The sequence below is a fragment of the Haliotis rufescens genome, unplaced genomic scaffold (genome assembly GCF_023055435.1).
Source record: "Haliotis rufescens isolate VD_foot unplaced genomic scaffold, xgHalRufe1.0.p SCAF_160, whole genome shotgun sequence".
In the NCBI taxonomy this organism is placed as follows: Eukaryota; Metazoa; Mollusca; class Gastropoda; order Lepetellida; family Haliotidae; genus Haliotis; species Haliotis rufescens.
This window is the reverse complement of record NW_025963847.1, coordinates 85983-230161: the sequence shown is the minus strand read 5'-3', so window position 1 is coordinate 230161 and position 144179 is coordinate 85983. Positions and strand designations below refer to the sequence as shown.

The 144179-nt window shown below is 40.2% G+C and overlaps 5 protein-coding genes across 15 annotated transcripts; all 5 read left to right on the top strand.

Annotated features, from left to right (window-relative positions):
• Window positions 1-30126: 30126 nt before the first annotated feature.
• LOC124127796 lies at window positions 30127-58783 on the top strand. 9 transcript variants are annotated; one of them, XM_048397182.1, is made up of 9 exons: window positions 30127-30224; window positions 34071-34088; window positions 37317-37367; window positions 44992-45410; window positions 45489-45578; window positions 46525-46677; window positions 51708-51743; window positions 51969-53182; window positions 53619-58783. In XM_048397182.1, exons 4-9 carry the CDS (start codon window positions 45026-45028, stop codon window positions 55227-55229), a joined length of 3489 nt encoding a protein of 1162 aa, XP_048253139.1. In that variant the 5' UTR covers window positions 30127-30224; window positions 34071-34088; window positions 37317-37367; window positions 44992-45025; the 3' UTR covers window positions 55230-58783. The 9 variants fall into 9 exon arrangements, with proteins under 9 accessions (XP_048253139.1, XP_046347119.2, XP_046347118.2 ...); XM_048397185.1 differs by lacking the exon at window positions 37317-37367 and having other exon boundaries at window positions 30144-30224; window positions 53619-54059; window positions 54270-58783; XM_048397184.1 differs by lacking the exon at window positions 37317-37367 and having other exon boundaries at window positions 30144-30224; window positions 53619-54059; window positions 54165-58783.
• Window positions 58784-73612: 14829 nt separating this feature from the next.
• On the top strand, window positions 73613-113539 carry LOC124127795. Of its 2 annotated transcripts, XR_007221666.1 has the most exons (4): window positions 73613-73693; window positions 111675-112102; window positions 112205-112294; window positions 113275-113539. XR_007221666.1 is itself a non-coding variant. In XM_048397181.1 (2 exons), exon 2 carries the CDS (start codon window positions 111706-111708, stop codon window positions 112060-112062), a length of 357 nt encoding a protein of 118 aa, XP_048253138.1. In that variant the 5' UTR covers window positions 73613-73693; window positions 111675-111705; the 3' UTR covers window positions 112063-112157. The 2 variants fall into 2 exon arrangements, 1 of the variants encoding a protein (XP_048253138.1); XM_048397181.1 differs by lacking the exons at window positions 112205-112294; window positions 113275-113539 and having other exon boundaries at window positions 111675-112157.
• Window positions 113540-121824: 8285 nt separating this feature from the next.
• On the top strand, window positions 121825-123438 carry LOC125381045. Its single transcript, XM_048397179.1, has 2 exons — window positions 121825-122532; window positions 122891-123438. Exons 1-2 carry the CDS (start codon window positions 121825-121827, stop codon window positions 123431-123433), a joined length of 1251 nt encoding a protein of 416 aa, XP_048253136.1. The 3' UTR covers window positions 123434-123438.
• A 157-nt stretch (window positions 123439-123595) lies between these two features.
• On the top strand, window positions 123596-127199 carry LOC125381046 (ankyrin repeat domain-containing protein 50-like). Its single transcript, XM_048397180.1, has one exon. It carries the CDS (start codon window positions 123614-123616, stop codon window positions 124346-124348), a length of 735 nt encoding a protein of 244 aa, XP_048253137.1. The 5' UTR covers window positions 123596-123613; the 3' UTR covers window positions 124349-127199.
• Window positions 127200-127367: 168 nt separating this feature from the next.
• Window positions 127368-140853, top strand: LOC124143267 (putative ankyrin repeat protein RF_0381). 2 transcript variants are annotated; one of them, XM_048397177.1, is made up of 8 exons: window positions 127368-128582; window positions 130172-130593; window positions 130696-130782; window positions 131711-131863; window positions 136842-136877; window positions 137103-138316; window positions 138742-140071; window positions 140301-140853. In XM_048397177.1, exons 2-8 carry the CDS (start codon window positions 130206-130208, stop codon window positions 140708-140710), a joined length of 3618 nt encoding a protein of 1205 aa, XP_048253134.1. In that variant the 5' UTR covers window positions 127368-128582; window positions 130172-130205; the 3' UTR covers window positions 140711-140853. The 2 variants fall into 2 exon arrangements, with proteins under 2 accessions (XP_048253134.1, XP_048253135.1); XM_048397178.1 differs by lacking the exons at window positions 127368-128582; window positions 130172-130593; window positions 130696-130782; window positions 131711-131863 and adding an exon at window positions 135505-135526.
• The last annotated feature ends 3326 nt before the right edge of the window (window positions 140854-144179 follow it).

Here is a 144179-nt window from a genome sequence, read left to right as displayed (position 1 = left end):
AACCTAAGGTTTCAGTAATCGGCGCTGACCCTGTTATGTGTGATGAACCTACGATTTCTGTGGATTCAGTTAGTGATGAAAGTTCAGACACAGCTCAGGTTTTGGATCAGGACACGGTAAAAAGCATTGATTTATACCCCGCATGTGCTGTTACTAGAGCCATGGCTAGGAATGAAGTTCAGTCAGAGAATGTAGAATTGCCAGTTGAAGTTCAATCAGAGGAAATAGGTCTGCCAGTTAAAGAAGGCCATGTAGATTGTCAGAAACTTTTATGTGTGGATTTGATTATGTAGGAGCTAAGCAAGTTATGGATGGTGAAGAATTTAGAGGTGTATGGTCTAGAGAGGAACTGATACAGAAGCAAAAGGCTGATAGTGAGTAGATAAAGTTTAGGCAAATGGCTTTGTCTGTGAAGGACATAGATAATATACCTGTGGGGAATTACTTGGATTTGGATATTTTGATGAGAAAGTGGAGACCGCCAGACCTTCCTGCAGATGAGTTTTGGCGTGTTCAACATCAAGTTGTAGTACCACAGTGTTATCGTGAGGAAATTCTCAGTCTAGCGCATGATTCACTGTTAGCAGGTCACTTAGGTGTTAAAAAAACTTACCAGAAGTTTTTGAACCATTTCTATTTATCAGGGTTACAAAATGATGCAAGGGAATACTATAGAACTTGTCACACTTGTCAGTTGGTAGGTAAACAATTCATAAGTACCCTTTAACACCCATTCCAGTATTCGAGGAACCATTCAGTAGGGTATTGATCACTCACTCACTCGAAGATATTAAAAAAAATCATCATTTTGAATTAGCCACAGCTTTGCTTTACTCATGACGCTGCCCAGAGTAACGGCGTTACCATTTGGGCCTTTAAAGTTGTCTCTGTCATCGCAAAAGAAAAGGTCTTTGTCAGACTCATATACATCAATGTGTTCTGCATGCGCTGAAAGAAATCCATCTTGTCTGTGAATTCCGATCCAGTTATTGGTGTATGTGATGGGTTGACAGGGAGGCCGGATCTCCAAGGGTCGATGTCTGTGCTGAGGAAACAGAAAGGGATGCCAAGATGGTATGGAATCAGATGCAGTTCCATTCCTCTCATGGTTCCCCCGACCAGCACCAGGTCAAAATGTTGCCTTTTTACGACCAGAAGGAACTCGTCATACTTCATCATTTTGGAATTTATTTCTCGCAGCATGCAGTTCCATATAATAATTTATTACCTGCGCTTCAGATCAGTAAATATTCAAATCTCATTCGCAGCTACCCGGACAGTGTGCAGGGATAAAATGTACATTCTCAGTTACCTGGAGGTTGTGTACAGATGATATTGCATTCTCAGGTCAGTGCCCTGGAGAGATTGTAGAATATGATTGCATTCTCAGTGCCCCGGAGGGTGTGCAGGGGTAAGATTTGCATTTGCAGCTCCCTGGATAGTGTGTAGGGATAAGATTGCATTCTCAGTGCCCCGGAGATTGTGTAGGGATAAGATTGCATTCTCAGTGCCCCGTAGAGTGTGCAGGGGTAAGATTTGCATTTGCAGCTCCCTGGATAGTGTGTAGGGATAAGATTGCATTCTCAGTGCCCCGGAGATTGTGTAGGGATAAGATTGCATTCTCTGTGCCCCGGAGATTGTGTAGGGATAAGATTGCATTCTCAGGGCCCCGAAGATTGTGTAGGGATAAGATTGCATTCTCAGTGCCCTTGAGTGTGTGCAGAGAAAATATTTACATTCTCAGTGCACTGGGGAGTGTGTGGGTATAAGATTTGCATTCTCACCTCCATGGACAGTGTGTGGGGATAATATTTGAATTCTCAGTGCCCTCGCAGGTGTGTAGGGATCAGATTTGCATTCTCACCTCCATGGACAGTGTGTAGGGATCTGTCTATTTTGTGAATATGTTTCTCACTATTCCACCCATAGGACATCAAACAAATAATATAAAATACACTCGCACACGGGTGTGTCAATATTTTGAGAAAGTTCAACTCTTTACAAATGATTGGCACCTCAATCAGAACGAGGTAGCTTTTAAATGCGTAAAAAAGCTTAAACTCAGAGAGGCAAGGTAGACACAATTTTATGGATAAAAACTTCTTTAATACTGTAAAAAGCGACATTTCGGTATAGATCCTTATACCTTGTCAAGCAAAACTGAATGAGGGCATTGTACAGAATATATATAGTCGGTGGAGGATTAAGAGTAACAACAATTGCACGAGTGGGATAACATGAGTAAGTAATGACAACAGAAGGATAATACAGTCACAACATATCGAACAGAAAACACATAGGTGGAAGTCAATGGGACATGAAGCCAATTAAATGGGATAAGTGATTATTGCTTGATGAGTTCATAGTCGGCGGATGGGATGAAATTGTCTTGCTCTCTGTTGATTGATGGCGTGTGGCGGCGAATGTGGACTGCTTCTGTTAGTTTTCTTTTAGTGAAACCATGGAGGTTGTTGGAGAGGATTTGGACGTTGTCCCAGTTGATGTTGTGATTAGGACAGTTGTTGACATGGTCCGAGATGGCTGATTTGCTGTCTGATTTAATGATTGAGGTTTTTGTGCTCTTTAAATCTGGTGTTGATAGGGCGGGACGTTTCACCTACGTAAGTCAAACATTTATGGATCAACGACTGCGAGCACGTCAGCAGCGTGTACTACCACAGAACCTCCGACAGGTGGCACAAGCACTGCAGGCAGAGTGGGTGAACATTCACCAGGCCACAATTCGGGATCTGATTGCTTCCAAGTTTTGGCCTCTGATGGTGGCTTTACAGGAAATTGAGAACAGATGACCTTCACCTTGAAAGTCTACTGTTCCACATGAGCAATATGGCATCTGGGAAAACGCAATAATGTGTGCCAATTTTGAACAATTGAGTACCATCTGTTGATAATTTAAATGATACAATAAGATATTCATCTCAAATGAATTTCACTTTTGCGGTATATTTATTATGTACAATATTGCAACAAAGCTGAACATAGTTTAATATTTAAAACTATATGCATGATTTATAAAGGTTTCCGGGAATAAAAGACCATAAAGATGTGTTTATTCATAAAAATCGCCCCGATTATGTTTCTAGGTTTGTCAGCACCATACCCGTGCTCGTGGGTTTCACCGAAGTGGTAAACGTCTGAGACCTGCATCACTTGGGGCTTTCCTCCCACATTAAGCTGACACGCCGTGATATAACTGTAATACTGTTAAAAGCGGCGTTAAACCCAACTCACTCACTCACTTATTCATAAAAAATATATGTTTTCAAGCAATGAGAGAACTTCACTTCCGAAAGTCTGCGTTGTAGGAATATCCTTTTTAGGCAACCAGGAAGTTCACAATGAACCGGTTGTTAATACTTGACTGTGGAAACAAAGGTTCAAGATTTTGTACCTCGCCTCTGCATATTTTACCAAGGTTGGAAAGATTATGAAATTTGAATTCTCTGATCCTGTTTTAGAGACGTTGTTCCATGGCCCGTATACACAAAATCACACCATGAATCCATGAGTATAATTACGAAGAAGGGTAAAACATATTCACCCTCCCAAAAACACATTACTGTTTATCATTTTCCATAACCATACACACAGTAATAGGCAAACAGTTGATACATTACACTGACGGACAAGAGGAACCAATATTAACGTTCACTTCAGCTAATCTTAGATGTTACTTCTCTGAATTGATGGATAGGCATTAATAAGAAGTTGACGGATGACAAGGTAGACACAATTTTATGGATAACAATTTCTTTAATACCGTAAAAAGCGAGATTCAATTTTGTAAACCAAACCTTTGGGCTCTTGGGGTTTGGTTTTTGCTCAAACAGCTAGCCAATATCGACACCCACTTCACCAACGCCAACTCCCTCAACACCCTGTAAACAGCCAACGGCAGGAACACAACCAAACCCCAAGAGCCCAAAGGTGTGGTTTACAAAATGGACTGCAACTGTGGACAATTTGGGTTTAAATCTGGAGACCCGGAGGGCCATGGCAGGACATGGGTGTTCTGATTCCTGAAAACTCCTGTCTTGCCGTGTGATGTCGTTCGCTGGTTGCATAATGGGAAGGACCTACGACCGAAGAATCTCATTCTTGTAACGTTATGCCGTTAAATTCTCAAGAGCTTGCACCAAGTCTGTTCTACCAGTGTAGGAGATGGCTGCCCACATCAACGCACTACCACCACCGAATCTGTTCACTTCCTGAATCCAATTTACGGTTTATTTATTTATTTTGTATGGATGTCATCACTGTAATGTATTTACGAATTTACTTCTTTGTTTTTTTTCTGAGAGTATAGTAGTGAGAACCCCGGTCTTCGGCGTGACGAGCGAACGCTTTAACCACTGACCCGACCGCCCCGGAAAGTATGGTAAAGAACATATACCAAATACATAGATGATATAATACGCTAGTTGATGTTTTAAAAACAATAAAATGACATCAAGTAAAAAAACAGAATATGGGGTTTACTATTTACAATCGTTTATGGATTCCCACAACTTGTTAAGCCAAACTCCACAAGTAATAAATGCTCGAAGATTATTACCCCGGTAAAATAGACCAGTGTGACTCGCGTTTCATTCTCAAGTTCCTTGGGAGTATATAGTCGAAGCTGTCTGTGAGGTGAGGTTAGGAAGGGTTTAACGTCGCGTCAGAAAGATTATTGCACTTATATAGGTGCGTGCGTGCGTGCGTGCGTGCGTGCGTGCGTGTGTGTGGCTGCTTGTACTAGACCGAACTGATGCCCATTTATAGTGCTAGCCCACTGAGATACCATGCCGCAGTTTAACATGAGTATACTGACTCCGAGCCGACCAGTCCTTGTTTTAGCCCCTTATTGCCGAGCGCCAGACAGGGTAACAACAAGTACTATCTTTTAACGCCTTTTGGTATGACGCGGGCGGACGCTCTACCACTAGACCACAGAGGCGGTCCCTGTCTTTGAGGCGTTTGAAGATTAACAGTCACATTTTCATTTCATATTTCGAATAAACTCACTTACCTAAGGACATACATGTGCTTCAGTGTGGGGCGGAGCCCAAGAATCTCTCAGGAGTCAAGCTGCTGAACACGGCCACCCATCCACCTGCTCTCCGCGACCGACGTGCCCAACTTCACCGGACGTGTGACCTGTGCGTTGTACACGCGTGCCACCAAAGTGATTCCTTGGTAGAAGACGTCATCTTCAGCCTTGAAATGTACAAGTACATCAGGTACAGATTTGAGATGCAGAGCTGAGTTTACTTGCGCCTGTGTGGTGGAATGGCTGTTTCGTGCTTAACTTGTCTGTCAGGAGCGACTGAATATAGTTTCAAATCCCGGATTTGATCCCTCATATTCAAATAGCAAATTATTGTTCTGATCCCTACATGCCACTCACGCACGCACGCACTCACTCACTCACTCACTCACTCACTCACTCACTCACTCAGGACTAAGGAATATTGTACACGGAAATAATGGACGAAGCGCACGTAAAATAAGAAGTAAGTACTAAGAAGAAAGTACTAATCAGTGTTAAATGCAGACACGAATAAGCTGAAACGTTGTCTTTGAATTAATAAAATTCAGCCAAAGAAATTTTAAACAAAACAAAGACATAGCCGATCATGTAAAACAATATTTATTGGCACATGCACCTTACTACAGACACGTGAGCGAGAAAACACAGGCAGCAATTATATTACGATCGCTGTTTATAGGTGCTTTTAACAATATATTAGTTGTTTCACGACCCATCAGCTTAATGTCGAAGGAAATCCTGAGGTGATTAATTTCATAGTCGTTTACTACCACGAAGAAACCAACGAACACGGTTCTGATGCTGACATGAGTTAAAAATACCTACAGTACTGCCATCACTACAGACACATGCGTTATGAATGCATGCACTACTGATATCACAACATTGATATGAGCTATAGATACATGCAGTACTGATCTCACTACAGGTACATGAGCAATACATACATGCAGTACTGATATCACTACAGGCATATGAGCAATACATACATGCAGTACTGATATCACTACAGGTACATGAGTAATACATACATGCAGTACTGATCTCACTACAGGTACATGAGCAATACATACATGCAGTACTGATATCACTACAGGCATATGAGCAATACATACATGCAGTACTGATATCACTACAGGTACATGAGTAATACATACATGCAGTACTGATAACACTACAGGCACATGAGCAATACATGCATGCAGTACTAATATGACTACAGGTACATGAGTAATACATACATGCAGTACTGATATCACTACAGGTACGTGAGTTATATATACATGCAGTACTGATATCACTACAGGCATATGAGCAATACATACATGCAGTACTGATATCACTACAGGTACATGAGTAATACATACATGCAGTACTGATCTCACTACAGGTACATGAGCAATACATACATGCAGTACTGATATCACTACAGGCATATGAGCAATACATACATGCAGTACTGATATCACTACAGGTACATGAGTAATACATACATGCAGTACTGATAACACTACAGGCACATGAGCAATACATGCATGCAGTACTAATATGACTACAGGTACATGAGTAATACATACATGCAGTACTGATATCACTACAGGTACGTGAGTTATATATACATGCAGTACTGATATCACTACAGGTACATGAGTAATATATACATGCACTACTGATATAAATACAGGTACATGAGTAATACATGTATGCAGTACTGATATCACTACAGGGACATGAGCAATACATACATGCAGTATTGATATCACTACATACACATGCGCAATACATACATGCAGTACTGATATCACTACAGGTACATAAGCAATACATGCATGCAGTACTGATATCACTACAGGCATATGAGCAATACACGCATGCAGTACTGATATCACTACAGGCATATGAGCAATACATGCATGCAGTACTGATTTCACTACATACACATGAGCAATACATGCATGCAGTAATGATATCATTACAGGCACACTTACCCACTTATTTTAGTTCGTAATAACCGTAGTTCGTTATAAGCATATATACAGCGCATATACAACAAATGAACCGGACCAAAACTATACAGTTCGGTATATCTTTCAGTTTGTCATAAGCGAGTTCATTATAACTGTAGTTTACTGTACAAGGGAAGATAGATTGACATGGTCAAAACCTATACCCCAGGGAAGTGACTGTTTACATCGATCACTTTTGTGTTTACTGAATACGTGTTTACTGAACACACTTCTGTAGCAGTGTTCAACTGTAGGCCTGTAGCAGTGATAGTCTGTAGGTCTGTAACAGTGATCGTCTGTAGGTCTGTAGCAGTGATAGTCTGTAGGTCTGTAGCAGTGTTCAACTGTAGGTCTGTAGCAGTGTTCAACTGTAGGTCTGTAGCAGTGTTCATCTGAAGGTCTGTAGCAGTGATCATCTGTTGGTCTGTAACAGTGATCGTCTTTAGGTCTGTAACAGTGATCGTCTGTAGGTCTGTAGCAGTGATCATCTGTTGGTCTGTAACAGTGATCGTCTTTAGGTCTGTAACAGTGTTCAACTGTAGGTCTGTAACAGTGATCAACTGTAGGTCTGTAGCAGTGTTCAACTGTAGGTCTGAAGCAGTGTTGATCTGTGGGTCTGTAACAGTGATCGTCTGTAGGTCTGTAACAGTGATCGTCTGTAGGTCTGTAGCAGTGTTCATCTGTAGGTATGTAACAGTGATCGTCTGGAGGTCTGAGGCAGTGTTCAACTGTAGGTCTGAAGCAGTGTTTAACTGTAGGTCTGTAGCAGTGTTCAACTGTAGGTCTGAAGCAGTGTTCAACTGTAGGTCTGAAGCAGTGTTTATCTGTGGGTCTGTAACAGTGATAGTCTGTAGGTCTGAAGCAGTGTTCAACTGTAGGTCTGTAGCAGTGTTCAACTGTAGGTCTGTAGCAGTGTTTATCTGTGGGTCTGTAACAGTGACAGTCTGTAGGTCTGAAGCAGTGTTCAACTGTAGGTCTGAATCAGTGTTCAACTGTAGGTCTGAAGCAGTGTTTATCTGTGGGTCTGTAACAGTGATAGTCTGTAGGTCTGAAGCAGTGTTCAACTGTAGGTCTGTAGCAGTGTTCAACTGTAGGTCTGTAGCAGTGTTCAACTGTAGGTCTGAAGCAGTGTTGATCTGTGGGTCTGTAAGAGTGATCGTCTGTAGGTCTGTAACAGTGATCGTCTGTAGGTCTGTAGCAGTGTTCATCTGTAGGTCTGTAGCAGTGTTCAACTGTAGGTCTGTAGCAGTGTTCAACTGTAGGTCTGTAGCAGTGATCGTCTGTAGGTCTGTAGCAGTGATCAACTGTAGGTCTGTAGCAGTGTTCAACTGTAGGTCTGAAGCAGTGTTCATATGTAGGTCTGTAACAGTGATCGTCTGTAGGTCTGTAATAGTGATCGTCTTTAGGTCTGTAACAGTGATCGTCTGTAGGTCTGTAGCAGTGTTCAACTGTAGGTCTGTAGCAGTGTTCAACTGTAGGTCTGTACCAACAGTTCACTTGACACTGTGAATACGGGTTAGAGCAATCATTGATCCATGTGTCATAGAAACAGTAGAGATAGTTGATGTCTCATTCCTGGAAATCCTGTTATCAATGCAATACTAGAACCCCAGCCTGCCGGAAACAACGATAAGACTTGTCTATGGTGGTTTCCTATGCGTCACGCATGTAGTCCTGGATGTATACATACCAAAGACTCCCGGCTAGTACAGGCCGTTTTGTTTACAATTGGAAAGGACAAATTTAGCAAGATTACGTCAGTGCTACTGATGCAGTGGCTGAAATCACCCGGGAGAGGCAACGTAAAAAAATATGTCATTATGTGAAGCAGTGTCAATTCATCGCTGGTAAGAAGATGAAGAAACAACCAGACATGCTGACACTGACACGCATCAGTACCATGACGTAGCAGGTACATGGATGCTACAATAACAACTCCAAAGTGTGAAATAATCACATCTGAGGGAAGGGATTTTAGGGTTTAATGTTTGCGCCGCTTTGACCGGCATATCAGTTGCATCGCAGCACGAAACTGTAATCCTTCCGGAAAGGGTACCAACTATCGTAGGATTATTGCTGAGAGGCCAAGAAGTATAATAGAGGACATTCTAGGAATCGAATCAACGATCACCGGATCCTTGCATGATTAGGGGATTCAACAATGCACAGCGAGGTTCGACACCATTGACCAGTGGGCTACCTGCACCCACTCACATCTGATATGCGTGAGCATGACACCAATGCATTGGCCAAGTCCATATTCAGTGAGTGAATGTTTGTTTAAAGTCTAAGTCAGAATTGTTCCAGATATTTCATAGCGGCCTGTAAATACTCGAGTCTGGACCAAAGAAATCAGTGGTTGATACGATGAAGTACATTGCTGTCGGTGTGCGATGATCATGAGGCGCAGTTTAAAAATGTCACCGAAATTGACCTCTGATCTAAAGTAGTCTTCAATAAGGATATGTTACAGAGAATCATTTCTATCCAAGTTTGCTGTACGTTTGATGTTGTCTATTAGTACGCTGACGGACACGTGACTGGTACGACCGCCTCCGTGGTCTAGTGGTAGAGCGTCCGCCCGGAGAGCAGAAGGTCCGGGGTTGATCCCCGACCGCGTCATTCCAAAAGACGTTAAAAGATGGTACTTGTTGTTACCCGGTCTGGCGCTCGGCATTAAGGGGCTAAAACAAGGACTGGTCGGCTAGGAGTCACTATACTGTGTCTGAGTGGGGTATTCATATTAAACTGCGGCATGGTGTCTCAGTGAGCTAGCAGCAGTCCGAACTAGCACAAGCAGCCACACACACACGTGCATGAACGTCGCTATATAAGTACAATAATCTTGGACGTGACGTTAAACCCCATTTCACCTCACCTCACCCGTGACTGGTACCTTAGATACCTAGAGTCGTTAGAGCCACGCCACGTCTTCAAATTAGCAATGCTGTCATATGACAATGTAATTGTATAAATTATCAGATTACAATCGTTGGCATTTGAACTGATAACTAAGAGGCCGATTTTCATAATTAATTCACTTTTAGCTATAAACGCGTCGGGATATGGTGATATGTTGATTACAGTGCAAAGATGTAATACCATTACTCAAGTGCCTGTCGAGGTGTGATATAGGTAACGGAATAAGCCAAGTACATCCGAGTTGGCGATCATCAAAGAACTGCTGGAAGACTGACATCGGTCTCACTCGTGGGATACGTTAGTGTTATGGAGACGTCCGCCAAGTTCTTCCTGGTCTAGACACCAATCTCCGTCTGAAAGACGCTGTAATTACAACAACACGTGCCCACCTTGACACAACACAGACGTCCTCAAAGCAGACGTAATCATGAACGATGATGTAGAGAAAGTCCTTCCCCCACCTTCATAGAGACACGGGAGGGACAGAGAAGAAATAGACACAGATTTTACACTTTTCGGCTGCGTTGCTAATTGCGGATGAGCACAAAGATCTGTTATTTTCATATCAAAGGAGATTCTACAGGAGCGTTCTGAATGGAACACTTGCTGCGGTGCTCAGTCTTGTCTACCATGTTCTATTGACCGTGGGGCTTTCAGTTCTCGAAATACGTGACGTCTTTACAAGCTTCCGAGTCATGGTCTTCTTTCGTAATTTTAGCTGTATAATTCTTCAGAGCCTTGAGAGGACAAGAGACGTGCTGTTCTGTCTCTGGGTGTTTTTCTCAATCTTAGGAGAAAAGCCTAGTTATTCATAGAACGTTACCAGACAATCAGAAGTCCAGGCGTATGCTGCTTTGATCAGGAATGCACTATAAAATAAATACCTGAAGATCCTTGGGAATATCTGATCCGTGAGACCATTGGTCTTGTTTTACGAATACATTGAAGGTCGGAGATAATTGAGTACTGTTTTATCAAACATCATTCCTGAGGATATGATTGATTTCTCAAACATGATTTGACAAAGCATAACGTTCCATTTGTGTTCGTTAACCTGTAGTTTGCTTTTATCGCACTTTCCACTATTCGACATTACCTTATATTTATATTTTAACCTGAGACCTCGTTTCTACCATTTGTCATCACCAGACTTGGTCTATCAGCAGCATACTTACACTTGGTCTGTCTGCAGCATACTTACACTTGGTCTGTCAGCAGCCGCGTCATACCAAGACGAGGGCTGGTCGGCTCGGAATCAGTGTGGTAGATAAATATTATTGTATTATAAAGTCATGTACGTATTAGTTTTAAGTCGTATTTTTATACTAACAATTGCTTTAAGAATTGCAGGTATATCATTTCCTATTTCAACACTAAAGAATGTTTTGTTTCTATCAACATGTTTGGTAATTTTGAACAGATTATACTTGTAAGGACACTGAAGGTTTAAGGGCATTAATCTCACTAATGGCAAATCTACCCTAAGTGTAAATAATACTTCAGCCAGGTTTTATTTAATTTCAAAGTATAGAATTTAACTAAAAAACTATCAAATAACTCATCTAATTCATTCAAGTATTGGGGTCACTGGCGACCCAGTCGTCTAAGGCGCCGCAATTCGCTGTGCAGAGTTGCGTTTCTTGGGCACGCCAGAAACCTATGATTGTGGGTTCGAATCCCAGTCCGCCCCAAATATGTTTCTAGGTTTGTCATACCCGTGCTCGTGGGTTTCACCGAAGTGGTAAACGTCTAAGACTTGGATTACTTCGGGCTTTCCCGCCCACATTAAGCTGACACGCCGCGATGTAACTGGAATACTGTTAAAAGCGGCGTGAAACACAACTCACTCACTCACTCACTCATTAAAGTATTTCTCTTTCTCATGTATAAGAGGAAGAATAGTGTATATGTGAAGGCAAGTTTGTTTGTTTTTTAGCCTAAGCTGTTTTGATGTGTTACATTCTCTTGTCATGATGGTAGATATATTTATTTGTAGTTAATTTATGTTGTATCTTATTTACACAGAGTTTAGGTACGCTTGGTAGGTCTGGCTAGGTCTGCACCCTTGTACCATACACCAGGAAGGAAGGATTTTATATTCTAGTATATGTTCATGTGGTACTGGCTATCACATCTATTTCATTTGATATGCGTATTGCCTTAACATGTCTGTAATATATCTATTTGGTTTGTATGTTTGTGATCGCCCCTTGTTAATTGTGTCATATAATCTTTTGTTTGTATTTCATCTAATTTATGGCATGAACAGTTTGGAAGCCTCAAGTATATGACCCTGTATTTACTGAATGATATATTGTTTCAGGGTGTGTTGTTAGACACTTGTTAGACATTCTCACCTCGTAAGCAGTGTCTTGGAACATTGTTCATCTCCATGCACTAATTCGGTCACTGTGTCTGAGTAGGGTATTCATGTTAAACTGCGGCATGGTATTTCAGTGGGATAGCACTATAAATCGGCATTTGTCAGGGCTAGTACAAGCAGCCACACACACACACACACACACACACACACACACACACACATCCTGTATGCAGGATGCTTAGACTTGGTCTGTATGCAGGATGCTTAGACTTTGTCTGTTAGCAGGATGCTTTGACTTGGTCTGTCAGCAGGATGCTCAGACTTGGTCTGTCCGCAGGATGCTTAGACTTGGTCTGTATACAGGATGCTTAGACTTGGTCTGTCAGCAGGATGCTCAGACTTGGTCTGTCAGCAGGATGCTTAGACTTGGTCTGTCAGCAGGATGCTTAGACTTGGTCTGTCAGCAGGGTGCTTAGACTTGGTCTGTATACAGGATGCTTAGACTTGGTCTGTATACAGGATGCTTAGACTTGGTCTGTATACAGGATGCTTAGACTTGGTCTGTCAGCAGGATGCTCAGACTTGGTCTGTCAGCAGGATGCTCAGACTTGGTCTGTCAGCAGGATGCTTAGACTTGGTCTATCAGCAGGATGCTTAGACTTGGTCTGTATGCAGGATGCTTAGACTTGGTCTGTCCGCAGGATGCTTAGACTTGGTTTGTCCGCAGGATGCTCAGACTTGGTCTGTCCGCAGGATGCTTAGACTTGGTCTGTATACAGGATGCTTAGACTTGGTCTGTCAGCAGGATGCTCAGACTTGGTCTGTCCGCAGGATGCTTAGACTTGGTCTGTCAGCAGGATGCTTAGACTTGGTCTGTCAGCAGGGTGCTTAGACTTGGTCTGTATGCAGGATGCTTAGATTTGGTCTGTATGCAGGATGATAAGACTTCGTCTGTGAGCAGGATGCTCAGACTTGGTCTGTCAGCAGGATGCTTAGACTTCGTCTGTATGCAGGATGCTTAGATTTGGTTTGTATGCAGGATGCTTAGACTTGGTCTGTTAGCAGGATGCTTAGACTTGGTCTGTCAGCAGGATGCTTAGACTTGGTCTGTCAGCAGGATGCTTAGACTTGGTCTGTCAGCAGGATGCTTAGACTTGGTCTGTCAGCAGGATGCTTAGACTTGGTCTGTTAGCAGGATCCCTAGACTTGGTCTGTCAGCAGGATCCCTAGACTTGGTCTGTCCGCAGGATGCTTAGACTTGGTCTGTATACGGGATGCTTAGACTTGGTTTGTCAGCAGGATGCTCAGACTTCGTCTGTCAGCAGGATACTCAGACTTGGTCTGTCAGCAGGATGCTAAGACTTGGTCTGTCAGCAGGATGCTTAGACTTGGTCAGTCAGCAGGATGCTCAGACTTGGTCTGTCAGCAGGATGCTTAGACTTGGTCTGTCAGCAGGATGCTTAGACTTGGTCTGTATGCAGGATGCTTAGATTTGGTCTGTATGCAGGATGATTAGACTTCGTCTGTGAGCAGGATGCTCAGACTTGGTCTGTCAGCAGGATGCTTAGACTTCGTCTGTATGCAGGATGCTTAGATTTGGTTTGTATGCAGGATGATTAGACTTCGTCTGTGAGCAGGATGCTTAGACTTGGTCTGTCAGCAGGATGCTTAGACATGGTCAGTCAGCAGGATGCTCAGACTTGGTCTGTCAGCAGGATGCTTAGATTTGGTCTGTATGCAGGATGCTTAGACTTCGTCTGTTAGCAGGATGCTCAGACTTGGTCTGTCCGCAGGATGCTTAGACTTGGTCAGTAAGCAGGATGCTTAGACTTGGTCAGTCCGCAGGATGCTAAGACTTGGTCAGTCCGCAGGGTGCTTTGACTTGGTCTGACAGCAGGATGCTTAGACTACGTTTGTCCGCAGGATGCTTAGACTTGGTCAGTCCGTAGCATAATTAGACTTGTTCTGTCAGCTGCATGCTTAGAATTAATCAGTCAGCATCCTTCCAGGCAAAAATCTTGACAATAACCGCTTTAAAAGGGCCGTTGCTCGCTCACGTATACCTATTTTCAAGTACTAATTGGTCTGTCAACCTCAGCTGTACTAAGGAAGAAAGGACGCAGACAACTGATCAATAGCATGATAAGACAGTCGAAACGATTTAAATGGTAAACGTACATTTAATGAACGGGATGACGCAAGGCGACTAACAGCTTCGCGTCTGATTACAGCGTAGGATACAGTGCATTATCCAGAACCACCTCCCCATGGGACACTGTCTTGTTCAGCCTTCCTTTCATCCTTGCCGTGAAACTCGGCGAAACCGCATTATCAGTGGTTCATATTGGGAAAGGGAGGTCACTCTAATTTCAAACGGGAGCTATCTCCGTTGTTTTCGTATTTGCGAGAAATGGCGTCACCCACGCTGCACGTTGTTGGTCCAGCTATTAAATGCCCAGCTTATCCCTAAGGTAAAACGTAAGGTAATTAAATGTTTGAATGCATTATATATTTATGTTTCCATCAGTACATCTTCTAAGATTGGTTTAGTGGTGATAACCATTTTCCAAAATGTGGGCCCACATTTTTCCCGTCATCTATGGTGATCGAAAAAGTGGGCCCACATTTGTATTTCGCCTAGCTTCGTTAGGTTGTTTCGTTAGTTCTGATAATCAATCCCTAAATGTGGGCAGACGTTCTTCCGTCATATTGATTGCAACAGGAGGGACCACATTTATTAATCGCGAAATTCCACTTAAATATTGATAATCATTTTCTCAAATGTGGGCCCACATTGTTCCCGTCATATATGGTGATCGAAACAAGTGGGCCCACATTTGTATATCGCCTAGTGGGTAGGCGTTCTTCCGTCATAGTGATTTCAAAAGGAGGGACCACATTAAAAAATCGCTAGCTTCATTAGCTTTGCTTACTTATAACAATTTTCTCAAATGTGGGCCCACATTGTTCCCGTCTTATAGTGATCGAAACAGGTGGGCCCACATTTTTAAATCGCTGGGTTTCTTAAGGTTGACGAAGTCATTTAGGCTATCGGGCTCACGTTTGTCATTATGTAACATTTTATATTATTCATATTTTGTAATATTGATGGGAAATATCTTTATAAATCATTTCGTGTGACATTAATTCCATAAAAGGCACAACAGTCTTTGAAGTTTGAATAACTGCGTCAAAGCTGACCACACTAGTTTTACAAAAATAGCTACCAAGCAAGAAACATAAATCTACTTCAAATTAAAATTACAGAGGCAATACCACTCATTCTACATTTTCCAGTATAACACATCAATCTAATAATAAGTATTGGTGGCGATATAAGCCTGAACATATGTCTACACTTGAATTGATCTCGGACATGATACAAGCCTCAGACGTTTCCGAGAACTTGTTCCATAAAAGGAATAACTCATGAATATTAATAAACCAACGACCTAGTTTGGCGATGTTCGTAGAAGTGAGTTCTGCTGTATTGCCATCTTATTTGTACATTTCAATCCAATTATAAGTCATAATACTTATTTTAAATAGACAAATTATGAGTTCGTTATGCGGGTTTGTTTACGTAGTATATATTCTCAACAACAAGTGCGTTTAGTTTCGAATGTGGGCCCACCTCGAACTTTCGATTAGGCAAACGGAGTTAGCTCCCTTCTCGAACCACCGATAATGCGGTTTCGCCTGAAACTCTAAGCCCAGGGTGCCAGGTTCCCCGCGGATCGTAAAGTGTGTGAGGGGAGGGGTTTAGTTTGAGGCTGGTTTATATATATGGTATACCAGTAATACCATCCTAACAACTAACACTGGGAGTAACATGCAACGGTTCGCAGGTCGTACGTGTTTTAGTCTACCAACACAGTGCTGAGAGCCCATGCGTCGTAAGAGAGCCATGGGTATGGATGTCGCTCTTTTAGCAATATTCTGGCAATATCATGACGGATGACAACATACTGGAACCGTTTACAACTCTTTGAAGTATTGAAACATAAGCTTCTATTTTTCACAGGATGAAAGCGCTGTCATGTATGACAAAGACAATATTTTCAATCACATGTCGTATCATTTAGCCTTCAACATATTTGGAGAATCTAGACGAAAGCAAACCCCGCAGATTCCATCCATTGATAGGATGGCATGCTTCAGATTAGGTTAAAGGACCTAGAGATTTCTCACACTTATTGCCTCTCTACTCCAAATCTAATTTGTCCATTTAATCTGTATTGATATTTTAACGCAGTCGATTCGTTTGACAAATTTAGTGCCTCTTTATGGCTATTCCCGTATGCTTCGACCTTAAACTGTGCCGAGTGTCATCGATTCGTGGGTAGAGTGTAATCAAATGGTGCGTTGCTGTCTACGTCATTGAATTATGCATAAACTAAGTTGACAGTTACAAGAAGCCTGGCGCATTTGGACGTCGTTTTGGATGTCGAATAAAACCTTTCAAGACGAATTGTGTTTTTGTTTTTGTCCTCTCTCGGAACAGTTTGCGAGCTTGAGGGTCCGTCCATTCCTATAACCGAGTCATAAAAAAACATTTGGTCGATGCATCGCATGTTAAAGAGATGCTTAGGTGAATCAAACGGAAAGAGATTAGGATTTCTGACCAACTGGAGTTTAGTTAAATATTTTTTCCCGAAAATAGAAAGTAAAATATCTTTTTTGTTAATTATGCCTTTGCCCCTCAGTCAGAGGCTGCATAATCGAGTACATGGGTGAGTGTGGAAGGCGACACGGAGGGCAAAGGAATAGTTTCGAATGATAAAGTCCATGTCTTTAGTGTGACAAGCTGACACCTTTACCACTGGCCTACCTACAACAGTATATGCTGCATAGTGTCGTTGGTTACATACACATATTGATCTGATGCATCGTGTCAAATCGCAGAGCTCTCGTTTATTCACCGTAGCTATATTACTCCAGGCCATAAATGACATTCTCAACACACTTAGATTCAATGAACAATGAATAAAGAAGAGTATATCGACCCAGTGCTTTTCAATTGGAAACGTGATATATGCCATGTGCCATGAATTAAAGCAAAGGTCGGTCTGTATGCATCATGATGATTCTAATTCAAACTTTGTCGGCATTGTCCAAGTGCGAACAAAAACTATCTGTGATCAGCAAAAAATGTTTAAAAATAACACAAGAGGAAATAGGAGAGTGATATCCCGTAGGATTAATGGTTTTTTTAAAGACATTAAGGAAATCGTTAAAAACATTTTCTGGCACTGGTGGGATATAGCTCATGACTGTAAACGTCAAGGAAGTTCTCGTAACAAGTGACCCGGATGGGCCCTGTGAGAGAACTGTGTTCAAAGGATTGTTCACTGTAGAGTCATGCGATGCACATAATATACTCTGCAAAAAAAGAAACGCATAAGTGGTAAAATCGTTAAAAGTAAAATTGGTGACGATTGTGTGCAACGCACAGGTCACACGGATATGAGGGAGTGAGTAAATATGGTTTTACGCCGCTTTTAGCAATATTCCAGCAATATTACCGCGGGGGACACCAGAAATGGGCTTCACACATTGTACCCGTGTGGGGAATCGAACCCGGGTCTTCGGCGTGAAGAGCGAACGCTTTAACCAGTAGGCTACCCGACCGCCCCTCTGGGATTTGAAAGCGTAATCAGTCGGTCCTGACAGACAAGTTAAGCACGAAACAGCCATTCCACCACACAGGTGTCAGTAAACTCTGCTCTGCATCTTAAATCTGCACCTGATGCACTTGTACATTTCAAGAATGGAGATAACGTCTTCTATCCAGGAAGCATTTGGGTGGCACGTGTGTACAACGAACAGGTCACATGTCCGGTGAAGTTAAGCACGTCGGTCGCGGAGAGTCGGTGGATGGGTGGCCGTGTTCGGCAGCTTGACTCAGATTGCAGATTCTGGGGCTTCGGTCCCGCTAATCGGTCCTCAGGCAAGTTTGAAATATGAAATGATAATGTGACTGTTAACCTTCAAACACCTCACATGTAGCTTTGACTGTATACTCCACAGGGAGCTGAGGCTGAAACTCGAGTGCACACTGATACATTGGCCGGGGTAATAATCTTCGAGCGGACATCACTTGTGGAGTTACGCTTTACAATGGGATAAAATCCATAAACGATTGTAAATAGAAAACCCCATAGTCTTGGTTTTATTTGATTATTTCCTTTAAAACATCAAACAGGATTATTATATCAATCTTTGTATATTGCATGTGTTACTTACTATACTCTCCGCAAAAGTTGTCAATTCGTATATACCTGACAGAGTGATGCCGACATCCATACAAAAATTCATATTAAAGATGAATTGTTCATTCTGCATGGACTGGGATTGATTTTTTTGGAAAGAAATAGGTATTGCAGAAATTTAGTGAAAAAATCGCAAAAACATAACCACGTGAGAGCCTGGCGCCGAAACACACAAACACGACATGCACGTGCAACATCAAGTGTTACAAAAACATTGGGTTCTCATTTGCAGGCCATCACAATCTTACAGCCAGTGAACAGCAAAAACATGCCACGACTGACGGAAGCCCAACACAGCAACGCCATTGGCCGACTGCAAACAGGAGAGTCATCCTTAGCTGTAACCAGATTTTTCCACGTAGCACCAAGCACCATTACAAGGCTGTGGAACCGTTATCAGTCACACGGGACAACACGTGACCTTTGCAGATCCGGTCGACCACGTATACCTACTAGAGCACAGGACAGATTCATGTGGCTACTTCCCTTTACGTGAAGGAATCACCACGGCCACCTCACAAACAACGGCAATACCAGGATTCCGAAGGATATCATCCCTGCCTGCAAGAAACCGTTTACGCGCTGAAGGTATTCGCGCTGGACGTCAAGTTCGAGGTGTCATTTTGACAAACCTGCATCGTGGGCTGCGACGTCAATAGTGTTAAGGTCACAGAGTATGGCCACAATTGCGATGAAGACATGTTTGGTTAAGGGACGAGTCACGGTTTTTTTCACCGCCTTGCGGATGGTATACGTCGTGTTTACAGGCGTCGCAGTGAACGTTATGCACGAGACTGCATACAGGAAGTGGACAGATATGGTGGTGGTAGTGTGATGATGTGGGAAGCCATCTCCTTCACTGGTGGAACAGACTTGGTGCAAGCTCTGGGGAATTAAACGAAACAACCTTACACGGATGAGATTCCGTCACATTATGCAACTAGCGAACGCCATTTGACAACAAGACAACGCCCGACATGATACAAGGCTGACAACAGCCTTTTTTCAGGAATCACATCCAGGTGCTGCCATGGCCCTCCAAGTCTCCAGATGTATACCCAATCGAACATTAAGGGCATAGACTGGATCACGACAGCGTCCACGTCAACAACAACCACAGAACCTCCGACAGTGGCGCAAGCACTGCAGGAAGAGCTGGTGAACATTCCCCAGGCCACAATTCGGGATCTAATGGCTTCCATGGGACGACGATGCCAGTCAGTTTTTATACTCTGACTGGCCATACATGATAATGAGTACATATGACCTTCACCTTCACAATCTACAGTACTGTTTAATGCGTGACATGTGGAACCTGGGTCAGTGACAATGATGTGTGCCAATTTTGGACAATCGATTACCATCTGTTGATTATTCATATGATATATAAAATAAACATATAAATTCAGGATTGCGTTTCTTTTATGGCAGAGAGAACTGTGTAATAATGATTGCATTCTGAAACAACGCCAGTGCCCATGTCTGTTAGATCGTCTGAGAGAACTGTAAAGTGTTATGATTGCATTCTGAAACAACGCCAGTGCACATGTCTGTTAGATTGTCTGAGAGAACTGTAAAGTGTTATGATTGCATTCTGAAACAACGCCAGTGCACATGTCTGTTAGATCCTGTGAGAGAACTGTGTAGTAATGACTGCATTCTGAAACAACGCCAGTGCACATGTCTGTTAGATCGTCTGAGAGAACTGTGTAGTAATGATTGCATTCTGAAATACCGCCAGTGCACATGTCTGTTAGATCGTCTGAGAGAACTGTGTAGTAATGATTGCATTCTGAAACAACGCCAGTGCACATGTCTGTTAGATTGTCTGAGAGAACTGTGTAGTAATGATTGCATTCTGAAACAACGCCAGTGCACATGTCTGTTAGATCCTGTGAGAGAACTGTGTAGTAATGATTGCATTCTGAAACAACGCCAGTGCACAAGTCTGTTAGATTGTCTGAGAGAACTGTGTAGTAATGATTGCATTCTGAAACAACGCCAGTGCACATGTCTGTTAGATTGTCTGAGAGAACTGTGTAGTAATGATTGCATTCTGAAACAACGCCAGTGCACATGTCTGTTCGATCCTGTGAGAGAACTGTGTAGTAATGATTGCATTCTGAAACAACGCAAGTGCACATGTCTGTTAGATTGTCTGAGAGAACTGTGTAGTAATGATTGCATTCTGAAACAACGCCAGTGCACATGTCTGTTAGATCCTGTGAGAGAACTGTGTAGTAATGATTGCATTCTGAAACAACGCCAGTGCACATGTCTGTTAGATCCTGTGAGAGAACTGTGTAGTAATGATTGCATTCTGAAACAACGCCAGTGCACATGTCTGTTAGATCGTCTGAGAGAACTGTGTAGTAATGATTGCATTCTGAAACAACGCCAGTGCACAAGTCTGCTAGATCGTCTGAGAGAACTGTGTAGTAATGATTGCATTCTGAAACAACGCCAGTGCACGTGTCTGTTAGATCGTCTGAGAGAACTGTGTAGTAATGATTGCATTCTGAAACAACGCCAGTGCACATGTCTGTTAGATCCTGTGAGAGAACTGTGTAGTAATGATTGCATTCTGAAACAACGCCAGTGCACATGTCTGTTAGATCGTCTGAGAGAACTGTGTAGTAATGATTGCATTCTGAAACAACGCCAGTGCACATGTCTGTTAGATCGTCTGAGAGAACTGTAAAGTGTTATGATTGCATTCTGAAACAACGCCAGTGCACATGTCTGTTAGATCGTCTGAGAGAACTGTGTAGTAATGATTGCATTCTGAAACAACGCCAGTGCACGTGTCTGTTAGATCCTGTGAGAGAACTGTGAAGTAATGATTGCATTCTGAAACAACGCCAGTGCACATGTCTGTTAGATCGTCTGAGAGAACTGTGTAGTAATGATTGCATTCTGAAACAACGCCAGTGCACGTGTCTGTTAGATCGTCTGAGAGAACTGTGAAGTAATGATTGCATTCTGAAACAACGCCAGTGCACAAGTCTGTTAGATCCTGTGAGAGAACTGTGTAGTAATGATTGCATTCTGAAACAAAGCCAGTGCACATGTCTGTTAGATCGTCTGAGAGAACTGTGTATTAATGATTGCATTCTGAAACAACGCCAGTGCACATGTCTGTTAGATCCTGTGAGAGAACTGTGTAGTAATGATTGCATTCTGAAACAAAGCCAGTGCACATGTCTGTTAGATCGTCTGAGAGAACTGTGTATTAATGATTGCATTCTGAAACAACGCCAGTGCACATGTCTGTTAAGCATGGTTTAGCATGCTGCAGGGACCTATCAAAGTCTTTTCTATAAGATATGTATGTACCCTTATATTTCCTTTTATCTACACCAGAAGCTTTTCTCCATGTTTTCTCTGCTTTACTCATCAAGTTCCATTTCTAACTCAGAACAGGCGTCCACCATGAGCGGTTAGATCTGTTGTTCCCTGTTGTTACTCTCATGTAGATGTAGATGTTTAGGTAGTTTCTCATCCATTTCTTTCTCAGACACAGACACTTTTTCATCATACGCTATGTCAATATCACACTACAGCTGCTGGGGCTGTTCCAGTTTTGTTGATGATCTCTTATTATCACTGTCTAGAAAGTTCTCAATTAGTTTTTTGTTCGTATGAAAGACAGTGGTACCCTCGCCTTTGTTTGAAATTACATCACAGGAGTCACACAGAGGTGCGACCCACTTCAGCATTGAGTGATCAATCTTCAACAGTACACTGCCATCTACACGACCTACACAACCTGCACGTTCTAACAGTGTCGTAGGACACACAACGTAAAAATTACTAAAATCACACACACTCTCATAAGGTACAAAACAAAAATTTACCAAAGACATGCCAATATTTGATACATATGTAAAGTCGCCAGGTAAGGAATCACGCCCGTTTAATTTGCACAAATTAGCATCAATTAAAAATTCAATACATCGTTTACCATCGTTAAGTTCTTTCCAGAAGTCTGTCTACCCCTTCAATGAAATCCGATTCATCACCACATCTGCTATTAAAGTCTCCATATATGTAGGCAATGTCTTTATACTCATGGACCTGTGAAAGCAATGTATCAAAAAACAGATCTGAACACACATTTCTGGTGCTATTCTCGGGGTGGGGGGTAGGGGGTGGGGTATGGGGGGTAACACACGCATATATATTTAAAATAAGAACACAATTTGCTATCATGTCTCAGCCATAAAATACCTTCAAAGGAATCTATTACTACGTTAATTTTCAAAAAAATCGCTTTTTATCAGGAACCCGACACCTCGTGGACCGTGTGATGCTCTAACGTGTAGATGTTTCCGATTATGACCGAACCACACACAACCATCAACACTAATCACTTCATTTTTCTTCAAATGAGTCTCGGTTATTGCTAAAATATCACAGTTACTATTGAGCAAACACAGTCTTCGTGGTAAAGCATTTTGTGAATGAATGTCACGTGACCAACCTTTCACGCTCCAGCACCCGCAAAGCACCTATCTGTGACGATGATTGGTCTGTCTATTACTCGCTCTTGCATCATTGGCCCGCCGTCCACTGGATCTGTGTCTTGGCTCCTCCCACTCCGAATCGGTGTCAGTGGCACGTGCAGCAGGACGCTGGTTGTTTCTTTTAGAACGTGATGTCACACTGTTTTCACGCCTGCTCCATGAAGATCTGAAATCACAAATCATCCTCTCGGCGTCTTCGCATACGTTAGCAATAACAGGTTATTGTGATAAAACTCACGTTGACCCAGTATAATCCAATATAAAAGTAGGTTTTCACCAGTGTCAGAGCTCTTTTAAACACGTCTTACCACTTTGACGCACGCGCACAGTGTTTTCTATATTCATTTCCAATATCATCCAATACATAGTGGGTAATGTCAGAATAACACCCTCTTAAAAGATACCTCAAGTCCCCGGGCAAACATCTTATTAATTTTTAAAAAAACACAAGCAATAAATGGGTGTGGGGAAATGTCAAGTATTGAATATTATAGCTAAAAGATACCTCAAGTCCCCGGGCAAACATCTTATTAATTTTTTAAAAAACACAAGCAATAAGTGGGTGTGGGGAAATGTCAAGTATTGAGTATTATAGCTAAAATGGATAGAATTATCATTAAATCGCCTGCACGTTATCAGAAATGAGCGGGCCACTGTAACTTGATAATGCTCTCATATTGGTGGACGACGGGCCATTATCAAGCCCGTTGTTAGGTGACGTCATCTGGTAGAGAAAATGACGTCTCGTATTATAGTGACGTTATCTGGTTTGTGCTATGGCGTTTCCATATTTGTAAAATGTGGTCAGTGACATTCGTGTTGATTGCAGTAAATGTTTCAAAACCGATGTTGTTGTTTCTTTGTATTTGATAACAAATTCCATCCAATTTAGCTATAATAACGGTAATGCTCTTTTTTCAGGGCATTATCATTTACAGAAGACCTCGGTCGGGGGGGGGAGGGAGTATAAGTATATCATGTCATGTCATGTCATGTCATGGTAAAGATTTATAGGTACATATGTATACTATGAATTATAAACTATGTATGTATATATGGGTATATTAAATATAATACTAGACCATATGGCTTGTGTTACAGGGGGACAAAGTTCTAAATAAGATAAGATTAAGAGATAAGTTTCTGCTCTCGTGACCCACTGCGAGAGGAGGCTTCCTGCCCGGGAATACCTCTGCCTTCTGACTTCAAACTACCGAGGCATTTATTTTGTAATCTAGGCACACAGACACACACAACAATCATACGTACATACTTAATATATATATATATATATATATATATATATATATATATATATATATATATATATATATATATATTCTTTATTCCTCCATAGGAGAGTTACAAACATATAAATACAGTATTTACAAGTGTACGAAAACAGGCATTTTTATGTTAAGTCTATCCCTGCTCACATGTCAGAACATATAATGTTTCTTCACAAGGTCTATATATTTCTTCAATTGGAAGAGACCTTTGATTGCAGCTTTTGCAAAGTTCTCTGCCATCTCTGGATTTGCTGGGATCGGGGGCGTACATGCTAGGAGACAGCAAACTAACTCAATTTCCTGCTTGTTATGGAGAGCCACGCTGACTTCCACTGGACAAGTGTCGACTATGCTACACCACAAATTGTCTCTGAGTTGCTCTGTCTGTGGACAAATACACACAACATGAACGAGCAAGTCCTGGTGGGCAAACTTACACATGTCACACACTCCCTGGACTTTCCCAGGTCTCCAGACTGCGCACAAGTGGATCACGAAGGTTGCAGCTTGTTTCAGATCTGGGTTTCTTCTAGCAATTTCCCATGCTTTGTGAGGGGAGATAACCGGATGAATTTGTTTAAAATGCATTAGGTCTGGATCAGAGTTTATGCGTTTTCTCCAGGTTTCAAGATCATTCGCTTTAATGGCATCTTTCACAATTTTCTTCCAGGTATGACAGCTGGGGAATGTACCATGGGTACTAAAGCTGCTCAAGAATTGCTCAAGATTATATTTAGACATAATACGTTTAATGTCAGGAACATAACCCAGGGAAGTGGTAGAGCAATAGTAATTTGAGAGGGAAAGCCTAGTACTGAAAATTCTTCTCGGAAGGAACGTTATTCTACTATTGCATAGGTTCCCTAGAAACAGAAGTTTTCTCTTTCTATAAACTATGTATGTATATATGTATATATGGGTATATTAAATATAATACTAGACCATATGGCTTGTGTTACAGGGGGACAAAGTTCTAAATAAGATAAGATTAAGAGATAAGTTTCTGCTCTCGTGACCCACTGCGAGAGGAGGCTTCCTTCCCGGGAATACCTCTGCCTTCTGACTTCAAACTACCGAGGCATTTATTTTGTAATCTAGGCACACAGACACACACAACAATCATACGTACATACTTAATAGGTAGGAAGCGTGTGTATTGATCTGTTGTCTTAATCACTGACCCATCAAGAGTGTCAGTCAGCACGTATCAGATCTTTATAACCGGTGAGATTGTGATAACTGTTACACCTGAGTTATTTGTCCGAATGGCATGTCTGAAAACAAGGGGTTACACAGTAATTCGGGGTAACGATATTCTGTGCTATAGAATCAAAGTGCCGTTGTGCTACATGTATATATAGTACATATATATTACGAGTATGTGTCATTCCGTAATCAGTACGATGTATAGTATAAGTATATACACTTAAAAGTAGGCACATGTTAACGATAATATTGACAGCAATACATAAACGCAGGTCGGGTTAGTATTATTTAAGTCGCCATTTTTAAAGCAGTTTTTCATTAGATGAACGAAATGATGGTGCGGAAAGAAGATTAGCAATAAACACAATAACCATGATGCAATCGCGTTACTCATTACAATGCACAATTTCTCCAGTGATTGGAAAATAATAACTGTTTGATGTTCGGTCTTGTTATAATAATAAATGAAATGATGCAAATGAACGCATACAGCTTGATCTGCAATATCAGTTTTAATACATTTAACTACACATGAGCATTATAATACATGCATAATATAATGCATTGCACTCAAGTCACCAGTGAAGCATTTGCATGCTGTTTAGAGACATACTTGTGTAAATCCGACTAACTGATCGAGGTTCAACCCATTGTTGTAACAATTCGTTCCGTGGCGACAGCCTAAGCCTGTGCTATACCCCGGGTGTGAGATACCCTGTAACCAGTGCAGCGTATAACTGGGTCACCTACCCGTCGCATGTACTTTACTGCCAAGCTGGAAGGGGGAGTAACTCGTCGTGTCGTACTAAACACGTACATTTATACGCTCAGCGGCAGAACTCATCAGTGACGTGGCGACAGTTGATCTAGTGGTTTTGTTTGTTTGTGGTTTAACACACTCAGCAATATTCCAGTTATATGACAGCGGCGATATGTCAATAATCGAGTCTGAACCAGACAATCCAATGAGTGATGTCATGAGAACAAAAGCATGCTGAAAACATCGTTAAACCCCGCATCGTCATCCACGTTTCAGACACTGCATTAGAGAATCTTCACAGCAAAAATTGATATAGTTAGATGTGTCGGTAAAGAAATAGAAATTCCTCTGGAAATATATACTGATCTTTCGCCCCCACCAAATTTATGACATTTATTATATGTTATGCGTGAAAGGCAGGTTACCGGAAGGCAGGACATGCTTATCCTATTCTCGAACACCTGCTGTCATAACTAATTTTCAGTGATTCATTCATATCATTTTCAACGCTATTTTGCCTTTTGCACTCAATGGAATCCGTTACAGATCGCCGAGACTGGTTGTTCTTTTGTTGACGTTTAATATTTACCCGAAATGAAAATACTAGCTTCTGATTGATTAAGGAACAGACAATTATTTTCCATGCAGCCCGTTCAAAGGTGGGTATACGGATTTTCTGTTGCCAGCTGAGAAACCAATCGTAAAGTCATTTTTCCCTTCATGTTGAGAAATAATCATGCAGATCCAGCCTTTGGTGTTTACATTTCACAACTTCTGAGGGACAATCGAGGATGCTCTTTCTACCACTATTTCACATAGAGTCATGCGACTGTTATTCAGAAGTTGTTTGACCAAGGTTACAACAATCAAGGTCTCAGTAAAGATGGTAGGGTTCTATGGTAGACATGTGGCGGGCATTTTCAATTTTAACACGCCAGTGACAAAAATATATTTATGTCCAATGCAGTTCCTCAATTTGTACAATTGACTTGCCTTTGCTTGAGTTTGGGGTGACTGCCATCGGTGGGGCAGGACACGCTTACCTTTAGCGAACACCTGGTATCATTACTATTTTAGAGTGCTACATATACACATGCTCATGATATAGTCGGATTCGTTAAATCGACTGCTTTTTCGCAGAGATTTCTCAGGAATATGGAAAATGTTTTGTTGCTTTTAATTACACATTAACCAAAACGATAGACGTAGACGATGTGTATCGGTTGTTTTATGAATCAGTCAGAACGCTAGACGTGGATGATGAATATCGGATGTTTTATATACCAATCAGAATAGTAATGGTGGATGATGTGTATCGGAAATGAATCGGATGTGTATCAGTTGAACATCAATCATATAAAAGACGTGGGATGTGTGTATCAGATGTGTCATCCACCAATCAGAATGATAGACATGGAAGGATGTGTATCGGATATTAAACGTCCATCTGAAGGATTTGTGTATACAATGGTTAATGAATCAATCAGAACGATAGACGTTAAGGGTGGCTGTAGGCTGTTTTATACACCTGTCACAACGATACATGTTGAGGGTGTGTATCGGATGTTTTATGCATCAACCAGAACGATAGACGGGAAAGGGTGTGTATCGGATATGTTATACGTCAATCTGAAGGATAGACTTCGAGGATGTGTATTGCATGTGTATCGGTTGAACATCAATCAGAACGATAGATGCGGAAGATGTGTAACGGTTGAACATCAATCAGAACAATAGATTGGGAGGATGTGTATCGGATGTTTTATACACCAATCAGAGCGATAAACCTGAAAGATGTGTATCGGTTGAACATCAATCAGATTGAAAGACGTCGAGGAAGTGTACTGGATGTTTTATACAACAATCCGAACGATAGACGGGAAAGGATGTGTATCGGATATTTTATACGTCAATCTGAAGGATAGACTTGGTGGTTGGGTGTCGGATGTGTATCGGTCAAACATCAGTCTACACATCACTACACTACTGCAACACATCAGAATGACACAGTTGCAGGATAATCAACGCAAAGAAGCATGCAAAGACGTAATTATATCCAAACAGGATGTTGGCGGTTTTGCAGCGTAGCAATCAACCTTTATATACAAAATACTAAGAACCCCTAACACATGTATCTGCTTGACAGCTAAAAAGCCCTATCATATATACAATATGCAGGAAATGCCAGATCAGAAGTTACGTGTGCAAATGTGAAATATTTACCCTGCTCACAGCGAAACAGGGATCAGGCTGGTCATGCTCCGTCGATTGTGTGTCACGTACCACTAATGTAGATACATGTAATCGAAACCACTCAGACAAATGAATGGTGTATGGCAAAAACAGATTGACCACAATTGCATGACAAATATACCATTAGGGCCTACTACGGACTTGATTCAATATCAACGTAATAATGTACAGATAAACTAGGCTAAAAAATGGTGACTCGGAAAAATGACATTTGACGACAACTATTTCTGTAGTACAGGTGAATACAAATTAAGAGGCTGGGGGTTCGTATCCCGTCGAGTTTTAAATGTGCAGCTTTTCTATCATGGAAACGGAAGCTGACAATGTTGGATAGAGCCTTTACTATTTTACGTTACCCCCAACCCTTATGTCTTTAGGTTCTACTACACCAAATCAGAACTAGTTGGGACAGTGCGGTTTTCGTAGTCTTCAGTGCAGATCGAGAGATAACTGCAGGCTGTGATTGGAGGATATTCTGTAAGATTTTTCTGTTTTTTAAAAGTACATCCATCCAGTTATTAAAACTGACCATGTTTGTATATATTTAGTACTGTCTTTTTCAACATGATGACTTATGCTGAATGTGACATTTGGTGCGAAAGGGATGGGGGGTGGGGGTAGGGATGGTGGGGGTGGGGGGGGGGGGGTGGGGTGGGGGGGTGGGGGGGGTGCTCGGCTTCCTGTACTCGGAAAAGGAGTTGGCTAAGCTTGTCATTTCTTATGTTTTCATAGCTGCTCGAAGGCGAAACTCCGCACTCACGTACAGGTAATAGCTGTTGAATGCTTAGGTATTTGTAAAACAATATAGCGTTACTATAGAAGTCTAAACATTAGGTTGTGTGTAACCTGTAACGCCATATGTAATACAAAAGTAAAACATCTCTTAAAATTAGCAGCACTAGCTCACACATTTGAATTGTGGTTTACGATAATAGCCAAAAGGAAATCTTAAGGTTATCAATTAATTTTAGATTTTAAAGGCGTTATCCCACTTTTGCTCAAGGGGATATGGGTAATTATATAGTAAACACTCTCTTAGAATTAGCATTATTGACCCTTTGCATTCGCATTCTGCTCACAAGTTTGAAACGTGATTTACTATCATCAGCCAAAACGAAATATTGAGATTCCATTCACTGTAGATTTTAAAGGCGTTAAACCACTTCTGGTTTTACATATATTATAAAAAAAGTGTTCTGCTACTTTTGGACAGGGTAATGCGTATCATAATATGGTGAATATTCACTTAGAAATACCAAACAAAGTTTATCATTGTTGATAATTAAAATAATACTATCTCTATTATAATGTCAGATTCGGTGATCACAAAATAAAATCTTTAGATTTTTAACAGAAATCCTCCTTACTGTCAACTATTAATCTGCATACAGTATTCAGGAAGTTGTTATCCATAAATTGTGTCTACTTTGTCCTCCGCCAACTTCTAAATAATGCCTATCAAACAATTAATCCATAACCAGTTGAGACACTAATACTATGTCCTCCTAGGCGACACCTGTAAGCTAAGCTGATGTAACTTCCTGGTGTTGGCGGACATGTTGAGCTTTGTCGGAGACCTATTCAGACCTAGAAGCCAAATAGGGCTATAACAAGGTGAGTTTCAAGAACTATTTTCCGACTGTTCACTTAAGTGAGCAATAAGCCGACTATTCCACATCTGGACAGTGGACAAATCATGTTCTCTCTTTATAAAATGCACTGTTGTGTCTGAAATAGAAAACAACCTATTGTTACCAGCAACGCGGGACAGTATTTACTTGGGTTTATCATAGTGTTTAAAACATCCGAGGCAGGCTGATGAGCAATATTTATTGTCAAAATATAGAAAACGAAATGTCGTCCTTATTCGAATGCAGAATTAACTAGGTCACATACACCTTGCATGTACTTTGTTATGCAGGAGGTTGATGTAACTCGAGCTGGACTAAACGCTAGGCGGTGGGATGTCTCGTGGTTTTGCGATTATTGATGGGAGGTGGTAGCTGCATGTTTGAAAATACTTATAAAGTCCCAGCTAACACATAACATTTTCAAAACATTTTAAAAAGGTTTTATTGAAGATTTTTAAAAACATTTTTGAAATGTTTTACAACTATTTAAAATGTTATTGAAATGTTTTCAAAATGTTATTTAAGAGCATCATACCATAACATAGGCGAAACTATTTCATAACATGTAAAACCAGCCGGATCAGGTGTAAATGTTTTTATAATTATTCAAATGTTTTTAAAACACTGCAAACACGGAAACGACGAAAAATTCATTAAAATTGATTAATTGGTGAGCGTCTAGAAAGTGTCCGGAAAAGGGTCGAGTTTTTCAAGCGTAAAAAGATGCTTTTTGCTCCGCCTTGTTCAACTGTTAACGGCCAATCGGATGGCGCTGGTCACCCGACGCACGTGATGGCTAAGGCTTCCTTTCGGGAGCATTAGGTTTCGTATTTCTGGCATGCCTTGCTCTATAGCTAGTATCTGTCCCGCGCATTTACTCTCTGTGTACAGCTCCTGTTTCTGTTGTACGCTGATGACATAGTTCTATTTGGTACCGTAACCGATCCTGGATCTCTATAAACTTCTTAAAACTCACTCTTATTATACTGTCGAAAATGAGAAACTAACGGTTAACATATCATAAGTTGTCGTTTTTGGCAGTGGTATTACAAAGAGAAAACTCGCCCCCTTCATTTTCGACAATAAAGAATTAGAAACGGTAGACTTCCATGATTATTTAGGCATAAAATTCAATATAAATAGGAACTTGCCGCCAAAGCTTTAATCGAGAATGCCACAAAATGTATGTACTGTCTCCTGAAGTAATCCCGAAATATCAATCTCCCACTCGAATGTATTATTAAAGCATTTGATGTTATGGTGTTACCAATCTTACTGTGCGGCACCGAAGTGTGGGGATTTGAATGTTTGAATATGGTTGAAAAAGTTTATTTAAAATTCCTTAAATTAGCGGCTGGTTTAAAATTATCAACTCCTTCTTTTATAGACATATTATACGATCCCAACAAAATAAGTTTTCGACTCTAATATATCAATTCATTAATATGGATGCCAACGTAAACTCCAATATTCGCCCTTGGTTATATAATTTAGAATGTTTATTAAGCTCCTGTGGCCTGACCCAAGTATATGATATGTCATGTAATTTCAAAACCAAGGGACTTGTCTCGTCTGTGGAAAGAATATTGACCGATCATTTTCTACAGTCCTGGAGAAGTTCAATATTGTTCAAAAGGTTTCTATAATAAACATCTTAGGAAATGCCATTATTTGAAAACTATCTCCATCTACCTAAATCTGTTTATTACGCGCTCTTACAATTTCGCACTAATAACCACAGTTTCCCTTTCGAGATTGGCCGCTGCAATAATGTACCCAGAGAACAGCGTCTATGTTCACTCTAACGTCTATGTTCACTCTGTAACTCCCCAGCAATAGCAGATGAATTCCATTATGTATTTCGATGTCAAGCTTTTGATAACAAAAGAATTTCACTTTTTCCTAGAAGATATTTAACTTGGTCAAATGTGTTTTCATTAAAAAGCCTATTTTCAACAACCAACTAAACGAGCTGAAACGTCTATCAAAATATGTATTGTTTGTATTTACAACTTTGAATGCTAAATCTAAATGCACACAGCCTTCTTGATATACATATTATATTTATCTCTGTACTTTATGTATGCTCTTGTACCACCGTGGGTGGTCTATGGAGAAATAAAGAATCTGGATTCTGAATCTGAAATACTTTCCGATCGACTGTAGCGTATTAATTTAAATTACTGTAGGTTAATAAACCCGTTTTTTTTAAGAAATGAGAGACACATTCTTGTGAATTGGCATTCAAGTTAACTTTCACAAGGAAGGGGGGTCGGCGGGGGGCCGCTACGGCACTTGTTGTTTTTATTTTGTTTTATTTATGCATTCGAGTGTGAGCCGCGTTAACGGTATAGCAATACAGCGCGGTAATTTAGCTATTGGTAGCGGGCGAAGCTGCACTTAGTAAACTGCATTGTTGCCGTTACATTGAAGCAAGGTGCTTACACTGTGCATTCATAATATTCTCCCAAAATAATCAAATTTATCATTTTCGGATAGATGTAACTTGCGCGCTATAACGGGGTGTTGCGAGAGTTAGTCCTCAGCGACTACGTTCTGGACGTTCGCTTGTCAGAATTCAAAATGAATCACAGCACATGTTCCAGTGAGTTAGTTATCATTTGGGGACTAGTGCACATTACCATATCCAATTGGCGCTGTGGGTGCTTGAACGCGCTTCGCCGGCTCGGGTAATTAATGTGTCGACGCTCTACCACTGGATCACGAGCGCTATCACATAACATGAGTGCTCGTTTAAAGGGTCATTAGCACTCCATTAACACGCATACGCAATTAAGTAAACAATGTCTTGCGCATGCCTGTGACGTCACAGTCCGCCCTCGCATTCATCTTTTCTTGAAACCACAACCGCCATTGTTTATGTCAACATGACCGACCAATCGGATTAACCAAATTAACGCTTGAAAAGGTAGGAATTTATGGCTGGCAAAAATGCAGTTTAACGGGCGCAGCCCTACCTCTACCATCCGCTCAAGTACCGCGCTGTAGCGCGACCGCTGTCTCGCTATACCGTTACCGTGTGTGTTGGATCGTAAAGACGTGTAAGTTTCCCGAAGAGGTCTTGAAGCGAGAGTCACTGGAGCGTGAGCCACGGTAACAGTATAGCGAGACAGTGTTCACGCATGCAATAGCGCGGTAATTGGGCGGATGGTAGAGCTCGGGCTGCGCCCGTCAAACTGCATTGTGACACCAATGATTCATTAACATTGCGACAGTATTCGTTCGGTTTTCGATCAACATGTTTTGTCACGAAACAAAAAAACACATCCCATTTTAATTCTGGAAACCCATTTGTCCAGAAACTCCACATGTTGTGGCCGGTCTCGGTCAAAGGTATTTTTAATGGGTACATACTGAGGAAGAGAAAAATTAAAAAAATGTTTCGAAATCTCAAAATTTAAACTTTGTCGCCCATGGGCCTGCACATGGGCGAGACTATTTTCATTTGCTCAAAACTCATGTTTGTTTGTGTTTAAAATATATAAAGGTTTTTATAAGTATCATGACATATAATTCAACTCATTTAAACTAAATCCAACTAATTTGTCTCGTTATTAAATATTTCGCACATGGGCGAAAAAGTGTGGCCCATGGACGAGAATATTAGCCTTTGCTTAAAACTCATATTCTTTGTTTTGCAAATGCATTAAGACGTTTCAACAAGTATCATGACACATAATTCAACTCATTGTAAACTTAATTCAACAAATTGAAAGCCTTATTAAAATATTTCGCCGATGGGCGAACACGGTTGGTCCATGGGCGAGCAAAGTTTCATTTGACCAAAACTCATATCTTTTACTTGCAGATACATAAAGGTTTGACAGTAAGTATCATGACACTAATTCATTTGCTCAAAATTCATGTAATCGTCACTATTTGACAGTGAGTCATGAACACATGTTAATGGTAAAGTCGGAATCGTACAATCTGCTCTGCTTTATGAATATGGAAATATGTTTTCGCGGTAGTATTGCAAATACATAAGTTTGTGTCCACAAGTATCCTGAGTCATTATTCAACTTATTTCGTGAACTAATTTCAGCTAAATTAATGTTAAGACTTATTCAAATACTTGACTCAAGAAAGAAAATATTTGGTGCATGGACCAGCAAATATATTCCTTTGCTCAAAATTAAACTTCTTTCCTGCTTATGCAAAAACACAGATGTGAAACTAAATGTATCATGACACATATTTCAAATAATTTTGACATTGTTCAACTATTTATGTTGATAGCTTTATAAAAACATTGGCAAAACATTTCAAATCAACTCTATGCATAATAAGGCATCTTGCAAACGGTTTTGTCAAGATTAACTGTATGCATATGTTAGTAAAAAAAGGTTTTCAATGAAACACGTACATACATATCAATGTATTTACACAATAATTTTAGCAATTTACTATGGGGGCAAAATGAAAGCTTTTCGTTCAACTTTGCCTTTGAAAATATAATATTTTGGTAGTGATTTCTATGAGATATCGAACAGTTACATACAAATAGCTACGCCGCAAAAGTGAATAAAAGAAAATGGATGCACGTTGATATTTTTTAGGCAAGATGAGCCTTAATAATTTCAAGATGGTCTCAAATGTCAACGCAGTCTTCTAATTTATACAGGTTTTTTTACTTCTTGATTGATAATGATATTAGATAATAAATACAATATCATCCTTATATCAAATATATCAACACGCCATAACAAAAGTTGAAAAGCTCCTCTGCAAGCCTCAGACTTTTGCTACTTTAATCAACTTGCGTTCATATATTTGATACCAAAGGACTCTCCATGATATTCCCTATTCTTACATACTGAGAAACCGTTTAAGATAAATGGTATAAAAGATATGTGTGATATCGAATTCCATGTCAATGACTGGTTACTCCATAGTGATGACCTGAATATATTTCATTGATAAGTTACTCGTGCCACAGTCGAAATCACCTACGTCAGTGTCAACACATTATGGTTTAAGGGTGCACTAAATGTTCTTTTATCTTATCTAGTTTGCATTATCGCCAGGGCCTTGTTAATCAACACACATGGCGGAAACATTTTTGTGGAGGGTCACACCAGGTACACTACAGCGCCAAAGTATTGTACTTCAAAAAACATTTTTGTAAAACTTTTGCGTGGCTAAGCGGCGACTTCGTCGAATCTTTGTCCAATTTACGCGTAGCTACACAAACATTCAGGGGAGCTACTGTGGTCCCTTTTATGGGACCAATTAGTTTTATGACCGCCGGGCGTCGGCGCAAGCGTGGTGTTGGAAGACAGGTTATGCATGTACATCCCATATGGTGAATGTGTTTCACTATTCATATTCTAATTTAATTCATAATACCACACCATTACAGTACTCCTTGAAACTTAAAAATGACTTCAAATGTTAAGTACAATAGATTTAATGAGAACGAATAATAAACTACATATAGATTATTCAATCATTGTCTATTTTATCAGCCGCTACGAATGTATCGTTTGCATTGTACAAAGAAGGATTTTGTCTGTCATCTTGCAGATTTAGACTAAGATTTAGATTAAAAACGAGAATAATTGATTATCATGAATATATATTATTCAGTTAAAAGTTTTACATATACATGTACACAGTAATGGTCAGGTCCAAAGGAACGAAATGTAGAACGGGTGTACAAGTGTTTGAATTTGGTAAAATATATTGGTTTGTTGTATATGATTATTAATCGAATTTCTCTTTAATTCTTTTCATTCAAAATGTCCTGAGACTGTAAATGTGGACACACAGTAAGACCGATTACAGCTTATGTTTTTGATGGTATCAGTTCTCCGTTCTAAGATAGTGATGTAAGTATCTACTACCACTAACAATATATGTATATAATAAAATACAAAAATAAACTCTCTGCCGGAATGTGTCGTGCTAATCATACGATCGGGTAAGAATGACTGTATGACCAGACAAATCAACTATTCATACCCGATATATAAAAACCTACCAGATTTTAATAACAGTGCTATTACATGATAACTGAAAGTTCTAATTGGCAGATGAATTAGAGCAAGTGGCTACTATTACCCAAAGCTGTCAATAAATTCTAAATCTTATCTTAGAAATTATAAGCATAATCTTTAAGTAAGCCCATATGTGAAAAGTGTATGTAAAAAGAAGAGAGAAGTATATTAGCAAAGTTCAGGAGTGGTTCTCTCCCTTTGGCCGTTGAAACTGGACGGTTTGCCAATCCCTCTATTCCCTTGTGAGAGAGAAGGTGTATATATTGTCTTATAGATGCTGTTGAAGATGATAAACATTTCCTCATTAATTGTACTTTTTACGCAGATTCAAGGACTGATTTGTGGAAATCTGCCGAATGTTATAATCCACAGTTTAAACATCTCTCCAGTGATGGGGGCGCGGGTAGCCCAGTCGTCCAAGGCGCCGCGATTCGCTGTGCAGAGTTGCGTCCCTTGAGCGCGCCAGAAACCTATGATTGTGGGTTCGAATCCCGGTTCCCCCCGATTATGTTTCTAGGTTTGTCAGCACCATACCCGTGCTCGTGGGTTTCACCGAAGTGGTAAACGTCTGAGACTTGCATCACGGGCTTTCCTCCCACATTAAGCTGACACGCCATGATATAACTGGAATAATGCTAAAAGCGGCGTTAAACCCAACTCACTCACTCACTCTCTCCAGTGATGATCAACTAAATTACCTGATGCAAGCGGGAATTTTACAACCGCTTCTAGAGAAAACTAATGCACAAAAGACAAAGTGTAGGTTAATCTATTCACCCTCCACCAGCCCACAATACTCTATATTATTTGTATAACTTTCAATTATACATTCAATTACTGTGTGCTATTTTTTATGTTATAACATGTTTTTACAACTGTATATAAAATGTGTCTTATAGTCCTTATGGCCGGACATTTGCTCTAAATTGTTTTTTTAAAATGTTGTATCTTTTATTTAAAAAATATGTGACACATAAACACATAAATAAAATATTTTTCTTCTTCTGCTTTGAGTTTTATTCATTACTATATTCACTGCAGTTACTTTTTTTCAGAGGAGAGGGCATACACACAAGAATTATTTTGCTTTCCGTGTGTGAATGCAGGTAATACTTTGCATCTCAGTTCTCGGCTTTATAATTCTTCATACAGGTGGTATATCTGAATTTGTCATGTGTATATGGAAGCTTGTGTATAGCATGAAAATCAATTACTATTCGTCAGTCTACAACAACACAAAACTGTCAAACTAGTTTGGGGACCGCTTCTGCACATGCAATTTGTTTAGTACAATATTTGTTTTTATTACAAATCTGTTTCAATTTGCTTCCACCATTTTCCCTATACACTTTTATGCATGTTTATATTGCTTAATCTTATTCCTCACGTCAGTGAATGATTTCAACCACATGTTTGTGTGTTCCCAAATCTCGTGTATCATAAAACACTTTGATGTTTCTCCTTCCTTATCTAACGTTATAACATTTCGGTATCCTCCAATTAGTTTCACGTCCCATTTGTAACACACCTTAAAACAACATAGGTCATGGCTGAAGGCACTGACTGGTCTACCCTACGTTACTTAAGTATTAGAATGGACTGATCCATGAAAAGTAGAAAGATAATGTTATACTTTATGTACTATATATACTCTTAAAAAAAGAAACACAATACGGATTGTTTGGCAATAAAGCAAAATTAGTGGACCAAGAGGTGCAAAATGAAGAGGATTAATGTGTTATAGTGTCAGTGACAAATTTCCCGGTTCAAATGATCAAGAACAAGGACATACTAACCATTAGCCTACGATTCGGAAAACGCATCCAGTGCATTAACAAAAGGGCCATGGAGCTGCACGTACTGCATGTGCAGCAGCACTTTGAACGGTATTAGAGTGCAGGGTTTTTGATTGCCTGACATCTGCGTCAATCGAACAGTGACAGTTCAAGAACATGCCAAGATTTACAGAAGAGCAAAGAAACAACGTCATGGGCCACTTGCAAGCAGGGGAATCCTGATCAGCTGTAGCCAGGGTTTTCAATGTAACCCAGCACCATCACAAGGCTATGGGATCGTTTCAACAGCATGGGTCAACACGTGATCGGCCAAGGTCAGAACGACCGAGAGTAACCACCCCCGCCTAAGATCGCTACATTCTACAAAGTCACATACGTGAAAGGACGACCACAGCCACATCAACCGCATCCCAAATATCCGGACTGCGCAGAATCTCCGACCAGACCGTACGAAACCGTTTAAGAGCAGCATGTCTACGAGAAAGACGTCCTGTTCGACGTGTCATATTGAGTCGACAACATCGTCAACAACGACTGAATAGGTGTTGTCAATACAGGGTATGGCCTCAACTGCGATGGAGAGATGTCTGGTTCAGAGACGAACCAAGCTTTCTCCTCCGTTGAGGGGATGGAAGAGCCCGTGTCTACATACGTCGGGGAGAACGTTACGCCGAAAACTGTGTACAGGAAGTGGACAGGTTTGGTGGGGGTAGCGTTATGATGTGGGTGGCTACTCTCATCATGGCAGGACAGGTTTGGTCCATATCCAGGTCAATCTAACGGCTCAACGATGCATCAACGAAATTGCAGCCAACGGCAACGGTGTATTCCAGCAAGACAACGCTCGACCGCATACATCACGGATCACAAGAGCCTCTCTACACAACAACTTTGATGTTCCCCCCTCGCCCTGCAGACCCCCGGATTTGAACCCGATAGAGCAACCATGGGATGAATTGGATAGACGTCAACCAGAACCCCAGACGTTGGCTTTTGCGTTGCAAGCCGAGTGGGCTACCATTCCCTAGGATGCGATTCCCATACTCGTCTCTTCTATGGGCAGGATATGTCAGGCCGATGAAGGACGTACAGTCCCTGACTATTTGTCCTAATCATTTGCATCTTGTTAACAGTGAGTGGGTGTTGTACATTTTGAACATGGGCAACAAAACACTAAGCTTTTCCAACACCCTGGTTCGTTTTCAAAACATTTTGGAAACGTTATAACCAAATGTTCACAGAAAATGTTTCTAAAACGTTTCTGGAACCATACAAAATCACATGAATAAAACGTTTTCAAAAGCATTTCTGAAATATTTTACAAACAAATTATGAAACCTTACTGCCAAATAGTTCTGGAAAATGTTTCTAAAACGTTTCTGGAACCATACAATTTCACTTTGTAAAATGTTTTAGGGATGTTTTTATAACATTTTCGTGTTAGCTGGGGTGGAAACAAGCTGTTCCGGCAAATGTGAATGTTACTTACACAATAATGACAACAACTGCAAAGGGCGCTTTAAACCCTTTGCTAAGTAATGACAAACACAAGTATGGATGATGACAACATAATTTACATTCAGGCGACTCGTCGATGGAGATGCTGACGCCGTGATGATGATTGCGAGAGAGATTAATCAACAAACTGTACAAATGCTGGGAATACCTTGTGCACAATGGTCATAAGAGTAATATAATGGAGTCTGCTTAAGACTATATGATGCAAAAGGTTTAAAGCTGATTCTTTCAGCCTTCAAAAACATGTACTGTTATCGTTTCACAAAATCGAGGATCTTCTTAATCAAATAAATGCTCATTTGTTCATGTTTGTTTTAAAAGAAATCTAATTATGTGATAAATTATGATGTATAAAGTTATATATTTTAATAATTGGTAGTATATGATTATTAACTGAGATTGCAAGTGGCTGTACCCTTGATGGCGGTTGAAGGAGTGTAAAATTATTGTTCCCCTTATAGGGTATGAAAGACCACGTCTTCGAAAGTATATTTATTTCTGTGTTGTTTTAATGTTTGGCGAAATTTGTCCATCATCGCCAACAACTGAAGGGATCATTTAAATCCTGCTGGGGTTCATGCAGGTGGCACAAGAACTGTAAGTCCCCATGGTCCCTAGTGTGGTGATCTACCTTCAGTTGCTGGCGATCTATAGCCCATTTTTATATTGTGTTTTTGAATGCTAATTTCCTTTTAGATGCTCTCAAACTAGTTTTACATAGATTTGTGATATTCTAGTTATTATACTGTCCTTCGACGACAGAATTTTTATATTGTTTAAATATATATTATTAATGTCCAATTTTGTCTCGTCACGATATGGCTGAAATATTACCGAAATGACATTTAGGAGATAAACATTCTGTGTTTTCAATGTAAGCAAGGTTACCTGTAGATTTAACCGCGCTGAAATGAATTTGGAACCGAACGCGCAGCGTTGAGTCCAGTGTTTTGAGTGGGTCATCGATCTAAATTACGGAATCACCGCACAAAATATGGCGCTGTATATTCTCAAGCAGTTTGTTTACACCCTAATACTTCACTCGAACATATGACAGGCATTGAAAGCATATAAGCACGGCAACTTGGTAAGCTAACATGAGGTGGGCATCCTTTAAGAAAACAACGCAAGCTTTGCAAGGCTTTCGCTCTACATCGCACGTCACCATTATGATGTCATGTCGCTCACTGTGACACACAAGATTTGACGTCACAGTCGTATATAGAAAAGCGCCAAAATTCCAAGCTCTGTTGTCTCCAAAACGTAGATGCATTCCCTTTGTAGATTTCTATCGTGTTTCTGCAAGAAATGAATTGCCACACATCCTTTGAATATTGTAGTAACTGCATCTGTGCATTTTGTAACCTGTAATTGTAGATATAATTATTGAAATATGCCTACCGACAATGATTGAAAAAAGTGCTATTCTATGAATATTAGCTTCCGCGGTGATGCGACCATCAAACAAGATGTTTCAATCAGAGATGGGTTATTGTGATTTAATAGCCCCTGATTGACCAATCAGAATCGAGTAAATTCCAAATTCATGGCAGAATAAACTTTAACTCACTCACTAATCAGTGTATGGAATCAGAAGTGGTGTCACAGATTTGTTGACAAAATAAATTGTTTCTGCTTTGATTGTTTACCAATGTATTCGAGTGCCTTTGATTCGGCCGTAATCAGTTATCTGGTATTCGTGATGATATAGTCATGGATCCAATTAGAGTGGTGCTTCAACTACATCACCGTCCTTGGATCCATCTGTAAATATTGATTTGTATGTATTGTAAATGCTTTGAAATGCATTAAAGTCTTGTTGATAAATTAGTTGATTTGTTTGATGTATTTCTTCAGTTTAGTTAATTACTGACTGCCATGGTAGAGAAGACAAAAGATGAATGGAGGCTGAGTATAATTTACTAACAGAAATATCAGATTGTAGTCTTATTCCAAGTGGTGGAATAAGAAATAATCTTTTAAGAGATATTAGTAAATAGGATTACAAACACAGTCATACGCTGGATTGGATTTAGTGGAGCGTAATTTAGAGATATATTTAATGCGATGTTGTTTTGACGGATGGCCTCCACATACAAACTATGAATAGGCGACGGTCGAAGGGCCCTGAAGGGCCCTGATGATGAATAGTATCTAATAATTATAAATTGCTTTTACAAGCCCCACATTAGATGATGGAGCCGTAATCAAGTTCAGAGGAGATAAGTGCTCTGTATAGTTGGAGAAGGGTTTTCTGATCCCCTCCCCACTTTGAATCGGAGACAATTTTCAATAAATTTAGGGCCCTCAGGCACCTTCCTTTAAGGTGTTTAATATACGGACCGGTGGAAAGATAAAATGGATATCGAAAATATGTCCCAAGACCTTCAGGGTCCTTAATCGGCTTATTTTGTCTGCAGAAGTGTATACAGTTGGTTTGTAAATTAGAAAACTTAAAACCATTTTCAAGGGACAACTTGTTAATTTTATTGAGACATTATTGTTACTGCTTCTCTATTGTATGCATATTTTTAACACAATAAGAAATATTAAAATCATCCACGAAAAGTGATCCATCTACTAAAGCACTTAAAACCTTTGACAGACTCTATGTGTTGTTATGAGTGACGTTGTATATTTGTGTGGTTCACAAGGTCCAGTTGGGTGGACGGTGTCATGCTTGATTGAGTTAAGCAGCCTGTCTGACGGGGAGAAGCCTGGTTGTGGAGTGATAGGAGTTTGAGTAGGCTTGGTAACTGATTGGTGTAGGCCGATCAAGCTTCTGTTGTTGTGTGCTTACTTGGAAATTTGTTTACTATATGAGGGCAAGTTATCATATAAAAAAGGGGAAGGAAAAAGAATTGAAGAGGGAGAAATATGGTATAACTGAACGAGGGCATTTTAGCCCAGCGTTATGTCCGGAGACAAAGTTAGAGGTCCTGTCGATGCTTCGAAGGAGGAAACTGTTGTTATCCAGTTATCCTGTGAACTGTGATATATAAGTTTGGAAGAATGTGAGATTGAATACGTTGGGAATGTGATGTCAAGAAATCTGAGGTGACAATTATCTATATTGTACATTTGCCACATTGCTTTGCTTAAACAGACTAACTTTGTAACTAAGAATTGTTATATACTTATCTTTATTTTAATTATTGAGTCTAGCATTAAACCTCAGAGATTGTTGTGTGATTCTTGTAATGGTTATTCCTGGTATTAACGGGAACCCCTGCCGTTCATCCCACTCGTAACAATGTTTATACTAAATAAAGTGACATACAGCCTTGTTGGACACCCTGATCCTCATTATAATTATGAAACAGGGCGGAACCCACTCGGACTTGAAATTACCTGTCTGCTAAGAACTGTCATATAAAATGTTTTAACGACCTCTCAAACCAAAATCATGTAAATCCTTTAAAATGCCATGCTTCCAGGGGGTATCGTATCCTTTGGCAAGATCAAAGAAAATTGATACCACGTGTTGATTGTTTTCTGTAGCATTTTTTACAAAGGATTCTAATCGCACTAAATGGTCCATTGTACTTCTTTTTTTTTACATTGAATATTTGTCATAAGGTTATTGGTTTCCAGATACCGAACTAACTATGCAACGAAGGAGGAAAATTCATTGAAGTGCATATTTGGTCAAATTTATCTAACTCTGTCTCAAGATGTGATTCAGGAAAATGCTTCAATAACTGATTATGGATATTAGCATCACCTGCTGCAGTATCATTAGCTTACTCAAGAGTGGTATGTAACTCATCTAATGAAAATACTTCAGTGTAATCTTCACCGTTATTAGAATCAAAATTTAGATATAATGTAGTCAAATGCATCGGTAAATAATTTATCACCTTCCCTAAGATGGATTACAGAAGATTTTGAAGCTGTGCCTTTTAGTTTTTAAACCATGTTCCACATCTTGGACATGAGTGTATGTGAATTAATTTTGGAGACATATTTCCTCTAAGATCGGCGCTTTTTTGTTAATGAGCAACTCATCTACAATTTTAAAAACAAATAAGTATATAAATATTGTAAAACAAATTCAATTAATAACAAAAATGACGACACTAGACGATGGACACAGTTTATAGGAATAGAATATTTGATAGATATTTTATTTGATTACTGGTGTGTATATTATTGCAATTGAGTAAGTCATTGGTTTATAGATGGCAGATTTGTATTTGGTATGTTTCAAATAATAATCAGAATTGAAACAAATAGAAAATCAGATGTAAGCGTTAATATTCTTACGTGTCGATTCCCAAATGGCAACAAGATGTTATCCCCGAACTCTGTACGTAAAAGAATTTTGTTTGAGCCAACCAACAAACAAACAATTGTATACAATTAACAATTGTATTACAAAATTAACTAGAATTCCAAATCAATATAGATTTCTGCACAGCAATTACAATGGCAATACACAATAGAGTGGTAGTACAATATGCAATGGCGATATATAATATGATGATTGTGGTCAGTATCAAATATAAAAACAGTGGTGATAGCAAATGTCAGTGGAAATAACATATTCACTCAGAAGCGACAGTGGTCAAGCTTCCGAGACAGTCCTAGACTTGGAATCCGGGGTGATAAATGATCTTCACACGAAAGCTGGTCTTGATGTAATGAAATGTGAGATGAGACAGGGACGCGCCCGCTTATATACCCCAAACAGCTTCCAGAACTTTCCACACAGCCCCATCCAATCGCAGACTATTCAACATGTTTCAATACCGCTCCACATCAGTCCACATTGTTCCGGGAGTTTAAACACCACAGTAGCATCATAATATAGTAAATTCCTCACAACAATCACTTTTTCATAATACATTACACTGCCATATAACAATATTGATATAAATACTTAAAATCTTATTTTTCTTACTGCATGTTGTATCTCCTTCAGTCATCAGTAAATATGTAACGTCAACAATAGAGAATAATCAGTTACGATAATCCGCAGAATATCTTTGTTGCTTGACACCGCACAGCAGTACGTACTCCTGTCTTGCGTAGGCGGCATGTACCACAATCGAGTCTTGGCCAGACAATCAAGTGATGAACCAGACAATCCAGTGACAATTTAGCGAATTTACTGATTATAATGTTCAATAACGACTGTTGTGTACAAGGGCAGAGGTTGGGCTGCTTATAAGTAAAGGAAAAGCGTTTGAGAAATATGTTTCTGGGGTATATTATATGAATATGGAAAGGGTCTAGTCGCTTTTTTTACTTTTGGTGTTATGCACTTCAATGTTGCTCTCATAACAATTGAAGGGAAGTCATCTGCTGATGGCTTTTGTTTCAATAGCACAACAGTTTGACTCAGAACATGTGACTCCACAGACCAATAACTGATTGTACATTGCAACTGTTGATTTGTATTTATGTATTCCAGAAAAAAAGAACACTTGTTGAGTAAATTTTACAAGATGAGCTCACCATCTCTCCAAGAATCATATGACAGCGATAACACAGGGGAGGTAGCTCCAGACCTCGATGACTCGGGCAGCACCTCGGGAAGTGACGTGGAGGGGGAGGAGGAGGAAGAAAAGGCGGTGTGTATAAACAATGACTTTGACCCTGGTTTGGAGGCCCTGTACCAGCAACAGAGTTCTCGTAAGACGATCACAGAAGACCAACTGAGGACAGATGAAGGTTTACCAGGTGGAGCTGACTGTGCTGCTGTGATGCTAGGTGACAGGGACGAACTAACAACCACAGATGATGCAGCTGAAAATTGCCACTGCGACAGTGGAAAGACGCACCGATCACGATCTCCTTCGTGTTTGCAAGGGGCCGTGGCAATAACGCAAGGTGTGTTTATTTCATATATTTCAGGAAAGTCAGTCATTCTCAAACAATAGACTAAGTTTTGTTTTTTTTCTATTGCAGTTGAAGGACAACACTTGTCACGTGCTATAGAAGAATCAGTCAGCAACGCGTTGTCATCAGTGGATACAGAACGGCGTGTAACAAATATAGGTATACGTGTGGATTTTGGTGTATCAAAATCAAGTAGAATTGTCTGAATTGTATTCCACTGCAAATACGATGACACCGTTTTTCCGTTTGTAGTCATTGGATGGAAAAACGACAAAACATTCATTAAAAGTGATTAATTTGTGAGCGTCCAGACAGTATCCGAATTCCTTTATAGTATAACTCACCATTGCATTTATAAATGTATGAGTGTGTAGCATTGAGTTGGCATTTCTTAATGCACCCTCTTGTAACATCACATGCCCGGCAGGCAAATTCGGGAAAAGTGTTATTTTGTTAAAAAAAAAAAATCATATTTTCTTAAAGAGGTATTTGTGGATTGCATTTAATGCAATAATATAAAACAAAACATTAAAACATGTTTCCATTTATTGGACCTATTATAGCTAAATACAGGTTACTTCCACACAGACGTAAAATAAGTTATTAGTTTTAAACATTGAAACATATTGTAATATGAATTGGGAAATTATTATTTTCAAATTGGGAATTTTCAATGACATTTGCTGCAGACTTGGGGCCAGATGTCGGCAGGTGTAAACTCCTGCATCATTGTTGTTTACCTTCCGGGGAAATGTATCTCCTGGTTGTTGCTACTGGAACTTATACACAAGAGACTGACTAGCTTAAATCACATTGCTACAACGAACGTATTTCTGGTGTGCACATGTATGTTATGTTACATTTATTCTTTGTCTCATTTTGATTCGAAACGTCCACAAAGAGATATACACATGCACGAACTGTCAACGCTCGATATCGAGCTACTGAAGCACAAGTATTACGCAATTAACTTTCTCTGAAGACAAAATACATAAAGTTACATACGGAGATGGTTCTGGAATAGGACTGACAAGACAGTGTTTTATATTTACTTGGCAAATCTATTGGTATGCAACCCGTGTGCAAGGTATCCAAATCCTTTCAGTAATCAACAACCCACAGGTCCACTTAACAAAGAAAACAGAGGTCGCCAACCTTAACGCACGATATGCAACAGTGGGAGGTCAACAGGTGATCCAGCCATCAACGTCCACTGACGGTAGAGAAAGACAACAGAACGATGAAACAAGACCAAGAAGTAAATTAGACATTTTTTGTTACGTTCTATTTGATGTTAAGTAAGAGAACCTATCGAAGTGTATCAGCTGAAACATCAAACGAATACTATCGTGTATTGTCTGACACCACGTTTGGTTGGTTAGTTCGTTGGTTTGTTGGTTAACGCCGCACTCAACAATATTCCAGCTGTATGACGGCGGTCTGTAAATAATCGAGACTGGACCAGATGATCCAGTTATTAATATCATGAGCATAAATTGGGATCGATGACATGCATCAACCAAGTCAGAGAGCCTGACCACCCGATCCCATTAGTCGCCTTTTACGGCAAGCATAGGTTGCTGAAGGCCTATTGGTTGGTCAAATCGCTCCGAGCCATTAAAATTGTTTATTTTCATAATCCACAGCAACACTTCTACTCTTGCTGTAATTCATACTGATCAATAGGGGGCACGAGGGGGAATTCGCTGTGCAGAGTTGCGTCCCTTGGGCACGCCAGAAACCTATGATTGTGGGTTCCAATCCCGGTTCGCCTCAATTATGTTTCCAGGTTTGTCAGCACAATACCCGTGCTCGTGGGTTTCACTGAAGTGATGAACGTCTAAGACCTGCATCACCTCGGGCTTTCCTCCCACATTAAGGTGACACGCCGTTATATAGCTTGAATACTGTTAAAAGCGGGGTTAAACCCAACTCACTCTCTCACTACTGATCAATATTTGTGATAGGCCTGGGAATGCGTCGTGTACAACGTGATGAACGTTATCAATGGCTATTGGAATGCTTCAAAATGGTTGGAGCCAGCGAGAGGTAGCCAATATGTTTCAGATTTCGGCAGGGCGGTGGGTTAGCCAAGTGGATAAAGCGTTCGCTCGTCACACCGAAGACCCGACTTCGATTTTGGGTTCAATGTGTGAAGCCCATTTCTGGTGTCCCCGCCGCGATATTGCTTCAATAGTGCTTAAAGCTGCGTAAAACCACACTCGTTCACTTACTCACTCGACAGACAGGTCGACAACGCATGTCGATTAATCAGAAACCAGGCATTGAAAAATCGAGTGCGTGAGGATGATTTCACGTCCTTTTTAACAATATTCCAGTGGTATCACAGCGGGGGACACAATGTACCTGTGTGGGGAATCGAACCCAGGTCGTTGGCGTGACGACCGAAGGCTTTAACCACAAGGCTACCCAACCGTCCTTAAAAAAATAGAACCCAAACAGCCAATCAATTCTTTGATCACCCGAGTTACAGGCACATCGGCAAACGTCGCCAGACGTCAATGGTATTAGAGCGTAGACCTTGGCCTCGCGAAATGTTTCGCATTCACTCTGACTTTCTTGATAGGCGTGGACGTATTTTGAGGCCCGTTAACGAATGTCATGGGAACGTCAATGTAAGGCAAGATGATTAATGTGGTGTGGGTCTTTACATTTTGAGACGTGATCACCATGACTGTCAAAACGTCAATTGATATTGTAGTTAAATATTGCTTAAAGCTGCGTAAAACCACACTCGTTCACTTACTCACTCGACAGACAGGTCTACAACACATGTCGATTAATCATAAACCAGGCATTGAAAAATCGAGTGCGCGAGGATGATTTAACGTCCTTTTTAACAATATTCCAGCGGTATCACAGCGGGGGACACCAGAAATGGGCTTTACACAATGTACCTGTGTGGGGAATCGAACCCAGGTCGTTGGCTTGACGACCGAAGGCTTTAACAACAAGGCTACCCAACCGCCCTTAAAAAAATAGAGCCCAAACAGCCAATCAATTCTTTGATCACCCGAGTTACGTATTTTGAGGCCCGTTAACAAATGTCATGGGAACGTCAATGTAAGGCAAGATGATTAATGTGGGGTGGGTCTTTACATTTTGAGACGTGATCACCATGACTGTCAAAACGTCAATTGATATTGTAGTTAAATATTGCTTAAAGCTGCGTAAAACCACACTCGTTCACTTACTCACTCGACAGACAGGTCGACAACACATGTCAAAACGTCAATTGATATTGTAGTTGTGTCATTTGCCAGTAGGTGTGCCTTTTGCGCCGTGCTGGTCCACGTTTTGTCTTTTAAGACGATGTCGCTCGTCACTTCAGTGCACATATTGTAACTGACTTCATCCAGCAGCAACGTACCAGAATGCAATGCCTAGTCATGATCACTCGATACGTCTTTTTATTTCTGTAAACATCAGTTATTTTAGATTCATAGTAAGTACAGTAAGTCACTTGACTTGCCTTGTAGACATGTCATGTCGATGTTGCTATTGAACGGATCATGACTAGGGCTATTAAATCACCTTTCGATCACAGAAAGTTTTAGCCCACCAGGACAGGGTGTCCAAGTGTACTTATGTTGCAGTGTTTTGTACGTTGTCTGCCCTTCAACTGTTAACCGTCCGTTAACATTCATTTTAAAACTTCATTTGTTCATAGCATCAAAGTAACCAAACAAAAGCATTTATACACCAAGGTAATCCACATAAAGCAGACCTTCTTTGATGTCAGTTATGTGTTGTTCAAAGCTGCATTTAGCTGATATTCATGTCAGTTCAAAACAATATCCAATATTCTTGATGTGAACTAACATTTGGCGTTTATTTCATATGAAACTACACCTTGTAACATGACCATCGTGAATTGCCGTATGCACAAGCACCATTGCCATGATTGCGATGATCGGATTTGCAAATATAAGCCCTACTTCCGAAGTTGATGCTTGCTCATAGTGTATTTCAAATGTATTTCTGACTATTTTCTATCCTTATTTACAAGGGTTTGAAATATGAATATTCTCTTGGGTGAGGAGACATTTGTAAATTTGTAAATTCTCATTTATTTTAATGCCTTAGAAACTTACGTTAATTTCGGATATCAAGGGTATTTTATTGCATAGTATTTATGTGATCATATTACCGGTACTAACACAAGATGATCATAGCCGTTCCACTCTGTGAAATACTGGTGGCTAACCGAATCACTATCATGCAAGCTGACACGTTCCCATTACGTCATAGTAATGTAAGTGCAAAGGTCACCGAATGTCAAAGGTCACCACATGCTTTCGTGAGAAAAAAACAATTACAGTAAATTTTGAAATATTTCGCATGTCCGGTGACCATTGCACTTACTGAAATATTGCTGTCAGATTCTAGATCTTTATTTTCGTTTTTCTCTCGTCATAATAAATTGAAAATGACACATTGAATATTTTTCGAATGTGAAGATCTTCAACTTTCGCGAAGGCATATCGCGAGGCAATGTAAACTTTGTTCATAATGAAATAGCAATAACTAATGCTGAGGTCAGACGAAGCGCGCCAAGCTTGATTTTCGTACGTCTGCAAGCATTACGACACGTGATTTGTTTTCCGTATACAGTAAATATTCCACCAAAACACTTGAAATTAGGATTGGTGAATATATGTAATTCATTTATTGTTTCCTGAAAAATTTCTAACATGACACTAATGTTCTAATTTCTGAAACTGACATGATGACCTCGAACATGAAGTATTTATTGCATAATACATTTACTGAAATGGCTCATAATTTATTTGCCGATAAAAAAAGCGAATATATATTCAGCTAAAAGATATGGGAGATATGATTATTGAAATCAGTTTGCACAAATTTAACGATTTTAGCAGGTTCCTACCAAGAAGCGCATACCCCATTCAATAACGTAATCAAGTAAGTTCGAGAGAATTTACAAATCTTCGCTTTTGTCATAACTTTGGTATGATTGAAAACATCAGTATATTTTTATCAAATCATGTGTAGTTTTCTAGGAATAAATATGCCAAATATTTCTTCAATTGTCCCTTGTTAGATGAAGCACCGCCTATTTGAAATCGTCCACCCTCTCAACAAACCAGGGTCCCACTAGAACAGAGAGGTGGCCTTAAACGGTTTTTTTTATTTTAAACAATTCGAAACAAGTTTCTGATACAACATATTAAGGCATGAGAACGCGCTTACATTCTCGGACAAGGATAAAGCATAGTTACCAATTTGGCGTCTTCTGAGGAGAGGAATTCGAAGTTCCGGCAACTAATATAAAGACAGAGATCATACTAGATTACTAATTATAAGCTGAGATAATGAAAATAATTAGGTCATGAAATTAATTTCAACTCGCAGCCTTGAATTACTAAATTTTACATTGCCTGGGACCCTAGCTTCAATGGCTGGAGTATGCAAATACTCATTTTTGGCGAAGGATTAAAGTCATACTGTTAAATTTAGATTTTTACTTTTTGGACGTGTGTTCTTGAAATGCATGACGTAGTGGTTTCCTTAAACTGCTGATATATGCTACTTCAGCATCTCAGTATCTTCAGTGGACATTTCACAAATTTGAAAACAAATTTTGAGGAATAGATTGAAACAACATTTCTTGTGATATGGCGAGGAAAGGTCACAAAATCACTTATAAAGATATCCTTCTTTTATGAATACGTGTAGGTCCCTCGGATATTACCATTCATGTTTGGGTTTCAGGTTTGTGCGTGCCGTCAGAAAGTAAACGTTATTCTGTGGAAAATAAAAAAAATCCCAGAATGAAACATGTAGGATGGTTATAGCATCCGAATGAATTTGGTGACTGACGTAAACATTGCATATTATTGAATGTTCAGATCGTTTATGACTTTGAAGTTCCTATGTAAACACAAACTAAGATTAGAATCAAACTGCATCACAGCAACCTTGAAGTGAACATTAGGTTTGGCAGAATTTAAAGCTATCATTTTGTGTCACACGTTAATTCACACTGTTTTCTGAATATATGTGCTTCATACGAACCCGGCGTGATAAATGTATTGAATTTGCAGCTGTAAAATAACATTGTTAGAAAGTAAACATAGAGTCCAAAACAACATTGCTATGATAGAAATGGCAGACGGAAATGTTCCTAAATATTTCATCTCAATGACGAGAAAAGTCATTTTCCACTGATGATGAATATATGTCAGTGATGTTAACTAACCAACCATGTTAAACATATCATGATTTATTTGACATACTTTTCAGGGACCCCAAAAGACCCAGCAGTACAAAGGATAAGAGGTACGTATGATACCTTATTGTTAACGATATGATGACAGTTGACACGAAGTCGTGAGTATGTTTGATCAATAATTCTTAAATGAATGAAAGTCAGAGTTCTGTTTCTGTTTGGTACATTAATCTTGGCAGCTTAATCACGAGAAATGGCAAGACCATATTATAACAAAGTGCTGTAACTTATGTTACTTCAATGGTGATACTATTTTACTCATTTGCATCTCACAGATGAGACAGTTTCAGATATCCATACGTGGACATCTGGCATGATCAAAACAGAGTTTGTTGATGACATCGTGAAGAAGATGGACGCTGGACAAAACTGGATCACAGTCACCGGAAATGCTGGTGATGGGAAGACAACAGTGGCCTACATGGTGCTTCATGAGATGATGAAACGAGGGCGAGAAGTGTTTCGAGTGAAGACAGTGGCGCAGTATCACACCATCACAAAGAATACCCACCGATGTGTCCTCATGATGAACGATGTCATAGGGGCCTTTGCTCTTGATAAAATAGCATTCAGCAAATGGAAACCTGTCATATTCGATGTCATGGAAAACATATCAAAGGCAAAAGAATCTGGGCAGCGAAGTGGAGTCATTTGTATGTTGGTGCAAAGATCAAATATCCTAAATGAAGTTGAGCCTTGTCTTGAAAAACATAAACGTTCCATTCTTGGGGTCGATGCTGTCACAAACCTATCGTGTCTGCCTGTAGAGGAGAAGGCTCCGATGCTAGACTATCATCTGAAACAGAAGAATATTAAAGACATACCAGAAACTGAAAAATTAAAAGTGATTCAGAGCAGCATACCATATGGATTTCCACATTGTTGCAAGCTGTTTGCTGAGATGAAGTCGGAGGAGAAATGTGTTGACATTGCACAATTTTTCTCCCACCCTCTTGAGATTTTGGATGCCACGACTGATGTGTATCTGGATAATGAAAAAGTAAAAGATGTGTTCAAGACTCTCTTGAAAAGAGATGGGCGACTTGATACCAGTGAGATAGAAGACGATGACCAGCGCAGTGGTATCATTGAAGTATCGGCTCCATTAATTGGTAGCTATCTGTCAAACACCAACGGAGTAATAACATTTTCCCATCCATCAGTTTATGAAAGTGTTGCAAACTGCATAGGGAAACATGATGTGGTGTTCGCGATCAAATATTTTGGTTTCTCTTTTATAATGGAGAAAATGCGGTTTGCAGAGTCACAAAGCCATGACAGTACAGTTTCAAGAAATGTCTTTAAAATATCGCCAAACCAACAGAACATCCAACGTCTTTGCGACAGGTTCACTCTTCCAGTGTTACACGGACGCTTTAATGTGCTTCGTCATCCCTTTTTTCAAAGCGAGAACTTTTGTCGGATCTTCTTTACATCCATCATTGAAAGGGATAGCTTTTGGAATAATTTCATCTGCTTGTGCTGCAAGGTAACTAATTACGTAACGTACCTTATCACAGTTACGTTTCAGAACCTTTACACCATATTTTCACAATGTTTTATCCGGGATATTTTAGAAGACATGTTTGCCAAGGTACGCAAGTAAACGTCTACGGCCTATATTACTCCATGCTTCCCTCCCACATCAAGCTGGCACGTTATGAGATGACTAAAATACTGACGTGTTCAATGCATCATTTAACCAACTCACTCGCCCACTTACGGACAGCCTGAGTTTTTATCCGGATCATATAATATATCCATCTTTTTTTTGCTGAAATCAACTGATGATCTGATGAAAATTCATATCGTGAGGATGTTTAGGTTCAATGATGTCCTTAAGGTTTGTTTGTAGGTTGTTATGCGTGAACACAACTTTAATTTTAACATCATCATCAATTAATGTATTCGCCCCTATTTTGCAGCAAACAGGCAGACTGTCTATCGATGACAGGAATGAAGACGGTGAGACTATGTTGTTACAAGTTGCACAGTGTTGTAACACTACATCTATCCGTATCCTCTTGGAATGTGGAGCAAGTGTAAATCGGGAAACCACGAACATGAAGACAGCACTTCACTATCTGTGTGAGAGTGGTGATGTTGATGCTAGTGTTGTAGAACTGATGATACAACATGGCGCTGATGTTAACAAGGCTGATGTCTATGAAAAGACAGCATTTCACTATTTGTGTGCGAGTGGTGATGTTGATGCTAGTGTTGTAGAACTGATGATACAACATGGCGCTGATGTTCACGAGGATGATTGGTATGGAAAGACAGCACTTCACTATCTGTGTGCGAGTGGTGGTGTTGATGCTAGTGTTGTAGAACTGATGATACAACATGGCGCTGATGTTAACAAGGCTGATGATTTTGGAAACACAGCATTTCACTTTCTGTGTGCGAGTGGTGGTGTTGATGCTAGTGTTGTAGAACTGATGATACAACATGGCGCTGATGTTAACAAGGCTGATATGCGTAGAAAGACAGCATTTCACTATCTGTGTGAGAGTGGTGGTGTTGATGCTAGTGTTATAGAACTGATGATACAACATGGCGCTGATGTTAACAAGGCTGACAGAGATGGAAAGACAGTACTTCACTATCTGTGTGAGAGTGGTGGTGTTGATGCTAGTGTTGTAGAACTGATGATACGACATGGCGCTGATGTTAACAAGGCTGATACGCGAAGAAAGACAGCATTTCACTTTCTGTGTGAGAGTGGTGGTGTTGATGCTAGTGTTATAGAACTGATGATACAACATGGCGCTGATGTTAACAAGGCTGACAGAGATGGAAAGACAGTACTTCACTATCTGTGTGAGAGTGGTGGTGTTGATGCTAATGTTGTAAAACTGATGATACAACATGGCGCTGATGTTAACAAGGCTGACAGAGATGGAAAGACAGTACTTCACTATCTGTGTGAGAGTGGTGGTGTTGATGCTAGTGTTGTAGAACTGATGATACAACATGGCGCTGATGTTAACAAGGCTGATGTCTATGGAAAGACAGCATTTCACTATTTGTGTGCGAGTGGTGATGTTGATGCTAGTGTTGTAGAACTGATGATACAACATGGCGCTTATGTTAACAAGGCTTACAGAGATGGGAAGACAGCACTTCACTATTTGTCTGAGAGTGGTGATGTTGATGCAAGTGTTGGAGAACTGATGATACGACATGGCGCTGATGTTAACAAGGCTGACAGAGATGGGAAGACAGCACTTCACTATTTGTCTGAGAGTGGTGGTGTTGATGCTAGTGTTATAGAACTGATGATACAACATGGCGCTGATGTTAACAAGGCTGACAGAGAGGGAAAGACAGTACTTCACTATCTGTGTGAGAGTGGTGGTGTTGATGCTAGTGTTGTAGAACTGATGATACGACATGGCGCTGATGTTAACAAGGCTGATTGGTGGGGAAACACAGCATTTCACTATTTTTGTGCGAGTGGTGATGTTGATGCTAGTGTTGTAGAACTGATGATACAACATGGCGCTATCCATTCAAGTAAGAATAAAGACTAGAGTGTAAGAAACCACTGGGAAATTCCACCTATAACCGCTTTTGAAACAGTATTTAGTCAAGATGAATCAGTGCCTATTCATTTCTTTTATACCATGTGTCACTGTTATCCTGCTTCGTGTATATCCGTTGAATTAATAGAAACTAGAGGTGTGTCATCACTTACAATGAGACTATATATCAGAGCGTCTCCACCGAGGCCACAAACTTCTCTGAAATTAATTAATTAATATCGTATTTTCCTGAAAGAAAACTATTTTGTTATGGTTGTTATGTCATTGGCATGCCATTGGTTGTTTACAGCAAACTTATCCCTAGCTCCTAAACCATGGTATTTCCTTTTCGGAATAGGGCGGTCGGGTAGCCCAGTGGTTAAAGCGTTCGCTCGTCACGCCGAAGACCCGGGTTCGAATCCCGACATTGGTACAATGTGTGAAGCCCATTTCTGGTGTCCCCCGCCGTGATATTGCTGGAATATTGCTAAAAGCGGCGTAAAACCATACTCACTCACTCACTCCTTTTCGGAATAGAGTTTGTCTGTATTTGATTCTTACTAGATAATGTGTGGCATTTCCATTTTTTCGGAATAGAAATAAAACCTTCTATAATGACTATTATAACTGCATCAATTATAATTACAGTATGCAGTATCAGACAGTGTATATACATTATAAACAACTATATATATATATTGCCTAATGATGCCAAATCAGAAGAAATACTAGTACTGCATGCGTAATGCATGCGTTTAAACATTTACAGAGAATGCATAGTTGTATCTTGAAGGATTACTACTGAACAACAATGTTATTGTGAAGTTTCATTCAGCATAGCAACAGCATATGTCAACTAATCTGTAATTACAAAACATGCCAGAAGTGTGTTGTTGCGACATATAGGTAAACATTGCCTGGTTCAAAATATTCAATAGATTGGTTGCAGCTGGCATTTGTTATTTTCGATTTCTACTTATTTAGTTATGATCATATGTGACACGCATGGAAGTTGTACAGTACACAATACAATTATGATTACCCTTTTCGCGAACACCTGGTATCATCACTGATTTTCAGAGGTCCATTCATGACATTTCCACAGCTGTTTCAGCGAAAAAACAAGACTGATTATTCTCTTGCATTTGCATTTGATATGTACAATGCAATCAAAATCTTCAAAATACTACTCATGTGATTATAATTCTGAATTGTAACTAAAACCATCATTATAATGATAAGTCATCATTTATGAATTTGTCATCAAACGCACATTAATTTGTCATTACAAGTATTTATGTTTTCGGAAGTCTCTTTCAGCGTGTGTACAATGGTTGTGGAGAAATAATACCATGAACCTCACTTTCACAAACGGACAATCAATAGAACAAAACAGACAAATCCTCAACAATTGACAGATTTACAAAAGAGTTGTTGCAATGGTTTTTAAATCAATTTTGAATTAGATGGCACGTGATGTTATAACTGTCTGCATATGGTTTCTAACATGTTGGGTCATATCTCATCAACTCGACCATCGCCTTGTATCTCATAAAAGTAACGACCATGATGAGAATGTTTGCTAGGGTATATATAAGGGAAGGTTGTCGGTGAAATGGGTCGTTTTGAGACGTGAGTTTTGTCTACATTATGTTACACAACTCTGTTATACTCTTTAGTGCATAATTAGTTTGTATATAATGTATTTGGATAGATTTAAGGTTGTATTATATTATTCCTATTTTGTATATAAGGAATAGATTATCATGATAGCAGTAATTGTGTTTATGTAGGCACAGGTCGTTATATGTTAGCTTATGAATATATAGTGTTGAAATGATCATGAATAAGATATTCCTGACGTTATGGTCGAAGATATTGTGATGTGAAAATATTTGTGCATTAGAAGATGGTTTGAGATAAACAATGAGTTAGTGCTACCTGTTTATATGTCTGGTTTAGACACCGAATATTCCAGTACTCTTATGATTGAACTTCATACCACGTTAGCCTTGGATAGGATTGAACATGTCCCGTTTCACCTCCAAGAGGAGCAGGTTAGGATGCCGGAGAAGCCGTGTACCACCACAGGAGTCCAGGGGGAGTCCGGGAACCAACCCAGCTACTTAACAGGAGGTCAGAGGTCGCCACTGTCGAGGGTCAGAGTTGTAGCTGACAACTGTATTTTTCAGGTATGTCGATGACATAACGGAGACACAGAGGAACTGTTCACCTTTGTGTGTGTGGCATTCGGCGATCATCAGAGGGTGAGGAATAGTATATGTATGTCGTATGTGTGTGCGACATGGACGTGTACTATGTGTATATTGCCTAGCTCAGGATTCATTTGATGAGTGACATCACCCTAACCACCAGAAACTGTGACATCAGGAACTGTAACGATCAGAAACTGTGACCATCAGGAACTGTGAACATCAAAACTGTGACATCAGAAACTGTGACATCAGGAACTGTAACGATCAGAAACTGTGATCATCAGGAACTGTGACCATCAAAACTGTGACATCAGAAACTGTGACATCAGGAACTGTGACATCGGGAACTGTGACCATCAGGAACTGTAACCATCAGAAACTGTGACCATCAAAACTGTGACATCAGAAACTGTGACATCAGGAACTGTGACATCGGGAACTGTGACCATCAGGAACTGTAACCATGAGAAACTGTAACCATCAGGAACTATAACATCAGAACCTGTAACCATCAGAATATGTAACCATCAGAAATTGTAACCACCAGAAATTGTAACCGCCAGAAACTGTAAACATCAGAAACTGTGACCATCAAAAACTGTAACCATCAGAAACTGTAACCATCAGGAACTGTAACCATCAGAAACTGTAACCATCAGGAACTGTGAACATCAGAAACTGTGACCATCAAAAACTGTAACCATCAGAAACTGTAACCATCAGGAACTGTGAATATCAGAAACTGTAATCATCAGAAACTGTAAACGTCAGAAACTGTAAACGTCAGGAACTGTAACCATCAGAACTGTAACCATCAGAAACTGTAACCGCCAGAAACTGTAACCACCAGGAACTGTAACATCAGAACCTGTAACCATCAGAACATGTAACCATCAGAAATTGTAACCATCAGAAACTGTAACCATCAGGAACTTTAACATCAGAACATGTAACCATCAGAACATGTAACCATCAGAAAACTGTGACATCAGGAACTGTAACCATCAGAAACTGTGACATCGGGAACTGTGAACTCCAGAACCTGTAACCATCAGAAACTGTAACCATCAGAAACTGTAACCATCAGGAACTTTAACATCAGAACCTTTAACCATCAGAACATGTAACCATCAGAAACTGTAACCAACAGGAACTGTAACCATCAGGAACTGTGACATCAGAAACTTTACGAGTGATTGTTGTAATAAATATGTTTAGTGGTGTGTTATTGTCTTTAGTTTAGTACAGTTGTGCCTAGTTTAAGGTAGTAAGGATGGTTAAGTGACTGTCCATATGATAGTAAAGAAATTCCTGTTATTGTGGGAGTAATAAACTTGTTAAAACAAATGCTGTGGATGTTGTCAGTTGCTTGGTAACCATTGTGGACATATGTTGTCGTTTCTTTCTTAAAGAACAAAAACAGGCTTGATTTGAGCCTAGTGTACCCCTGATGTTCTGAATATCCCATAGTTTCTGTTTTTACCTTTCTATATGAAACGTACGCTGATGAGACCGCCAAACTTTAATATAGATAATGTTTCTCATAAACTTTAATTCGGAACATTTTACCGAAATAGTGATAAAGATAGGATTCTGTTTCCGGAGTTATGGGTTATCAAAATACACAATTGACATTGAAAAAATACATGTTTATCTCGGATCTTTTATATCCTTTTAAAGTCATATTTGATAAAGGGGCCGCTTCTAGTTGGTTCACATTGGGTACTTCAGTAGTCGTAGATGGTCTGTGTGCGAAGTATTTTATTATTTCCCTTACCTGTACCAGGATGCGCTGATCACTGTTTTGAAATTCAAATATATGACCCTTTTTCTGTGGGCACCAGGACCTTGTACCAGGTAAACATCTAAGACACGCGACACTTCGGCATTTCCTCCTTACAACTCCCTACACTCACATAACAGTTTGTATATACTGCTCATGTGTTTGTTCAGGGAGCATCTCTGATTTCAGGCAGGTATAGATATATATTTTCGAGCGCTTCATAATGTAGAATGATTGTTGGAAATACGGGTGGAGGTCTGAGCTGGTTGGTTGGTTTCTTTGTTGTTTAACGCCGCACTCAGCAAAATTCAAGCTGTATGACGGCGGTCTGGAAATAATCGAGCCTGGAACAGACAACCCAGTGAATGACAACATAAGCATCGATCCACACAGTTGGGATCGATGACACTGCATCAACCAAATCAGCGTGCCTGACCATCCGATCCCGTTAGTCGCCTCTTACGACAAGCACAGTGGCCTTTTACGGCAAGCATTGGTTGCTGAAGACCTATTCTACCCCGGAATCTTCACGGGTCTCACAATTCAGTGTGTTGCATCAATGGGGCTGCTATCTCTAGAACAGCTCTGCATGTGGTACCACTAACCATTAGAAATGGTGGAAGAATTCTGAAGACGTACGCTTTCCTTGATCATGGCAGCACCAACTCCATTAGTTCACAAGAACTATTTGACATGCTTAAACATTGAAGGAATTAAGATCTCTCTGTCACTAACTACACTCACCAATGAGAACTGCCACTCTGAAACAACCTTTGAGGCCTTAGATATTGCTGATATCAATGTGAGAAATCACATGAAGTTACCGAAGTTACACACGGGTACAGAAAACACTCCAGTGCACTGTTGTGTTAGATTTATGGCCTGCATTATTCCCCCAAATAAGACTGTAATACTCTTGTTATTTTACTGACCTTTGATGACAGGTATTTTAGAAAGTCAGAGCAACCTCCTCGTGGTGAGTGCTGGGTAGCGCTAATAGCTCTTCCCCCGTGTGGAACCGGGGTAGAATAATTCCACAGCACCCCATTGCTGGTCGTAAGAGGCGACCAAAGTGGGCAGCCCGTTTGCCGTGGGTTGCGTCCCTGTGTCGGCGGAGGACGGGAGTCTGGTAGTTGAGGGCACTGGTTCCTGGAACTGCGTTCCTTTGCCCAACACACTACTTCGACCCTTACTTCGCCTAGACGGGTGGTAAGATGGGCCCGGTCTTATCAATCGGCTGGTCATGCCAGGCCCTGTGCGTAATATTGTATATACATACCTGTGTTGTATTTTCATGTATATTTTGGTCTTGGCCATGCATAACTTGTATGAGTTCTCAATTTTTGATTGAATAAATTGCCTAGAGTCTTACGCCAGAAGGCGGTGGCTCATGGGCCAATCTGGTGATGTTGACCTCCAAATTCAGTATGTATCCGATTACTTGTCATGGGCCGAACCAGCCTGGCATTTAATTTGGTATACAAATATTGCTATTTGCGTCATACTTGCTGGAGTATATCATCCCTGTATCCCTGGTGTTTGCATGTTGGAGATCCGGTGCAACACAACATCGCTCTTTGTGGCACTCCATGGTGGGTGGGGAGCAGGGGTGCTGAATTACTATATTTCACCATGTCGCACAAATACCCTGGTTCAACCCGTTCAAAACGTAGACATGTCGATCTTGATGACATTGATCAAAATGATCAATTATCTCGTGGCTTAGATTCATGGGCTCGCTTTATTGTGATTGAGGCAGCTGACAAACAACCCATTAAACTTAATCCATTCGCCATTTCCAAAGCTGTCTTAGGAATTTGCGGCGAAGTGAAGAATGTGACACGTCTCCGTAGTGGCTCTCTCCTTGTTGAGTGCTCACGGAAGCAACAATCTCTCAACTTGTTGTCCATAACCACATTTGCCAATATTGAGGTTGATGTGTCCCCTCATAAAACCTTGAATTCTTGCCGAGGCATTGTTCGAGACAGAGCTCGTTGCCTGTCCGACATGTCAGAGCAAGAAATTGCAGACGAATTAAAATCTCAAGGAGTGACAGGAGTAAAACGTTTTACAATGAAATCTAGAGACGGTAACATCATCCCGTCCAACACTTATTTGCTTACTTTTACTCTTTCAGCACTTCCTACGTCAATCAAAGCTGGTTATCTAAACATCGGAGTGGAGGTGTATGTCCCCAATCCACTCCGGTGTTTCAAGTGCCAAAAGTTTGGACATGGCTCCAGATCTTGTGCTCACTCAGTGGTCTGTCAGCGCTGTGGTGCCAGTCATGACAGCACCGACTGCTCAGCAGAAATAAAATGTTCGAACTGTAAAGGACAACATCTGGCCTCGTCCAGGTTATGCCCCGAATGGCTTCAACAATCCAAAATCCTGAAGCTCAAGCATGAACAAAATATATCCTTTTATGATGCCAAGAAGCTGATCGAAAGTCAGAGCCTGCAAAGTCCACTTTCCAGAACCTTTTCTGCTGCTGTCACTACCTCCGCTCCTCCAACTGCATCCATTTCTATTCAGACAGAATTGACATGGATCATATCAGATCAACCTGTCAGCATATCATCAGTGCTTACTTCAAATTCGTCTTCAACTCAAACTATAAGCCACTCTCAACCTTTGACTGATCAAGCTGATACTGCTCAACCTGATACTGTTGAACCAGCTCCTACAACGCCAGAGGCTGTAGAAACTACGCCTACTGAATCTCAGGTTACTCTGACAAGGAAAGAACGTAAAAAACTTAATAGAAAACAATCAATCAGAAATTCCTCTTCTTCAGAGGTTCCTCTCAATAACTCCTTTGATGCTCTGGACATGGATGTAACCCCATCGTCACAGAGCAGTAGTAGGAGTCCTTCATCCTCACGTGTACGTGAACGTTCACCGATTGAGCCACCATGACTCAATCGTCTAACATAATCCAATGGAATTGTAGAGGATTTAGGAATAATTTTAACGATTTACAACTTTTAATTCAAGATTTTAAACCATCAGCTATGTGTTTACAAGAAACATACATTAAGAACACAGATAAATGTGATGTCAGGAAATATAACATGTATAATCACTTCTCACCTCCAGGAGCAAAAGCCACTGGAGGTTCTTCAATCTTGGTGAGACAGGATATAATTCATAGAGCTATTCCTCTGACCACCAGTCTTCAAGCCGTTGCAGTCCGGCTACCATTTCACATCGCCTTCACACTTTGCTCTTTGTATATTCCACCATCTTCTCCACTTCAGCAGGCTGATCTTCAGTCTTTATTTGACCAACTCCCTCAACCCTGTGTCATCATGGGTGACCTAAATGGACATAACCCTCTGTGGGGAAGTGTCGATACGAACGCTAAGGGCACGGTCCTTGAAGATTTTATTACAAACAATAATTTATGTATATTTAATGATGGTGCAAACACATATTTACATCCTGCAACAGGAACATATTCAGCATTAGATCTGTCACTCACTGATTCTAATTTAATACACGAATTTGACTGGTCAGTCCATGATGACCTATGTGGAAGTGACCATTTCCCCACAATACTAAAGTCTATTTTCCCAACTGATGAACCACCTTCAACAAGGTGGAATTTTAATAGAGCAAACTGGCCCTTATTTCAAACACGTTGTTTTGAAACTCTGAAACCTGAAACGTTCAAAAACATCCCTGACTCTATTCAGATATTCTCAGAACAACTGAAACACATAGCTGATGAAACAATTCCTAAGTCCTCTGTGAACCCGCACATTCGCAAACCATGGTTTAGCGATGTTTGCAAACAGGCTAGAAAGCATAGGAAAAAGGCAGAAAAGTTTTTCCGCCGACACCCTACGGTCCATAATTTAAATATTGTAAAAATAAATAGTGCAAAGGCTAAACGAACTTTTAAACAAAATAAACGTCAGTCTTGGAGAAATTATGTATCCAGAATCAATTCACGCACACCTATATCAAAGGTGTGGAATATGATTCAAAGGATCAAAGGCAAGGGTTCTAAATCCAGCATTAAACATCTCAAAGATGGTAATGATTTATTGACAGATAAAGTTGACATTGCAAATAAATTAGGAGAAACTTTAGCCAAGCATTCTTCATCATCCAACTATGACCCTAAATTTCAGAAAATTCAGCAACAACAGGAAAAGAAAAAGGTAAATTTTAATTCTGATAATGGTGAAGACTACAATGAAGTGTTTTCAATACATGAGCTAAATACCGCCCTTGGGCAAGCTCATGATACTGCAACTGGAGCTGATAATATTCATTATCAGCTTTTAAAACACTTGCCTGAATCATGTCTCCAAACACTTTTAACTATATTTGATGATATTTGGACATCAGGGTCTTTTCCTCCTTCGTGGCATGATGCGATTGTAGTTCCTATACCGAAACCAGGTCGGGATCATACAGATCCATCAAATTACCGTCCGATATCTCTCACTAGCTGCGTTTGCAAAACTATGGAACGTATGGTGAATAATCGATTAGTTTGGTATTTGGAAACCAATCATCTCATTACAGATATCCAGTGTGGTTTCCGTAAAAATAGAAGTACCATTGATCATCTTGTGCGTTTAGAATCGTTCCTAAAAAATTCCATTGTACATAAACAACATGCTGTGTCGATCTTTTTCGATTTAGAAAAAGCTTATGATACAACTTGGAAGCATGGCATTTTAAGAGATCTTCATGATTTCGGACTGAGAGGCCGTTTGCCCCAGTTTATATCCCGTTTTTTATCCGACAGACAATTTCAAGTCCGCGTGGGTTCATCTCTGTCTGATCATTATAATCAAGATCAGGGTGTCCCACAAGGAAGTATTTTGTCTGTCACATTATTCAGCATCAAAATTAACAGTCTGTCCAAGGTATTGAATGACTCAATTGATGGGTCACTATTCGTAGATGACTTTAATATATCTTGTCGTGGCAAAAATATGAACACGATAGAAAGGCAACTTCAGCTTTGCCTCAATAAAATTCAAAAATGGTCGCTTGAGAATGGTTTTAGATTTTCCAAAGCAAAAACAAATTGTATACATTTTTGTAGAAATTATAGACCGCATAAAGACCCGGAACTGTTATTAAACGGTACTCCCATCAAGGTTGTAGAGGAGACCAAGTTCTTGGGTCTAATATTTGACCACCACCTGACGTTTTTACCTCATATAAAATATCTTAAAACTAAGTGCTTGAAGGCTCTGGACCTACTGAAAGTGGTTGCAAATACTAAATGGGGTGGGGATCAGGCAACCTTACTTCACCTGTATAGATCCCTTATTCGATCCAAATTAGATTATGGTTCAATAGTATATGGCGGAGCTGCTAAAAGTAATTTAGAGAAATTGGATAGTATACACCATCAAGGACTCAGGCTCTGCCTTGGAGCATTTAGAACTTCTCCTGTAGATAGTTTGTATGTGGAGGCGGATGAGCCTTCACTTGCACAACGTCGCTTGAAATTATCTCTTCAGTATGTAACAAAATTACGTTCAAACCCATCTAATCCAGCATATAATTGCGTTTTTAATCCTCTTAATGAGGAACTGTTTCAAAACAAGCCCAAGCTTATCCCACCACTTGGAATTTGGATCAAACCACATATTACAGCTGCTGCTATTGATTTAGATATCATATCTCCATACGAGCTTCTGTCTACTCCACCTTGGCAATTAGTCAGGCCTGAAGTAGACCTTTCTCTCACTAAGTTTAAAAAATCTGACACGAATCAAATTATATATCAACAGGAATATGTTCAATTACGTACTAAATATGACCGTCATCGTTCCATCTTTACTGATGGATCTAAGGATGGTGACATTGTTTCAAGTGCCACTGTCGTTGGAACGAAAATCATATCTTCCAGGATACCTGATAATAGTTCGATTTTCACTGCCGAAGCCAAGGCTATCCACGTTGCCTTGGAATACATTCAGCGCCAATCTAAATATAACCACTTCATTATCTTCTCTGATTCTCTTTCCTGTCTTCAAGCACTTAAAAATATATCGTCAAATCATCCATTAATACTTGCTATTTTAGAATTATACAATGATCTATCTACTGGCCAGTTCGACATTGTCTTTTGTTGGTTACCGAGTCACGTCGGCATTGTGGGTAACACCAGGGCTGATGCTGCTGCTAAAGCAGCTCTTGATAAGCAGATCTCCCCACTTCTGATACCTCACTCTGATTTTAAACCATCAATCAAAATGTATATACGTCAGTTGAGGCAAACAAAGTGGAACACCCAAGTAGGTATAAACAAACTTCATGAAATTAAACAAACTTTAGGTTATACCTACTTGGGTTGTCATTCAAGACGTGATGAAGTTGTCCTCCGACGATGTCGAATTGGCCATACACGTTTTACTCATGAATACTTATTAAAAGGCGAGGATCCTCCGTTTTGTGTCCCTTGTGATGAGAGAATCACAGTCAAGCATGTTTTGCTTGACTGTGTAGATTTTTCTCTCACAAGGGATATCTATTATCATTCATCTTCTTTAAAGGATCTTTTTAATAATGTAAATGCTCATTTAATTATTGGCTTTTTAAAAGAAATAGAACTAATGGATAAATTTTGAAGTTTTGCTATGTGTTTTAAATTTAGTGTAATATTATCATCAACTGAGATTATAGATGGTGGTGTCACTCGGGGGTTAAAGTAATGTAAAAATATTGTCCTCCTGCCAGTGACACATAAATCCATTATCAATCAAAGTATAAAATATTGACTAGGGTTTTAGAAATTCAGTTGTGACTTTTTACTATTGGCTAGCATATGGTCAGCCACTGGTGTCCAAAGTGATGACCTAAATCCTGCTGGGGATTCATGCAGGAAGCAAAGGTAATGTAAGTCCCCATGATCCTCAGTGAGGTGGTCTAACTTTGGTTGCTGGTGGTGTATAGCCTATTTTTAATTGCTATTATTCTTCTATGTATTTACTGATGTTTTACATTTGATCTGGTTTGTTTTATTGTTTAATTGTGATATTTACCCTACCGTTTTACTGTCCTTTGTTGACAGGAATATCGAAATTATTATCTTGTTCTCATCGCGATATGGCTGCAATATTGCCGATGCGATGTAAATTTTAACTCACTCACTCACTCATTTTAGAAAGTCTGCACATATTTCCTGAGGAGTGACTAAGTATGGTTTTACGTCGCTTTTAAGAATATATTCAAGCAATATCACAGCGGGGATATTCGAGATTGGCTTCACACATTGTACCCATGTGGGGGAATCGAAACTGAGTCTTCGAATGCCCTAACCACTAGGCTACCTTTCCGCCCCGGAGAGAGAGAACGCCTATATACCTCATATTTGTCATGCTACTTGTAGGTCGGAGATAGTCAAATAACACATAATGTTGGACTGGCCATAGTTTTGCATGACACTGACCGAGGTAATGGCTTTACAGTCGAGCCTGTCAAAATTGTCTCTATCGTCGCAAAAGAGAAGGTCTGAGTGATTTCCATGATCTCTGAAATTACAAATAAATCTAATATTGGAAATATCTAAACAAATTAATGACTACGTGGATGTTTTTAACGTATTCACTATTTTCGGAGCTTACATGCACAGCCAAGAGATCCTTTCTTGGGTAGTCTTCGTTTCGCCTACATCCCTTTTTACCTACACTGTTGTGAAAACACTGTTGACGCTGTTGTCACACTCTACTGAACACTAGTCACACCTTCAACCTTCCGGCAAATTGACTAACCTATCAATAAATAATAACAAAGAAAAAAAAACAATTGCACTTTTCTTTTATTTCAACATGTCATCATATCGAAAACAATATCTATGTCTTAAGGCATCTGAAAATTGCATCACACGTTTTCTTCCATCAGCTAGTTGGGCCTTCAGTCTCTGAAGCCGCACATCCCGATCTCTGTCCACTCGAGCTGTGCGTTGAGGTGCTGGCCCAAGATTTATATGCAGTCGGCTCCTTCTGTCTTTCGACTCGATCTGCTTTAGTTTAGTGATGAACTGGTATATGCTCAGATGAGCTTTCATCTAAAAGACTAATTCTATTGACGAATCAATCGTTTTCTATCGAAGTCAGATAAACTGCCGATACGCTGAAGTAGGAACTACTGACGGTATACTGCTGATATGCTGATGTTGGATATACTGCCGATATTCGGAAGTAGGGTATCTACGTACACGCTTTTGTATCTATCGCAATAAGGAAAATTAGGTTTTGACCACTTGTGACACACCGCAGTGTGAGTATTGGCAGTATTGTTACTATAGTATAGTTAAGATTGTTTGTGTACAGTCTGATTGGTCTGTCATAGGATAATTTTTTTGAATATGCTGATACATTCAATTGATGTAAATTTACCTCATAATTTATATTCACTTAAAGTTACAGTAGTCTCTAAAAACTGTTTAAAGTCCTTTTGTTATTTTTGTTGTAAAGCAACCTACCGTAATTATCACAAAATTATGATACCTTTTTGTTAAACACGGGATATCACATGCTAGCGACCAGGTTAAGTAACCATTTGTGTTTGTATTTCCTACAGCCTTTTGCCATTTATGAGAACCTCCATCTACAGTATAAACACATTTAAATCTGATGACACTTGTACCATCATTTCTTGATGGAAGAGGTTCTTCGTTATCCGTCTTGTAGCTCACACGGGTGATGCAAGTACAGACAGTCAAGAGGATCCACCAGTTGTTCAGGAAACGGTGTCTGTATTCTACAACAAGGCCAGTGCTGCACGTACCACAGTCTCATACCGTTGTGTCGAACTCGAAAACACAATCGAGAATTCGACATTACGGAGTTGACAACAGTGTTTAACTGATGTTTTGCGGATGCGGCCAGGTGGTTATCAAAGACAGTTGGTTTATGTATTGTCTCCAAGACACATTCTTATGACCTGTCTATCGCTTACTGGTAATCAACATCGATGTTAAAACATGTTGGTGTGTACTTAGACCTCAGACCCGTGAAGATACAGGGTAGAATAGGTCTTCACCCATGCTTGACGTATAAGGCGACTATGCTTGTCGTAAGAGGCGACTGACGGGATCGATTGGTCAGGCTAGTTGACTGGGCTGATGCATGTCACCAATCCCAATGGCATGGACCGATGCTCATTATATCAATCACTTGTTTGTCTGGTCCAGACTCGACTTTACAGAACGCCGTCATATAGCTGGAATATTGCTGAGTGCGGCGTTAAAACAACAAACAAATCAACCAACTAGCTGAGACATCCACCCGTATTTCATTGTACCTGTTACGGTTCACTCAGCAACATTCCAGCTATATGATGGCTTTATGTAAATAATCGAATCTGGACCTGATAATCGAGTGATTGACATCAAGAGCAACAATCCATGCCGTCGGGGTATGATGACACGTAATCAACCAGGTCAACACCCGATCGCCTCCTTTGACCAGCATAGGTTGCCAGAAACCCATTCTATTCTGGAATCCCTACGGGTTTGATACGATTCTTGATTGCCAACCGAAATGTGAGTGAGTATGGTTTTACGCCTCTTTTAGCAATAATCGGCAGGATCAAGGCGAGGGACACTAGAAATGGGCTTCACAAGTTGTACACATGCGGTCATCGAACCCGTTTGACGAACGAACGTTTTATCCGTAGCATAATTCACAGTTTCAGTATCATATATATACTCTTCACAAGTTGTACACATGCGGTCATCGAACCCTTGCAGGCCAGTCCATATGCGTGATGTTGTTGGTCTGAAGAAGATCAGTGACAACTCTTGCTCGATGTGGACGAGCATTATCATCCATAAAGATGAAGTTAGGACCTGCTTGTTGTGGCAGGGGAATGATCACAGGTGTGACAATCTCGTCCCTGTACCGTACTCCAGTCATGGTACCACGTCTGATGACCACAAGATCAGTTCTGTGTCAAACCCTGATGCCAGCCCAGATCATCAAACTTCCACTTCCATTCTGGTCGTGTTCAGTAATTGTACAGTTGGCGTATCGTTGATTACGGTTTCTACACACACGTGCCCTACCATCGTTGAAGTCAAGGCAGAATCTTGACTCGTCTGTGAAGAGAACGTTACGCCAGCGATTGACCCTCCAGTTACGGCGTTGATTGGCCCAAGAAAGTCTCTGTTGCCGATGGTGTGCAGGCAGTGGGATACGTCATACTGGTCGCCTGGACCTCAGATCCTGAGCGTGAAGTCTGTTTCTTACTGTCTGTGTTGAGACTCTGTTTCCTTCAACTCTCTGAAGGTCATTCTGGAGAGATCTGGCCGTAGTAAACCTGTTTCTCCAGGCTAGTGTGGCTTAATACCGGTCCTCACGAGGAGTTGTCACCCTTGGACGACCTGTGCGTGGTGTCGCTGTCATCAGTCCAGTTTGATGGTTTCGAGTTATAGCTCTTGAGATGACACTGCGGCGAACATTAAAATGATTGGCAACAGCAGTTTGTGTGAGACCCCCCTGTACCATTCCAACAATCTGATCAACCTCAGTTGGCGTTAAGTGACGCCTAGCCATGTCTAAAGTGTTAATGTCGACAAATTGCCCTTGCTGGCAGTTTTTAAGCAATCAGGGTGCATGGGTGAAGTGTGTAAAACATGCATGTCGTGCATTTTTTAAGTGTGTTTTGATGGTGGTTGTGTTCAGGCGATGTTATCAGTGTTATCAGGAAAATCTCCATGGAAAAGGCTTTAAGTCGAGTATTCGTAGGTAATTCTCCTGCCTGAATTTGTTCTCAATGGATGGCATTCAACTCTGATGAGAATGTTCCACGGAAAATAATACTTGTTGCTTAATCTTTTGTGAGGAGTATAGTTCTACTCAAATGATATTAAACATAAGCCAGAAACCTATGATTGTGGTTTCAAATCCCGGTTCGCCCCAATTATGTTTCTAGGTTTGTCAGCACCCTACTCGTGCTCGTGGGTTTCACCAAAGTGGAAAAAGTCTGAGACCTGCATCATTTCGGTCTTTCCTCCCACATCAAGCTGACACACCGTGATATAACTGAAATACTGTTAAAAGCGGCGTTAAACACAACTCACTCAATCACTCCATCAAACATTATTTAATTCAAGATTATGTGGCATATTTCATCACTGTCTGGATAAATACTTCTGATCATAGTAGCATCAATAAAAGTTTCGTTGTCCTAAGGGGATGATCTTAGAAAGCTTTGATGAATTTCTGTTCACAACTGGTAGAAGTTGAGGTCATCCAGGGGAATGCTTTGGTTCTCATACTATCAGATCTAATACAAGATATTTAAAACATGTCTTGACTGAAGGTGGTGTACACAGTCGCTCTGCTTTCTCAATCTTCCTCAACCTTCCAGTATCTATTGATATGATATAGTTAGAACATCTGAACCAAGTCTACTTGAATTTTCTGTCTGTGATTTTTTAAAGGTATTTCTCTGAATCAAAGTTGGATTTTGGTAAACTGTAGTTTCTCAATCGTCCACTTCTTTGGGGACCATTCATAAATTCTTGCATGAAACAGTCACTGAGCCTCTCTTATATGCAAACAAGATGATACACCTCCATCACTTTGGGTTGCCCATGAAACCCATGTTGTTCTTTCAATACTATCATGTTTGTTAATCTCTTTAAAAGGCACACTTTAAATACAACTAAAAGCGTTTTCGTTGTGTACAAACTGTTTGTTGAAACAAGGGTTAAGCTTAACATTCAATTTGAAAACAATCACTGCCTGTTCGAGTTTCGATACATGGCACTGATGAATTTACAAAGAGTCTGAACTTTGAGAAAACTACTGCTTTGAGAATAAAATAACAAAATGAACTTATCCCGGCACATTTGATGTCAGCAAAGCTTGATTAAGTGAGATAAGACATCTTTATATGTCATCAGCACAAAAGCATGCTGAAAACATCCGTAAACCCCGCATCGTCATCCACGGTTCAAACACTGCATGAGATATATTGATATAGTTAGATGTGTCGGTAAAGAAATAGAAATTCCTCTGGAAATAGGTACCGATCTTTCGCCCCCACCAAATTTATGACATTTATTATTTATTATGTGTGAAAGGCAGGTTACCGGTAGGCAGGACATGCTTACCCTATTCTCGAACACCTGCTGTCAGTGATTTTCAGAGATCCATTCATATCATTTTCAACGCTATTTTGCCAGTTGCACTCAATGGAATCCGTTTCAGATGACCGAGACTGGTTGTTCTTTTGTTGACGTTTAGTATCAAACCCTACGTGAAAATACTGGCTTCTGACTGATTGAGGATGTGTGTCGGTTGAACATCAATCGTGGAGGATAAGTATCGGATGTTTTATACATCAATTAGAACGATAGACATGGAGGATGTGTATCGAATGTGTTATACATCATCAGAAAGATAGACGCGAAGGATGTATATCGGATTGTTCATTTAACAATCAGAACGATAGACGTGGACAATGTGTATCGGATGTTTTATAGGTCATTTAGAACAATAGACGTGGAGTATGTGTATCGGCTGTTTTATACAGCTGTCAGAACGATAGATGTTGAAGATGTATATCGGATGTTTTATAAACCAATCGGAACGATAGACGGAGATGATGTGTATCTGATGTTTTATACAGCTGTCGGAACGATAGATGTTGAAGATGTGTATCAGGTGTTTTATACATCAATCAGAATTATAGACTTTGAGGATGTGTATTGGTTGTTTTATACATCAATCAGAACGATAGACGTGGAGGATGTGTATTGGTTGTTTTATCCATCAATCAGAACGATAGACATGGAGGGTGTGTATCGGATGTTTTATACATCAATCAGGACGATATACGTGGAGGATGTGTATCGGATGTTTTATACATCAATCAGAAGGATAGACATGGAGGATGTGTATTGGCTGTTTTATACACCAATCAGAAGGATAGACGTCGAGGATGTGTATCGGCTGTTTTATACATCAATCAGAAAGATAGACGTGGAGGATGTGTATTGGTTGTTTTATACACCAATCAGAACGATAGACGTGGAGGATGTGTATCGGCTGTTTCATATATCAATCAGAACGATTGACAGGGAGGATGTGTGTCGAATATTTTATACATCAATCAGAACGATGGACGTGGTGGGTGTGTATCGGCTGTTTTATACACCAATTAGAACGATAGACCTGGAAGATGTGTATCGGTTGAACGTCAATCAGAACGATAGACTTGGACGATGTGTATTAGCTGTTTTATACATCAATCAGAACGATAGACGTGGAGGGTGTGTCTCAGCTTTTTAAGACACCAGTCAGAACGATAAATGTTGGGGATGTGTATCGGATGTTTTATACACCAATCAGAAAGACAGACATGGAGGATATGATCGGCTGTTCAGATCAGACCGATACACGGTGAATACTTTAGAAAGACACAGTTGCGGGATACTCAACACAAAGAAGCATGCAAAGACGTATTATATCCAAACAGGATGTTGGCGGTTTTGCAGAGTAGCACTCATACTGAGAACCTCAAACACATGTATCTGCTTGGGGGGGTTGTCCGGCTTCCTGTAGTTGGAAAAGGAGCTAGCTAAGCTTGTAATTTTTTTATTGCTGCTCTAAGGCCAAACTGTGCACACACGTACAGGATATAGCTGTTGAATGCTCAGTTATTTGTGAACAAAATTATAACGTTACTATAGAAGTCTATGGGAAAACATTTGGTTGAGTGTAACCTGTAACGCCATATGTAATAAAAAAAGTAAAACATCTCTTAAAATAAGCAGCACGAGCTCACGCATTTGAAATGTGGTTTACGATAATAGCCAAAAGAAAAACTTAAGGTTATCCATTAATTTTAGATTTTAAAAGCTTTTGCTCAAGGGGATATGGGTAATTATAGAGTAAACACTCTCTTAGAATTAGCATTATTGACCCTTTGTGTTTGGATTCTGCTCCCAAGTTTGAAACGTGATTTACTATCATCAGCCAAAAGGAAATATTAAGATTCAAGTAATTGTAGATTTTAAAGGCATTAACTCACTTCTGGTTGATATTTATTACAACAACAAAAATATTCTGTCACTTCTGGACAGGGCAATGCGTATCATAATATAGTGAATATTCACTTAAAAAATATCAAACAATAGTTTATCATTGTTGATAATCAAAATAATACTATCTCCATTATAGTGCCAGATTCGGTGTTCACAATATAAAATCTTTAGAATTTTAAAAGATGTCCCCCTTACTGTCAACTATCAATATCCATACAGTATTAAAGAAGTTGTTATCCATAAATTTTGTCTTCTTTGTCATCCGTCAACTTCTAAGTAATGCCTATCAAACAATCTATCCATAACCAGTTGCGATACTAATACTATGTCCTTGATATCAGCTATATGATAAGCTGGTGTAACTCCCTAGTGTTGGCGGACATGTTGACCTATGTCGGAGACCTATTCCAAACTAGAACCCCAACAGGGCTATAAAAAGGTGAGTTTCAAGAACTATTTACCGACTGTACATTTAAATAAGTAAAAAGCCGACCAGTTCACATCTTGACAGGGGGACAAACATGTTCTCTCTCACTTCTTCAAACAAGTCACTGTTGTGTCTGAAACAGATAACAACCTATTGTTACCAGTAAAGACTTGACATCAACGGATCCACTGTTACATTTTTAATCTGAGGTATTCGTGTTTAAGTATTTTCTGGGGCTTGTCATATTGTTTAAAACATCGCGGCAGGTTGATATGCAATATAGATAACAAAATGTCGTCTTTATTCGAGTGCAGAATTAACTAGGTCACATACACGTTGCATTTTGTACTTTGTTATCATGCTGGAAGGTGGCGTGACTCGAGTTGGGCTTAACGCGTGATGGTGGGTGGTCTCCCGGTTTTCCGATTATTGATTGAAGGTGATAGCTGCATGTGTCAAAATACTTACAAAGAGAAACGAGCAATTCCGGAAAACGGGAATGTTACTTACACAATAATGACAAAATTTGCAAAGTGCGCTTTAACCGGCTGGATGCCGCACATTTTCCTAAGATCTGAAAAGTGAACGTTGCGCGAGAATTGCGCTCACGCGGCACTGGATCTACCTCCGGCTTTAAAATTACACACACATGTAGAATATTAAATTTCCTATCTGATGTTGCAAATTTACAAATATCACACTGGTTTTGAAAAATGACACTGCTTACAGTTGTCCAAGAATTGATTCTGCGATGTCAGCAGCAAAATTCGACGCTTTTTGTCGTATAAAATACTGTGCGACGATTTTTTTATCGAGCAGCTTTACGCGAACCATGAGCGAAGGCAATTTTGGCTAATTTCTGAGGGCATAGATATATATCAAATGGATTTATATGCTTATGCATGACGTTAAACATTCGATACATAAAATAACTTGGCGAAAACGGCGAAAACTGATTTCCCTCTTTGATGTCAAAAGACGACAGAGAGGTAGCACACCTACAAAGAAAAGGGGGCAAATCTCCGCTATGCTTAGCACTAGTTTATTGTAGCCGTCTTGGTGAGAATTAGCTATGGATAAGGACATTATATTTTATCGATATTCAAGCTGTACACGTTTAGGTATATAAAAAAGGTTTAGAAATGTTGTAATCGTTCCTAGTAAACGTAGTTGGTGACCCCTTTCTGTGACCGCTCCTGGCTTCTGATTAGTCGGTTTCTATGATGACGTCACTTCCGGTTTCGGTTTTGTCACGTGACTGCGCATGCGCGAAGAGTGACTGATTATGTATGGTTTTACGCCGCTTTTAGCAACGTTCCAGCAATATCACGGCAGGGGGACACCAGAAATGGGCTTCACACATTGTACCCATGTCAAGAATCGAACCCGGGTCTTTGACGTGACGAGCGAACGCTTTAACCACTTGGCTACCCGAACAACCCGCATGCGCAAAGAGGGCATTATGTGTTATGCGTGCGCATCCAAGATTGCGACTCTTCCGGTACCTGTCGTGCGCTCACATCCAAGATGGCGACACGTCCCGTTCCGGTGGCGCGCGCCTCCAAGATGGCGGCATTTTCGTTTCCGAAGGAGAGAGGGCGGGAAGATGGGAAGACGGGAAGGTGGGAGGATGGAGGAGGGAGGAGTTTTTTGTTTGTTTTTTGTTTTGTGGATGGGTGGGTGGTTGGGTGGTGGTGATGGTGGAGAGGGTAGTCAAAGCAATGGATGAAAGCGTTCTTTCGGGGGAGATGGGTGGCCCTGAAAAGGGCCGTTGGAAAACAAACTTGAAACTGGAAAAAGCAGGAAACTGTAGGAAAACTGGAACACTGGAAAAACTGGTAACTGGAAACGATTGGAAACTCTGAAAACAGTGGAGCAGCATGTCCCATGCGTTAGTCACTTTGCTCAGATGATCTATCTTCTTCATCCTCCACCTCCTCCTCCTCAGACTGATGACGTCGTGGGCGCGTTGAAGGGTGCTTTCTTGAGGGGCTTCTGTCATGGTTTTTTTTCCCTAGATGCAGTGTGATGCCCACCTGGAGTTGTGCGATGCATTCTTTTAGGGCACGGACATCGATATGCATGGCTTCTATGAGATGAAGCACTTGTGTCACTTGTGTTACTTGTGTCAACTGAAGTTTTCTTTCGACTGGATTCTGGGCAATCTGCAGCGAAATGGCCCACAACCAGGCAGTTGTAACATCGGCCCAGGGGAGTCTTCTTTCGACTGGGTTCTGGACAATCTACAGCGAAATGACCCACGACTTGACAGTTGTAACATAACCCCTGGGGAGTCTGCTGCTGATCTTGACTGCTTACCTTCGGACAGACATAGTGGCGGTGACCTTGAGTGTGGCACTCGGTAGATGTCACTTCAGGGCAGTACAGGTAACTGTGACTGTCTGTCTGGCAATTCATACAGTTGTATCGAGACGACATGGTTGATTTCATAGAATGCAGTATGTGTGTGGTTTAGCTCTTGTTTTATAGGAAAGGGACTGACACCCTGCTTCCTGATTGGTTCACAACGCAGCGTCCCGATTGGTCCGTTCCGGTGCCTGGCCTGCACATCGGTTTTCCAAAACGACCCGACCCTTGTGTTTCTTTTCCAAAGGAAATGGTTTTTACCATGGGAGAGAAAGCACAACCTCGTTTCGACCAATCAGAGCCCAGTACGTCCGAGCCAGCCTCTGGTTGGTCCACATCCCAGGCTTCTTATTGGTCAGACTTCGATCCTGTTTTTTCTTGGGTGTGTAATTCGATCCTGTTTTTTTTTGTCTACCTTGGGTGAGCATGCTGATTTCTCCATCCTAAAAAAAAAAGACAACACAACACTTATGTTCGTTCAACTTAAACCGCTCACACAAACCAACACAACAAAACCAAAGTCACAGGATTAGGGGGGTCCCTGTGATTATTGTGAACACTAGGGTGACCACTTGGGTGTGAACGTCTGTCCATTCCTAAAAGCGTAGTGAACAAAAACCTTTGTCACAAGGAGTGAACAAGACACTCGACTGTTCTCTTCCGTGCTTCTTCGGACAACAAACGTCTGTATTTTTCGTTCACTTCTCCATCAGGACAATACACACACAAGTATTCGCAGGGGACTATGGCGTGCTTCAGATGTTCTTTCCAGGGTTTGTCTGTGGCTTCCCATTGGCAGAGTGTCACACCGCAGCAATAACAGATAACACGGCCACCTCGTCCTTGAAAGAAAAAAACAGCCATGGCAATGTCATAAGGGGTCTGGGTCATCTGTTTAGGCCGCGTTTAAAAAGCCCTCAGACGCTCTTGAAATGAATCATAGTCAGGATGAGAAGAATGACACAAGGTGTAAGAAGGAGAAGGTCTCTCCAGAATGTCACTGAGTCGCCATGTGTCATCCATAAAGAGTGTGTGTTTTCTCACTTCTTCTCTCGCCTTTTCAGGCACCCACTCATTATCGGGGACATCTCGGGATGGTGCCATGACATTCATAGACGGTCTTTGCCCCATATACCGCGGCAGTGGCGGAGGCGACGGTGATGTCTCTGGTCTCAAAGGTGATGGTGTTGGTGATAACACATGGACGTGTTTTTTTATGATGAAGTAAGACATCTCTTCTAGAAAATGTCTTACCACAGTCTGAACACGATGTTGACTCCATGACACATTGAATGTCACTGACGATGTGATAAGACTCTATCCTGTGTTCTGGGTGACTGACACCAGGCAACTGATCTTTCAAGCATGCCCTTTCTCTTTTATCTATTTTTTTTCTTTATTTTTTCTTAACTTTTACAACGAACATGTGCAAAGACATGACAGACAGGGGAGGGGGAGGTCATGACCTCTTCATCATTATCATCATCACCACGTGACGTCATATGTGGACTCCATGACGTCTTGCATGTCACTGACGATGTGATAAGACTCTGTCCTGTGTACTGGAATGACTGACACCAGGCAGCTGATTTTTCAAGCATGGCCTTTCTCTTTTATTTTTTCTTTCTTTTTTTCTTTACTTTTACAATTAGCATGTGCACAGACATGACAGACAAACAGACATACCACGTAGACAACATCTCAACTCAGCCTCTACCCTCGGTCGGCACCCGAAATGAGTTGAGATCAATCAAGACACAAAGAGTCAGTTCAATCAATCACTGTTTAATAATGAACAACAACAACAACCAGATACATAGGAAATACGAAAAGACACCTGAGGAGGGAGTGCTTTGCATGTGAAACATGAAAACCTTTCATCTTCCATCTTCAAGCTCTTCGTTCGAGTGAAGATGGGGTCAACATAGGATGTGGTCCTTCATCATATTAACCCCAATAGGTTCCAAACATGTTTGGGACTCCTCATCAGTAAAACAGCTTATGTATCTCAGCATATTGTTGTGCCGATAGGCACTACATTCACGTTGTATGGAAGTGAGTTGAGCTTCTCCAAAAGGATCGTCGTCAACGTTGTCGTCGTCGCAACCCATGGGCATACCTGAGGAGATGACATCCTCCGGTGATGCTGGTGACCAAGAAGCATCATGCAGGGTGGGTGTTTCCAGATCCATGGAAGGGAGGGCTGTCAGCTTGAGTGCTTTCACTGGTCGTCATCATCACAGACGCTTTAGGCCAATAGGTTGGCTCCCGAGGGGTTTGTTCCCACCACTGTTCCAATAGGGTTTGCGCTGAACTGACATCGGGGGAAGAAAGGATGTGTGTCCTGTCAATCCAACAAGAAAAGAACGTTTCAGTATACCCACGATCATCGTCATGCATTCGTGATACTCATCATCATCGTTATCATCATCATCATAACGACATACACATCCCAAAGAATAGCAACGGTGCTTACAGTCGCTCTTGATGAGAGATCTTCAGGTGCCGTGGTCACCTTTTTGCAGGTGTTGTAGGTGTTGCAGGTTTTAAGAAGGATGTCCCTTTCATTTCGGTGTCTTCTGCTGTTGTTGTTATGGTTGGTTCTGTGATTGGTGCTGTTGTTGTGGTTGTGGTTGCTGCTGCTGCTGTGGTTGCTGCTCTTGCTGCTGGTTTGCTTGGGTTTTTTTTCTCCAGGGTCTTCTTTATCTTCTTCTTCTTTGGTGCTACTATCTTGGGTTCAGTCAGTTTCTTTATCTTTGATCGTATCATGTCACACATCACTTCGTCGGCCTTCGTACGTAACTTTGCGTACACGCCGTCGGCCTCTTTCTTTGCACATATAACGTCGAACACTTCACCCCTGAGCTCAACGGTCATTTCACCGTTCCCTTCACCGTTCCCTTCACTGATCCCTTTACTGCCCTTGTCGCTCCTTGTCTTGGCATTCATAAGTTTGGACATGATGTATACTCCTCACAAAACGTTAAGCAACAAGTATACTAGCCACATAAAGAAACTGTGCACGGAGAAAATATATATATAAGGGCACACCGTCCATATATGAAATATAGGTTTGAACATAGCAATTATTGGAGACATTCAAACGCTCATGCACGTGCCATGCGATATGACGTCATTGATGGGGGCTTATTTACGTGCAATGTGTTACTGCACTTGCATCCTGTGCAGCTGTACACAGCATGTGCAACTCAAAATTCGCTGTTACTTTGGAAAGCATAATCTGTGGTCATTCAAAAATTCAAAACTTCTCAAGCGCAGACACAAGCATATCACAAGCAAATCATGCCAAGATTGACAGCTGCACAGCGCCATGTAGCCATTGGAAAGATCCGAGCGGGATGAGGCAACAACAGGTGGCAACACATTTCCAATGCCATCGTAACACGATATCGGCATTGGTGAGGCGTTATCAGAACACAAATGACGTTGCCGACCACCCACGTTCAGGACGTCCCCGAGTAACGACGCCAAGACAGGACAGATGGAATCGAGTTACACATCTCCGACACAAGTTCCAAACGGCAGTAACGACGTCCCAGACAATTCCTGGACTGCGCCGTATCCATCCTAACACTGTCAGGAATCGTTTACGTCAGTACGGGATTCGACCAAGACGCCCTGCCATACGTCCCATCCTGACATACCGTCACCGAGTCAACCGTCTAAGATGGTGTCGAAATCATGTTCACCAACCTCGAATATGGTGGAGAAATGTTGTCTTTACAGATGAATCGTTATGCACGCAACTGTATTGTGGAGAGGAATCGTTTTGGAGGTGGCTCTGAGATGATTTGGGGTGGGATAACAGCACGGCACCGAACCCCTTTGGTGGTTGTTCAGGGCAATCTCACCAGTGTTGGCTACAGAGATGAGATTCTACAACGTCATGGCCCGGGATTAACATTTCAACAGGACAACGCTCGTCCTCAGACGTCGCTAGGGTCGCAATGGATTTCCGTCATCATAACAATGTCATGTTACTGCCATGGCCTGCAAATTCTCCAGATCTCTCCCCAATAGAGCATGTGTGGGATGAAATGGAGCGCCGTCTGCGTCGTCTTCCACATCCTCCAGATAACGTCCGTGACTTGGCACAGGCCTTCCATGCCCATTTGGTGGACTCCATGCGTCGCCGATGCACTGCTGTGATTCACGCACAGGGTGGTCATACCCGTTATTGACTTTGTAACTTTGTCGTTTGACCCCCTACTCCATTTTGATCTTCTGACGTCATCGTAACAGATGTTGTTCAGGTCCCGTTGACATTTTCTTATGGTCCGATCATTCAGCTGCTACAGCGTCTGCATCATTTTGTTCTTGCTGTGTTGTATTTCAATCCAGAATATATTTTCTCCGTGCACATTTTCTTTATGTGGCTAGTATATTATTTCCCGTGCAACATTCTCATCAGTGTTGAATGCCATCATTGAGAACAAATTCAGGCAGAAGAATTACCTACAAATACTCGACTGAAAGCCTTTTCCATGTAGATTCTCCTGATAACACTGATAACATCGCCTGAACACAACCACCCTCAAAACACACATGCAAAATGCACGACATGCATGTGTTACACACTTCACCCATGCACCCTGATTGCTTAAAAACTGCCAGCAAGGGCAATTGGTTCAGTCTATTTCCGCTACCTGTTTCCAACAAGCTTTTCTTTGTTGGTCACAAGTAAACTGTTGTGCCACGTAGGGCACCCATATGGCAGCAATTTCCGCTTCGACGATCCTTGTCTTGTCAATAAGATTGGACATGATGTTGCTTCTTGGACAGCAGCACAAAAAGTTTTTCTTCTTTTTCTTCTTCTTTTCAGGGCCACCCATCTCTCCTGAAAGAACGCTTTCATCCTTGCTTTGACTACCCTTAAACCAAAAAAAGGAACCCACAGCCTTCCCAGTCCTCTTGGAGGCACACGCCTTCGAGTGACACCACCATGTCTGTCTGTGTGTGTACACGTTTGCATGGAGACACGAGCAAATGTCTATCGATCTCTCTCTATGCTTATCCATCTAAATATGATAAATAATAATATTGATAAACGTCTGTTTGAAGACACAAACATGACACCACGTTTAGCATGAAGACACGTGTGACACTACGTTTGCATAGAGACACGAAGTACATCACGTTTGCATGGAAACACGAGTAACAGTACGCATGTAAACATACACGAGTGCCGAATCCTCGGCATGGATGAGCAAGTGAAAACGTCAAAATCATATTGATAAACGTCTGAGACGTAGTATGTCACGTTTGCATGGAAACACGTAGTACACCATGTGTGTTTGAAGACACGAAGTACACCACGTTTTGCAGGGAGACACGCGTGACATAACGCATGTAAACATACACGAGTGTCAACACCTCGGAATAAATAATAATCATATTGATAAACGTTTGTTAGAAGACACGTATGACACCACGTTTGCATGGAGACACGAGTGAAACACCACGTTTGCATAGAGACACAAAGTACATCACGTTTGCATGGATATAAACGCGAGTGCCAACACCTCGGCATGAATGAACGAGTGGCAACGTCATAATCATATTGATAAACGTTTGTTTGTAGTCACGCGTGACATCACGTTTTGCTTTGGGAGACACAAAGTACATCACGTAGGCATTCCCACATCACGTTCATGTCTGCCCATGACGGTCAACCTTTAGATTTCAGACGACCGTCTACCTAAAAACATGACTACCCAAAAGAACAGGATCGAAATCTGACCAATCAGCGGCTTTGGTTGAGGACCAATCAGAGGACCGTTCTGGGCTCTGTTTGGTCGAACCAGAGTTGTGCTTTCTCTCCCATGGTAAAATCCATTTCCTATGGAAACATAACCCAAGGGTCGGTCCAGTTTGGAAAACCGAGGTGCAGACCAGGCGCCGGAACAAACCAACCGGGGCGCTGCGTGTTGGACCAATCAGGAAGCAGGGTGTCAGTCCCTTTCCTATAATACAAGAGCCAAGCCACTCACAACGAAATTCTATGAGATGATCATCATGCAAACTAACGAAGAAAATTGGGAATTGGAGCTGGTTTCAGTTGCACATCCTTTGCCACTGTGCCGCTGGGACTTGGAGACGATTATGCCACACCAGTAAGTGTCCTGTCAGGAGACAGGTGGCAGGCCATATGTGCCTTTGCAACACAGCACCTTTGTGGGAGAAGAAGTAATCTTCATCTTCTCCAAAACGGCCCTTTTCAGGGCCACCCATCTGTCCAGAAAAAGAACGCTTTCATCCATTGCTTTGACTACCCTCTCCACCATCACCACCACCCAACCACCCACCCAACCACCAAACCCGCAAAAAGGAAACCCCCCTCCCTCCTCCCACCTTCCCGTCTTCCCGCCCTCTCTCCTCCCACCGTCTTGGAGGCCCTGTGCCGCCATCTTGGATGGGGAGATGGCACTTCGGAAACGGACGTGCCGCCATCTTGGATGTGCGCACGCCTCACGAAAACGAAAATGCCGCCATTTTGGTAGGCGCGCACGACCTGAACCGGAAGTGTCGCCATCATACGCACGCATGATCAACAATGCCCTCTTCGCGCATGCGCAGTCACGTGACCAAACCGAAACCGGAAGTGACGTCATCACAGAAACCGACCTATCAGAAGCTAGGAGCGGTCCCAGAACGGGGCCACCAACTACTGTACTTCCAAAAAAAAAGGAAAAAGCAAAATGGATGTCCCTATCTAACCTATAAATTTGTCTTGAGGGGCCCACATTCTTACAGACCTAGACATCCTTTACCAATTAGAAAATAAATCAACCATCTTCCAAGGAGACTTCAATGCCCATCATCATACTTGGGGCATTGCAGATAAACTAGACAATCATGGACAACTAATATCAGAGTGGATCGAAAAAAATGACCTAATACTATTAAACAATAACCAACCAACTAGATACGACAAAATCCACCACACCATGTCGGCTATCGACTTAACAATATGTACGCCAGACCTAGCACAAAGTCTGATGTGGGACGTCCACCCAGTACCTCTAGGCAGCGACCACTTTCCCATAAATATAACCCTAGGAAATCTAAAAATACCAAATCAAACCCCTAAACAGGAACCTAAATTTCAGTACAAAAACGCCAACTGGGACAAATTCAAATACTTATGCAACCAAGCTAATCGAAACGATTTAGAAACAAAAGACCACGAAACATTCTGTCAAAACCTAACTAACTTCATAATCAACGCAGCCAAATCCGCAATCCCCTTCAAATCATCCAACCAAGGAAAACCCACTGTCCCTTGGTGGAATGAGGAAATAGAGCTAACTAGACTAAAACGCTAATCAGCTTTCAACAGAGCTAAACGAGACCCCTATCATCTCAAAACAGCCCACCAACCACCAAGTCCAAAACCTAGTTAAAACTGCTAAAACCAAAAACTTGAAACATTTCTGTGAGGAGCTAAACCACCACACCGACGCTAGGAAAGTGTGGCGCAAAATTCACGCCATTAGAGGCATCAAACGGCACAAAAAAAACCAATATAAACAACTCAACTAACCCCACCCAAAAGGCCAACAGCCTAGCTAATCACTTCTCTAAAGTTAGTAGCAACAGTAACTTCAGTAAGAAATTCCAAGATAAACTAAAAAAACAAACCAAATTCTCCAAAGGCAACGACAAGACAACCTAGAAATAAACCAGCCTTACATCATAGAAGAACTAAATCACGTACTAAACAATATAAAAAAAGGAACAGCCCCTGGCCTAGACCTCACCTCTTACCAAATAATCAAACACTTACCTACCAAACTACTCCAAACTTTACTTAAACTATACAACCTTGTCTACCTAAACGGACAGGTCCCATCCTCATGGAAGGACGCCCTAGTAATCCCAATACCTAAACCAAATAAACCAGCAGATCAGGCTAACTCCTATAGGCCCATCTCCCTAACCTCAAATCTCTGCAAAATAATGGAACTTATGACTAAAAATAGGCTACAGCACAACCTAGACCAAAACAATATCATAAACCCCGACCAAAGCGGCTTCACTCCTGGCCGATCAGCTCTTGATAACCTCGCCCGACTAAATCAGGATATAAGAACAGGACAGCTAAACAAGCAATACACCATAGGCATATTCCTCGACTTCTCTGAAGCTTTAGATATGGTATGGCACCACGGGCTAATACAAAAACTAAAAAAATTAGGACTAAAAGGCCAAACAATAAACTTCATCCAAGATTTCCTAAACACCCGCAAAATAACCGTGGGTATAGACCATACGCTATCGGACCAGTGTCAGAAAATGGCACTCCCCAGGGCAGCATCATCAGCCCAACCCTCTTCAATATAATGATAAACGATCTATTCGAGGGCCTATCCCCTAAAGTAAACACATCAAAATTCGCGGATGATGGAGCCATCTGGATCCGCAATAAAAGCATGAAAATGGCCAACAATTTACTCCAAAAATATCTCTATAAAAAACAACAATGGGCTGACAAATGGGGCTTCTCCCTTAACTCAGAAAAAACAACAGGAATAGTATTCAAACATAAAAACATGAAACCCACCTCCCCAATCCTCCAGCTCAACAATCAAACAATCAAAATTCAAAAACAAACCAAATTCTTAGGACTTATTTTCGATGAACATCTCACCTGGGATGCTCACATCCAAAACCTAACAACTAAATGCAGTAAAGACCTAAACACTCTAAGATGCCTAACTGGCTCTAACTGGGGAGCCTCCAAAGATACTCTCCTCTCTCTCTACATATAACTAATTAGATCAAAACTAGACTACGGCTGCGCCATATAAAACACTCTAAACAACTCTCTATCTAAAAAACTTGCCTCAATACAATATCAGGCTCTCAAACTAATTACACGCACCCAACATGGCACCTCCTACACTTCACTTCAGGCCTTAACAGGAGAAATGCCACTAAGTCTACGCAGGGAACAGCTAAGCTTAAATTTCTTGGCCTCGTCCCAATCAAACCCTCTCATCCAAAACTTAATAAATCAAAACATCAGCCCTAAAAACCAAGCTCTAGCTCGTAAACACCCCTTACTTACCCCAATATCCCAAAGAATAACAAACTACCTAAATGAACCCCAAATTAAAAATCTTAAACAAAACTGCAAACAATCAAATATATTCACCCCTAAACTTAAAATACCCAAAATAGACACAACACTAGCTAGCCAAATAAAAAACAAACCGACCCAAACATAGCTAAAACTACCACACTAGCATACATACACGAAAATTGGCCAAATTGGTGTCACATTTACACGGACGGATCCTCAGATCCGACCTCCAAACACACGGGTTTCGGAGTCCATACCACACAACCAACTAAAACCACACAATCCTTCCGACTCCCAAATAACCAATCAATATTCACGGTAGAACTAATGGGCATGGCCTCAGCCCTCCATAATAAAGAATCCAAAAAACACAACAAAACCTAATACTTACCGATTCCCTAAGTGGACTGCAAGCCCTCCAAAACAAAAATACCAAAAACCGACCTAAATTAATAAATCAAACACTTAAAAGCTCCAACGACCTAACTAAGGCAGGCAAACAAATAACCTTCTTGTGGATACCCGCCCACGTAGGAATATACGCAAATGAAAACGCCGATAAAGCAGCTAAACTATCCCTCAAAATCCCAGAAATAAGCTTAAACTTACCCATCTCAGACCAGAAAATAAAAGTGTAAACAAGCAAAAAATCACAAAAAATGGCATAACCTATATCTAAACTCAGCAAACCACTAACCAAACCAAAAGTTCTCTATCCATCAAAAATATAAAAAAATCGACAGAGTAATCACTAAACTCCAAACAGGACACACCAACCTAAATAACCACCTAATTTTTTTTTTAAAAACACTACAGGTAACTGCCCACACTGCAAACAACTAGAAACTCCAGAACACGCACTCATCCACTGCACACACTACCTCACACATCGAACCGCATTACAAACCACCCTTAATCTAAACAAGGCTCTCAGTCTAGAAGCAATACTAAACCCACAAAATAAACTAGAAAACTTCAAGGCCTTAGGCGTATTCTTAATCAAAACGGAACTAATAAAACGCATCTAAAAACATAATAACCTACCAAATCAAAATCACATAAACAAACAAACATCCACCATACCCAGCTCCATTAGTTCTCCTCCGCAACCCCATCGGCATCTATTCAAAATCTCAAAATTCCCCAATTATATATAAGCAACCCCTAAAGCCTCCTCTTGGGTTGCACAGACCACCTTCGCCCCTTTCGGAAACACATTAAATGGCCTGGCCGGGCCCGTGTGCGAAATACGCATCAGTCGGAAAGCGCACGTTAAATCTCCAAAGTAAGTAAGTAAGTCGATCCGACGGGTAGATGCAAAAGAAGGTACTGCTTGTAAAAAAACCAAGTACAGTACAGAAACTGAAGTAAGTTGTGCAGGTCTATGTTTTTCTGTATGCCTACACGTCATCACGTCATACTGTGTTTAATTATTTTTTCTTATTCTAATACTGCTAATGTTTGTCAGTGGCCAGTGATGGCAAGTTTTTATGGAATAGTAATTTTCATAGCAATATTGACGATATGTCATGACTTGATTTCGTATTTGTGAGGGAAACTACACTATCATGGCTTACAAAGGTATACCGGGAGCATTTTAGGACTGACGTGTTAACGGAAGTTAAAAAGACAATAGTTTGGTTTTGTTGATGAGCCTCAACAAAAGCATAAGTTATCAATGAAACGGTAGGCTATTAACTACCACTAAAAGCTCAGGGCAGCTAATTAAGGGCAAATGGGTGATTTTTTACGCAACACCTACTTGATTGCAATTACACAAGAGGCAATTAAGCAAGCTGAGTACAGGTGTAATTTGGATTAATTTCACACTTAACGTACATATGCGGACGCTATGAGAAGGATCGATAACATAAGATTTATAATTGAGCTAACACATTTCTCAATTTAAATTCAGTGTGATCGAATAATCAAATGAGCGTATTGTAAGTTTCTAAACTGTGAAACCAAACATTAATGGTATCAACTCAAGTTTGGGTGCAGGAAGGTGTTTTTCTTGCAAAAAACATGTATATGTGCATATGTTAAGGTACGGAAACCTAAGTGGTACCTCCGATGTAAGTACATGTACTATATGAGTAACAGTTCTAAGATTGATATAATGTTCAACATTGAAATATAATATTAACATGTGTTAACAAGTACGTTATGGATAATACTTACATATGAATCATTTTTGTGAATCCATTCTCAACCCTCACAGGTAAATTCATAATTACATTTTAGTAACCTTCTGAGATTATAACTTGTGTTCCAAAAAGAAAACCGCAAGGTTGTGTTTCCGACGGACAAGGGTCTGCATCTGATGTTAGAATAAATATTGCGTAAAATGTTAAAACATAATTGAGAAAGTTAAAAACACATGTTCAAAATTCACATAACAATAAATGTGAACATATATGTGAGTCTTGAAATAATTGTGTGTTTTTTAATTTCTTACAAATTCAAAACACGGTTGACTAGATCATAGCTTATGACACCATATAAACATGCCAAAACTTCAACACATTTTACCTGTTGTTGGAATAGACAGTTTAGGTTACAATTTATTCAGCAAAATAGCTGCAAAACGTACACTACAACGAGATCAAACAACTTACTTATTTAAATTAGGAATTTAACGTGCGCTTTCCGACGCATGCGTATTTCGCGCACGGGTCCGCCAGGCCATTTGGTGTTTGTTTGAAAAGGGTGTGTCCGAAAAGATGAGGCAACCTAGGTGGGGCTCTTTAGGGTTGCTTACTTAATTTGGAAAACAATTGAAACAGATCAAACAAGGTATACATATACACGCTTTTATTAATCTCGTGAATGGGGAAGGCAAAAGCATTTACTCACTTACTTACTCCCTTAAATTGGAGGGGCGGTCGGGAAGCCAAGTGGTTAAAGCGTTCGCTCGTCGCGCAGAAGACCCGGGTTCAATTCCCGACATGGGTACAATGTGTGAAGCCCATTTCCGGTGTCCCCCGCCGTGATATTGCTGGAATATTGCTAAAAGCAGCGTAAGACCATACTCACTCACTTCTATTAGAAATTTAACGTGCGCTTTCAGACTGCAAGCGTATGTCGCACACGAGCCCGGCCAGGCCATTTAATGTGTTTCCGAAAAGGGGAAAAGTGAGTTTGTGCAACCAAGTAGGGGGGCTTTAGGGGCTGCTTATGTAGTAATTGTGAAATTTTGAGATTTGGAATGAATGCCAAGAGTGGGTGGAGGACGAACTAAGGGTGTGTGTTAGGTGGTTGTTAGATTAGATAGTTTTGGTTTTAATATAAAAAAAATGGGTTTAAATGCGACTAATTAGTCCTGTTTTAATTAGGTTTATGCCTAAGGCTTTGAATTTTTCTAATTTAGTTTGTGGATTTAGGATTGATTCTAGTGTAAGTGCGGTTTTAAGATTTAGGGTGGTCTGTAGTGTTGTTCGGTGTGTTTGGTAGTGTGTGCAGTGAATGAGTACGTGTTCTGGTGTTTCTTGTTGTTTGCAATGTGGGCAGTTTCCTGTTGTGTGTAGATTAGCTACTTTGCGGTGATTATTTAGTTTGGTGTGGCCTGTTTGTAGTTTAGCAATTATTCTGTCGATTTTTGCGGATGGGTGTAGTATTTTTGGTTTAGTTAGGTTTTTTTTAGTACTTTCCTGATTTCGCTATTTGAGTTTTGGTATATATTTTGCCATTTTTTGTTGATTTTTTGTTTAGTGACACTTTTGATTTCTGATTTTGAGCTGGGTAAGTTTAAGCTTATTTCTTGGAGTTTAAGGGATAATGTTGCTGCTTTATCTGCGTTTTCATTAGCAAGGATTCCTTCGTGGGCGGGGATCCAAATGAACTCTATTTGTTTACCTGCCTTAGTTAAGTTGTTTGAGCTTTTAAGTATTGGATTTATTAGTCTGGGGCGGTTTTTAGTGTTTGTATTTTTTAGGGCTTGTAGTCCACTGAGGGAGTCGGTTAGGATGAGGATTTTTTTAGATTGCTGATTGTGTAGTGCTGAGGCCATGCCCATGATTACGGCCGTGATTGGTTGTTTGGGAGTCGGTAAGATTGGGTGTTTTTGGTTGGTTGTGCGATGAGTCCGAAACCTTTGTGTATATGTGACACCAATTTGGCCAATTTTCGCGTATGTATGCTAGTTTGGTGGTTTTATAAGCGATGTTAGGATCGGTCTGTTTATTTAGTGTATTAGCTAGTGTTGTGTCTATTTGTGGTATTTTTAGTTTTGGAGTGAAGATATTGGATGATTTATTGTTTTGTTTAAGATTATTTATTTTGAGTTCATTTAGGTAATTGGTTATTCTTTGAGAAATTGGAGTAAGTATTGGATTTTTCCGCGTTAGGGCTTGGTTTCTAATATTGTTTTTTATTAAGTTTTCGATTAGAGAGTTTGATTGGGATGCGGCCCAGAAGTTTAGGGTAAGTTGTTCCTTACGTAGTTTATTTCTCCTGTTAAGGCCTGTTAAGCCCCCCCCCCCCCCTAGTTGGAGCCGGTTAGGCATTGTGCTTAAATACGATTCCTGTGGTATTTTCTGAGTTTAAGGAGAAGTCCCATTTGTTAGCCCATTTTTGTATTTTATTTAGAGATTTTTGAAGTAAGTTTTGGGCCATTTTAAAGCTTTTAGTGCGGATCTAGAGGGCTCCATCATCCGCGAATTTTGATGTGTTTACTTTGGGGGATAGTCCCTCGAATAGATCGTTAATCATAATATTGAAGGGTGTGGGGCTTAGGATGCTGCCCTGGGGAGTGCCATTTTCTGGGGGACATTGGTCCGATAGCGTTTGGTCAATGTACCTACGGTGAATTTGCTGTCTGTTAGGAAACTTTGGATGCAGTTAATTATTTGACCTTTAAGACCTATTTTTTGTAGTTTTTGTATTATCCCGTTATGCCAAACCATGTCGAATGCTTTGGAGAAGTCTAGAAAGATGTCTGTAGTATATTGTTTGTTAAGTTGGCCTGTTTTAATGTCCTGCTCTAGTCGGGCGAGGTTATTATCTAAGGTTGGGCGTCCAGGCGTGAAACCGCTTTGGTCTGGATTTATTATGTTGTTTTGTTCTTAGTAGTGTTGTAGCCTGTTTTTTGGCCATTGATTCCATTACTTTGCATAAGTTAGAAGTTAGGCAGATTGGTCTGTATGAATTAGCCTGGTCAGCTGGTTTATTGTGTTTTGGGATTGGTATGACCAGGGCTTGTTTCCAAGGTGATGGGACCTGTCCGTTTAGATATATGAGGTTATAGAGTTTTAGAAGAGTTTGGAGTAGTTTGGGTGGTAGTTGTTTAATTATCTGGTATGAAGTAAGGTCTAAGCCTGGGGCTGTGCCCTTTTTCCTATTTTGTAGGGCGTGGAGTAGATCTTCCATTGTGAAAGGGAGATTTATTTCTAGGTTATTATCTTTTGGCTCTTTGGTAAATTTGGTTTCTGATTTTAGTTGTTCCTGGAATTTTTGGTTGAAGTTGCTGTTACCGACGGCCGAGAAGTGATTTGCTAGGTTATTAGCTTTTTGAGTTGGGTTTGTTGAATTGTTTATGTTGGGAGTCTTTTTATGACGTTTTATGCCCCTAAAGGCGTGGATTTTGCGCGTCTGTTCTGGCGTCTGTATGACGGTTAATTTCTTCCCAAACATTTTTCCAGTCTCTAGTTCTATCTGTTTTAACTAAGCTTGGTACTTTGTGATTTCGTTCGTGTGCTATTTTTATTTGTTTGAAGTCACGTTCGGCTTTATTGAATGCGGATTTGCGTTTCCGTCTAGTTTGTTATATCTCCTCGTTCCACCAAGGAACCGAGGGTTTGCCTATGTTGGTTGTTTTGAAAGGAATGGAGTTTTTAGCTGCGTTTATCATATAGTCAGTTAGGTTTTTACAGTAGATTTCGGAGTTACTTTCTAGGTCAGCCAGGTGAGCCTGGTTGCAAATTTCCTGAAATTTGTCCCAGTCGGCTTTGTTGTTGTGAAATCTAGGTTCCTGGTTTTGGGTTGGTGTTGGGATGTTTACGTCTCCTATAGTTATATTTATTGGTAAGTGGTCACTACCTAGTAGTACTCCATGTACTTCCCATTGAATACTTTTGGCTAAATCTGGGCATAAAGTCTCCTAGGAAGATTGTAGATGTATTGCCTATTTGGAGGAGGATGTTTAAATCCTCAGGTTTGACCTGTTTTTCTACCCAGTGGTATATATTTTTAAGATATTTATTTTTTGATTGTTATTTGTTATTTGGATACCGTTTGCGTCTAGGTTTGGTGTGTTTATTTTTAGTTGTTTGTAGTTTAAGTCTTCCCTGACGTATATGATTAGGCCGCCTCCGGCTCTACCTGGGTTTGTTTTGGCTCGGTCAGTTCTTATTGAGTTATAGTTTGGTAGGGTGAATTTAGATCTAGTAGAGAATTTAGTTGATTGTATACAGACTATGTTTGGACCTTTGTCTCGTTTGAATTTAGCTTTTAATTCCTGGCCGTGGGAGGCTAATCCGCTGGCGTTCCATTGAAATAACACACACTCACTTAATTTGGGATTGTAAATATAGTAATACTAATAACAGCTGGTTGGGTAAAGAGCGTTGCGTTTGTTGTAACACAGGAAGTGGAATGACATGTAGTAAATTCATTGTACTAACAGTGTCACAATTGGAAGCCAACAACTTTTATGTTTTGCCCCGTCTACGCAACCTGCCATTATCTAATTATTTAGAATAATCCTTTGCCGCGTTTCTTTCAATTAAAAACGACTAATTTTATACGAAGGGGTCTGTGATCTAAAAAGATTAAATTATTATATTTTCATAGACACAAACACACGTGGTGTGGTCTGGTATGGTCAGTAACTGACCACCTGGTGATGACAAATGTCAGTATACCGGGTCAGTAAACTGACCATTACAATGATCGAACGATCTACTACTAGTATTCATCGAACAGTTGTTACATTAAACAAGCAAAACAATCACCAAAAAATGGCATAACCTATATCTTAACTCAAATAGCCAAATCAAAAAAGAACTCAGGACACCACTAACCAAACCAAAAAGTATCCATCCATAAAAAAAAAATCAACAGAGTAATCACTAAATTCCAAACAGGACACACCAACCTAAATAACCACCTAAAAAAATATTTTAAAAAACTCACTACAGGTAACTGCCCACACTGCAAACAACTAGAAACCCCAGAACACGCACTCATCCACTGCACACACTACCTCACACATCGAACCGCATTACAAACCACCCTCAATCTAAACAAGGCTCTCAGCCTAGAAGCAATACTAAACCCACAAAATAAACTAGAAAACTTCAAGGCCTTAGGCGTATTCTTGATCAAAACGGAACTAATAAAACGCACCTAAAAACAAAATCATCTACCAAATCAAAATCACATAAACAAACAAACATCCACTATACCCAGCTCACTTAGTTTTCCACACCAACCCCATCCGCATCTATTCCAAATCTCAAGATTCCCAAATTCTATATAAGCAACCCCTAAAGCCCCCTCTTGGGTTGCACACACCACTTTCGCCCCTTTCGGAAACACATTAAGTAAGTAAGTAAGTAAGTAAGTATACATAAAAACATTCATTTTAAGATTGGGAGGCCTCTAAACGCGTAAGTTATTTCTTTTTACAAAAGAATAGGATTTCGATCAAAAGGTTACAGTTAAGATGACAAATACAACGTTCAATCATATTTAAATCTATAAGGTAACAGTGAATTTAGAGTGGATGTTAAGAGTATGCGAATAGGGGCTTCATTTTGTATAGATATAAATACATTTGATGATACATCTGTGTGTGTTAAAGTTGATTTTGACAGCTCGGGCCAAGTCGGACCCAACACAAGCCAAACACTTTTGATATGTTGAGAATGTCGTGGGAAAAGGGCTTCATTTTGAGCACCTTGTTTTCTTTAAATACCGCGATCTGAGACATTATAAAGTGGTATATAGGTATATATAATGCTAGTCTATAGATGTAAACACATTTGATAAAACATCTGAGGTTTAAGTTGACTTTGACAGCCCGGGCCAAGTCGGACCTAACACTTCTGACAGAGATTGTCTTAAGAAATACAGTAAAAGTGTTTGACTTTAACGGACATGTTTTCTTTAAATGCGATACACTGACATTATAAAATGGTATATAGGTAGATACACCGCTAGTCTATAGATGTAAACACATTTGATAAACCATCTGTGAGTTTAAAGTTGATTTTGACAGCCCGGGCCAAGTCAAACCTAACACAAGCCAAACACTTCTGATAGAGACCATATTGAAAATGTCGTGGGAAAAGGGCTTCACTTTGAGCACCTTGTTTTCTTAAAATACCGCGATCTGAGACATTATAAAGAAGTATATAGGTAGATATAAAGCTAGTCTATTGATGTAAACACAGTCGATAAAACATCTGTGAGGTTTAAGTTGACCTTGACAGCCCGGGCTATATTAGACTGTATAAGACCGTTCTTTTGATAATGATAGCAAGTATCCCTGTAGTTTATCCAGATTCCCGATGGATAATTCTGACTCGATCGCCGAATGACGAGGGCGACGCCATGTTTGTTTATAAACAGTGAAAGTAGTCCTACTTGACCTTTGATATTTGCATCTCTATCCGCATATGACCCCAACGAATATCGTTTTTATCCGTTGGCTTTATCCTGCCGAGAAACCTACCCATTATATGATAATAAAAGTTATACTCCGTGTTGTGTTTCCTTCATTGCAATAAATCATAAACCTTTTCGGACATTATTCATTTTTTTAGTTCGAGGTAATCTGCAAAGAAAATGCCCTTATGAATGGCATATTTTTACCAAAATATATTCCTCACGGCTCATGTAAATCAGTTCACTGGAAATACTCCTACCGGGCGATGGCGGACATGTCCATTTGCACGTCGACGAAATTTGCATACAGACGAATGAACGAGTTAGGTATATAGTCTCGTATCTTGATGAATCCTTAATAACGTTGTTTTACTTTCATTTATGAATAATTATAACATAGCAAGAAAAAATGCATGTGAAGCAGAAACAATACGAAAATGTTTTGTGTTGTCGACAGCTTTAGTTTTGAATATTTCAAAGTGTTGTCGATCGTGTTCAGCGGTGTTTAGGATTTTGGATTTACTATATCTTTGACAGTAACAGAGATAGTAAGTACATTTGAACATGATTCTGAAACATAACCTACTGTTCTAGAGATGGTCTGAAACCTGTCGTGATATGTAGATGATAAACGAATTGATTCATCAAAGATTCTAACGTGGCAATACAGTCATATTTTCCCCCGATTTCCATTTCCGTCCCTGCTTACATCACAGCCACTGCGTGACCATCAAGCAGTATTCAAGACATGGAACCACAGAACACAACCCACAAGAACTGTATTAGCTAACATTTTAAACAGTTAGTTGGATTTATGTGTTATATAATCGAAAATGAACACAAAAATCAATCTGTCGGGAACATTTTGACGATTGATTTCCATGGCGATATGGTAGACTGTTATGTATACCATTATCCGAAGAAACAGATTAACATCATTTCAACGCACATTGTTAATGCAAATAAAACTATTCTACCATGAATTGGGAAATGATTGGTCAATCAGAGGCTATTAAATCACAATAAACCCCTCTGTTTAAAACAGATTTGGCGGCCACAGCACCGCGGAAGCTAATATTCATAGAAAAGAACTTTTTTCAATCATTGTCGGTAGGCATATTTAAATAATTATACCTACAATTACAGGTTACAAATTGCAAAGTTACCGTTACTACAAAAAAGGATGTGTGGCAATACATTTCGTGCATAAAAAAAAATATAAATCATTAAAGAGAGTGTATTACAACTTTTGGAGACAGACAGACTAAGAGAGTTGACCCCTTAAAATCCGGGGTAGAATAGGTCTTCAGCAACCCATGTTTGCTGTAAACGGCGACTATACTTTTCGTAAGAGGCGACTAACGGGATCGGATGGTCAGTCTCGCTGACCTGGTTGATGCATGTCATCGATCCCAAATGCGAGGAGAGATGCTCTTGATATCAGTCACTGGTTTGTCTGGTCCAGACTCGATTATTTTCAGACCGCCGTCAAATAGCTGGAATATTGCTGAGTGCGGCATTAAACAACAAACCAACCAACCAAGGGAGTTTGGAATTTGGCGCTTTTCTATATATACGACTGTGGCGTCATATCTTTTGCGTTACAATGAGCGATATGACGTCAAAATGGTGACGTTCGATGAGAACGAAAGCTTGGCAAAGCTTGCTTTAGGGGTGCCCACCTCATGTTAGCTTTCCAAGTTGCCGTGATTATATGCTGTCAATGCCTGTTACATGTTCGGGTGAAGTATTACGGTATAAACTGCATGGGTATATACAGCGCCATATTTTGTTTTAAGGCTGTTGTCGGTGAATCCGTAATTCAGATAGATAACCCACTCAAAACACTGGACTCACCCCATGCCGCTTCACTCAAAATAATTGCAAGCACCAAGTAGTTCGCGTTTTAATTAGTCATGGTAGAATGGAGATAAACATAGTGTGTTTTCAATGTAGAGCTAGGTTAACTGTAGATTTAACCGCGTTAAATTGAATTTGGAACCGAACGCGCTGCGTGAGGTTTCAAATGTTAAATTTAGCGCAAAGTAATGTTTGACTAATGCACGGGTTACCCGCCCGAAAAAAACCGGACATTTCAGATGAGCCTATGCTGCAACAAATACGTTCACGACTTGCTGACTTCTCTCACGTCCGCGCTTGCTCGTGGCATTTACCGCTCAAATTTATGGATTACGTTATGTCAGTTGAGCGAATACGTTACGACAAAGACACATGTGTAGCGGCGTTAGAAATTGGCACTTGTCCAATAGTCCTTGCCAAATTACCCAATAGTTAAGGTATTAAACGGACGGATAGCAATTTGCCATTTTTAACGGTTTATCATGATAAGGACTAGAAGACAAAACATTTACTTTCTATAGCTGTGTAGATGTATGTACGTCCTTGCTTATGATAAAATTGGGGCATCGGTTTCTAAATATCAATTATAATGAAAAAGGAAAACTTACAAATGCATAGATCTACATAAATAATCTGTGAACATTTTTTATTTTTCATTTTACTTCATATGTATAAACATGAATATAATTGTGTTTTCCAAGATGTAATGCTTGAAATCTAATGAAATGACAACATGAAGTTTACTGTGTTGATTGCATGATATTACCAAGAAGGCACTTAAATAAGTATTTTAAAAAATCCAAACGAGTCATTTTTCAAATTTGTAACCAGTATTGTCACACAGTAATATTTGTATTCTAAATCTACTTTGAATGAAACAATATCATTTAAATGTTACCTTCTAACATGTGTTAAAATATACCAGCAAGTTGAGATAAACGATTCCATACAAAGTTTTATTGACATTTTCCCTATTTGCTGATGCGAACATAGTTAAATTGGTTTTACTGTGAATATATACAACTAAATAACATCAGTTGCCGGGTTCACTCAAAGAAATGTTCTGACATTGGCATATTTGAAATTTTCACACAAAGGGCCAGAGGTACATCCACACTTGCCCATACAGCACAATGTTAAAATGCCGCATTGTATTTGAACATGTGGGCTTTTTTTCAACTTCAGAGGCTAAAAGCACAAGGCCCCTCCCTCGAATTATCCCTGAAGTTATTATCCCTTTCTTATGGCTGTAATATAAGAGGAACTTTGAAAATTATTGCTTATTCCAAGGTCCTTACTGTTATACTTACTGTCCCCAATGTCCTTGGGACAAATGTACAAATCTCTCATTATATATATATTTCTTGACAATATATATAGAAAATACATGTGAATAATGAATAAACTATGTACAATTAACTTAAATAAACTGTCGCATCTTTGCGGGAATACAATAATCATACATAATTATGAACAAAAGATCAATAAAACATATTTACAGTAAAAACATTATATATATATATATATATATATATATATATATATAATAATTTAGTCTATTTATAATGAATCGCGCTGACGTTGCTCTTATATTGCAAATACGGTGTTAAGTCATACTCTCACAGAAATATATATTTAAGGATATATATTGAGTATTTACAATAAGTACATATATACAATATATATAATCTATACTTCACACAAAAATTATGGGAACACCAAAATATTCTGTTATAACAGGGAATGTTTAATGACATGTGATCAAATCATTCCAATTGTGCATTAGCAGATTATCAAGCTTCAAAACAAACATTTACAGGTAGCTGTCATTGAAAAGCACACACGAACAAGTCGAATAAGAAATTGGGGGTCAAAAATGGAAATCACAATGTCAAAAGCGAGTGTGTCCTCCACGTTGATTGATGCATTCGATGCATGAGGATTCGCCTCATGGATCTTGCAAGGGTGCGAAGGGTAGTCTGTGGAATCGCCTGCCATTCCATTTGGAGCTGGTGCAACTCTATGATTGTCCCTGACACGTCGTCCAAGAACATCTCAAAAATGCTCAATTGGAGACAAATCCGGTGAATTTGCTGGCCACTGCATCACAGTCACATTGATCTGTTGCAGGAAGTCTCTAACGACTCTAGCCCGAAGTGGTCTGGCATTGTCATCTTGCAGGGTTGCTCCTGGACCAATGTTGTTCAACTGTGGTAGGACAAGAGGGCGCAAAATCTCGTCACGATACCCCACTCTATTCAAATTGCCTTGAACAAGATAGAGAGGTGTTCGGTGATGCAAACTGAAGCCTCCCCATACAATCACAGAGCCACCGGCAAACCTGTGTTTTTTCTCGTACAGTGGCATCATCATAACGTTCTCCAGGTCGTCTCATAACCCTTACCCTTCCATCATTATGCTCAAGACAGAAACGGGACTCGTCCGTGAAGAGAACTCTGGACCATTGTTGATTATCCCATCTCAAATGTGCCCTGGCCCAGGCAAGTCTTGCAGCTCGGTGATGAGGACGAAGATGAGGACTTACAGCTGGACGATTTGATTTTAAATGAGCAGCTCTGAGGCGGTTCCTGATGGTCTATACGCTTACGTTGGAGTGTGTTGCTTGTCGGAGTTGCAGTCTCAAAGCACTGGCTGTTGTGAACCGGTTCCGAAGGGCTTGCAGCACAACGTATCCGTCATCTGCCTTAGATGTTACTCTGGATCTACCAGAACGCGGTCTGTCCTGCACTCTCCCTGTTGTCTGGAACCGTTCCCTCAGTCTGTGAATGACAGACGGTGACACTTGAAAACGACGGGCAACATTCCTTATGGATGCACCATCTTGTAGCCACGCTATGGCCCTACTCCTGTCGTGAATGCTTAAGGAAATGTGTAACTTCACAGTGTCTGAATCTTCTTTATAAAGAAAAGTTGCCACCAACTGCATGGGAATTCTGACTTTCACGTGCACTACAGTCCGTTTGACTCCAAATGAGAACGATGAATTGCAAAATAACTCGAAATCCAGGAAAGTGTGTAAAACATCAATACGGTAATTGACCATGAATACCCTCTACCCAACAAAATCTGAATTTTGTTTATATTAAGACCCATGACGGATGAAGTTCTTTAAGAAACTATCATGTAATTTTGTATAGAAATGTGTACATGACACATAGGGGGGACAAACCGTGAAAGGCACAGCGCAAGCACGCATGCCCTGCACGTTCTGTGGTAGGGGAAATGACAGAGCGTTAGAGGGGCCTTCTCATGATCATGATAATTTCAGTCGCAATCTGACTCGCTCGTGCCATGGATCTCGTCGTCGGAACTGCTGGTGCCTGAACCGACTGCCACTATTATAGGTTGGACTGTTGCTCTTGTGACCAATAACGTGGCTCTATCTCGTCAACGACTGTGGCCACACAACGCCTCCATGTTTCTACTGTTACCCGACCAAGGGATTCCTTTACGAGTTGTTCAACGTCTCGTAACTTGAACGTTGTGTTCGATCGTCCAACGTCACCCTTGACGATGCCCCATACCAACTCGATTGGATTCAGGTCGCATGGATAAGGTGGCAATCGTAAGACAGCGTGACCCTGAACCTTGATGTAACTGTCAACTTTATACACGGGGTCAGGTTTCATAGTTTTGATGATTTCATAGAGCTGTGGATTCGTCGCTCGAGAAGGAAAGGTAATGTTCCTCCGTTGCAGCCAAGTAACCATGTCTCCTTTACGGTTATTAGAGGTTAGAGTCTTGCTTTCTGGATCCTGCACACTATGATACGATGCATTGTCCATGACAATGAGAGACTTGGTAGGCAAAGCAGGGACTAATTTATCTTTCACCCACTCCAGAAATACATTGCCGTTCATTTCTGTGTGGTAGTCCCTGTTGTCTTTGGCCTTGGCTCTAAAGACAAGGCCACAGTCTGGGAGAAAACCCTGACTAGCAGAACCAGCATGGAGAACTATGAGTCTTTCACCCTTTCCCATTGGTAACTTTCTGCCAGATTCTTACAGTCACCACTGAGTACACACAGACTGCTGGCTGTGTGTGACGCATTTACCCTTGTCTCATCTAAGAAGAGGGGCTAATATCCTTCTTCACGTTTCTGCTTGATGGTACGAAGGTAATGATTTCGGAGACTATTTGTATCTCGTCGACTAACAACATTTTTAAGTTTCTGAGGGGACATACCAAGAGCTTTCGAAGCTCGTTTCAAGAATTTATTAATTGCATTAAAAGGCTTTGCTCTTTCTGGTTCACTTCTAAAGAAATCATACACATTTAACATCAACTGTTTAACATCTGCTGAGTAGCGCATCTTGTCATTGAATGAACACGGTCACTGTGTAGCACGTGCTTGCGCTGTGCCTTCCACGGTTTGTTCCCCTACGTGTCATGTACACATTTCTATACAAAATTACATGATAGTTTCTTAAAGAACTCCATCCGTCATGGGTCTTAAAATAAACAAAATTCAGATTTTGTTGGGTAGAGGGTATTCATGGTCAAGTACCGTATAGATGTTTCATACACTTTTCTGGATTTCGAGTTATTTTGCAATTCATCGTTCTCATTTGGAGTCAAACGGAGTGTAGGTTGTTGTGTTTTGGCGTTTGAATCTGACATGGCGAGGGAGTCTTTCTGCACCAAAGTTTTTTCCTGTTTTAGCATTTAATCAATTTGACCAAATTCTTAAAAAAATGAAGCACTTGCAAAAATGCATGACTCAACACGTCATTTAAAGTGCCCTCAGTGCACACAAAAAGTTGCATTTACTGAAGTTCATAAATGACAAAGCCACGTTAAGTTTTATACATGGCTATGAAATTTAGGGGTGTTCCCATAATTTTTGTGTGTAGTTTATTTTCAAATATTCGCTGCGTTGTAGCTGGACTATGAGAGACTAAACAAATCCTTGTATACACACAATCATAAAATGTACAATAAATAGACAACCTAATATGAACCTGGGTACAACAAACTGCCATATATGGAATAAAGCTAAAAGAGGCATAAAACAAACTCGCTTCATGTACAATAAGTACATAATTATATACAATAGACATTGATCTATTGACAATGAATCGTCAGTGTTTGCATTTGTCTCTCAAAGAATAGGACCCCCTTGGAAGCGGTAGCGGTGAGCGCCGTGGGCACGAAGGTATCTTGGGGGTTTTGGGGGCATGCCCTCCAATAAATTATGCCAAATTTGGACTTAAAATGGTGAACTTTAGGCCATTATGAGCACAAATAAAGTGTCTGGTTGAAATCTTTAAGTGTCTGTTTTTATATGTGTTTTTTTCTAAAACTCATAGACATATTCTTTATCCAGTCATTTTCCATATATGACAAAATAATTTCTTTTGCGTGAACATGTATTGACTGAACCATTACATGTAAGAAACCCCTCAAGATGAAAGTGTCATCAAACAGTTTTAAACTCATCACATCAATTTCAGCCTGAATACATCACATTCAGCCTAACAATGCTTCAATTTCAGCCTAACAATACAAAATTTCAGACTGAGCGGGACGGTGGGGAAGTCTTGTGGTTAAAGCGTTCGCCTGTCACGCCGAGGACCCGGGTTCAATTCCCTACATGGGTACAATGTGTGAAGCCCATTTCTGTTGTCCCCCGCCGTGATATTGCTGGAATATTGCTAAAGGCAGCGTAAAACTATACTCACTCACTCACTCAGACTGAGCAATACATCAATTTTAGCCTAATACATCAATTCCAGCCTGAACAACACATCAATTCCAGCCTGAAACAACACATCACTTTCAGCCTAAAAATACACCAATTTCAGCCTAACAACACATCACTTTCAGCCTAACAACACATCACTTTCAGCCTGAACAACACATCACTTTCAGCCTAACAACACATCACTTTCAGCCTAACAATACATCAATTTCAGACTAACAATACACAATTTCAGCCAAACAATACACAATTTCAGCCTAACAATACACAATTTCAGCCTGAACAACACATCACTTTCAGCCTAACAACACATCACTTTCAGCCTAACAATACATCACTTTCAGACTAACAATACACAACTTCAGACTAAGTGGGACGGTGGGGAAGTCTTGTGGTTAAAGCGTTAGCTCGTCACACCGAGGACCCGGGTTCAATTCCCCACATGGGTACAATGTGTGAAGCCCATTTCTGGTGTCCCCCGCCATGATATTGCTGGAATATTGCTAAAGGCGGCGTAAAACTATACTCACTCACTCACTCAGACTGAGCAATACATCAATTTCAGCCTAACAATGCATCAATTTCAGCCTAACAATACATCAATTTCAGCCTAACAATACATCGAGTTCAGCCTGAACAATAAAAGGAAAAATATATTCTTGGAATTGATCTTCGAAAATATAACTAACAAATGTTTAGAATAAATAGGTTTCATGCTGCTAAACAACAGCATGGGGATAACATAGACAATTTAAAGAATTGTGAACGAAGAACCACAAGAACGCATTCATTTTGCTCTTAGACAATATTATTTTTACAAATTCTATTTCTTACTAAGGATGCAAAACAGTATTTGACAATTTAGATAAGGCAGATTGAAAAAAAGAAAACTATTTAAAGCATCAAAACGAAATCACATTTAGTCCACACTGAAATCATTTTGTCATTCAGAAATCGATTATCAACATATTGAGTATAGACCTAATTACATTTTCTGTTTATGTTATAAATTGAACCATGCGATATTCGAATATGTAAGGCTAAATTATTTAAAAAGGTGCTAAAAATGGGTCCATTTTGACAGCTTTCTCACTGTAAAGCATTCCATTCTCTTTCTCAACTATATGCACATTATCTTCTTGGAATATCAAGCCTTCAAACAGATAAGAAAAGCACATATGCTTACACACCAAACTAAAAAAACGGCCCCAAATATTCTGACAGTGTTAGTCAAGTGATAAACAGTCTCATTTACTCGGAATTTGCTGTTCTCCTATTCCAGTCTACTTTCTAGTTCAGTCAAAGAGAATATTTTTATTTGGAAACTTAAACCACGTGTATCCATTACAAACACAACATTAGATCAGCTGTATGACGTGACTTGGTTCACTCCCAAAACTTCTTCATGCCAAAACATCTACAGAGTGAGTGAGTGAGTTGGGTTAAACGCCGCTTTTAACAGTATTCCAGTTATATCGCCGCTCTACAGAGAGTTGTCATGGCTGATTGAGTTTACCTATTGTTATAATGGTATAGTCCTCCTGTAATTAAGAAAACTCATTAGCTTCTTTACGATGTTGCTCCTGCCACTGTCCAGACGGAATTTTAGAAGGCTGCCCTTCGTGCCATCAACACAGAGTTCCCGAATGCCGACGTCTAAGGTTGTTTTTTTCATATATGTCAGGCGATCTGGCGGAAGACACAGGATCTTGGATTAGCAATACAGTACAAGGAAGATCCTGCAGTACAACAATGGATCAGAAGAGCTGCTGGACTTGCCCTCCTGCCCTTGCTTGATGTCTGGGACACCTGGTTGGATGCTTTGCACGCAACTCCACCAGTTCTGAGAGCTGAAGACTTCAATGACTATATGGTCATCAACTGGGTTGACGATGGTGGAATCACCACCAGACATCAGGCCCTCGCACCAACAACAATCTTGAGGGATTCACCATCGCCTTAACAGAACCTTACCCCTACCACCACCCGAATATCTACCGATTTGTAGAAGTGATTAAGAAGATTGAGTGTGCAGACAAGACAAAATTCGCACAGTTAGACTTTGGTGCCGCCCCACCCAGCAGGAAGCGAGTTTACAGAGAGACTGAAAATCGCCTGAGACGTCTTTAGGACATGTTGACTCAAAGACAGAAAACCCCTATCGAGTTCCTTGATGCTGTTGGTCATCTTCTCAAATTTGGTTAAGAGACTTGAAATATAGTAATTTTAGTGCTGTATGTGACAGAGTGAGGCCAGTTGTGACATTAAATTATTGTGTGTACTATTTATTTATACCAGTGCTTACATTAAATTAGAAAGTAGTCTGACATTTCAGATAACATATTAAATAAGAGTTGAAGATAGATTATCATTATAATCAAGAGTACAGTCTACATCCATAATTTGTAAATCTAATATTAATCAGGTCTAATGTCCAAGGCAGAATGTTGGAAATACTAGCTGTCATGTTATATTCCATATTCTAAGGAGATGTATAATGTGCATTTGATTTTATATATATATATATATATATATATATATATATATATATATATATATATATATATATACATACACAATTGATTATCAATTATCTTGTACTGTCAAAGCCTGTACCATGTACATTAGGCTCACGGAAAATACTATTTCAGCAAACCAATCATAGCGCCATTACGAGGGCCATTCAATATATAAGCAGCCTAAGCTATTTATCAGATCTTAACGGTTGCATGTTTGTCACGTGCTGTGCACCAATGTATGTCACGTGCATAGACAAAGTTTCACTGAGGAAATTGTATTTGAAGTCACACACGTGATCTATAAAAATGGCGAGGGTAGGATTCTGCCAAATTTTCGTCAAAGGTTGAATACAAGGCTGTTATTAGGTACCAGTGACCAAACCAGTGAAGCTGTGAGACAACTGGTTGTCAAAGACAGGCGATTGAAGGTGTCAGAAATGGCCAAGGCCTTGGACATTTCAGAGGGAAGTGTCCATACCATTTTGCATGATCGTTTGGGTATGAGGAAGCTGTCTGCCCGATGGGGCCGTAAATGTCTGAGTGATGATCAGAAGGTTGTACGTGCGTCAGTGTGTCAGGCACTTTTGACGCAATGCAGTCGGGATGCAGACCACTTTATGGAGAGAATTGTTACTGGTGATGAAACCTGGGTACACCACTATGACCCAGAAACCAAAGAACAGAGTAAGCAGTGGACTGGCTTTGCTTCACCCCGTCCCAAAAAGTGTAAGACTCAACCATCGGCTGGCAAAGTCATTGCAATCATCTTTTGGGATTGCCACGTGGCCAGACTATTACTCGAGAGTACTACTCTGATCTCCTGAACCGTTTGCGGACTGCTATTCTTGCCAAACGTCTCAAAAAGTGTGCTGCTCCAACACGATAATGCCAGAGTGCACACCTGTCGACTTGCAGTTGCCGCAGTGAAGCGGAACGGCTTCAAAGTATTGCCTCATCCACCTTTCTCACCAGACCCCGCACCAAGCGACTACTTTCTCTTCCCAAACTTGAAGAAAGAACTGCGTGGATGTCATTTCCGGTCCGATGATGAACTCACGACAGCAGTGGAGGGGTGGTTACACGAACAACCCCATGGTTTCTATCACAACAGGCTTTTAGCTCTCACACATCGCTGGACAAAGTGCATAGACCTAAATGGTGTAAATGTGGAAAAAAGAGGAAGTGAGGAGCAGTAGCAAATAGGTTAGGCTGGTTATATATTGAATGGCCCTCGTATCACAGTTTTAATGAAAGGAAATTCAAATCGAACTTTACAGCACATCGTATTCATAAGCGGTTCAACCAAATGCAAAAAGGTATTGCTGTCATAATTTGATTTTCTGTTAATGTTTTCAATAGCTGTATTATGTTTGTATTGCGTGTACCATCGACAAAAATGGGGGCCGAGCTACCACATGTGAAACCGACCTGGACACAAATTGTTTACAATATGGCATCAACTCAAGTTAGGTGTCGTGACCACACTTTTGAAATCTCCTTTTGCAACAAAATTTGTAACGGTTAGGTCAATTCATTCACACGGTCAGGTAGTTTGAGCAATAACACATGCCATTTCAAAGGAAAAAAGGAGCAGTTGTGTCGGAACGAGCGAGCACGTAGGACAACTACTAGTCAAGAAATCGCGGCACTGCTATGATGCGAACGTGCCCTGTCGATCACTTCGGGCTTGGCCATTCAATGTTACGTTTTGATCATGAACTTCCTGTGTGTGTGTGTGGCTACTTGTACTCGTCCGGACTGATGCCGATTTATAGTGCTAGCACACTGAGATACCATGCCGCAGTTTAACATGACTCCCACTCAGACACAGTATACTGACTCCGAGCCGACCAGCCCCTTAATGCCGAGCGCCAGAGAGAGCAACAACAAGTACCATCTTTTAATGTCTTTTTGTATGATGCGGGCGGGGATGGAACCCCGGACCTTACGTTCTCCGGGCGGACGCTCTGCCACTAGACCACGGAGGCGGTCTGAAATCAGTGTGTCTATGGCTCCATCTATGGTGGAACCTGTAAAAGTAATCGAAAATTATTAGATGCAATTGATCATGAAGCCCTGAGGCTTTGCTTTGGTGCATTCGGAATTTTGAGCCAAGGATGGTGACGCATTTACTGGCGCCACTATCATTGGATCCAGAACCATATCATCCAGATTACCAAACGACAGTTCAACTGTTACAGCAGAATCACAAGCAATATTAACAGCTCTCAGATATATAAATATCCTTTCCTGTCTTCGGGTCATTAAGAATATTTCATCTGAACATCCACTGTTATGCAATATTATGACACCTTTTCCAATCCCATATAGAGATTATTAACCAGTGACCAGATGTTACATAAAGGATCTTATGCACAAGAGGTGGACACCCAAGTAGGTATCAATAAAAGACATGAAATTAATTGACCCGTGAAGATCCGGAGGAGAATAGGTCTTCACGAACCCATGCTTGCCAATTGCGTGGTATGCTTGTTGTAAAAGGTGACTAACGAGATCGGGTGGTCAGGCTCGCTGACTTGGTTGATGCATGTCATCGGTCCCAATTGCGTGGATTGATGCTCATGATATTAATTACTGGATTGTCTGGTCCAGACTCGATTATTTACAGACCGCCATCAAAAGGCTTGAATATTGCTGAGTGGAGCCGAGAATCAAGTTCAGAGGGGATAAGTGCTCTTTATAGTTGGAGAAGGGTTTTCAGATTCCCTCCCCATTTTGAATTGGAGACAATTTTTAATAAATTTAGGGCCCTCGGGCATCTGCCTTAAAGGTATTTAATATACAGTGGAAAGGTGAAATGGATATCAAAAATATGTCTCAAGACCTTGGCTTCCTTTCCCATTTTGATAGGGGTGTCATTCAAATATAGTCAGGGTCCTTAATCGGCTTACTTGTGAATTCTATTGAGACATAATTGTTACTGCTTCTCTATTGTATGCATATTTTTTCCCATGACAAGAAATATCAAAATCATCCACGAAAAGTGATCCATCTACTGAATCACTTAAAATCTTATATATTTTTTTGTTAACCCCGAACTCTGTACGGAAAAGAATTTTGTGTGAAACCTAAAAACCAAACAACAAAGTGTATACAATTAATTCTATTACAAAATTAACTAGATTTCCAAATCAATACAAATTACATTACTGCACATCGGTTACATTGGCAATACAGAAAAGAGTGGTAGTACAATATGCAAGGGCGATATATGGTATGATTGTGGTCAGTATCAAACATAAAAACAGTAATAATTGAAAAAGTCAGTGATAATAATATACTCATCACAAAAAGTTAAGCAACAAGTATTATTTTCCGTGGAACATTCTCATCAGTGTTGAATGCCATCCATTGAGAACAAATTCAGGCAGGAGAATTACCTACGAATACTCGACGTAAAGTCTTTTCCATGTAGATTTTCCTGATAACACTGATAACATCGCCTGAACACAACCACCCTCAAAACACACATGCAAAATGCACGACATGCATGTTTTACACACTTCACCCATGCACCCTGATTGCTTAACAACTGCAAGCAAGGGCAATTTGTCGACATTAACGCTTTAGACATGGCTAGTCGTCACTTAACTTCAACTGAGGTGACAACTCCTCGTGAGAACCGGTATTTAGCCACCCTAGCCTCAACACAGACAGTAAGAAATAGACTTCACGCTGAGGATCTGAGGTCCAGACGACCAGTACGACGTATCCAACTGCCTGCACACCATCGACAACAGAGACTTGCTTGGGCCAATCAACGCCGTAACTGGAGGGTCAATCGCTGGCGTAACGTTCTCTTCACAGACGAGTCAAGATTCTGCCTTGACTTCAACGATGGCAGGGCACGTGTGCGTAGAAACCGTAATCAACGATACGCCAACTGTACAATTACTGAACACGACCAGAATGGAGGTGGAAGTTTGATGATCTAGGCTGGCATTAGGGTTGGACACAGAATTGATCTTGTGGTCATCAGACGTGGTGCCATGACTGGAGTACGGTACAGGAACGAGATTGTCACACCTGTGATCATTCCCCTGGCACAACAAGCAGGTCCTAACTTCATCTTTTTGAATGATAATGCTCGTCCACATCGAGCAAGAGTAGTCACTGATCTTCTTCAGACCAACAACATCACGCATATGTAATGACCTGCAAGGTCTCCTGATCTTAATCCCATTGAACATGCATGGGACATTCTTGGAAGGCGTGTATATGGTATTCGTATTCGTCCTCAGAATCTGGATCAACTTGAACAGGCCTTAAGAAGAGAATGGCAGAACATTCCACAACAGGCACTTGATAGGCGTATCTGGTCAATGCCAAGATGTGTAGAAGCTTGCATTCCAGCCAGTGTTGGACGTACACGTTACTGAACATTGGATCATTGTTTCAAAATGACTTTAATTCAAATTTAAAGATTTTCATCTTTCAGTGCAGCACATTTTGCACGGCTGTTTTCATACAGTTTTTGATCATTTGTAAACCTGTTAGGCATAAACGATTTTCAGTTCCCTTTGAGGACAATGTGTGTTTGTGCTCTTTCTTTGTTTTGCTTTAGTCAGTTCTTAGGTATTGGAATATATGAACATGGACTGACACATAACAGATTTGTTGCTTAACTTTTTGTGAGGAGTATATATTCACCCAGAAGGAACAGGGACGCACCCGCTTCACTTTTATAACCCAAACATTTTCCAGAACTTTCAACAAAGTGCCATCACAGAGTTCAGAATATTCCACATGTTTCCATAACGCTCCACATCAGTCCACATTGCTCCGGAAGTTTAAACATCACACTAGCATCATAATATAGTAACTTCCTCACCACAATACTGTTTTTATAATACATCACATTGCCATATAACAATATTGATATAATTACATAAAATCTGCTTTTTCTTTCTGTATGTTATTTCTCCTTCAGTCCTAAGTAAATATGTAACGTCCACAGCAGAGAATAATCAGTTACGATAACTCGCAGAAACAGATTCCAATGAGCGCAATAATGGTGAAAATCATATGCATGGATTGCGTAAAGTCAGTGATGGCACTACTGGTAGCATTCGCCACTCCCACAATGCACATAAAAATATGTGTGTTGCTTGACACCGCACAGCAGCACGTACTCATGCCATACGTAGGCGGCATATACCACAATCGAGTCTTGGCCAGACAATCAAGTGATGAACCAGACAATCAAGTGACACTTTAGCGAATTTACTGATTATAATGTTCAATAATTATAGAATAACCCCCTCGGTACGAGTGATTACGGAAAATATGTCACGAGTGAAATTAATGTTTAAAGTTCCGAGCTTTTAGTTCACGAGGGACATATTTTCCGTAATCACTCGTACCGAGGGGGTTATTCTATTTATTACCCATATTCATGTTAAAGACATGTTTCAAGAAAAAAACAATCAACTGTCGCCGATCAAGAATCAGCTGTTTTGTATCAATCCGCGTGTGAAAAAAACACCGTCCACTCACTCCAACCGCATTACTCAATTAACGTGTTGTTACGTCTGAAAAAGAAATAGTTCTGTTAAAAAACTGTAAAGATCACATTATTGCAGTTATAATTCTGTCCGATTTACACAGCGTACATTATCTAGCATTGATGAGGAAGACAGGTTTCCAAAAAGGTTCATCAGGTTTTTTAATCAAAGCTTGTTTTGACAAGATCTCGTCACTGACAGACAGCCCCCGTCGTGCATCGGCAGATACATGCATTTCACATTGAGAAGAGGAAACACGGAAAACCTGTCAATTTTTTTATGTGTCATTTGACAAACATGCCAAAATCTATAACAACAACATAGACGGAATGTACAGAAGTCTTGTTTGTTAGAGAAAAGTTGCGAAAAGAAGGTAAACTTTGAAAAGTACGATTGCTGTCACAGTGTCGGAATGAATGACCCGACTTGACCCAGATATGAGACAGCCGAAACCAGGAATGACAAGAGAACCGGCGTTACAGTTTAATCCGGACAAGAAGTTTAATGAACATCGTGTGTGCTTTGAGACAAGTGTCACTGATGGGAAACATGTGTATGTGGGATTTCAGGAGGATTTGTCAAACGCGGAGTGGACAGTCAGATGACGGTAGTTGATATTTTGATGTGATTCATAATGGTCGAATACCTGTTGATAGACAAACACGGTATCTGGAGAATTGGTGCTAAACTATCCGCATTCACGGAGTTTATTTAGTTCCATATCGGACACCGGATCAGCTCGCTGGGGTAAGATTTCTTTTCCTTGTATTTTTAATTATTTTTGTTTTGATTTCAAAACCTCTCCGAGTTCAGCAAAGTGCATCGATTTCGCAACCAGATGCTGGTAATCATGTCGCTAAGGTACCACTCTATGCTATCCTTGATGTGCTTCAAAGTAGACAGTTCGAATTCTTAACTGTCTGATGTGCATGCCGAAATGATAAATTTGTAAATGATAATGTTTAGTTGCACCTTTCCTATGTCATTCACCCCCATAGTCATATGGTCCCCGGACATCAGTCAGCCTGCATACCGCACATCGCCGTACTTTGCAGACGTCGCGGTTACGAAAAACGCATACATTGTATAAAAAAGTGTCACGTTATTTCTTCACACAACGTTACCGAATCGTACGAAATAGTAGCTTCTTTATGTTGTCTTTCGGAAAGTCTAAATGTTGTTGCAAAATGAATTTGTTTTTATTCTCATGCCATCGTTGAAAGTGTGAGTAGTCATATTTTTGTATTACCTGTATACGGCCCCTGTATACATTTGTGAACTAAGTTCATGTCAACATGTCAAGTTGAGTCGTTTTCATGTGTGTTTTCATTTTCATTTGCAGTTATCGATGTCATCATCGTTCACAAAGGCAAACCTGTCTATACAAAGTCCGGTTTTTGGATTCGGGTGGTCGAAGAATTCATCAATCAGCAAGCCCTCTAACACAAATGCAAACCAGGACTTGGTGGTGATGATCTTGGCGCCCTAGAAACAGTTTCTGGCAACATCACAATTTGGATCTTGGAACTTCAATCTGGCCATATGCAGTTTTGACAACAGAGACATTAAATGTGTTCAGAGGTTGAATTATAAGAATAACATTTCATGTCAGTCAGAACTCCGTCTGCTTTAACGAGGTCATTTACTTTGACAGGTCTCAAATGGCCAGCCATGTTTGTTTACAAACGGGGACGTAGTTTTGGTTTTTACTGTAAAATGAAAATCATGTGAAATAAAGGAAAAAATGATAATGTGAAATGATGTTGTTAATATGAAACTGTGTCTTGTCTTTAAAATCTCGAATCAGTGAGATTGTAGCACGTAAAACATCTGAAGGGAATGGCGTGGATTTGTGAATGAATGGGATGAGAAAAAAATAGTTCCGTTGTCCAATGAAAATTGATCTTTGTTCCACTGACCAATCAGCTTCGAGAATCACTAATTGCACACTGTGCAAATATCAAAAAGTTATTACACTGCATATTTGGGCCCATATGGGTAATAACGACTGTTGTGTACAAGGGCAGCGGTTGGGCTGCTTATAAGTAAAGGAAAAGCGTTTGTGAAATATGTTTCTAGGGTATATTATATGATAATGGAAAGGGTCTGGTCGCTTTTTTTACTTTTGGTGTTATGCACTTCAATGTTGCTCTCATAACAAATGAGGGAAGTCATCTATTTATGGCTTTTGTTTCAATAGGACAACAGCTTGACACAGAACATGTGACTCCACATACCAATAACTGATTGTACATTGCAACTGTTGCTTTGTATTATTGTATTCCAGAAAAAAGGAACACTTGAGTAAATTTTACAAGATGAGCTCACCATCTCTCCAAGAATTATTAGATGACAGCGATAACACAGGGGAGGTAACTCCAGACCTCGATGACCCGGGCAGCACCTCAGGAAGTGACGTGGAGGGGGAGGAGGAGGAGAAGGAAGAGGAAGAGGCGGTGTGTAGAAACAATGACTTCGACCCTGGTTTGGAGGCCCTGTATCATCAACAGAGTTCTCGTGAGAGGAACACAGAAGACCAACTGAGGACAGATGAAGGTTTACCAGGTGGAGCTGACTGTGCTGCTGTGATGCTAGGTGACAGGGACGAACTAACAACCAGAGATGATGCAGCTGAAAATTGCCACTACGACAGTGGAAAGACGCACCGATCATGATCTCCTTCGTGTTTGCAGGGGGCCGTGGCACTAACGCAAGGTGTGTTTATTTCATATATTTCAGGAAAGTCAGTCATTCTCAAACAATAGACTAAGTTTTGGTATTTTTTCTTCATAAACACTTGTGATTTTTCTATTGCAGATGAAGGACAAGACTTGTCACGTGCTATAGCAGAATCAGTCAGCAACGCGTTGTCATCAGTGGATACAGAACAGCGTGTAACAAATATAGGTATACGTGTAGATTTTGGTGTATCAAAATCTTTCTGACAAGTAGAATTGTCTGAATTGTATTCCACTGCAAACACGATAACGTCGTTTTTCCGTTTGTAGTCATTGGATGGAAAAACGACAAAACATTCATTAAAAGTGATTAATTGGTGAGCTTCCAGAAAGTATCCGAATTCGTTTATAGTATAACTCACCATTGCAGTTATAAATGTATGAGTGTGTAGCATTGAGTTGGCATTTCTTAATGCACCCTCTTGTAACATCACATGCCCGACAGGCAAATTAGGGAAAATTGTTATTTTGTTAAAAAAATGTTCATATTTTCTTAAAGAGGTATTTTGAGATTGCATTTAATGCAATAATATAAAACAAAACATTAAAACTTGTTTCCATATATTGGACCTATTATAGCTAAATACATGTTTCTTCCACACAGCCGTAAAATAAGCCATTAGTTTTATACATTGAAACATATTGTAAAATGAATTGGGAAATTAATATTTTCAAATTGGGAATTTTCAATGACATTTGCTGCAGACTTGGGGCCATATATCGGCAGGTCTTAACTCCTGCATCATCGTTGTTGACCTTCCGAGGAAATGTATCTCCTGGTTATTCTACTAGAACTTATACACAAGCGACTGACTAGCCTAAATCACATTGCTACAACGAACGTATTTCTGGTGTGCACATGTATGTTATGTTACATTGATTGTTGCTCATTTTGATGCAAAACGTCCACAAAGAGATATACACATGCAAGAACTGTCAACGCTCGATATCGAGCTACTGAAGCACAAGTATTACGCAATTTACTTTCTCTGAAGATAAAACACACGAAGTTACATACGGAGATGGTTCTGGAATAGGACTGACAAGACAGTGTTTTATATTTACTTGGCTAATCTATTAGTATGCAACCCGTGTGCAAGGTATCCAAATCAAGCCACATTTGACAAAGTTATCTTTGTCTCCTTTCAGTAATCAACAACCCACAGGTCCACTTTACAAAGAAAACAGAGGTCGCCAACCTTAACGCACGATATGCAACCGTGGGAGGTCAACAGGTGATCCAGCCATCAACGTCCACTGACGGTGGAGAAAGACAACAGAACGATGAAACCAGACCAACAAGTAAATTAGACATTTTTTGTTACGTTCTATTTGATGTTAAGTAAGAGAACCTATCGAAGTGTATCAGCTGAAACATCACACGAATATTATCGTGTATTGGCTGACACCATGTTTGGTTGGACCAGACAATCAGTGATTAATATCATGAGCATCGATCCACGCAATTGGGATCGATTACATGCATCAACCTGACCTGACCTGATCCCGTTAGTCGCCTCTTACGACACGCATAGTCGCCTTTTACGGCATGGATGGTTGCTGAAGATCTATTCTACCCTGGATCGTCACGGGTCCCATGTTTGGAATCATATACATAAAGCATATAACGTATACCCTACCAAGGATGAGTAGATAATTGTTTACAGATCAGAGCTGACAAAGGCAGCTTAACGAATAGAAATATTTACAAAATCAAGCCTCAAACCATACACAGGTTCCTAACACCTCGGCTGTTTCAATGAGAGGTGGGTGTTATGTTTTGAAATCTCTTATTGGCCATTAAACTGTTGTTTCGGATTTTTTTATGGACACAATCTCATTCAAATGTCATTCAAAGTTTATTTATTTTAACAAAAGTAACAGATACAGAAATCTACTGATGTCAAATAATAATCCCAACTTAGTTCAAGCTCTCTTTTTTGTACCGTATATTCCATTCCAGCATGTTAAATTAGTGAAATTGACCAATGAAGGTTACCAAACATATAGGTTCAAAAATGAGTTGTCTAAAAAAACATTCTTTCCTCAAAGGCGTTTACTGAAGTCTCTGCAAAAGAGTACTGTTTTGAGATGTTGCTATTGGTTAATAAATGACAAAAATGCAATCAGTCTGAACAATTGCTTATCCTTTGCAATAAGAAAATATGTTGACAACCTACTGTTGTCTTTAATACTTGTATTAAAGAAGTTGTTCATCCATAAATTCTTATCCTTACTTAATCTACTGTTGGTATAATAGTGAATACAATATTAAATGGGGCCATTTTTATGGGAAGCTATCTCTGGTCCAGACTATGTTATTTACAGACAGACCTTATATAACTCGCATATTGCCCAGTGTGGCATTAAACAACAAACAAACAAGTGATAATTGGATAATACGAAACACGTGTTGGTTTACATGAAACACTTGTGCGATAACATGAAACGTCTGTAGGATGACCTGAAACACCTGTGAGATAGATAACACGATACGCGACATTCATCGATTTTAGCAGAGTATGCCAGAAGAAAGAACCGCTTTGATAAATGACTGCCAGAGATAGAAAGGTTTGGGAGCCAAAACCAACACACAAACGCCCCAACAATTCATGCAATTCCTCCGTGCCCGTGGAAAGGGTGTCATTCTAAATTATGAAAGTTAGTCAAATCTCCCTGAGCCATAAATATTGTAGATTTTCATTATCCACAGCAACACTTAGGCGTTCTACTCCTGCTGTAATTCCTGCTGATCAGTATGTGTGATCAAATTGGGAATGCGTCGTCCATTACTTTCATTCATCTACGATCATTATCTTTTTCAGACCTTTCATTTTGTAGAGTGGAAAACTGAATGTGCATGTCATACCTGGGTGTAAAATACACTTCTAAAGTCTTATTTATAAAACAATGTGAAAGAAAAAGTTGTATTTCATAGACTGGCCATACAAGCATATTTTGAGCAAAGATCCAATCCATGTTTGGCAGCCAAGTGCGAAATGCAAGCTGAGACGAGGATGTATGTTTTCGAGTGGTCATTGTGAAACAAAGTTTTGAGCAAATGAACTGTATATACATTGAACACTACTTTAATCGAAGTAATTCATATTTTCGTAATTTTCGCTTGCACTTAATCTAGATATTACTTATTGTGGATGCAAGAAGACAAAACTGATACTCGCATCAACTGGGTATATTTCGTGACGTTTAACGTTGTACAGTTTATAGTTAGAGCAATGGCTTTAGGAATAATTGGTGACAGCTTGTGACGAGTTGAAGCGTCGACAAGTTGATGAGGTTAAGAAAACTACAATAAACAATAGCTTTCTGTAAATTCAGAATCATTTACCAATTTTCATAGTATTTAACACATTCGAAATAACATCCAAATGAAGCAATAAATACATTGACTACATTGAAAAAAAGCAAAATTACCAAGCACACATTTGTAAATATAGTGTACAGTCCGTTTGACTCCAAATGAGAACGATGAATTGCAAAATAACTAGAAATCCAGAAAAGTGTATGAAACATCAATACGATACTTGACCATGAATACCCTGTACCCAACAAAATCTGAATTTTGTTTATTTTAAGACACATGACGAATGAAGTTCTTTAAGAAACTATCATGTAATTTTGTATAGAAATGTGTACATGACACGTAGGGAGGACAAACCGTGGAAGGAACAGCGCAAGCACGGTCTGCACGTGCTACACAATGACCGTGTTCATTCAATGACAAGATGCGCTACTCAGCAGATGTTAAACAGTTGATGTTAAATGTGTATGATTTCTTTAGAAGTGAAGCAGAAAGAGCAAAGCCTTTTTATGCAATTAATAAATTCTTGAAACGAGCTTCAAAAGCTCTTGGTATGTTCCCTCAGAAACTGAAAAATGTTGTTAGTCGACGAGATACAAATAGTCAGGCCAAGGAGGTAGGCAACATGTCAAAACCACGCAAGGTTGATAAATGAGACAGTTTTCAGAGGGATCAAGTCAGACGTGCAATTGTTAAACTGCACTCTGAAAATAAGTACCTGTCCCCAAGAATTTTGAAGAAACACCTTGAAACTGACCATGATTTACGTCTTACAAAGTAAAACCTATGGCAGCTGTTGCATACATTTGGTTACAAATACAAAAAAGATAACTGGAGAAAATAGGGCTGTGTTGTGTGAACGGTCTGACATTGTTCGTCTCCGAAATCATTACCTTCGTACCATCAAGCAGAAACGTGAAGAAGGATATGAGCCCGTCTTCTTAGATGAGACATGGGTAAATGCGTCACACACAGCCAGCAGTCAGTGGGTACTCAGTGGTGACTGTAAGGAGTCTGGTAGAAAGTTACCAATGGGAAAGGGTGAAAGACTCATAGTTCTCCATGCTGGTTCTGCTAGTCAGGGTTTTCTCCCAGACTGTGACCTCGTCTTTAGAGCCAAGGCCAAAGACAACAGGGACTACCACACAGAAATGAACGGCAATGTATTTCTGGAGTGGGTGAAAGATAAATTAGTCCCTGCTTTGCCTACCAAGTCTCTCATTGTCATGGACAATGCACCGTATCATAGTGATCCAGAAAGCAAGACTCCAACCTCTAATAACCGTAAAGGAGACATGGTTACTTGGCTGCAACGGAGGAACATTACCTTTCCTTCTCGAGCGACGAAACCATAGCTCTATGAAATCATCAAAACTATGAAACCTGACCCCTTATATAAAGTTGAGAGTTACATCAAGGGTCAGGGTCACGCTGTCTTACGACTGCCACCTTATCACTGCGACCTGAATCCAATCGAGTTGGTATGGGGCATCGTCAAGGGTGACGTTGGACGATCGAACACAACGTTCAAATTACGAGACGTTCAACAACTCGTAAAGGAATCCCTTGGTCGGGTAACAGTAGAAACATGGAGGCGTTGTGTGGCCACAGTCGTTGACGAGATAGAGCCACGTTATTGGTCACGAGATGGACTAGGGCCAGCAATAGTCCAACCTATAATAGTGGCAGTCGGTTCAGGCACCAGCAGTTCCGACGACGAGATCTATGGCATGAGCGAGTCAGATTGCGACTGAAATTATCATGAGACGGCCCCTCGAACGCTGTCATTTCCACTACCATAGAACGTGCAGTGCATGCGTGCTTGCGCTGTTCCTTCCACGGTTTGTCCCCTCTACGTGTCATGTACACATTTCTATACAAAATTGCATGATAGTTTCTTAAAGAACTTCATTCGTCATGTGTCTTAAAATAAACAAAATTCAGATTTTGTTGGGTACAGGGTATTCATGGTCAAGTACCGTATTGATATTTCATACACTTTTCTGGATTTCGAGTTATTTTGCAATTCATCTTTCTCATTTGGAGTCAAACGGACTGTAACAGTTGTGTGAAATATCTAAACTAAATTAATATTTTGACATATATACAATATCAGGGGGTTCAGAAATAAACATTAAACCTAACAATGAAAGGGAAAGGTACTCACATGTGTCTTTACATAGTTCAAATATAGCAGGCAGTAAGGTGAGAACCTGGCAGCATGGAGGTCCAATACACACTGGTGAGCTTGTGCTTCAAAATGCATGAGCTTTGAAGAGGTCGCGACATGAACTGTGAGCTTTGACATTGCACACGAAGGTTAAGGTCACGAGGTAGTGAAAGTTACTGAGAACATGTAAACATTGTATACACTATCTTAGAATTGATAAATATTACGTGGAAATTGAACTTTAGAACATAAGTGTAATAATAAAGTGTCTTAATCATCGGACCACCATGGATAATAAGTTAAATCAATCGTAACAATTTTAACTTCATGTCATTTCACTTTCATGCTTTGAAACATTAGCAAATCGTGCATCTACACATATATATGTACCATAAAACAATAATATTGCCTTCACCTGTTCCAAGTTATCGTTTCCTTGTATTAAATATAGCCTACTCTGTGCTTCTTGAGCTTTCAAATTCAAGTATTAAATTTGTCCAATTATATCTCCTTTCAAGCTTTGTATAAGTATTGCACAACATGATTGCACAACAAAGCAATGTTTGTTTGACATATATATGGCGCCCGAGTTACGAGTGATCGAAAATAGGTTGGTTGAATAGATTTGCTGCCCATAATAGCGTTTCAACGATTTTGATTGAATCTACGTGTACTTAATCTTAGATGGTAGTACCTTATTATAATCTTGTTAATTATTAAGAAATAATAACGATGTCCGATATGGAGCGATGTCAATTTGAGTATTGTTCGGACTATTAAGCGATCTTTCACATTTTGTCCCTTACAAATGCCCGATGTCAATTAGCCCAATGTTGTTTTCATCACGAATGAAAGACCATGGACACTGAAACCTGCATTCGTAACCGGAATTTCTTCAAGATATACTTTCCAAATGGCCATTCGTATTGTAACACAATCTTTGTAACAGTTTGCGTATGAACTAATCACGACCACTTCCATAAATTTTGTTTTGACGTCATAAACACTGTCAATTTCATCCTGATTTTTTATCGGTAAATATTAATTGTGGAAAATTCTCGATGAATGTTTATTTTGACATAAATGCCATCGCCGTTAGGATATGTACTTTCCAATGACATGAATTATTGGACATATAGATTTCAAACAAGGGCGCTTACTTGACTTTACTTGCCACATTGTAGGTGCTTCCATATTACGATAAATGTAGAAAAGTAGGAAACTAACAATACCAGGATTTTTAACGATGGCTAGGCAGTGCATAGATCTTTGGGATTTGTTTACTTTAGATACTGTTGAAAAGACAATCAACTCGATTTGCATGTTATACAATTTTGTTACACTGTGTGAAGTAATAGGAACGTTGTAACACTTTTGATACCGTGACGTCATCACAGTGCGGCACTGAGTGGTGTGCAAAGCCACTGACGGCCAGGCACCCTGGGGGTTAAGATATCGGGTGAGTGAGTGAGTATGGTTTAACGCCGCTTTGAACAATATTCCAGCTGTATCACGGTTAACACATCGACAAACGTCGCCAGATGTCAATGGTGTTTGGACTTAGACCTTGGTCTCGTGCAATGTTTTGGATTCACGCCGTGCAAATATCGTGACTGCCTCCGTAGTCTAGTGGCAGAGCGTCCTCCCGGAGAGCGTAAGGTCCGGGGTTCGATAACCAATCGCGTTATATGAAAGACGTTAAAAGATGGCACTTGTTTTTACCCTCTCTCACGCTCGGAATTAAGGGGCTAAATCAAGGACTGGTCGGCTCGGAGTCAGTATAATGTGTTTGAGTGGGGTATTCAAGTGCGGCATGGTATCTCAGTGTGCTAGCACTATAAATCTGCATCAGACCGGACTAGTTGCTATGTAAGTGCAATACTCTTGAACGCGACGTTAAATCCCCATTTCACCTCACGACCTCACATCCAGCAGCAATGAATTACCAGAATGCAATGCCTAGTCGTGAGTACTGACCTTTCCCCATAGCGCACGTCTGGGACACATGATCGGGAGGCATCGATGGCCACTCCCTACGTTAGCCGAACTAGGTCAGGCTGCATGATGAGCGGACAAGACTCCCTCAAGTTCACATTAGGAGATTGACTTAGACCATGTCACGCCTAATAAACAATGTTTCACCACTCCCAGGGGCATAACCCGTTATTGACTAAGTCATCTCAAACGTTATTTTTTTACTTCACACCTCTGTTCGTCTTTGTTGGTAATTTGCAACCTTTATACATGCCGCCGACATGTCCTGTTGATTGACACCACCAAGTCCTTTCGTTTTATCCTATCCATCCATTACCATCACTCAATACGTCTTTGTATTTCTGTAAACATCTGTTTTTTAGAATAAATTGTAAGTACAGTGAATCACTCGACTTGCCTTGAAGACATGTCATGTCGATGTTGCTATTGAACGGATCATGATTAGGGCTATTTAATCACCTTTCGATCACAGAAAGTTTTAGACCACCAGGACAGGGTGTCCAAGTGTACTTATGTTACAGTGTTTTGTACGTTATCTGCCCTTCAACTGTTAACCGTCCGTTAACATTCGATTTATTCATCTAACCAGAGGAAGGAATGTGGTTAAAACTTCATTTGTTCATAGCGTCAATGTAACCAAACAAAAGCATTTATACACCAAGGTAATCCACATAAAGCTGACCTTCTCTGATGTCAGTAATGTGTTGTTCAATGCTGCATTTAGCTGATATTCATGTCAGTTAAAAAAAATCCAATATTCTTGATGTGAACTAACATTTGGCGTTTATTTCATAATAATTTTTAATTTGAAGTTTACACGATATACGGCTTTTCCATTGGACGAGAGGTCGGTCACATGGTAAGAGGTCGGTAAGTGCATGAACGACACAATTTGACGTTCATACGTTTTTCACGAGACCATGTTCTTGAAATGACGTAAACACTGACGGACTACTTCCACATTCCTGGGGAAACCCCTTGGAATTCCTTAGCACGAAAACATACATAAGCGTTCTTTCTGATCATTTAGAACCTTTATTCTTGGTCTCAGCGTTTCAGTATACATTGAGAAATGTCAGAGAGCGTGACTGCATGATTTTTAACGGATATGCTCGCTACTGCGTATCCTAATGAACAAACGAAGAAATGCACATCTAATCTATCGTAGTATCGACTCAATCCGTGTCTAGTCTGACACTGACCGTCTCCAGCAATCTATGAATTTACCTTAGTGTCTGTTTGACGCATCTTTATTCACCTTTCAATAATCGGCCAGTTGATCAACGATGACTAACACATGTAACCGCCACAGGTTCATTAACAACTTCGGAAATCTCTCCCGTCACGTTTATCGTGTCGGCCATTTTGACGTCTTGTACTTGATGTAAATGTATTACGACACGCTGTCATTGTGACTGACTTACTGAGGTAGTTCTTTACAGAACTTTCTCATCTAATGAGGATATGATTTGAACACATGTGCTGCGTAAGATGTTTCTGAAGAGCAAGTTGTACATCCATACGCTCATGTCACCTCTCTTTTCTAGGAACTCTTTTACTCCGCAATATAGCTGGTTGTTGTATGGCTGTCTGTGTAAACATGAAGTCACACGTACTAAATAAAATTGTGGTAAGATCTTGGCCTACATCCTTTTAGGTAACAAATTTTGATAATTGTTTTATAAGAATTGACTTTCACACTGTGTGAGTTCACTGGAGTATTACCCTTCACACTCCAATGAACTCACACAAAGTGAAGGTTTGTTGATGACATCGTGAAGAAGATGGACGCTGGACAAAACTGGATCACAGTCACCGGAAATGGTGGTGATGGGAAGACAACAGTGGCCTACATGGTGCTTCATGAGATGATGAAACGAGGGCGAGAAATGTTTCGAGTGAAGACAGTGGAGCAGTATCACACCATCACAAAGAATACCCACCGATCTGTCCTCATGATGAACGATGTTATAGGGGCCTTTGCTCTTGATAAAATAGCATTCAGCACATGGAAACCTGTCATATTCGATGCCATGGAAAACATATCAAAGGCTAAAGAATCTGAGCAGCCAAGTGGAGTCATTTGTATGTATGTGCAAAGATCAAATATCCTAAATGAAGTTGAGTTTGTCTTGGAAAACATAAACGTTCCATACTTGGGGTCGATGCTGTAACAAACCTATCGTGTCTGCCTGTAGAGGAGAAGGCTCCGATGCTAGACTATCATCTGAAAAAGAAGAATATTAAAGACATACCAGAAACTGAAAAATTAAAAGTGATTCAGAGCAGCATGCCGTATGGATTTCCAAATTGTTGCAAGCTGTTTGCTGACTTGGAGTCGGAGGAGAAATGTGCTGACATTGCACAATTTTTCTCCCGCCCTCTAGACATTTTGGATGCCACGACTGATGCGTATCTGGATACCGAAAAATTAAAAGATGTGTTCAAGACTCTCTTGAAAAGAGATGGGCGACTTGATACCAGTGAGATAGAAGACGATGACCAGCGCAGTGGTATCATTGAAGTATCGGCTCCATTAAATGGTAGCTATCTGTCAAACACCCACGGAGTAATAACATTTTCACATCCATCCGTTTATGAAAGTGTTGCAAACTGCATAGGGAAACGTGATGTGGTGTTCGCGATCAAATATTTTAGTTTCTCTTTCATAATGGAGAAAATGCGGTTTGCAGAGTCACAAAGCCATGACAGTACTGTTTCAAGAAATGTCTTCAAAATATCGCCAAACCAACAGAACATCCAACGTCTTTGCGACAGGTTCACTCTTTCAGTGATATACAGACGCTTTAATGTGCTTCGTCAACCCTTTTTTCAAAGCGAGGACTTTTGTCGGACCTTCTTTACATCCATCATTGAAAGAAATAGCTTTTGGAATAATTTCATCTGCCTGTGCTGCAAGGTAACCAAATACGTAACGTACCTTATCTCAGTTACATTTCAGAACCTTTATAGCATATATACACAACGTTTTTATCCGGGATATATTAGAATATGTTTGCCTAGGTACGCAAGTAAACGTCTGCGGCTTGTATTACTCCAGGCTTCCCTCCCACATCAAACCGGCACGTTATGAGATGACTAAAATACTGACATGTTCAATGCAGCATTTAACCAACTCACTCGCCCAATTACTGACAGCCTTAGTTTTAATCCTTATCATATAATATATCCATGTTTCTTTGCTGAAATCAACTGATGATCTGACGAACATGCATATCGTGAGGGTGCTTAGGTTCAATGATGTCCATATTTTGCAGGAAACAAGCAGACTGTCTATCGATGACAGCAATGAAGACGGTGAGACTATGTTGTTACAAGTTGCACAGTGTAGTAACACTACTGCCACCCGTATCCTCTTGGAATGTGGAGCAAGTGTAAATCGGGCATCCACGAAAACGAACAGAGCACTTCACTATCTGTGTGAGAGTGGTGATGCTGATGCTAGTGTTGTAGAACTGATGATACAACATGGCGCTGATGTTAACAAGGCTGACAGAGATGGAAAGACAGCACTTCACTATCTGTGTGCGAGTATGGGTGTTGATGCTAGTGTTGTAGAACTGATGATACAACATGGCGCTGATGTTAACAAGGCTGACAGAGATGGAAAGACAGCATTTCACTATCTGTGTGAGAGTGGTGTTGATGCTAGTGTTGTAAAACTGATGCTACAACATGGCGCTGATGCTAACAAGGCTGACATAAATGGAAAGTCAGCATTTCACTTTCTGTGTGGGAGAGGTGATGTTGATGCTAGTGTTGTAGAACTTATGATACAACTTTGCGCTGATGTTAACTAGGCTGACAGAGATGGAAAGACAGCACTTCACTATCTGTGTGAGAGTGGTGGTGTTGATGCTAGTGTTGTAGAACTGATGATACAACATGGCGCTGATGTTAACAAGGCTGATTGACATGGAAAGACAGCAATTCAATATCTGTGTGAGAGAAGTGGTGTTGATGCTAGTGTTGTAGAACTGATGATACAACATGGCGCTGATGTTAACAAGGCTGATAGAGATGGAAAGACAGCACTTCACTATCTGTGTGCGAGTGGTGATGTTGATGCTAGTGTTGTAGCACTGATGCTACAACATGGCGCTGATGCTAACAAGGCTGACATAGATGGAAAGACAGCACTTCACTTTCTGTGTGGGAGAGGTGATGATGATGCTAGTGTTGTAGAACTGATAATACAACATGGCGCTGATGTTAACAAGGCTGACAGAGATGGAAAGACAGCAATTCAATATCTGTGTGAGAGAAGTGGTGTTGATGCTAGTGTTGTAGAACTGATGATACAACATGGCGCTGATGTTAACAAGGCTGATAGAGATGGAAAGAAAGCACTTCACTATCTGTGTGCGAGTGGTGATGTTGATGCTAGTGTTGTAGCACTGATGCTACAACATGGCGCTGATGCTAACAAGGCTGACATAGATGGAAAGACAGCACTTCACTATCTGTGTGCGAGAAGTGGTGTTGATGCTAGTGTTGTAGAACTGATGATACAACATGGCGCTGATGTTAACAAGGCTGATAGTTGGGGAAAGACAGCATTTCACTATCTGTGTGCGAGTGGTGATGTTGATGCTAGTGCTGTAGAACTGATGATACAACAAGGCGCTGATGTTAACAAGGCTGATTTCGATGGAAAGACATCATTTGACTTTCTGTGTGCGAGAGTATATCAAACAAGTATATACATCATTTAAAATGAAAGGCGGGGAGAGGGTATATCAAATAGAGCATATACATCATTTAAAATGAAAGGCGGGGAGAGGGCATATCAAACAAGTATATACATCATTTAAAATGAAAGGCGGGGAGAGGGTATATCAAACAAGTATATACATCATTTAAAATGAAAGGCGGGGAGAGGTTATATCAAACAAGTATATACATCATTTAGAATGAAAGGCGGGGAGAGGGCATATCAAACAAGTATATACATCATTTAAAATGAAAGGCGGGGAGAGGGTATATCAAATAGAGCATATACATCATTTAAAATGAAAGGCGGGGAGAGGTTATATGAAATAGAGCATATACATCATTTAAAATGAAAGGCGGGGAGAGGGTATATCAAATAGAGCATATACATCATTTAAAATGAAAGGCGGGGAGAGGGCATATCAAACAAGTATATACATCATTTAAAATGAAAGGCGGGGAGAGGTTATATCAAACAAGTATATACATCATTTAAAATGAAAGGCGGGGAGAGGTTATATCAAACAAGTATATACATCATTTAGAATGAAAGGCGGGGAGAGGGTATATCAAACAAGTATATACATCATTTAGAATGAAAGGCGGGGAGAGGGCATATCAAACAAGTATACACATCATTTAAAATGAAAGGCGGGGAGAGGGCATATCAAACAAGTATATACATCATTTAAAATGAAAGGCGGGGAGAGGTTATATCAAACAAGTATATACATCATTTAAAATGAAAGGCGGGGAGAGGTTATATCAAACAAGTATATACATCATTTAGAATGAAAGGCGGGGAGAGGGCATATCAAACAAGTATATCCATCATTTAAAATGAAAGGTGGGGAGAGGGCATATCAAACAAGTATATACATCATTTAGAATGAAAGGCGGGGAGAGGGTATATCAAACAAGTATATCCATCATTTAAAATGAAAGGTGGGGAGAGGGCATATCAAACAAGTATATACATCATTTAAAATGAAAGGTGGGGAGAGGGTATATCAAACAAGTATATCCATCATTTAAAATGAAAGGTGGGGAGAGGGCATATCAAACAAGTATATCCATCATTTAAAATGAAAGGTGGGGAGAGGGCATATCAAACAAGTATATACATCATTTAGAATGAAAGGCGGGGAGAGGTTATATCAAACAAGTATATACATCATTTAAAATGAAAGGTGGGGAGAGGGCATATCAAACAAGTATATACATCATTTAGAATGAAAGGCGGGGAGAGGTTATATCAAACAAGTATATACATCATTTAAAATGAAAGGTGGGGAGAGGGCATATCAAACAAGTATATACATCATTTAGAATGAAAGGCGGGGAGAGGGTATATCAAAGTGGGTTTTTTCTAACTGGGTTCCACATGAGTCCCAAATGATATTAACTTTAATGCATATCAGACGAATTTGTTTGTATCATATGCTATGAATGTTTGTTTGATGTTGTTTATAAGAGTAATTTATTGTAAATAAACATAAACAGCCGGATAGGCCCTTTATCAAAGGGAAGTAACTCCAGTTTATGAGGTGCTCAGGCTGGTTTCCGTTATCACTCGTCCTGGTGTCTCATAGGGCCAGCGCCGAAACCCGGTGAATGAAACATCACGTTTGTTAAGTGTCTGCTTTGTCATTACATTGTCATGTTACAAAATATAGTCCGAAGTCCCACACACCGACACAGTGATACAATGCAATGCACGGCCCTATATTCGGGAAAAGAGTCCAAGTCGCAAAGATCTACAAGCAAAGTTATGGGAACTGATACCCAGACCGTTTTCCTTCGCAGTCTATATTATCAGCGTTGCCTGTACACGAGCAAACGGCATCAGGTACGCCTCCGACTTTCTATGTATCTATTGTGCGCACTTCCGTGAACAAAGTTACCGGGTTTAGCAAAGCAGGAACCTTTACGTACGAGAATAGGAGCAACACATAATGTTACTGGTTTCACGAGGTAGCCTGAAATAATACAAAAGGGACGAAATAAGCATGAATGCTGTTTATGGAGGAACTAAATAAACAAGATACAACCAAACCAGTTGTCTGTTCTTTGTGCTGACTGTGGACTGTTGTCCTGAATGTTTGTGTTATGAGAGTGAAGAACTGATGTGTGTATTCAACATTATTTTGACCAATATATCTGGATAAATTCATTCTTTGTCTGATTTTTAAATAGGGTAACAGATAAAAGACAGAAACATATTAATCAGTATTTTAATGTTTAATTGGCATCTTCCCATTTTTACGAAAAAAAATATCCAAATTATGACCGATTTAAAAAGTGACTGTGCAGTAATTATAGAACAGGTTTAATCCTTATTTCTAAACTCGTACATACACGGACTATGGAATATACACAACGCGTATGATGCTTTGTACATGTAGATATATGGGATTGTGATACCTGAAAATATTATATACATGCAGGGGAAAACAGGTTCACACACAAAATCCATCTGTCAAGTCTACCAAATGTAGGCCCATGTGGGACCCTGCTGGATCACTTGGACAAATCTGAACAGGGCCAAGAAGGGCTACCCATGTAAGACCCATTTCCCATTAACCCCAAGTGGGCCCATGTGTAAATGGTAGCTGTGAATTGTTACTTACAAAACCGGTTGTTAAATAACATATCAGTAATTGTCATATCAGTTCTTATTAAAATATTAACCCATTGCATTCACATCCCGCTCACGCTTTCATATTCAAGGTCTCAGTGAAGCTTTCAAACTGTTTTAAGGATGACATGTGGTGGATAGTGGGATGTCCGATGTAAATCTCTATTTTGACTTGAACCATATGTTTTGCTCACCTTTCCGCCACTTGCTAGTGATTCACAAAGGCATATTCATATTCATACACGCATATACGCATATTCATGACATAGTCGGAATCGTACAATCGACTGTTTTTGGTAGAGATTTATCATAAATATGGAAAGGGTTTTGTCGCTTTTGTTTACTATAGTAATGAAAAGGGGGCTTAGGATTCCACCAATTGTAGATTTTAAAGGCGTTATCCCCTTTCTGGTCGAGTTATATGGGTAATACAAGGAAACACTCTCTTCAGATTAGAATATTTACACATTACATTCACTTTCTGCTCACAAAATTTACTATCATCAGCCTGAAGAAATTATTACGACACCATTAACTGTAGATTTTAAAGGAGTTATCCCACTTCTGGTCGACGGGATATATGTGTAGTAATAGTGAGAAAGTGTGTTGGATTTAACGCCGCTTCAGACGGCATTCCAATTATATCACGTCGTGTCTGTTTAATGTGGGAGGAAAGCCCGAAGTCTTAGACGTTTACGACTTTGCAGGGGTATGGTGCTGACAAACCTAGACAAATATTATCTGGGCGAACCAGGATTCGAACCCACGAGCATAGGTTTCTGTCGTTCCCAAAGAAACCAGCTATGCCCAGCGAATTGTCCACCCGTCTCCCTCTGTAGTATATAGTCAATAATATCTTTAAATTAGCAGTATTGACCCTTTGCATTCACATCCTGCTAACAAGTTTTAAAAGTGATTTACTATCATCAGCCAAAAGGAAATCTTAAGATTTCATTAATAGTATTTTAAGAGGCGTAAACCCACTTCTGATTTCTATATGTGATTTTAAAGGTGTTCTGCAACTTCTGGACAGGGTGTGTATATCATAAGATTATAATGAATATTCACTTAGAATAACACTTGTTCTCAAAGTTAATAATTCAAAGAATACCATCTCTATTACAGTGCCAGAAATCCCGTCCTTCGTGAGCCATCGTTCTATAACACTTTATATTTTCAACAGTTCTGTTCACTGTCAGCCAGTTGAGATACTGATAGCATCTCCTTCCTTAACTACTTTCGAACAGCAGCGCCATATGAGCGGTTGTACGTTCGTATTGTCGGCAGGCATGTCCTGGTTCAGCGGCTTGAAACCGGGGGACGTATTTAGTATACAAGAGACTCGCAAGCCCAACGTATGTGTGCTGGACAGGACCACTGGCAGCGTTTGTTAAGTTGCTCTTTAACTCGGCATTGGACCAGACAAACCAGTGATTGGTATTATGAGCAGCGACGCTCGCCGTCGGGGTATGATGATGGTATCCCGCAATCAACCAAGTCACTGAGACGGACCACCCGATCCACGTAGTCGCCTCGTGACAAGCATAGCTAGCTGGGGACCGATGCCAACCAGGACCCTCAACAGGGCAACGAAAAGGGTGAGTTACAAGAACGATTGACCGTGTCTACACTTATATAAGCCGAATATTTCACATCTGGACAGTGGACAAAACATGTTCTCCCTTACTTTGCCAAGGGAAATAAACCATTGTTACCAGGGACACAGGACATCATGTCACATTAAATATTTTCAGGGACTTATTAGATTGCTTAAAACATTCGATGCAGGCTGATATGTCATATTTATAACCGGATATGTGATGAGGCGACACCCTATAAATAAGTTTGTTGTTTATGAAACAGCTGGGAGTTTCGAATCACATTTGTCCTTATGTTCAAAACTTTTACAATCCAAATATAGATAACGAAATGCCGTTCTAATTCGAGGTCCAACTCATAGATGTAGTATTCCCTTACTGTGCATGACGCCGCCAGCGCTTGTTTGTGCTGTAATTCATGTATACGACCTTGATGCAAGTGCACAATTGACAAGGGTACATCCGCTTCGATATCACATCCCTGTCGCATGTAACTCGTGTTGGACACGAAATATCGCGTTCTAAACCGAGTGCAGAATTAACTGTGGCATATATACGCTACGATATCACATCCCTGTTGCTTTGTGATCATACTGGAAGGGGAAGTAACTCGAGTTGGACTAAACGCGTGGCGGTGGGTGGGTGGTCATCGACACTTGAAACAGAATCACGAAATATCGCAATTATATTGAATAACGAAGAAAGCTGCTTGTTTGGCTATAATCATAAAGTGAAAACAAGCTATTCCGACGAAATTGCAAAGTGCACTTTAAGGAATATCCATTAGGCTAGCAATGAACATCATCATGGCTAGCGATGAACGTCAAAATTGTGTTTTGATCAATTAAGGGTCGGAAGGAAGGTGCCTGCAAGAGGTTATATTTACCGGTTTGTGCTTCATGTCAATAGTGCTTTCAATACTACATATTAAACGTGCACGTTTTGTTTTCTTTTATTTTTTACTTGTAATGAACGTACGCAGCAAATCTTACTATTTTACAACTATAATAAAACACATGAGTATTAGAATGTTCAGTTAATTAACACCTTTCATGACACTTAACGAACAGTTTAAAGGAACAGAATAATTGATAGATCTTTTATTTCACACCATGATGATTGGTATGCGTATTGTTGCAATTGAGTAACTGATTAGTTGATGGATTGTAGATCTGCACTTGGTATATTTCAAATTATTAACAGAATTTCAACAGAAAGAAATCAGATGTGAGAGGTTATAAGTAAAGAAATACATTTTTTTAAGAATATGTAGGCAGTCACCCAGCTTCTACGCTCTATTTCAGTAAACTACGGTAATAACGAACTCAAAGTGACCACTATTTTAGTTCGATAGAACCGTAGTTCGTTATAAGCTTACATACGTAGTTTAATGTATATGAATATGGAAAAGGTTTTGCCGGTTTTGTTTAGTTTTAGTGTTAAGCACTTTATTCAACGTTGCACTCATACAAAATGAAGGATGTCTTCTACTGATAGCTTTTGTTTCAATAGGACAACAGTTTGACACAAAAAAACATGTGACTCCACATACCAAAAACTGATTTTTCATTGCAACTGTTGTTTTCCAGAAAAAAGGAACATTTGTTGGGTAAAGTTTACAAGATGAGCTCACCATCTCTCCAAGAATCAGATGACAGCGATAACAAAGGGGAGGTAGCTCCAGACCTCGATGACTCGGGCAGCACCTCAGAAAGTGAGGTGGAGGGGATGGAGGAGGAGGAGGAAGAGGCGGTGTGTATAAACAATGACTTTGACCCTGGTTTGGAGGCCCTGTACCAGCAACAGAGTTCTCGTAAGACGGACACAGAAGACCAACTGAGGACAGATGAATGTTTACCAGGTGGAGCTGACTGTGCTGCTATGATGCTAGGTGACAGGGACGAACTAACAACCACAGATGATGCAGCTGCAAATTGCCACTACGACAGTGGAAAGACGCACCGATCACGATCTCCTTCGTGTTTGCAGGGGGCCGTGGCACTAACGCAAGGTGTGTTTATTACATATATTTCAGGAAAGTCAGTCATTCTCAAACAATAGACTAAGTTTTGGTATTTTTTCATCATAAACACTTGCGTTTTTTCTATTGCAGATGACGAACAAGACTTGTCACGTGCTATAGCAGAATCAGTCAGCAACGCGTTGTCAGTGGATACAGAACAGCGTCCAACAAATATAGGTATAGGTGTGGATTTCGGTGTATCAAAATCGTTCTCTGACAAGGTGGATTGTCTGAATCGCATTCCATTGCAAACACGATAACGTCGTTTTTCCGTTTGTAGTCATTGCATGGAAAAACGACAAAACATTCATTAAAAGTTATTAATTGATGAACGTCCTGAAAGTATCCGAATTCGTTTATAGTATAACTCACCATTGCTGTTATAAATGTATGAGTGTGTAGCATTGAGTTGGCATTTCTTAATGCACCCTCTTATAACATCACATGCCCCTCAGGCAAATTAGGGGAAATTGTTATTTTGTTTAAAATGTTCATATTTTCTTAGAGGTATTTTGAGATTGCATTTAATGCAATAATATAAAACAAAACATTAAAACTTGTTTCCATACATTGGACCTATAATAGCTAAATACGGGTTACTTCCACACAGCCATAAAATAAGCCATTAGTTTTACACATTGAAACATATTGTAACATGAATTGGGAAATTATTATTTTCAAATTGGGAATTTTCAAGAGATTTTTCCTGTATATCCTGGTTTTTTCTACAAGAACTTATACACAAGCGACTGACAAGCCTAAATCACATTGCTACAACGAACGTATTTCTTGTGTGAACATGTATGTTATGTTACATTCATTGTTTGTCTCTTTTTGATGCGAAACGTCCACAAAGAGATATACACATGCAAGAACTGTCAACGCTCGATATCGAGCTACTGAAGCACAAGTATTACGCAATTTACTTTCTCTGAAGACAAAAAACATGAAGTTACATACGGAGATGGTTCTGGTGTGTAGTGTATGGAATAGGACTGACAAGACAGTGTTTTATATTTACTTGGCAAATCTATTGGTATGCAACCCGTGTGCAAGGTATTCAAACCAAGCCACATTTGACAAATATATCTTTGTCTCCTTTCAGTAATCAACAACCCACAGGTCCACTTTACAAAGAAAACAGAGGTAGCCAACCTTAACGCACGATATGCAACAGTGGGAGGTCAACAGGTGATCCAGTCATCAACGTCCACTGACGGTGGAGAAAGACAACAGAACAATGAAACCAGACCAACAAGTAAATTAGACATTTTTTGTTACGTTCTATTTGATGTTAAGTAAGAGAACCTATCGAAGTGTATTAGCTGAAACATCAAACGAAAACTATCGTGTATTGTCTGACACCACGTTTGGTTGATTAGTTTGTTGGTTTGTTGTTTAACGCCGCACTCAGCAATATTCCAGCTGTATCACGGCGGTCTGTAAATAATCGAGTCTGGACCAGATAATCCAGTGATTAATATCATGAGCATCAATTGGGATCGATGACATGCATCAACCAAGTCAGAGAGCCTGACCACCCGATCCCGTTAGTCGCCTCTTACGACAAGCATAGTCGCCTTTTACGGCAAGCATAGGTTGCTGAAGACCTAATGGTTGGTCAAATCGCTCATTAAAATTGTTTATTTTCATAATCCACAGCAACACTTCTACTCTTGCTGTAATTCATACTGATCAATAGGGGGCACGGGGGCGATTAGCTGTGCAGAGTTGCGTCCCAGAAAACTATGATTGTGGTTTCGAATCCCGGTTCGCCTCAATTATGTTTCTAGGTTTGTCAGCACCCTACCCGTGCTCGTGGGTTTCACCAAAGTGGTGAACGTCTGAGACATGCATCACTTTAGGCTTTCCTCCCACATTAAGCTGACACGCCGCGATATAGCTTGAATACTGTTAAAAGCGGCGTTAAACCCAACTCACTCACTCACTACTGATCAATATTCGTGATAGGACTGGGAATGCGTCGTGTACAACGTGATGAACGTTATCAATGGCTATTGGAATGCTTCAAAATGGTTGGTGCCAGCGAGAGGTAGCCAATATGTTTCAGTTTGTGGAACAGATTTCGGCAGGGCGGTGGGTTAGCCAAGTGGATAAAGCGTTCGCTCGTCACGCCGAAGACCCGGCTTCGATTTTGGGTTCAATATGTGACAGACAGGGCGATCTAGGTCGACAACACATGTCGATTAATCAGAAACCAGGCATTAAAAAATCAAGTGCGTGAGGATGATTTAACGTCCTTTTTAACAATATTCCAGCGGTATCACAACGGGGAACACCAGAAATGGGCTTTTACACATTGTACCCATGTGGGGAATCGAAGCCAGGTCGTTGGCGTGACGACCGAACGCTTTAACCAGAAGGCTACCCCACCGCCCTTAAAAAAATAGAGCCCAAACAGCCAATCAATTCTTTGATCACCCGAGTTACAGGCACATCGGCAAACGTCGCCAGATGTCAATGGTATTTGGAGCGTAGACCTTGGCCTCGCGAAATGTTTCGGATTCACTCTGACTTTCTTGATAGGCGTGGACGTATTTTGAGGCCCGTTAACGAATGTCATGGGAACGTCAACGTAAGGCAAGATGATTAATGTGGGGTGGGTCTTTACAATTTGAGACTTGATCACCATTACTGTCACAACGCCAATTGATATTGTAGTTGTGTCATTTGCCAGTAGTTGTGCCATTTGCGCCGTGCTGGTCCACGTTTTGTCTTTCAAGACAATGTCGCTCGTCACTTCAGTGGACATATTGTAACTGACTACATCCAGCAGCAACGTACCAGAATGCAATGCCTAGTCATGAGTACTGACCTTTTCCACATAGCGCACGTCTGGCATGGGACATGATCTGGAGACATCCATGGCCGCTCCCTACATTAGCCGAACTAGGTCAGGCTGCAAGATGAATGGACAAGACTCCCTCAAGTTCACATTGGGAGACTGACAAGGGTATTTTATTGCGCAGTATTTATGTGATCATATTATCGGTACTAACACAAGATGATCATAGCCGTTCCACTCTGTGAAATACTGGTGGCTAACCGAAACGGTGTCCTCCCAAAACTTCTACATGCCAAAACTTCTACAGCAAAGTTTATGGTCCACTGCACCACTAATATCCTGGCTATTACCTGTTGGGCATTGATTGGAACAGTCCAATTAATTAAGTGTACAACATACAACACAACAAAACAATATGAAGACAATCGACTCATATAGCACTGGTATAAATAAATAGTACACACACTTTTTGCACTGGACTACTTACTAATTTAATGTAAGCACTGGTATAAATAAATAGTACACGCACTAATTTAATGTCACAACTGGCCTTACTCTGTCACATACAACACTAAAAATACTTTTTTTCAAGTCTCTTAACCAAGTTTGAGAAGATGACCAACAGCATCAAGGAACTCGATAGGGGTTTTCTGTCCTTGAGTCAACATGTCCTTAAGACGTCTCAGGCGGTTTTCAGTCTCTCTGTAAACTCGCTTCCTGCTTGGTGGGGCAGCACCAAAGTCTAAAAGGTTGCAAGATGAACAAACCTTGTCATAGTGCTTTTTGTGACCAAGTCTGAGGCGTGAGATAGCAATTTCAATTTTCCTTTCATTTGAGTATGAGTTGAGTGAGTCTGCTTTTTCATTTCCATGAATATCTATGTGAGAGGGGATCCAACACAGCTCCACCTGTTGCCCTTGGTCCGATAGTTTTGTATATTCGTATAGAATATTGTTGATTGTGTTTGGCCTGGAGTTTGAGTTTCTGCCACTGATGGCCTGAAGTGCACCCAGCGAGTCTGATGGGTCCATTTTCATGCTTTTAGTGCGGATCCAGATGGCTCCATCATCCGCGAATTTTGATGTGTTTACTTTAGGGGATAGGCCCTCGAAAAGATCGTGATTTCCTAAACCAGTTAATTTCATTGTAAGTGACGGGTCTTTTTATTATAATCTTCTTTATCTCCAAATATGTTGTTTTCATTAGGTACATCTGTAACTATTTAATCTTCCCAAAGTACCCTTCCTTGCCTTTCTAAAACAAAATCGTAAAGAAGCTAATGAGTCTTCTTAATTACAGGAGGACTATACCATTATAACAATAGGTAAACTCAATCAGCCATGACAACTCTCTGTAGATGTTTTGGCATGTAGAAGTTTTGGGAGTGAACCACCGAAACACTATCATGCAAGCTGACACGTTCCCATTACGTCATAGTTATGTAAGTGCAAAGGTCACAGAATGTCAAAGGTCACCACATGCTTTCGTTAGAAAAAAACAATTACAGTAAACTTTGAAATATTTCGCATGTCCGGTGGCCATTGCACTTACTGAAATATTGCTGTCAGATTCTAGATCTTTATTTTCGTTTTTCTCTCGTCGTAATAAATTGAAAATGACAAATTGAACATTTTTTCGAATGTGAAGCTCTTCAACTTTCGCGACGGCATATCGCGAGGCAATGTAAACTTTGTTCATAATGAAATAGCAATAACTAATGCTGAGGTCGGACGAAGCGCGCCAAGCTTGATTTTTGTACGTCTGCAAGCATTACGACACGTGATTTGTTTTCCGTAGACGGTAAATATTCCACCAAAACAGTTGAAATAAGGATTAGTGAATATTTGTAATTCATTTATTGTTTCCTGAAAAATATATAACATGACACTAATTTTCTAATTTCTGCAACTGACATGATGACCTCGAAAATTAAGTTTTTATCGTATAATAAATTTACTGAAATGGCTCATAATTTATTTGCCGATAAAAAAATCGAATTTATATTTAGTTAAAAGGTATGGGAGATATGTTTATTGAAATCAGATTTGCACACATTTAACGATTTTCGCAGGTTCCTACCAAGAAGCGCATACCCCATTCAATAACGTTAATCACGTAAGTTCAAGAGAATTTACAAATCTTATGTTCACTTTGGTCATAACTTTGGTATGATTGAAAACATCACTATATTTTTATCTAGTCATGTGTAGTTTTCTAGGAATAAATTTGCAAAATATTTCTTCAATTGTCCCTTGTTTGATGAAGCATCGACGTTTTATATTTAAAAACAATTCGAAACAAGTATATGATACGACATATTCAGGCATCAGAACGCGCTTACATTATCGGACAAGGATATAGCATAGTTACCAATTTCACGTCTTCTGAGGAGAGGAATTCGAAGTTCCGGCAACTAATATAAAGACAGAGATCATACTAGATTACTAATTATTAGCTGAGATAATGAACATAATTAGGTCATGAAATTAATTTCAACTCACAGCCTTGAATTACAAAACTGGGACCCTAGCTTCAATGGCTGGAGTATGCAAATACTCCTTTTTCGGCGAATGATTTAAGTCATACTGTTTAAATTTAGATTTTTAATTTTGGGACGTGAGTTCTTGAAATGCATAACGTAGTTGTTTCCGTTAGCTGCTAATATGGGCTACATAAGCATCTCAGTATCTTCAGTGGACATTTCACAAATTTGAAAACAAATTTTGAGGAATAGATTGAAACAACACTTCTTGTGATATTCTTATGGCGAGGAAAGTGACACAACATCACTTATAAGGACATCCTTCTTTTATGAATACGTGTAGGACCCCCGGATATTACCATTCATGTTTGGGTTTCAGGTTTGTGCGTGCTGTCAGAAAGTAAAAGTTTTTTGGTGGAAAATCAAGAAAAATCCCAGAATGAAACATATAGGATTGTTATAGCATCCGAATGAATTTGAGGACTGGCGTTAACATAATTCCGAACATTACCCAACCTTTAAAAACCTTGCATACTTTTTTATGTTCAGGTCGTGTATGACTATGAAGTTCCTATGTAAACACAAACTAAGATCAGAATCAAACTGCATCACAGCAACCTTGAAGTGAACATTATGTTTGGCATAATTTAAAGCTATCATTTTGTGTCACACGTTAATTCACATTGTTCTCTGAATATCTGTGCTTGAACGAACCCGTCGTGATAAATGTATTGAATTTGTAGCTGCAAAATAACAGTGTTAGAAAGTAGCACTAAACATATAGTCCAAAATAACATTGCTATGATAGAAATGGCAGACAAAAATGTTCCTAAATATTTCATCTAAATGACGAGAAAAGTCTTTTTCTACTGATGATGAATATATGTCAGTGATGTTAACTAACCAACCATGTTAAACATATAATGATTTACTTGACATATTTTTCAGGGACCCTAAAAGACCCAGCAGTACAAAGGATAAGAGGTAGGTATGACACCTCATTGTTAACGAAATGAGCATAGTTGACACGTAGTCGTAAGCATGTTTGATCATCAATTCTCAAATGAATGAAAGTCCAAGTTCTGTTTCTGTTTGGTACATTAATCTTGGTAGCTTTATCACGATAAATGGCAAGACCATATTATAACAAAGTGCTGCAACTCATGTAACTTCAATGGTGATACTATTTTACGCATTTGCATCTCACAGATGAGACAGTTTCAGATATCCAAACGTGGACATCTGGCATGATCAAAACACAGTTTGTTGATGACATCGTGAAGAAGATGGACGCTGGACAAAACTGGATCACAGTCACCGGAAGTGGTGGTGATGGGAAGACAACAGTGGCCTACATGGTGCTTCATGAGATGATGAAACGAGGGCGAGAAGTGTTTCGAGTGAAGACAGTGGAGCAGTATCACACCATCACAAAGAATACCCACCGATCTCTCCTCATGATGAACGATGTTTTAGGGGCCTTTGCTCTTGATAAAATAGCATTCAGCACATGGAAACCTGTCATATTCGATGCCATGGAAAACATATCAAAGGCAAAAGAATCTGAGCAGCCAAGTGGAGTGATTTGTATGTTGGTGCAAAGATCAAATATCCTAAATGAAGTTGAGCCTTGTCTTGAAAAACATAAACGTTCCATTCTTGGGGTCGATGCTGTCACAAACCTATCGTGTCTACCTGTAGAGGAGAAGGGTCCGATGCTAGACTATCATCTGAAACAGAAGAATATTAAAGACATACCAGAAACTGAAAAATTAAAAGTGATTCAGAGCAGCATACCATATGGATTTCCACATTGTTGCAAGCTGTTTGCTGAGTTGAAGTCGGAGGAGAAATGTGTTGACATTGTACAATTTTTCTCCCGCCCTCTTGAGATTTTGGATGCCACGACTGATGCGTATCTGGATAACGAAAAATTAAAAGATGTGTTCAAGACTCTCTTGAAAAGAGATGGGCGACTTGATACCAGTGAGATAGAAGACGATGACCAACGCAGTGGTATCATTGAAGTATCGGCTCCATTAAATGGTAGCTATCTGTCAAACACCAACGGAGTAATAACATTTTCACATCCATCCGTTTATGAAAGTGTTGCAAACTGCATAGGGAAACGTGATGTGGTGTTCGCGATCAAATATTTTAGTTTCTCTTTCATAATGGAGAAAATGCGGTTTGCAGAGTCACAAAGCCATGACAGTACTGTTTCAAGAAATGTCTTCAAAATATCGCCAAACCAACAGAACATCCAACGTCTTTGCAACAGGTTCACTCTTTCAGTGATATACAGACGCTTTAATGTGCTTCGTCATCCCTTTTTCCAAAGCGAGGACTTTTGTCGGACCTTCTTTTCATCCATAATTGAAAAGGACAGCTTTTGGAATAATTTCATCTGCTTGTGCTGCAAGGTAACTAAATACATAACGTACCTTATCACAGTTACGTTTCAGAATCTTTACACCATATATACACAACGTTTTTATCCGGGATATATTAGAACATGTTTGCCTAGGCACGCAAGTAAACGTCTACGGCCTGTATTACTATCAGGCTTCCCTCCCACATCAAGCCGGCACGTTATGAGATGATTAAAATACTGACATGTTAAATGCAGCATTTAACCAACTCACTCGTCCACTTACTGACAGCCTTAGTTTTAATACGGATCATATAACATATCCATGTTTCTTTGCTGATGATCTGACGGAAATGCATAGTGTGAGGGTGTTTAGGTTCAATGAAGTCCTTAAGGTTTGTTTGTAGTTTGTTATGCGTGCACTCAACTTTAATTTTAACATCATCATCAATTGATGTATACGGCCCTATTTTGCAGGAAACAGGCAGACTGTCTGTCAACGACAGCAATGAAGACGGTGAGACTATGTTGTTACAAGTTGCACAGAGTAGTAACACTACTGCCACCCGTATCCTCTTGGAATGTGGAGCAAGTGTAAATCCGGCAACCACGAAAACGAAGACAGCACTTCACTATCTGTGTGAGAGTGGTCATGTTGATGCTAGTGATGTAGAACTGATGATACAACATGGCGCTGATGTTAACAAAGCTGATTTGTTTGGAAAGGCAGCACTCCACTATCTGTGTGAGGGTGGTGATGTTGATGCTAGTGTTGTAGAACTGATGATTCAACATGGCGCTGATGTTAACAAGGCTGATGTGTTTGGAAATACAGCACTTCACTATCTGTGTGAGAGTGGTGGTGTTGATGCTAGTGTTGTAGAACTGATGATACAACATGGCGCTGATGTTAACAAGGCTGATAAGCGTGGAAAGACAGCACTTCACTATCTGTGTGAGAGTGGTGATGTTGATGCTAGTGTTGTAGAACTAATGATACAACATGGCGCTGATGTTAACAAAGCTGATAAGCGTGGAAAGACAGCACTTCACTATCTGTGTGAGAGTGGTGATGTTGATGCTAGTGTTGTAGAACTGATGATACAACATGGCGCTGATGTTAACAAGATTGATAGGCGTAGAAAGACAGCACTTCACTATCTGTGTGAGAGATTTGGTGTTGATGCTAGTGTTGTAGAACTGATGATACAACATGGCGCTGATGTTAACAAGATTGATAGGCGTAGAAAGACAGCACTTCACTGTCTGTGTGAGAGTGGTGGTGTTGATGCTAGTGTTGTAGAACTGATGATACAACATGGCGCTGATGTTAACAAGGCTGATGTCGATGAAAAGACAGCATTTCACTATCTGTGTGAGAGTGGTGGTGTTGATGCTAGTATTGTAGAACTGATGATACAACATGGCGCTGATGTTAACAAGGCTGATCGGCATGGAAAGACAGCAATTCACTATCTGTGTGAGAGTGGTGGTGTTGATGCCAGTGTTGTAGAACTGATGATACAACATGGCGCTGATGTTAACAAGGCTGATGTCGATGAAAAGACAGCACTTCACTATCTGTGTGAGAGTGGTAGTGTTGATGCTAGTGAAGTAGAACTGATGATACAACATGGCGCTGATGTTAACAAGGCTGACAGAGATGGAAAAACAGCATTTCACTATCTGTGTGAGAGATTTGGTGTTGATGCTAGTGTTGTAGAACTTATGATACAACATGGCGCTGATGTTACCAAGGCTGATGTCGATGAAAAGACAGCATTTCACTATCTGTGTGCGAGTGGTGGTGTTGATGCTAGTTTTGTAGAACTGATGATACAACATGGCGCTGATGTTAACAAGGCTGATGTCGATGAAAAGACAGCATTTCACTATCTGTGTGCGAGTGGTGGTGTTGATGCTAGTGTTGTAGAACTGATGATACAACATGGCGCTGATGTTAACAAGGCTGATGGACATGGAAAGATAGCACTTCACTCTGTGTGAGAAGCACTTTACTCTGTGTGCGAGTAGTGGTGTTGATGCTAGTGTTGTAGAACTGATGATACAACATGGCGCTGATGTTAACAAGGCTGATGGACATGGAAAGACAGCACTTCACTATCTGTGTGAGAGTGGTGGTGTTGATGCTAGTGTTGTAGAACTGATGATACAACATGGCGCTGATGTTACCAAGGCTGATGTCGATGAAAAGACAGCATTTCACTATCTGTGTGAGAGTGGTTGTGTTGATGCTAGTGTTGTAGAACTGATGATACAACATGGCGCTGATGTTAACAAGGCTGATGTCGATGAAAAGACAGCATTTCACTATCTGTGTGAGAGTGGTGATGTTGATGCTAGTGTTGTAGAACTGATGATACAACATGGCGCTGATGTTAACAAGGCTGATGGACATGGAAAGACAGCACTTCACTCTGTGTGAGAAGCACTTCACTCTGTGTGCGAGAAGGGGTGTTGATGCTAGTGTTGTAGAACTGATGATACAACATGGCGCTGATGTTACCAAGGCTGATCGGCGTGGAAAGACAGCATTTCACTATCTGTGTGAGAGTGGTGGTGTTTACTCTAGTGTTGTAGAACTGATGATACATCATGGCGCTGATGTTAACAAGGCTGATCTCTATGGACAAACAGCACTTCACTATCTGTGTGTGAGTGGTGATGTTGATGCTAGTGTGATACAACTGATGATACAACATGGCGCTATTTTTAGGAAGGCTGATGTGCTTGGACAGACATCATTTGACTATCTGTGTGCGAGAGGTGGTGTTTATGCTGGTGAATTGATGACACAACAGAGTGCTGTCCTTTCAACGAAGAATGAACATATCGCAAGTAGAGTGTAAGAAACCATTGTAAAAGACCACATATAACCGCTTGTGATAGAAACAGTATTTAAAGAAGATGAAACAATACCTACCCTATTCTTTTTATATCATATGTCAGTTATGTCACTGTTGTTCTGCTTCATGTAGATCCGTTGAATTAATAGGAACTAGAGGTGTGTCATCATTCACAATGAGACTATAGATTACTGAGACTCCGCCGGGACACAAACTTCTCTGAAATGAGTAGAGAAATATATTGTGTTATGTCTTTAACATCATTGTCATACCAACGTGTTGTCTACATCTTATCCCTACCGTCTGAAGTATGACATTTCCTTTTCGGAATAGAAAACCCTTTAGTTTGTCTGTGTTTGATCTTAACTAGATAATGTGTGGCATTTCCTACTTTTCGGCATAGAAATAATAACTATATAAGTGCATCAATTATGATATCAGTTTGCAGTATCCTACAGTGTATATACATTTTAAACAAATATATGTACTGCGTAATGATGCCAACTTAGGGGAAATAATGAATGCGTTTATAAACATTTACAGAGAATGCATAGTTGTATCTTGAAGAACTACTCCTGAGCTACAATGTTATTGTGAAGTTTAATTCAGCATAGCAACAGCATATGTCAGCTAATCTGTAATTACAAAACATGCTAGAAGTGTGTTGTTGCGATATATAGGTAAACATTGCCTGGTTCAAAATATCCTTCAATAGATTGGTTGTTGGCACTGTTATTTTCGATTTCTACTTATTTAGTTTTGATCACATGTGTCAATCACCGAAGGTATGTGGATGACACACGGAGACAGAGGAACTGTTCCACTTTGTATGTGTGACACTAGGTAGTGAATTATATGTGTCTATTGGCCATCTTAGGATTATGATGAGTGTCATCCCCGTAACCATCAGGAACTGTAACGGTAGGAATTGTAACCATCAGGGATTGTAACCAGTGACATCAGGAAATGTAATCATCCTAACTGTAACCATCAGGAACTGTAACCATCAGGTACTGTAACCATCAGGAACTGTAACCGTCAGGAATTGTAACCATCAGGAACTGTAACCGTCAGGAATTGTAACCATCAGGAACTGTAACCATAGTGACATCAGGAACTGTAACCATCAGGGTCTGCAACCATCAGAAACTGTAACCATCAGGAACTGTAATCATCAGAACTGTAATCATCAGAAACTAACCATCTTAAACTGTAAACACATGAAACTGTAACCATCAGCAACTGTAATCATCAGAAACTGGGATGATCAGAAATTCTAACCATAAAAAACTGTAACCATCAGGAATTGTAACCATCAGAAACTGTGACCATCAGGAACTGTAACGATCAGGAACTGCGACCATCAGAAACTTTAACAACTGAAACTGCGATCATAAAGAACTGTCACCGTCAGGAACTGTAACCATCAGCAACTGTAACCATTAGGAACTGTGACCATCACCAACTGTAACCATCAGAAACTGTAACCATCTGAAACTGTAATCATTAGGAAGTGTAACCATCAGGAACTGTAACGATCTGAAACTGTAACCATCACATACTGGAACCATCAGGAACTGTAACCATTGAAAACTGCACAAGCGACACTGCAGATATTCCTGTTATTGTGGGAGTAATAAACTTGTTCAATACAATTGCTGTGGCTGCTGTCAGTTGCTGTGAAACCATTGTGTGACAGATGTTGTAGTTTCTTTTTGAAAAAACAAAAACAGGCTCAATTTGAGTCATTGCCCAGCGTACCCCTGATGTTCTGAACATCCCGTATTTACTTTTTTATATGAAACGTATTCTGTTTGCGGAGTTATGGGTTATCAACCACACCATTGACAAGGGAAAAATATATGTTTATCTCGGATCTTTTATATTATTTTTAAGTCATATTTGAAAAAGGGGGTGTTTCTAGTTGGTTTACCATGGGTAATTCAGTGGTCTTAGACGGTCTGTGTGCAGGGTATTTTATTATTACCCTTACCTGTACCAGGATGCGCTGATCACTGGTTTGAAATTCAAATTTATTACCCTTTTTCTGTGGGCACCAGGACCTTGTACGTGGTAAACATCTAAGACACGCGACACTTCGGGGTTTCCTCCTTACAACTCGATACACTAACATAACAGTTTGTATGTACTACTCATTTGTTTGTTCAGGGAGCATTTCAGGCAGGTATACATATCTTTTACGAGCGCTTCATAACGTAGAATGATGTTGGGAACATTCCACAACTGACCATGGAAACGATTTACACGCATAAGGTATTGTCTTCTGTGACATGCGTGCGTGCGTGTGTGTGTATATATATATATATATATATATATATATATATATATATATATATATATATATATATATAGTAAACTACGGTTATAACGAACTCAAAGGGACCACTAATGTTAGTTCGCCATAACCGTAGTCCCTCATAAACATATACTGAACCGCAAAAGAAATGTCACCCCAAGTATAAATGCATGTAAGGTTGTCATTTAAATATCTGAGTAATTTTTATCTAAAATTTAACATTTCATTTTCCGTAAAAATGTAATTTGATGATAAAAAAACCGAAGCAGATGACAATAAAACCTATCGCCCAAACGCATCACGGCAACGGCCATAGTAACCGTGCAGTTCAAATTGAAATGCACATGCGTTGCCCCATTTCTTGCCCTATAAGAATCTACCCAGATTGGATAACATTCATTCGTTATTGAATTGCTACCACATGCCAAGATTGACAAGAAATCAGCGACACCAAGCCTTTGGGCGATTACAAACTGGACAAACCGCCCGGCAAGTGGCCAATGCATTTCAAGTCAACGTAAGGAACGGACACAGGCTCCAGCAACGGTACCAGACCACCAACACTACAGATGACTGCACGTCAGGATCGTCAGATTGTGCGACAGCACCTTCAAAATCGCTTTGTTACTGGTGTGGAAACTGTTCGACAGACCATGGGGACACACCAGCGACACATTAGTGCGGACACCGTGCGTCGACGATTGACGAGCAGACACCGCCACTGTCACAGG

Bases quoted from the DNA above. Each gene is read 5' to 3' on its own strand.
- LOC125381045 (XM_048397179.1), top strand. From the start codon at position 121,825: ATGCTAGACTATCATCTGAAAAAGAAGAATATTAAAGACATACCAGAA. The intron at 122,533-122,890 runs GTAACCAAATAC...CATATTTTGCAG, and splicing joins TCATCTGCCTGTGCTGCAAG to GAAACAAGCAGACTGTCTAT.
- LOC124127796 (XM_048397182.1), top strand. From the start codon at position 45,026: ATGAGCTCACCATCTCTCCAAGAATCATATGACAGCGATAACACAGGG. The intron at 51,744-51,968 runs GTACGTATGATA...TGCATCTCACAG, and splicing joins AGCAGTACAAAGGATAAGAG to ATGAGACAGTTTCAGATATC. The intron at 53,183-53,618 runs GTAACTAATTAC...CCTATTTTGCAG, and splicing joins TCATCTGCTTGTGCTGCAAG to CAAACAGGCAGACTGTCTAT.
- LOC124143267 (XM_048397177.1), top strand. From the start codon at position 130,206: ATGAGCTCACCATCTCTCCAAGAATCAGATGACAGCGATAACAAAGGG. The intron at 138,317-138,741 runs GTAACTAAATAC...CCTATTTTGCAG, and splicing joins TCATCTGCTTGTGCTGCAAG to GAAACAGGCAGACTGTCTGT. The intron at 140,072-140,300 runs GTGTTGATGCTA...GTGCGAGTAGTG, and splicing joins CTATCTGTGTGCGAGTGGTG to GTGTTGATGCTAGTGTTGTA.
- LOC125381046 (XM_048397180.1), top strand. From the start codon at position 123,614: ATGATACAACATGGCGCTGATGTTAACAAGGCTGATAGAGATGGAAAG.
- LOC124127795 (XM_048397181.1), top strand. From the start codon at position 111,706: ATGAGCTCACCATCTCTCCAAGAATTATTAGATGACAGCGATAACACA.